General features: G+C 37.4%; 8 protein-coding genes and 1 long non-coding RNA gene across 9 annotated transcripts; 6 read left to right on the top strand and 3 right to left on the bottom strand.

The window, feature by feature from the left end:
• The first annotated feature begins 39,032 nt into the window (after nucleotides 1-39,032).
• On the top strand, nucleotides 39,033-43,475 carry LOC142625933 (putative disease resistance protein At5g66900). The gene is made up of 6 exons (XM_075799690.1): nucleotides 39,033-39,844; nucleotides 40,265-40,671; nucleotides 40,843-41,204; nucleotides 41,716-41,927; nucleotides 42,028-43,311; nucleotides 43,399-43,475. The coding sequence occupies exons 1-5, from the start codon at nucleotides 39,217-39,219 to the stop codon at nucleotides 42,861-42,863; spliced, it is 2,445 nt and encodes an 814-aa protein (XP_075655805.1). The 5' UTR covers nucleotides 39,033-39,216; the 3' UTR covers nucleotides 42,864-43,311; nucleotides 43,399-43,475.
• A 25,537-nt stretch (nucleotides 43,476-69,012) lies between these two features.
• Nucleotides 69,013-73,891, top strand: LOC142623866 (putative disease resistance protein At5g66900). The gene is made up of 6 exons (XM_075797342.1): nucleotides 69,013-69,495; nucleotides 69,536-70,418; nucleotides 70,840-71,246; nucleotides 71,423-71,784; nucleotides 72,296-72,507; nucleotides 72,610-73,891. Exons 2-6 carry the CDS (start codon nucleotides 69,791-69,793, stop codon nucleotides 73,446-73,448), a joined length of 2,448 nt encoding a protein of 815 aa, XP_075653457.1. The 5' UTR covers nucleotides 69,013-69,495; nucleotides 69,536-69,790; the 3' UTR covers nucleotides 73,449-73,891.
• Nucleotides 73,892-86,952: 13,061 nt separating this feature from the next.
• LOC142623544 (putative disease resistance protein At5g66900) lies at nucleotides 86,953-91,692 on the top strand. The gene is made up of 5 exons (XM_075796980.1): nucleotides 86,953-87,716; nucleotides 88,137-88,543; nucleotides 88,707-89,068; nucleotides 89,608-89,819; nucleotides 89,922-91,692. The coding sequence occupies exons 1-5, from the start codon at nucleotides 87,089-87,091 to the stop codon at nucleotides 90,755-90,757; spliced, it is 2,445 nt and encodes an 814-aa protein (XP_075653095.1). The 5' UTR covers nucleotides 86,953-87,088; the 3' UTR covers nucleotides 90,758-91,692.
• A 321-nt stretch (nucleotides 91,693-92,013) lies between these two features.
• Nucleotides 92,014-95,794, top strand: LOC142623546 (putative disease resistance protein At5g66890). The gene is given in 6 exon segments (XM_075796981.1): nucleotides 92,014-92,446; nucleotides 92,866-93,272; nucleotides 93,427-93,758; nucleotides 94,482-94,693; nucleotides 94,794-95,307; nucleotides 95,309-95,794. Coding segments are annotated over 6 exon segments (2,181 nt in total). The 5' UTR covers nucleotides 92,014-92,049; the 3' UTR covers nucleotides 95,628-95,794.
• An 8,634-nt stretch (nucleotides 95,795-104,428) lies between these two features.
• Nucleotides 104,429-105,316, top strand: LOC142625404 (protein FAR1-RELATED SEQUENCE 5-like). Its single transcript, XM_075799072.1, has one exon. It carries the CDS (start codon nucleotides 104,429-104,431, stop codon nucleotides 105,314-105,316), a length of 888 nt encoding a protein of 295 aa, XP_075655187.1.
• A 2,434-nt stretch (nucleotides 105,317-107,750) lies between these two features.
• On the bottom strand, nucleotides 107,751-109,500 carry LOC142626451 (uncharacterized). The gene is made up of 2 exons (XR_012842507.1): nucleotides 109,294-109,500; nucleotides 107,751-108,236 (listed from the first exon to the last, which is right to left on the bottom strand). It is a non-coding gene; the product is annotated as an uncharacterized LOC142626451 (long non-coding RNA).
• Nucleotides 109,501-109,853: 353 nt separating this feature from the next.
• Nucleotides 109,854-115,134, top strand: LOC142626177 (putative disease resistance protein At5g66900). The gene is made up of 5 exons (XM_075799972.1): nucleotides 109,854-111,109; nucleotides 111,525-111,934; nucleotides 112,097-112,458; nucleotides 113,000-113,211; nucleotides 113,314-115,134. Exons 1-5 carry the CDS (start codon nucleotides 110,482-110,484, stop codon nucleotides 114,147-114,149), a joined length of 2,448 nt encoding a protein of 815 aa, XP_075656087.1. The 5' UTR covers nucleotides 109,854-110,481; the 3' UTR covers nucleotides 114,150-115,134.
• Nucleotides 115,135-117,010: 1,876 nt separating this feature from the next.
• Nucleotides 117,011-121,812, bottom strand: LOC142624358 (serine/threonine-protein kinase SRK2I). Its single transcript, XM_075797908.1, has 9 exons — nucleotides 121,210-121,812; nucleotides 120,501-120,575; nucleotides 120,297-120,398; nucleotides 120,137-120,190; nucleotides 119,907-119,999; nucleotides 119,362-119,454; nucleotides 118,995-119,099; nucleotides 118,806-118,904; nucleotides 117,011-117,660 (listed from the first exon to the last, which is right to left on the bottom strand). The coding sequence occupies exons 1-9, from the start codon at nucleotides 121,384-121,386 to the stop codon at nucleotides 117,370-117,372; spliced, it is 1,089 nt and encodes a 362-aa protein (XP_075654023.1). The 5' UTR covers nucleotides 121,387-121,812; the 3' UTR covers nucleotides 117,011-117,369.
• Nucleotides 121,813-131,909: 10,097 nt separating this feature from the next.
• LOC142625402 (uncharacterized) lies at nucleotides 131,910-132,827 on the bottom strand. Its single transcript, XM_075799069.1, has 2 exons — nucleotides 132,546-132,827; nucleotides 131,910-132,449 (listed from the first exon to the last, which is right to left on the bottom strand). Exons 1-2 carry the CDS (start codon nucleotides 132,825-132,827, stop codon nucleotides 131,910-131,912), a joined length of 822 nt encoding a protein of 273 aa, XP_075655184.1.
• Nucleotides 132,828-144,179: the final 11,352 nt, after the last annotated feature.

Genomic DNA, 144,179 nt, shown 5'->3' with positions numbered 1-144,179 from the left:
ACAAATTTTTTTTTTTGAAACTCCAAGTAAGCATTCATTTAGAAGAGAAATGCTATGTCCACAATATTTTTACTACATTTTCACAACAAATCATAAGTGGTAAGTTATTCTTAGTTGTTATGAGTGAGAAAAAAAGTAATTTAAGTTGCGGATTCAAATTAGAACCAATAACAACTTACCGCATGTGATTTGTTGTAAAAATGTTGTGGACGTCACACTTCTCAATTTAGAAAGTTAAGCTTCTTTTTTTTTAACTTTTTTTTGGGCATCTTGTGTGTTGTCAAATGTGTGTGGGTGTTCACTTAGACTAGTTAGAATTGGCTTAGGATTTTTTTTTTTTTTTTTGTGACTTGCGTGGGTTTGTTTTGGGGTGTTTTTTGGGCTTAAGTTTGTTATTGGTAAATTTTGTTGTTAAGCTTGTTAAATTTATTTCAAATTTAAGATCAATAAAAAAAATTTATAGCCTTTAAAAAGATCAATAATAGTTTTGAGAGGGTAAAGTGAAAATTTATTGAAACAAATTGCTAAAATTAATACACACACATATATATACACACTAAAAAAAATTTTAAAAAATATTTAGGGGGGGCTAGTCCAACTATAGTTCCGTCACTGGTTTGATGAAGACTTGTGAAGAAAGTGAAGTTCGCAACTGGCTCGCAATTGGCTTGTGAGTGGACAACCCGCGAAAGGCCATGTGAGAAGCAAGTGCTGGAATCTAAACAGTCTCATGCCAGGTTGGATTTCGTGAGTCACTTCGCGACTCATGCCAAGTCACGAGTGACCCGCGAAACTCACTACCTGAACCTTTTTGAAATGTGTTTTTCTCATTTATTTACCAACACTATATAAGCCCATATTACCCACGAAATTGTAAGGAGCTTTTGAGAGAGAAAACCTTAGCAATACACTTGAAAGTTAGAGATTGTAAACCCACAATCATCTACACAATTTCTCTTAGTTTTCCTCTACTCCTACCTTCTCAATTACAAATCCTTGAGAAGTTCTTAGCCCAAACACTTACCTCACCCAATTTGAGTGCTGAGTGAAATTTTGGTGCATGTGGGAAGCATTGGAAGAGGCCATCGATTGGTGAATGCAATTTGGAGCTAATTGCCGGATCTGGATAACTAGTGAAAACATGGCTCTGTGAACCTGTTAGTAGCTGGAACTTGGAGGGTACAAGTACATTAGGTAGATTAGGCTTGGAAGGTCCTTTTGATATTTGTGTACTCTAAATTTATTCACTAGTGGATCGAGTTCGGCTTGGAAGATCGTGGAGAGGTTTTTTGCCGAATACTTCAGTTTCCTCTTCAATAACACGTCTCAGTGTTATCTTGTGTTTGCATCTCTCTTCCCTTACTCTTTAAGCTTTATATTTATTTTTGCTTGCTTGTGTTTGTGGCTTAGAGAGTTGTTCCAGTTATTGCATATCATTTACTCTTGTTCCATACTTAGATAAGTTAGAGTAAAAGCAATTAAGCCGTATTTTTTAAAATTGGGGTTCTAAACAAGCTATAGTGCTTTACACTATTTGAGCTTTCATACTTAATGACGGTTATTACTCAAAGGTCTTAAACTCCCATCCAGATAATAACCGTTACATTCAGGGTAATAATCACCTACAATTATGTCCAACAACTACCTAAGTCACCTATAAAAGAGACAATCTGCCCCACTTGCTAAGGTACGTCAAAAAAGACTACAAAACACCATCTATATACAAAATATTTAGGCTGATACTGACTTAAGCATTGAAGGCTCCCCCACCAGGCACAACCCGGTAGTCTCTTCGTTAAACTTTGTTACTTCTTGTAGATCTTAAAAGCTCGTCAAAAGCTATGGATTGGACGAGTGACTCAATTGACAATTTTTGGTTTCATTAGTTTAGCACTGTTTGTGGAGAGCGACAAGGTATTGTTCTCTACTTCTCTTCCCATGACATAATATTACTAGTGGTCTTTCTATAAATAAGAGGTATGTGTTTAATGAAACACTTTGCAAGTACATGTATAATATGCTCCTCTAGATAAATTGCAGAATGACAGAATTTTAGACACTTAATTATAAAAGTCAAGTAAAGGGCCCGAGAAGAATACAAAACAAAATTAGCCAACTAGGCCACTATCTCAAAGAGGCAAAAAGCGAAGGGCCATTTCATTGGTCATCGCCAAACAATAAGGGTAGCAACAACAAAAGCACCCAGGATGACCTCGTCCCTATAGGGAAGAAATACAACCTCGAAGGGACTTGAATGGATCACAACAAAGTGGCCTAGTTTTTGTACCCTCAAAAGAATGAAGTAAAATAGATCTAGCTCATAGACATGAAATATCATGTTAAGCTTCACCAAAGAAATCCTAAAAGAGAAGAGCTTGTCAAGAAAACTTCAGCAATGAAAAGACTAAGGTATATGGCAAAATTAAAATAATATCATGATCCAAGGTATCAAGGTAACTTTTTTTTTTTTTCTTTTGAGAGAGTTTCAACCTATAGCATCCGTTCCTGATGATGCTCTTTATCATCAGACCAAGACACCAATCGGTTTTGGGTGTAAGCGGAGATTGAACTCCAGATCTCTTATTCAACTATCAGAGACTTTACCAGTTAAATTAACTGTAACCCACTCGAGGTAACTTATTTACTTTTTTCTTTTAAATATTCATCTACATCTAATTAGCCACGAGAAATATTATTTTATTTGAACTAAAGGCATATTGAGCTTGCGAAATTATTTACAAATTTGTATACATATAAAATAAAAGAGAAATAAAACACAAGCAAGTTCTAGGACCACGTACATGCACCCACTTCCATTATTATGCCTTGTATATTGAAAATGTTGCTATGAAAATTTTCAAAAAACCCCCCCATCAAATGCATAAAGCACAACAATTGTGATGAATGTTAGGTCTCAATATATAAGATTATCAATATTCTTGGAACAATAGCGAGCTTAGCAAGAGCTCAAAAAAATTAACTGACAAAATGCTCAGCTTTGAATGAATTATAAGGGAAAGAATAAGAGAAAACATATTCCATTACGCTAAATATTCTCTTGATAATGTTTATATATAATGATCAGCAAATGTGTAACTCCTACCTCTTAGCAAATTACAACTATTCACATGAAATATCATCGTCACATATGACATAACTAATTTTTGTAGATGCTATAAAACTTACACCTAGTGATATTTCATACAAAAATATATGTACTACTAGATGAATTACAAAAGAGGTAAAGCTTTAGGATTACAAGAAAATAATTGGTCCAATCAGAATATTAGTCCAATAAGAAAAAGGCCCAACTAGACCATTGATAGTTTATTATTCATTCATAAACTGTTCTTAAATTCTTGTTTAACCAAATTTTGGCAAGCACATGTGCTACTTAATGTAGATAACAACACGATCTCAATAAGGTTCAAAATGACATAGCGTCAAGGAATCTTTCCAGCAACAAATGATACAAATTTATAAGTCATACGAGAAGCAAAATAATACAAATTCCCCAAGTTGGAGTATAAATCATACAATGAGTAAACTGATTCAAATTCCCCAAACGGGAGTATAAATCATACAAGAAAAATGATACAAAATCCCCAAGTGAGATTATAAATCATACGAAGAACAAAATGATACAAATTCCCCAAGTGGGAGTATAAATCATACAATGTGCAAAATGATACAAATTCCCCAAGTGGGAGTATAAATCATACGATGTGCAAAATGATACAAATTCTCCCAACAAGAATATAAATAATATGATGAGTGAAAGTCCTTCCAAAAAATGCAAAAACTCAAAGAACAACAATGGAAAAACATCAAGTCTTCCCCAAAGCCTCATCATCAAAACAACAAATGGCACGGCCAAGGTAAAATAAAAACTTTAGAATTAAAATTTAATTTTTGCAAAAAAGTGAAATTAATATTCTACGATACATTCTTCTTGAAAGAATAAAATCGACCAATCAACGGATGATAAAAATTCTTCACACAAGAATATAAATCATGGAAGAATAAGATCATCCAAATATCAAAATTCTTCAAGCAACAAAAGAATGATGAAAGCATCCAAAGAGGCCACTAAACCTCACCTAGGTTGTCCAAAGAAATTAGCTTACTCATAAAATCAAGCTATGATCCCTCAAACATCCAAAATAACCTTTAAAAAGCAGACACTGAAGTTGTCACAGATAAACCACCAATCTTGAAGAAGAAAGCAGTTGAAGACAAAGAAGTTTGAATCTAAACAAGTCAAGAACATTCCTTAAGCCTGACTAGTACAAAGCAAAATCAAACTCAAGAATGGGGGGCAACTGATGAGTCTAGAAAAATCAATTGGCCATCCACCATAATGGACAACATTAAGTCACCAGTAAGCCATCAAAGAAAGATAAGTAACCGCTTAAGCACATTCAAAATATTCAATGATAGTCACTACTCAATGGTCTTAAACTTCCATCAACATAATGATCATTACACTCAAGGTAATAATCACCTACAATTATGTCCAACGGTTACTTAAGTCACCTATAAAGGGGATAATCTGCCTCACTTGCAAAGTTATTCCAAAAATACTACAAAACATCATCTATATACAAAATATTTATATTGATACTAACTTAAGTATCAAAGGCTCCCCCACCGGGCACAATCTGGTGGTCTCTTCGCTACAAAAAAAGCTATCTACAGTTGCGTTTATTTTAGTAAAACGCCACTATAGTACCCTATAGTGGTGTTTTCTAAAAATGCTACTATAGGCATATCTATAGCCGCATTCAGGGGTCTCTATAGTGGCATTTTAAAACACTGGGCCTATAGTAGTGTTTTAATAACGCCACTATAGGTCCTAGTCTTACAATGGTCTATAGTGGCGCTTGTAAAATGCTGCTACAAGTCCTTTACAAAAAAAATTAAAAATTAAAAAAGGACTTATAGCAGCATTTCATAAATGCCACTATAGGTTCTGGTCTTACAAGGAACTACAGTGGCGTTTGTAAAAGCTGCTATAGCCCAACCCCAAAAAAAAAATGAGGGACCTATAGCAGTGTTTTACAAATGCCACTATAGGCCCTTTGTCTTACAAGCGTCTATAGTGGCTTTTGTTGATTAGCAACCAAGACGACACTGTTCAGAGATCTTCTCCATATAAATGCGGCTAGGGTGTTTGATGAGACATATTAAATGTGGTGGCAACTACCATCCCTCCAATCACATCAGGGCTAACCCCCTCTCTGAAACTCTTTCCTCTACAGTGTGGCCCCCTCTGAAAACTTGTCATTGATGTGGCCATAGCTCGCCTCTCCGGCCTTACCATCCGAGTGCATGGACTCCTTGGAACTATATTGGCCTCATCGGCCTTGGGTATGACACGTGGCATGATTTCCTTATTAAATTTCTGTACCCCACAATAATAAATTAAACTATGAAATTATAATTAAAAAAATCAAATTAAAGTTACAATAAGAGAAGAAAATTCTTTCTCAAAAAAAAAAAAAAAAACAAGAAGAGAAGAAAATTTGAACCATGAATGTCATGTCATACACACACTAAGAAGTGCCAACTGCTTGAGGCAGCATACTTCTAATCTATAGCTATATGATTTAATTTATTAAATTTTAGATAGGAATCCGCTAGAATGACATGGTCCAAGGATTCAATAGTTAGGATCGAAACCTTATAAAACATCATGGCCTCGACCTTCAACAGTCAATGACATTAGTCAAAATTGTAATATATATAACGGAGATAAAATCCAATTAAATCTTAAATTAGAGTATAATTCTATGTCATGTATCTCATCCAATTTTCTTAATTTTGGTACAGCTATTTATTACATTGCAGAGTCCAATTTAATTTTCTTTTCTTTTTTTCTAAAGGAGTTATTAAGTGAGAAAATCATAGAATCAAAATTAATAAACAGAAAAAAAAAAAAAATTACTATCATAGATTTGTTGTCCTCTATGTCCATACCCAGAACTTTACCCTCATCCTATAATCTCTAGAAAATCTAACAACTGAGCTAGGTCCTCTCCCTCTCAGCAACTTTTGCACCTCCAAGACCCAGAGATTCTATCCTAAACAAACTCAATCACTAGGGAAAGTGAAGATGAAGGAGCAAACTGAGATGGAGTAAAGCAAACAGAGAGAAAATGACTTTTTAAAGTGAATTTATTTGGCAATGGCTTTTACCAATCTCTCATAGAGGTCTGAAGAGGGAAGCATCAAGAGTCAAGAATCTTCAATGGTTAAAGGTATTTCGTGCACCTTCGTCCTATAGAAGGCCAGGTCCAACATGTGTATTTTTTAATAGAAAATCTATTTATTTATTTATGGTTTTAGCAATTGGGGTTCATTCTTTGTAGTTGTGACAACACTGCGTGACGCTCTTCGGAAGGTTTTTTTAATAAAATAGGTTGGTTTTGAAAGTTTTTATTTGAAAATCATGAGTTTTAAAAGATGTCAGCTGACACCACTTATTTTATATTTTTTTAAAAGGAAAGTAAAACAAGAAATAAAAGTTCTTTTTATTTGATTGCCTAGGTGGATAATAAAGATGGTCTTCGTACTACGAAGGATGAGCATGGAGACCAGGTCTAATTACGTCGTGAGAATATGTGAGCACTTACGCACGTCTAATAGTTCTTTCTTTCTCTCCATTTCGTGCTTATTTCCTTCTCTTCTCTCTCCTCTCTCACTTCTCCCCTGTCAAACCATCTCACCCCAGCTTCTTCTAGGGGTGTCAATTCAGGTTAGCATGTCTAATTCATGTCATGTCTAGATAAGGGTATTCGTGTCATGATCTCTTAAACCTAACCCGACCTGTTAATAAGGTAGATTGGCCTGACCCAACCCACTTGACATGCTTAATAAACGGGTCGTATATGGTTGACACGAATGTGACACAGTCCATTTCAACTTGCTCAATGTTAAATATAACATCTATCTAGAAATAATTTTTTTTTAACATCCCAAAAGTAATGAACTCACTTCAAGTCTTCAACCCACATTTAAAAAAATATAGTTTAACGAAAATTTAACATCCATCTAGAAATAAGTTTTTTACAAAAATATAAGAAGGTTTAGAGATTTAGGGTTTAGAGATCTAGGGTTTGTAAAGTTTCAATTTCCAATTATATCATTTGTAAGTTTTTGTAATTATTTACTTTTCTTTTTAAGCTTAAAATATAGGTTGGATATAAAAGGTATTTGATAAATCTAAAATAAAATGAATATTTATTTTTTATACGAGTTAAACAGGTTGTGTTAAATAGGTCATTTCGGGTTAACACAAAACCTCACAGAGACCCTCAAATTAAACTCTATAAATCATACTGAAAACCCAGAAAGTAGGGATGTAATCAGTTCGGTTCGGTCTTCTTTTTGTTTTTTTATAGTTTTGGCCAACCAAAACCGAAATTTTTGGTTTTTGAAATTCTCAACCGAAACCGACCGAAATAATTGGAAATTAATCGGTTTCGGTTGTATTTCGATTTCGGTCGGTTTTCAGTTAAGCACATGGGGTTATCTATTTTTTCAAACTCTAAGTCAACATCACAGTCACAAAAAGAAAATAATAACTCAACATCACATGGGGTTATCGATTTTTCAGTAAGAAAATAACAACTCAACATCATAGTCACAGATTCACAGAAAATAGCATTGATTCAGTATTAAACAAAACCCAAAATACAAAAAAGAGAGATGGTTATCGAGAAATGTCACCGTGAGAAATTGAGAATGAAAAGATCAAGCCGACGTGGGGAGGCCAGCATGTGGAGGTGGATGTAGAGGCCAATTCGTGTGGAGGTGGCGACAGAGGCAGATCGAGGTGGCGGTAGAGGTAGATTTGTGTGGAGGCCGGCATGTGGAGGCAGCGCAGAGGCAGATTTGCATGGAGGCCAACATGGAGTGGATACTGTGAGAGTCAGAGTGAAAACGTGTGGGCTAGGGTTTTTAACTTTTGCCTTTATAGTTTAATTAGATTAAGTTTAATTAGTTTAATTAGATATCTAATTAGTAATTAGTTCAATTATAGTTAATCTAATGAGAAAATGAAAATTGAAAACATTGAAAAGTTAAGGTCGGATCATTTTTAAAAAAGAAAGGCCCAAATGTTTTTTTTTAAAAAATGAAGAGGCCAAATATGTATAGAAAGCCCAAATATGTATAGGAGGCCGAAATATTTATAAAATTTATATTATATATAATATAAAATATATTATAATATGATTCAGTTTGGTTTCGGCCGATTCGGTGCATTTACACTTGCCATCGAAACCGAACTGAATATTTTCGGTTTTTAAAAATTAAAAACCAAAACCGAACCGAAATTTTGGCATCAATTTGGTTGGTTTCGGCCGGTTTTTTCGATTCGTCGGTTTTTTGTACACCCTTACCAAAAAGAATCTCACTACAATCACACAGAAACCCAACCAAAAAACTAGAAAATCAACATAGAAAAATACCCAAAACCTTACTGAAAGTAACTAGAAAATACAAAAGAAAAAAAACAAAAACAAAAACAAACAAACAAACACAAAAATATAGCTTCCAAAACCCAAAAAATCAATCCCAAACTCACTCTATACACACCACCAAAAATAGCCCTAAAATCCACCAACAAACCACTAAAAAACCCTCAGAATCTCATTGCAATTCTACTGCTGAGATCATGTGTGGTGGTTGGCATTGGCATTGGCTGGGTTCCGTGGTGGAACGGGGAGGCTTTGCATCATTTGGATAGAAGGGATCGAAGTCTAGGGAGAGATAGGCTCAATTGGGTTTGAATACAGAGATAGAGCAAAGAATGAGGTTGTTAAGTGTCGTGGTTGGAGGTGATGCGCTTGAAAAGCTCCAACCATGGAGGTTTAGAAGGAGAGCTTGGTTTTAGAGAGAGAGCTTAAAGGGATGAAAAGGGTTTTAGGTCAATAATATGGAGAGGGTGAGACTTTAATTTGAACCACCGTGGAGTGGTGGCATTGATGTTTAGAGACAGCGCTTGGTGGTTAGCCATGGAGCACGGGTTTGAGAGCAGAAGATTAGAGAGAAGGAGAAGGTTCTAGTTTTGTTGGGTTGAGACTGAGGGAGACTAAGACAGAATAAAAAATAATAAAGCAAAAATATTTAAATAAAGTGGTAAAAAAAATAGAAGTTTTGATGTTAGGTGTATTGTAAAGTGATGTGTTAAATGCTATAAAGTTGGTTTTTTAGATAGTAAATGCTAAAATTTTTAAAACCCTTGATGTGAATGCTCTAAGTTGATTTAGCTTTGCCAGTTTTAGGTTTCACTGCTTGTTTAGTTTACCACTGTATTGCTTTGCCAGTTTGCATTTTGCATATAGTTGGGTAGATTGAAATCTTTGTTTCTCAGTTGGGTTTCGAAATACTATATTGGATATGTATAGAGTCTTGGAAGCAAAGTTATGGCAGAAACACTTGTTGGAGGGGCGGCTCTTGGGGCAGCATTTGGAGAGGTCTTTGTGGTGTTACGTGACATAGTTAAGGATGTGGTACACAAAGTCCGTATGTTCAAACCCATTCTTAAACGCCTTGAATCCACGTTGAATCGTTTGACGCCAATGGTCAACCAAATAAGAGAATTAGGCGAACAACTTGATCTCCCAGGAGAGGAAACAAAGAGATTGATGGAACAGATGGAAGAGGGAGAGAAGATGGTTCGCAAATGCTTGAAAATCCGATGGTGGAACAGCTGATTCAAAGCATCTTACTCCACCAAACTTAAAGAGTGACGAAATCATCAGGTTCTATCAGGTTGATTTGCAAGTATTTGCCATAAGGAATGGGTTGATCACTTTGGAAAAGGTAAATCATACTGCGGACGGTGTTGATTGATTCATTAATAGGGACAAAGACCAAAGCTCCGGTGAACGGTGACCTTAACTATAATGGTCCCGAGCCCCTTTCCCTACACAAAACTCCCCCTGTTTCTTCTAGTAGGTCAATATTTGCTTCACTATTCTCCTGTTTCAATTACACACGTAAGGATAGAAGCTAACCAAGCAGCCCATAATCTTGTTCATCACGCTGGGATGGTTGATGACGAGGTGGTATGAATGGAGGAGGCTCCTCCGTGTATTGCTGCCATCATGCTATGTGAATTTGAAATTTCAGGTAAAGCCCAGACTTTCCCAACTAGGGCTTTAGTTCAAATAATCCTTCATAGTTAGAAGGTTGTCTTATTGTTTTTTCATTTAGGTAAGAGCTAGGGCATACTCTCTATTGCACAAAAAGTACAAATGTTCACTTTGTAAGCACATAAAAATGAGTGTGTGTATACTTTATCGCGTGCATCATTAATGTGTGAAATAAACACCACTATTTACTTTTTACTCTTTGATGATGCGTATTGCTTCTAGTTGTAAGACTTTTGTTTTAAATGAATAATTGATGATATTTCCATTAAAAGAAAAGGTTTCATTAGTAGTTAGCAAAATGTTAAATATCTTTAATTTGTTAAATACTACAATTAGTAATATATATATATATATATATATATATATATATATATATATATATATATGTATATGTATGTATGTATGTATGTATGTAAAAAAAAAAATAGCTAAACTAAAAATAGTTGAGCCTTTTTTGGTTTAATTTAGTTAACAATACGTATAACTTAGATGTGAATGCTATCCCTTTTTTGTGGTATAATATTATAGTTCTTGGTTACTCGGCAAAAATAATTGACCAATATGACTGTTAGGGACATATTTTTATGTAATTGACATATCCTTTGATAAAACGCACTTTACTTATATTTGGGTAAATCTAAGTAGGTTCAAGATGATCATTACAAGTGGTTAAATTGAAAACATGAAAATTACTCAAGAACTACTCAAGAAAAGTGCAATCTGCAGGTCTCGATGTCTCTACAACAGAAGCTCGATCTGTCGAGATTCATTAAAACTCGACACATGTCTCGATCTATCGAACTTACGGGATTCAGACTATAGCCAACAACATTTTTATTCTAAAAGACTATTTGTTTATGGGTTTGTATAATCCTTATAAGACTAAGAAAACCCAAAGTTTGTGGGTTTGTATAATCCTTATTGGACTAGGAAAGCCCAAGGTTTGTGTAAACCTATTTGGAATAGGAGAGCCCATTAAGCTCCTATTTAAAGGAGGTGGAAAAATAAAAACCTAATCTTAGAGAGCTTTATAAGGTTTTTTTTTATTTTTTTGAAACCCTAGCCTCTCTCTACAGAAGAAAGAGTTCTTATTACGTTTATTGTACGCCTTTGGGTTCTATAATCAAGCAAAGTCTCTTGCACCAACATTGAAGATCTTGTTGGTGTTTCTATGTGAAGCTGCTGCAAATCAACTACAACAATCAAAGGGTTCCCATAGAGTTAGTCACATACCGAGATCTGCGCATCAATTGGTTAGTCATATACTGGAACTCATGCATTGAAAAAGAGATATTGTCACTACAGAACAAGTCCAATTGGGTATTGGGGTAAGTGTTCAACTGTAAGTTGGTATAAAGTACTGGGATTCCTTTACTTGTAACCGCTTGTTCTGATTATAATGAATTCTCGGGAGTGATGACCTTAAAATCACCCAGTGGAGTTTTTGCCTCGGAAGTTTTTCCCATTCGAAAACAAATCACCTTGTCAACTATATTTTCCGCTGCATTTAACTTAGTTGGTGATTTGTTTGTATTGCCACGCATATTGCATGTTAATTTGATTAATTAATAAACTTGGCTAATTAATCAATTAATTCATTACAAGGGGTCAATACTTTCTTAGTCTATCAATGACTAACGATACAAATGAATCAATATACCTACTCATGCAAAGTGCATAATTCTTTAGAATTAGATTTCTTGTGCATAAATTAAGTAGACCTAAAACCCTATACAACTAATATCATTTACAAAGAAAAAAAAAGTCAATAGTCAACACAATTCATAACTTGCATGCTAAGCATATTATTGAAATAAAAGATTTATTTCAATTTCAAGAACACAGTGGGTAAATCGAATTGAAGGAAGAGAGAGAGAGTATGACCTATTTTATATTTTAAAGATTATGTAGAAGATCTCTTAAAGCTCCCACCTACAGGACCCATAAATTTTTTTAGTATCTTATAAATCTTTTGATGACTATCTGAAACTCTGAATCATTATCATTTCATAAAAAAGTAAAGTACAATATATTAGTTATGTCATAACAAATTTACTCTAAAAAAATTACAATAGGTGCAACTTTGATGGTAACATTATTATATGCGTACAATATATATATATAAAGGTCAATCATATTGTGAAGAGAGTGATTCCTTAAGGGAAAGAGTGGAGCCACGAGGGGCAACCAAAGCCTCAATGAATAGTGGCTAACTATAACATGAAAAGTGTAACACGGATTATAATTTAGGATGATAACCGTGCATTCTAAAAATTTATGGTGGAAAATATAATTTGGGATTATAGTTTAAGATGAAAAAGTGTAATTATCTCTTAAAAAAATTCTTTGGATGAAAACTAGATAGTACACAACTAGCTTTTGAAAGACATGGCACAAAATGCAATGTGTGCCAATGACAAAACTAAACAAATCCCTCAATATTAAATCAAGCAACAGAATAGAAATTTGTATGTAATCTAATAATCACCGTCTTAAGTGTTGCGTGGGAGCTCTTTGAACACTACATGAGCTAGGATTTTGAGCCTCAAACGAGTCAAACCATTCAGTCCATTCTTTGCTCTCTCTCTCTCTCTCTCAGACTGAAGATTTTGATTCATTCTGAGATGCAGTATCTTTGCTCATGCACTCTCCAAGAAAGCTCTGTAGGTATGGACTATAAATTATGGGAGTAACCAACATTAAATATATTTTTAGCAATATATTAACTACACTAATTTCTTGATACTTATAATTTAGACCTCAAGTTTTATTTTGAAAGGTTCAATAAGCATATAAAACACCTATGAACGTTCAGACCCTCAATTTAAACTTAACCGATACAAGCTTATACTCAAACAATAAATGTATGGAATGATAAGTACAAGCAATGCCCAAAACAACAAACAACTCTAAGCCATAATTATTCACACCACAGCCGCAATTAATATGTAAGAGTAAGGGAAGAGAGATGCAAACACAAAGATAACATGACAATGTGTTATCGAAGAGAAAACCGAAGTACTTGGCGAAAAACCTCTCCATCGCCCTCCAAGCGGTCAAATAATTCACTAGAGAATAAAATTAGAATACATGAATAGTGTAGAGTTATTTAGACCCCTTAACACACAATTGGATTAACCTAGTTAACAAGCCAAGTTATTACTTAGTCCAAATTCCAAATCTAGGTTAACACAATCATATAATCATATCAATGTAAAGTACGGAATATATAAACACAAAGATATGATGACCCAGGAAAATCAAACCAATAAAAAACCTACGGAGGATTTAACCTAGCTATCTTCAAGGTAAACCTGAATCCACTATGAAAGAATCGAAGTTTGTACAATAGCGACTTAGACCACTAACATCCTATTGATACCCACCAGTGGAAAACTTACTGACACGACCACGTGCAAACTCCAAGACCACGGACTCCTTCTTTCTTGGATTCTCCAGCAAGTACAAGCACTCTCGCTTGTGTATCTTTAAGCTCTTATGGCAGCAACTGAATGATCATCAAGTTCTTGAAGAAATCTCTTTCTTGATAATCCTAAACTTGTGTAAAGGCAAGCACCTCTCAGATCTACAAGAAATTCACACAAACAACAATATGAGCAACCTAAAAAATGTGGCTAAGGTTTGCCTTTTATACCTAGGGCAAAACATAAAACCCTGCACGTCATATGGGCTTAGAGCTGAGTTGGAAAATCTGCAGAAAAAAATAATCTGCAAGACTTTCGATCGGTCGAGTCTAATTCTCCATCAATCTAGTCAGGCAGAATTACACAGTAATTTTTGCAGTTAACTCAATTCTAACTTTACATGAATGTAATACTTTGAGCAAGTCTAAAATAAGACTAAACACTTGTTTTGATCATGGTTTGCCAACAATACACATTAGAGTTCTAATACATTAGTTCCCAAGTACTTAAAACCTAACAAACTCCCCCTTTAGCAATCCGTGACAAAACACAACTAAACGCTCAAAGTTTACAAAGAAAAACCTTTTACAAAAAAATGCCCATTATAACATATCCAATCCTAACTACTATCCATCAGTTACAAGTGTAGACAGCAACTCAATTGAATCAACCTATATATTTCCTAAAACACTAAACAAATCGCATAAACGTATGTGTGGAAAATACAAGTAAATAAAATAAAATCTTGAATTCACAAAATAGAAAATAAAGACATATATCAATGAAAAACTCATAGACATAAGTCAATAAGCAGTGAAACAAGAAACATATATAAAAAAATGAATGTATCTCCCCCTAACAAGAATACAACAAGAGCCAAAAAACGTAAATACAAAGTGGAGCACCTAGATACAATCTAATCTCCACAGGCTCACAAAAAAAACTCTCAAACTCTCCAAAGCTTCCCCTGACTAGATACAATCTAATCTACTCCCCCTTTTTGTGACGGAATGCCAAATGGCAAATCAGAAACCATCATCAAAAGGAGGTGGCGAAGACGAACGTCTAAGAAGCGCCAAATCTGTTCACAAAGCACGAATCTCATCAAGGATGTCCACCAAAATCTGACCATGAGCCGCCTGAATGGTCACGACAGACTCCAAAGTACGACGAATGTCAAAGTCATCCGAAGTCAATGGTAGAGGGACAACAGTAGCAACATCACCTACAGGATCAACAAACTCCTCACCAGAAGGAACACTTGTAGAAGAAGAAGGGGGTGCGGTACCAGAAGGGTCAACTCTAGGACGTTTAGAGCGCTCTCTCATCTGAGCAGCTCTCTGCCTAAGAAAGGTGGCACCTATAGGAGCAATAATGTATACGGGCTCGGAAGCGGGGAAGCCAAACAAACCTAAAAACAACAAAATCCTATGAATAAAAACAAGATGAAAGAGAGCATGAGCCGTAGAGGAACTCCTATAAACTTCGTTCAAAGAACGAAGAAACAGATGAGGAAAACTAATAGGAGCATTCGTAATGAGAGCATACAAAAATGCACATCACTCTAAAGGAATGGTGTGCAAATGTGAAATAGGCCACAAAGAATGACACGCTATCCTAAAGATAAGATAGGTAGACTTAGTGAGCTCAGCAGAAGTGATCCGAGGATCAGAACCCCCCCAGATAGAAGTATCAGTGATGTATGACATGATGTCATCTAGGGGAGGAGACACATCATAGGGGTAAACAGGATGCTGAATAAGAGGCACCCCAAGAGCATCAACCATTACAGAAGGGGTAATGGTGTACTCATCACCATGAATCCAACTCCTCACAAGAGTGCTGGAATCATAGGGGTGAATAGAGAGGTTCGAATAGAACTCTCTAATCAAGATGGCTGGAGGCGGGGAATCAAAATCCAGAAGAGGCAACTAGCCTCGACGCTCAAAGTTAGCCCTAATGGCAAGATCAAGCTCATCTAACAGAACCCTACGCTCAGCCCAAATCTTTCTCTTAAGGTTAAGGGTCTCAAAGGTCTCTTGGTGCTTCGCACTCAAGAATCTTTCACTCTCAAAGGAAGGGTCAGAAGTAGAGGTGGATGACCTATTGACTCTAGTCTTCCTAGGCATGGTGCTAGAGAAGGGACAGAGACACAAGAGAAAGAACAACACAAAACACAAGGGCAGACTGCAAGTTAGCACAAGAAAAAATATAATAAAAAAAACTCGATATGATGTATGAATAGATAAATGCCATGATGCATGCTCTAATGCAGTGACAACAAGTTCAATTTTTTAAATTTAGAATCACAAAATTGGCTTGAGCATAGAGTCAAAAACATAAACTCCAAAATTTTGAAAAACCACTTGTAGAAATTTTACTTAATTGACGAATTGATCATCACACAAGTTAGATAACAATTTATAATGATCAAATTCATCAAACCAACAAGCCAATTCATCAATCAAACTCAATTTGAACAAAATCCCCAATTCGGATAAAATACAAGCCCTAGAATTTTCAATTCTTCACAAAACACCAATTTGATCAAATTAAACACCATAGATCATGATGATAACATTGTAACATAAAAACCCATTGATCAATTTTAGAAAATATGGCTTGAATCATCAAAAATCCCAAACTATGCTTAGGTCCGAAAATCTCCCTTAAATGCATGAATATATGCATGAAACATGAAATAAAATGCAAAAGAAAGGGTATAAAGGTCGTACCGGCCTTGGGAGAGAAAAACCTTGCAAAAAGAACAGAGGAAAACGACAAAAATTTGGATTGGAGCCTTGACCGGATCATATAGAAAGAGAAAAAGTTGAAAATCTTTTGAAAAGTTAAAAGAACACGTGAAAAAGAATCTTTTTAAAAAATCTCTACACAATTTTCGATCGATCGAAAAACAGATTCAATCGATCGAAAATGCTACGATTGATCGAAAACCAATTGAGCACCGATCGAAACAGACAGAGGCTGACCAAAAATTTAATTGCAATTTCGATCGATCGAAAAATAGGTTCGACCAGTCGAAATTCTGGAAAACACAGTTTTTGAAAAAAAATAGAGCAATTTGATGCAGAAACACCTCAAAGCATTGAATTTTATGAATAAAATGCATGAGTATGAGATGAAATGCTTTTCAAAAACACATTTTTTGAACTCAGTTTTCCCAAAATTAAAATTTTCAAACATTTTCTTTGAATTCTCAAGCATCAAATCTATTTTGCATAAAACTCAAGGTATTTTCAAACTTGGTTGGTCAGACCAAAAACACACACAATAACATGTACAAAGTTTAGCAAAGAGTAACTTGTGTAGTGTGTGCAACTAGCAAAAACTTGAGATACATGTGAGGTGATATTTAAGTGAAAATCAACTACAAAGTCTACAAAATTCAACACAAAGAATTTGAAAGAGACTATCACCTAAAGAGTTACATCATATAACTCCCACATCTCCTAGATCATAAGCTTGCAATCATGTAAGTTTCTTGATTTTGCCTCATAATGTACACACAAATTTTAAGTTTTTCAGAAACTTATTAAAAAATAGCCAGGATAATGTACACACCAATTTTATTTATTTGAGTTAGCATTAAGTCCAATAATGTACACACCAATTTTAAGCATTTAACCAAGGCTACACCTTATGTTCTTTTTGTGCATGTGTTACACTTTCTCGAGCACAAAATCTTACGATATGCACTAAGGTGTTTATGATTGGCTAGTGAACAGTGGTGAGATGGTTATTTATGCCTTTCTCAAAAGGTTTAAGTCCGATAGTCAAAGACATGTAACTTCAAGATCACAACAAAGTAGTCAAAAACTACAAACATCTTCCCACACAACATGCACTACAAAGCTTTAACTAGAAAAGTGCAAGAAATAAGTTCATCCAAGCTAAACAAAGTACGTAGACATGTTATGTGAAAATAAATTGACCAACCTTGTTTTCAAAACCAAGAAAATAAATGCAAAACACATTTTGCTTCCCCCCCCCCCCCCTTTTTTTGATGAAAATAACAAACAAAAATCCTAGAATGAAATGCATGAATATTATGCAATGCAAATCTTAGAAGAAAAAAAAATGGTCACAAAAAGTAGAGCAATGAAGCACAAGGACCATGTCAAAAAGACTCACTTATATTGAGCCTTTTGCATCCAAAGTCTTTTAGATGCACCTTGAGCATTGGAGTTCTTATTCATATTAGAATGATTTCCAACTCCAGAATTAAAATAAAGGTTTAGAGCCTTTACCAACTCACCAATAAGTACCATAGGATCTTGTACTTGAGGCACAAGTACTTTTAGTTTGTTTGCTCTCTTAGCAGCTTGAAGCTTGTAACAGTTTAGATGAATGTGCCCAGACTTTCCACAAAAATGACAAACCTATGCAAACTTATCATGTGCTTGTTCTTAGAAAGGGTAGACTTCTTAGGCTTAGACTCTTTCAGATCAACCCTAATCTTCTTGAGAGGTGAAACTTCTATGGGTTTGACAACCTCACTCATAAGGGGTTTAGAAGAAGATGAAGGAACAAAGATTGTGGAATTAGGTGCAGACACATTGAAGCTTTCTATAAAACCTAAACCAGTTTTGTCGAAATGAGACTTTTGAACACTCAACATCTGATCAAGTTTGGTACTAGCAGACCTATTAGTTTGTTCTCTAGTAACATATAGTTCATGTTTCAAAGATTTAACTTTATCAAGTAAAAGCATATTCTCAGTCTTCACATTATTCAAAAGTTCAGTAGCATCAAACAAATTCACAAGCAAATTTTTCTTATCAAGCTCAAGAGATGTAATTTTCTTTAAGCCTAATTCGACACTCATGGCATCCTTTGCAGCAATTTTGCATAGTTTATTGTAGGCTTCTTGAAGATCTGCATCCTCAGAGAGTTCCCCATCAGAAGGGTTCTCTTTAACAGTCACGCTTTCATTGACTACAGCAGTAGCAGTGAAAGCAATGAAGTTTCCATCCTTGTCACAACTAGACTCATCATCAGAAACTTCATCATCGCTAAGGGTTATAGCCATGGCCTTACCCTTAGACCTCAAGAATATTGGACATTCAGATTTCATGTGACCATACCTTTGACATCCAAAACATTGAGGACCCATAGAAATATTAGAAGATTGACCTACTTTTTCTCTAGGTTTTTCAATTTTGTTAACCTTAGTGGGATCATTCTTCCTAAAATTTCTAGGTTCATCAGTGTTTTTACCTCTTGCCCTTCTGTTGCTATTTCTAAGGAAATTCCTAAAGTTCTTGGCATGGTAAGCAATCTCTGTAGCAGAGAGTTCATCATCAAATCTACCAACATCAACATCATCAATAGATTTAAGAGCCATTGATTTGGATTTGCTAGTTTTGGGTAGGTCCAACTCATAGGACTGAAGAGAGATCCTACAAGTTCATCAACAGGGAAAGAGTTCACATCCTTGCTATCAGTGATGGTACTCACTTTGGATCTAAAATTTTCAGTTAAAGATCTAAGAATCTTCCTAACAATTTTAGGTTGATCATAGATTTCAGCCAAGTTGTATGCAAAATTAACAATGTTTTTTAGTTTAGCATAGAATTCATCAAAAGATTCATCATCAGACATCCTAATGCTTTCAAATCTAGTTATTAATTGTTGCAATTTATTGATCTTAACTGCCTTTATGACTTCATGCACAGTCTGGAGGATATTCCAAGCAGTGTGAGCAACCTCAACATTAGAGATTCTCTTAAATTCCTCCATAGAAACAGTATTAAAGATAGCATTCATAGCTTTGCTATTGAAGGCTGTTGCTTCTTTTTGAAAAGTTTGCCACTCACTCACAGGAGTAGCGGGCTTCTCCCATCCATATTCAACGGAGTTCCAAACTCTCTCATCAATGTATTTTAGGAAAGCTTTCATCCTAACTTTCTAGTAAGCATAATTATTCCCATCAAAGTGAAGAGGAATAACAAGAGAGTGTCCGTGTTCCATGACAACAGGGGTCAAGGATCAGCTCAGAGATCAAAAGATCTACACACAAGAGCTACCCGCTCTGATACCACTTGTAGAGTTATTTAGACCCCTTAACACACAATTGGATTAACTTGCTTGCTCACTCCCAAGTGCAGGAGATCGTAGCAATATAATTCTCGGAGTACCGAGGTCGAACCACAAGGAGTAGGATAAATTCAAAGACAATATAATTAAACAACAATTTAGGTGAAGAAGAAAAATACTTTTGCTAGGTGATTGTTAACAAGAATAATAATAAAAACTGATTTAATTCGATAATGTAAATACTAGGGCATCGGGTGTTTCCCTATATCGATATGAGATTCTTTGTGATCTAAGAAAATATCTATTTCATAATTGATTATTTTTATACAATTAAAAACTTATGATTCGGTTGAACTGAGACAATTCAAGAACGCATGATAATCTCAATTAATAATGCGGTTAGAAAAGTTTTTCAGAAAAACCTATTCACTTTAAAATCTGATTTCTATTTGAAACTATTAGAAATTTATCTAAACAATAAGAAAAACATGATTGAACTTATTGAAAGCATGGAAGAACTAATACATTAAAAGAAATCTAATTGAACAATCAAATATGTTGTTGATAAAATTTTAGAAAGAATCACATTGAATATTCAAGAGTTTAGGCTACCATTAGAGAAAGGAAAATACAAGGTTTTCTCTGCCCAAAATTCATTCTACCGCCTCCCTTCAAAACCCTAACAAAAAAAGTGTCCAAAAAAATAAAACTTTTCCTATTTTAATTTTCGTCTAGGTTTACAGCAGTAACTTGTGAGTTAATTTCAGCCTTCAAAACTTGTGAATTTAGAATAACTCAAAACTATAAAGTTGTAGATAATTAAATCACGGTTCCAACCCATCCAACCTTGTTTCAATTGGATTTTTGATGAGTGAGATACATCCAAAATACTGATCAGTACTCAAATCAGATTTTTCCTTTTCAGATTCTGCCTTTTTGGTTTCTTTCCTTATTTGAAGCTTCCAATCAGAGTAGACAATCTAAGCACTCCAACTGCACCTCCTTAGACATTTAATCATGGTCCTTTAGCTCCACTTAATTCTAGTTTGGCCTCCATCCTCTCACAAATTCCTGTAAACTCATCTTACTCACATGATTTTTTGAAAGTAGAAAATTACACGCAATGAATGGCATTTTATTCAAAAAATTATGTAAAGATAAATAATAGGGACTAATACAAATCATGGCTTAATTATACAAATTAAGCATATTAATAGGGAGATAACGCCCACATAAATATATAACAAATATACATTTTAAGGCATTATCATAACATAGTTAACAAGCCAAGTTATTACTTAGTCCAAATTCCAAATCTAGGTTAAAACAATCATATAATCATATCAATGTAAAATGCGGAATATAAAAACACAAAGATATGATGACTCAAGAAAACCAAACCAGTAACAAACCTTAGGAGGATTTAACCTAGCTATCCTCAAGGTAAACCTGAATCCACTATGAAAGAATCAAAGTTTGTACAATAGCGACTTAGACCACTAACATCCTATTGCTACCCACCAGTAGAAAACTTACTGACACGACCACGTGCAAGCTCCAAGATCACGGAATCCTTCTTTCTTGGATTCTCCAGCAAGTACAAGCACTCCCACTTGTATATCTTTAAGCTCCTATGGCAGCAACTGAATGATCATCAAGTTCTTGAAGAAATCTCCTTCTTCCTAATCCTAAGCTTGTGTGAAGGCAAGCACCTCTCAGATCTCACAAGAGATTCACACAAACAGCAATATGAGCAACTTTAAAAATGTGGCTAAGGTTTGCCTTTTATACCTAGGGCAAAACATAAAACCCTGCACGTCATATAGGCTTAGGGCTGAGTTGGAAACTCTGCAGAAAAAACAATCTGCACGACTTTCGATCAGTCGAGTCTAATTCTCGATCAATCAAGTCAGGCAGAATTGCACAGTAACTTCTACAGTTAACTCAATTCCAACTTTACATGAATGACATACTTTGAGCAAGTCTAAAACAAGACTAAACACCTATTTTGATCATGGTTTGGCAACAATACATATTAGAGTTCTAATACATTAGTTCCTAAGTACTTAGAACCTAAGAAATAGCAATAGACCCTCGAAGTCTAATCTACCCAGTGCACCTAAGCCCTCTAAGCTTCTTGCTCTAATAGGGTTACACCAAACTTTGTCTTCTCTAGCTTACCAAATCCCGCAATAAACCCATTACATCAACCAAATGAAATTGGTCCTCTCTGAACTGCTTTCCAAACACCAAAAAGCCTCCTCATTGATATGGGTATGGTGAGATAAGGATTTGGCAAATGGACCTCTCGAGGGTATGTCAATGGAGAGGATAAGAGTAGAGGAATTTGGAGAATCGAAGGATTAAAATTGTGGATTAGTCAATCTTATTTTTCTCTAGGATTTCTCTCTCAAAATTCTCTCTGAAAGCTCTCTACATTTCGTGGGTATAAGGGTATTTATAGTAAGGAACGTGAGGAATGTGAAAAGGAATTTTTCATCCAAACAAGGCATTCTGGCGACTCAGCCTCGCGACTGGAACTAGTCGCAAGTCTGAGTCACGAGATAATTGCCAAGTCGGACTGTACTTTTTGTCCTGTAGTGCTCCAACTATCGTGACCCTTCAGCTTCTTGCATGCTTCACACGTGTGGCACTTTGGCGACTTGCCAATCGTGAGCCAATCGCAAGACTCCTTTGAGTGCACACATCTTGAGTTTTATTCACACTCTCTCACACACTACCCTTACATAATTCCTACCTAAATACAAGGTATCTAATTGCTAAAATACAAGCAAATTTGGCACGGAATAAAGCCAATACATGATTGAATAAATTCAACCTTACACATTTTCCCCCATTGCGTGAAAGAGTCATTGCAAGCCTCATGACCGGTGAGCCTTCTTTCATTCACAAAAAAATTATACAAGAAATATAAAAACTGCGCTGCCAAATTTGAGTGGAAATTGTAAGGCAAGTATTATACAGGGTATACTTCCTTGTATTTTAAAAGACTATAACCACTTCTATAATGCATGAAAGATCGAATTCCTCCACACAGAAATATGAAAAGCTGCATCTATGAATACAAATCCAAGGAGCACAACTAAGTCTAACATGATGCACGTACCTAAGGTGTCATCTATTCTAAATTTCTAATCTACTTGACACACTACCACACTCTCTTAGTTAGATCTTGACCAGCCATGTCCCCAAAGAACTAAAGTATCTTGCAGAAGCAGTCTGTTTCGAATTCCAGATAAATTGAGATCACAATGCAGAGTCACAATGCATAAGACTACTCTTTGTCGTCTCTGTTTTTTCTTAAGAAATCCAAAATAGGGAATGAAAGTGTGTTGCATGATGATTGTACCAAAGCTTATTTGTGGAAAACGCATAGATCATAGGAACATTATTCCGCCATTTTTCAAACATTATGTAGAAATGAGCCATGGATCTTAATTCTTAAGGTGACTTGAAGTGCTAATAGTCTCCACATGAACAACTTCCATCCCCAAAAGAATGGAACTGATTTAAACCCCTTTTTAGTACTTTTTTTTTTAACAGTCCTTGAAATAAATTTAATGGCAATGTGGCAATCTATACAAGTTCTTAAATTGTTAAAAAACTTGTTGTCATTCTTGGTGGAGTTAAAATGAATCCAAATGCAACTGCAAGATTCTCATTGTGGTAGCAAAGATTTTGCTGTTTATGCTTCTTCTTAAATCATGTAGCACAAGTATAAAGGGTGAATTCTATTGGCTACAGCCACCAAGTATGGAAGCCCAGATTACTTTATAAAGCTTCATATATCAGAGTCAAGATGAAGCTAGCAAGATCAGAAGCAAGAGCAGGGATAGCAGGGCAGATCAACCAATATCAGAGCATAGTAAAACGACAGTGTAATATACTTTCTATACGGCATGTAGCTTAGTGATTAACTAAATGTATACTTAAGTGACAACACGTGAGAGAGCTTGTTAGTACTGTAGCTAGCACGTGTGAATGGTTGTTAGTTCTGTTAGGTAGTTGCTTGGTTTCACACTTGTATATATACAGTTTTGTAGTCATTCTTGCTAATTAATGAGAATTCATAGGCATTTTGTTAATCCCCATATGATACAAACATAATGACTTGTTATATGCGTTAAGCCATCTTTTCCTTTCTCAAGTAGAAGTATTATTTTCATTTATCAAGAAGAAATATTCAATTCCTTTATCAACTAATCCAGCATGAATACAAGCAGAAAGAGCCCCAACAAACGTAACGTGGTCAGGCTGCATACTTGGTTTGAGAAGCAACTCAAATAACTTAAGAGCCTCATTCGATTTACCATTCTAAGCATTTCTAACAATTAGGGAAGTCCATGAAACTAAATCTGATCGAGGCATCCCTTTAAATACCTATTTTGCATTCTCAATACTACCACACTTTGAATGCATATGAACAAGTACACTTGCTGTAAATGAAAAGGCATTAAACCTTATCTGTGTCATGTAGCCATGAACTTGCAGCCCATGTCCTCTACAACATGATCAGCACAAGCAGTTGCCAAGATCATTAAGTCTCATCCCTGATCTCATCAATGCCAAGAACATAGAGAATCAGTCTTCCCATCTTCGCTATACATACTAATCTATCAATCATTGTTGTCTAAGAAACAACATCCCTGTCCACCATCTTGTCAAAAATGCGCCTTGCCTCCTTTATACTTCTGCATTTCCCAAACATATTTGGTAAACACTCCAAACCAGCTCATCAGAATCCAATCCAATCCGCATTATATATCCATGATTCTCCCTGCCTGCATGTAAATTTGGAATTGTAGTTGAGGAGACAGCAAGAACACTAGATAATGTGACCTTATTCAATTTTGAATTTGAATAAATATATTATACCTAAGGTATTTTACCAATACTTTTCCTTTCCACCGGAACCCACAAAGGCACTAGTACTACACTGCTACTCCAGTGATGAAAAATACAATACCTACCTTTTTTTTTTTTTTGTACGATATTTATTTAATTTTAACCATTGATATAAAACATTCTCTTATTTAAATTATTTTATGTCGTAAGCTTAAGATTTGGTGACCCCAACCATTTTTTTTTTTTTAAGTAGACACAATTCAAATCTCATATTTTTTATTCGATCACAAAAAATATCATTTTTTTAAACAAAATTTTATCCGTTAAACTAATTAAAACTCACTATCCCCACCACAAGAAATGACACCAAGTACATATTTAACATAGGTCATATCTATTACTTAATTGGAATTTCTTGTATGTATAAGTAAATTGCAAACAACAAAACTAGGTAATAATAATAACAAATAATTAATTAAATTCTGAAATTATAAAATAAAATAAAAATTATATTAAAGTTACAATGAGAGAAGATAATTTGAACCATAAATGTCAAGTCATATACACACCAAGAGGTGTCAACCACTCTTTTTTTTCTTTTTTTTTTTAGGAACAAACTGATCATGCTTTTTATTGAAGGTGCTGGTAAATCAACTTGAAGGACAAAAGCAATATCTGGCAGAACAAATTCCATCCAAACAAAAAAGGAAAAAACAAATGTGCTCTCTTGGCTAAGATATATGCAACTATATTACCTTGCCTGTAAGTGTGAGAGAAAGAAAAACTCTAAAAAGAGTTAACTAGAGATAATGTATCTCGTGCAAGGTGACCAAACACTAAACAAAGCATATCACCCTTACTAAGAGAATTAATAACAACTGCAGAATCATCCTAAAAAATAGAATCATTAATCCCAATTTCCTTTGCAAACAAAACAACTCTTCTAGCTACTAGTATCGCTGGGACAATATTTTAATTTACTAAATTTTAGATAGGATTACGTTTAAATGACATGGTACAACAATTTAGCAGTTAGGATCAAAACTTTATAAAACATCTTGGCCTCAACCTTCCGCGGTCAATGACATTAGTCAAATTGTAATTTATATTTATATAATATCTAAAAGTTGAAGCATAACATTTATTATTGATACGCTCCTGTTGAGCCACATCGAGGTAGCATTTTGATCCACTTTGGTCCATTGCGATTCATTTTTCTACTTCGGTCCATTTGGTCCACTTCAGTCCAATTTGGCCACTTCAGTCTACTTTGGTCTATTCCGGTCTAATTCGACCACTTCAGTCTAGTTCAGTCTACTTCAACCACTTTGGTCTAGCTTGATTCATTCAATCCACATTAGTGATGCTGTGGAATGAGAGGTTTTTTTTGTTATTAAAGTCTTGTATTTTTCTTTTCCTCCATTTGTAAGTAGTACTTGTGGGGAGTAAAAGAACCCAAGTGAGCATATGGGCCATTGGGCTGCAACATAGAGGGCCGACCTGCTCCAGGATTAAGCTCTATGATTTGGCCCATACACCGAGGGTCCGGGGATACAGCCGAGGACGAGTTTTCTCCTCGAAAAAGCCCTAGAGAATTCAAAGTTTCATTATGAAGGTCAAAGCACAACTCTGGAAAGACCAGTGGTTAAAAGGGGACATCCTGAATCTTCTAGATGCACCAGTATTAAAGAAAATATCAAGGGTAAAGGCTGTCACCTCCACATTAAAGGCTCTGCACCTACCTCCCTGGCCGCATTAATGGGGAGGTGACCCCTGAACAGTGAGGTGGAAACTTCTAGTCACTGTTCGAAATGTATCAGGGAAGGAAGTATAAAAGGGGGGTAAAGGCCAAAGAAAAGGGGGCGGTAGCTAAGAAAGAAATTGAGAAAGTGTAATCTTTAAGGAAGAAGTAGAAATAATAAAGAAGTAGTCCTCGGCTCGAGTCCGAGGAGATCCATTGCAATTATTGTTCGTTGTTTACTTGTGTTTATTTATAAAAGTTTGTTATCAAGCTCCCAATACTTCTAACCTAGGTTTCAAGCCCACACTCTACAAATTTTTATTGTTTAAGGTTCATTGGGCCTGAGCCCGTGATAGTCTTTGGGTCCAGGTGCAATTGTGCACTTACAATTGGCGCCGTCTGTGGGAAATCTAATCTAGAAGAGGTAGGGATACTATGGCAGGCTTAGATGCTCACCATGCAGAGTCACAGGGATCACAACCGGAGGATCATTTCGAGCGCCTTGAGCGTCGAAGGGATCGTGAAGGAAGCGTCCACACAGAATATCCAAGGGCTAGCCATACTCATGGTGGGGGTAGCATTACCCACGAGGGGGGTTCTAAGTCCATGCAGAGGGAAATCAATCATTTGAAGAGGAAGTTACGTCGTGCTAAACGTAGGTTTTCACCGTCCTCATCTAATCCTTCCTCAGAGAAGGATAGGGGAGGTGGCTACAGCTCGAGGTCGCGCTCCCCCACCAGTGCAACGTCCTCCGGTGAGGAGGACGACCAGCCAACTTGCAGACGTAAGAAGCTTCACTCTAGGGGCTTAGGCAACGATGCCATGAGTAGGGCGTTGCACCAACTCTCTAAGTCTCCGTTTACACGGAGGATTGAGAAGGGGAGGCTTCCCAGGAGGTTTACTCAACCCACTTTTACCATATAAAATGGCCAGACTGATCCGGTGGAGCATGTGAGTCACTTTAACCAGAGGATGGCGGTGCACTCTCACAACGAGACCCTGATGTGTAAAGTTTTCCCCTCTAGCCTGGGACCCGTTGCTATGAGATGGTTCAACGGCCTTAAAGCGGGGTCTATAGGTTCGTTTGGGGAGCTTACTCGAGCATTTGCTTCGCGGTTCATTACGTGTAGCAGAGTACCTCGGCCATTGGACTCGCTGTTATCCATGACCATGAGGGAAGGGGAGACGCTGAAAGCATACTCCGACCATTACTGGGAGATGTTTAATGAAATAGATGGTGACTTTGATAAGGTGGAGCTTAATACCTTTAAGGTAGGCCTTCCTACTGATCACGACCTGAGAAAGTCTCTGACTAAAAAGCCCGTCCGCAGTGTACATCGCCTCATAGACCGTATTGACGAGTATAAGAGAGTGGAGGAAGACCAACAGTAAGGAAAGGGTAAGGAAAAGGTTATCCCGCAGGAGAGAAGGGATTTCAGGTCGGACAGATACCACAATAACAGGCCGAGGAGAGATTACGTTGGACAGTCCGCCTCAGCAGCACCTCAGGCCGTGAACACTGTATTCCGAGAACCGGTACATCAGCTGCTGGAGAAAGTTCGTAAAGAACCCTTCATTAAATGGCCTGATAAGATGGCAGGAGACCCTGCGAAGAGGAATCAGAACCTCTTTTGCCAGTACCACCAGGATGTGGGCCATACTACTGAGAATTGTCGGACCCTTTGGAACCACTTGGAGCAGCTTATCAGTGAAGGAAAACTGAAGCAGCACCTGTGCCAACCTAGCGGGCAGGGCAGTCAATCTGGTTCAAACAATCAGAGGAATAATTCATCTCGGCCGTTTTTAGTAACAATTAATGTTATTTTTGCTGCACCTAGCAGGACCGGTTCGGCTCCCACCAGGGTGATGGAAGTTCCTCATTCTCAGGCCGAGGAGACAGGCTACAGGCCGAAGAGGTTGAAGCTCAATTTGCCCGTCTTGGGATTTTCTGAGGAGGATAAGGTAGGGACTATCCAACCCCATGAAGATGCTCTTGTAGTTACGCTCAGGATAGGAAACTATGATGTGAGGAGGGTGATGATAGACCAGGGCAGCGGTGCAGATATCATGTACCCTGATCTATTTAAGGGATTGAGATTGAAGCTGGAAGATCTTACCCCTTATGACTCGCCGCTTATAAGCTTTGAAGGGAGAGCCGTTGTGCCGAAGGGACAGATTCGTTTGCCCATTCAATCCGGCTCAAAAACGGTTGAGGTGGACTTTATTGTGGTTGACGCGTACTATCCATATACAGCCATCCTTACCAGGCCATGGCTGCACGCTCTTGGAGCTGTCTCCTCTACCTTGTATGTTAAGGTTAAATTTCCCTCGGGGGAATGTGTTGAAGAGGTCTTCGGCAGCCAATCGGTGGCCAGGCAATGCATATCGGCTGCTGTGCTGCACCAGACGGAAGCCAAATCTTCGGCTCTGGTCACCAAAGACTTATAGCAGTTAACAGCTCCTGGTTCATCTGGGATGGTGGCAGGAGAGGAGACGTATTGTGAGGAGTTAGAGAAGTTTCCAGTAGCCGATAACCCAGAGAGGTTCTTCCAAGTTAGCACACTTTTGCCACACCAAGAGAAGATCGAATTGTTAGAATTTCTGAAGGAATATATTGATGTTTTTGCGTGGGATCCTTACGAAGCTCCAGGAGTCGATCCGAGCTTCATTTGTCATCATTTAAATGTCAACCCAGCTATTGTTCCGAGAAGGCAACCACCTCGGCGCTCTTCCAAAGAACATTCCGAGGCTGTGAAGGAAGAGGTGCTTAAACTCAAGAGGGCTAGGGCTATCAAAGAAGTTTTCTACCCCGAGTGGTTGGCCCATACAGTTGTTGTTAAAAAGAAGAATGGAACGTGGAGGGTTTGTGTGGACTTTACTGATCTGAACAAGGCATGTCCCAAAGATTCGTTCCCCATGCCGCGTATTGATCAACTGGTGGATGCCACTGTCGGACATCCTCGGATGAGTTTTTTGGACGCTTTCCAAGGTTACCACCAGATTCCCTTGGCATTGGAGGACCAAGAGAAGACTGCCTTCATTACCCCAACGGGGAATTATCATTATAAGGTCATGCCATTTGGTTTGAAAAATGCTGGGGCTACTTACCAAAGAATGATGACCAAGATGTTCGAACAGCAGTTGGGGAAGAATATTGAGGTGTATGTAGACGATATGGTGGTAAAGAGCAAAATGATACCTTCACACGTGAGAGACCTGGCTGACACCTTTCAGGTGTTAAGAAAGTACAAGCTGCGCCTTAATGCCTCAAAATGCTCTTTCGGCGTTGGGTCTGGAAAGTTTTTGGGGTACATGATCACTCATAGAGGCATAGAGGTAAACCCAGTACAAGTGAAGGCTATTCAGGACTTGCAGCCTCCTCGCAACCCAAAAGAAATCCAGAAATTAACCGGGATGATTGCCGCATTGAATAGGTTTATCTCTCGGTCAGCTGACCGGTGCCGTCCTTTCTTCTAATTGTTGAATAAGTGGAAAGGGTTTCAATGGACCGAGGACTGCGTGTTAGCTTTCCAGCAGCTTAAACAATATATTTCTCGGCCACCCATTCTGTCTCGCCCCGAGACGGACGAGGTCTTGTTTGCTTATCTGTCAGTGGCCGTACACGCGGTCAGTCTGGTCCTTATCAGGAATGAAGGTGGGATTCAAAAACCGGTCTACTATGTTAGTAAGTCTTTGAATGAGGCTGAGGTGCGCTACTTGCTTTTGGAGAAGGCGCTTCTGGCCATAGTTCATGCCACGCGGAAGCTCCCTCATTATTTTCAGTCCCATACTGTGGTGGTTCTGACCCAATTGCCTCTCAAGGCAGTGTTACGCAGCGCCGACTACACTGGTAGGGTGGCAAAGTGGGGAACCATATTAGGAGCTTTTGACGTTAAATACAAGCCTCGCACCTCGGTGAAGGGCCAGGTCCTCGCTGACTTGGTGGCAGAGTTTACTGAAACATTGCCAGAAGAAACTCTAAAAGAAGCACGCAGGGATGGAAAATCAGTTGGTGTGATCACGGCCGCAGGGCCTTCGGCTTGGAAAATGTATGTGGATGGGGCAGCTAATCAGAGAGGGTCAGGTGTTGGGCTTGTCCTGATTGCCCCCGAGGGAATTGTTTTCGAAAAATCTCTGAGATTGGCATTTTCGGCCACTAATAATGAGGCCGAATACGAAGCAGTCTTGGTAGGCATGAAGATGGTGGGTAGAATGGGAGGGAAGGAAGTCCATGCATTCTCGGACTCTCAGTTGGTGGTCGGCCAGGTCATGGGGACCATAGAGGCGAGGGACCCAAGAATGCAGGAATATTTGGCCCAAGTTAAGCGTCAACAAGCAGAATTTGACTCCTTTATCTTAGCTCACATCTCTAGAAGTGGGAACACCCATGCCGATTCTTTGGCTACGTTAGCAACATCCTCGGCTCAGGGTTTGCCCAGGATTATCCTTGTGGAGGATTTGCTAAAGCCAACTCTTATCCCCGCCAAGGCGGCTCGCATACATCTAATAAGGCCTGGACCTAGTTGGATTGACCCGGTCATATCTTTTCTTAAGAACGACATCCTTCCTGAGGACAAATCTGAAGCAGATAAGATACGTTGAAAAGCGCCACGTTTCTGGTTGTCCGAGGACCAGAAGTTGTACAAACGATCCTTCTCAGGACCGTACTTGCTGTGTGTGCACCTTGACTCAACAGAAGCACTTTTGGAGGAATTGCACGAAGGGATTTGTGGAAGCCACACTGGGGGAAGGTCCTTAGCCCATAGGGCCCTGACCCAGGGGTATTGGTGGCCCAATATGCAGAGGGAGGCTCAAGACTACGCCAGGAAATGTGATCAATGCCAGAGGTTCGCCCCTAACATCCATCAACCTTGAGGAGTTCTTAACCCCCTTTCCAGTCCTTGGCCCTTCGCACAGTGGGGATTGAACATAGTGGGGCCATTTTCGAGGGCAGCAGGTAACAAAAGATGACTGCTTGTAGGAACGGATTACTTTACTAAGTGGGTCGAGGCGGAGCCCTTGGCAAACATTAGAGATGTTGATTCCAAGAAGTTTGTGTGGAAGAGCATCGTCACTAGATTTGGAATACCACATACACTTATATAAGATAATGGTGTCCAATTTGACAGCAAAGCTTTCAGGAAGTATTGCGGTGATATGGGTATCATAAATAGGTACTCCACCCCATCTTATCCTCAGGGAAATGGACAAGTCGAGGCCGTTAACAAGGTCATAGTCAACGGGCTCAAGAAGAGGTTGGACGATGCGAAAGGCAGATGGGTAGAAGAGCTCCCTCATGTTCTGTGGACGTATCGGACCACACCGCGCAGGTCCACTGGAGAAACGCCATTCTCTATGACTTATGGTGCCGAGGCGGTGATACCTCTGGAATCTGGTTTCCCCACCCTAAAGACAAGTTCTTTTAGCCCGGAGAATAACAATGGACTCCTGGAGAAAGGTCTTGATTTACTTGAGGAACGGCGCAAGGCAGCTATGGTCCAAATGGCTTATTATCAACAGAAGCTAAAACGGGGATATGATGCCCATGTGAAGCTAAGGCCACTTGCACCTAGTGATCTTGTACTCAGAAAAGTTGTAGGGACTTCTAAGAACCCAGCTTGGGGTAAGCTAGGACCCAACTGGGAAGGCCCCTATCGTATTGTTTCAGTAGCAGGCATAGGATCATATCGGCTAGCTGATTTAAATGAAAGAATTGTACTACGTCCGTGGAATGTAAATAATCTTATAAGGTATTATTATTAATAAAATGGGTTTTTGTCAGTTAATGTTTCAAAGTTATGAGTACCTCTGACACCTGCAGCTACTGTTCTTAAGAATCAAACAGAAACTTGGTTAAGTGCAGTCCTCGGACCACAAACCTTGTGAAAATTGATGTCTTGTCATTTGTTAAACAGAACCTTAGTTATGCCGGGTCCTCGGACCTCCTACTTTGGGGAAATTAACATTTGAAGCTACTGTTCTTAAGAATCAAACAGAAACTTGGTTAAGTGCAGTCCTCGGACCACAAACCTTGTGGAAATTGATGTCTTGTCATTTTTTAAACAGAACCTTAGTTCTGCCGGGTCCTCGGACCTCCTACTTTGGGGAAATTAATATTTTAAGCTACTGTTCTTAAGAATCAATCAGAAACTTGGTTAAGTGCAGTCCTCGGACCACAAAGCTTGTGGAAATTGATGTCTTGTCATTTGTTAAACAGAACCCTAGTTATGCCGGGTCCTCGGACCTCCTACTTTGGGAAAATTAACATTTGAAGCTACTGTTCTTAAGAATCAAACAGAAACTTGGTTAAGTGCAGTCCTCGGACCAAAAACCTTGTGAAAATTGATGTCTTGTCATTTGTTAAACAGAACCTTAGTTATTCCGGGTCCTCGGACCTCCTACTCTGGGGATATTAACATTTGAAGCTACGGTTCTTAAGAATCAAACAGAAACTTGGTTAAGTGCAGTCCTCGGACCACAAACCTTGTGGAAATTGATGTCTTGTCATTTGTTAAACAGAACCTTAGTTATGTCGGGTCCTCGGACCTCCTACTTTGGGGAAATTAACATTTGAAGCTACTGTTCTTAAGAATCAAACACAAACTTGGTTAAGTGCGGTCCTCGGACCACAAACCTTGTGGAAATTGATGTCTTGTCATTTGTTAAACAGAACCTTAGTTATGCCGGGTCCTCGGACCTCCTACTTTGGGGAAATTAACATTTGAAGCTACTGTTCTTAAGAATCAAACAGAAACTTGGTTAAGTGCAGTCCTCGGACCACAAACCTTGTGGAAATTGATGTCTTGTCATTTGTTAAACAAAACCTTAGTTATGCCGGGTCCTCGGACCTCCTACTTTGGGGAAATTAACATTTGAAGTTACTGATCTAAATAATCAAACAGCAACTTGGTTAAGTCTTGTTCTCGGACCGCAAACTTGATTAAAGTTAATTTCTTATTGCATCTGGAAATTAGTGTCTTACTGTTTGTTAGATCGGATCTTAAAGTTCCATATCTTTAAGTGTTAAGCGAATTTATGTAAGGAATGGTCCTTGGATCTTACATCCTACTAAAAACAAAACCACACATTATAAGGGTTTAACCGTTATATGAGGTCTTTTTTTTTTACCAAGGCATTGTTTAAAATATCTCAACCATGTCATCTGCTGTTAAGTTTTTAATACTAAAACATGCGAATGACTGCGTGGAGGTTATGATTGTGTAATACTTGGAGTTAGATTTGTTTGTTCTGTCCCTTTTTGACTACGTACTAATGGCAATCTTTATGACAAATACAAAAAGAATAAAGTAAAATGGATGCAACATAGGTGAGAATCAAATGAAATTGTTCTTCATTAATCATTCAAATATACATTACATATTTAATTCAAATATGGAAAAAGAGAAGTCCTAAGCTAGGTCCTAAGCTTTTGGAGGAGGGTCTTGCTGAGAAGTGCTGGTGGCCTCGGTCTTTCTCAACTCCAACTCAAAGGGAGACAGCACTTGCTTTCCTTTGTCTGCTGCCTTTGTTCGAGGGACGTTGGACTCCACATTCTGGCTCAGGTCCTTCTCTGCATCCCCGTCTCCTTCCTTTTCTTTATTGGAACCCGAAGGTTCTGTAGGATCTGGAATTAGCTTTGGGACCATGGGAGGAAGAGCAGGAAGAGTTGTTTCAGGGGTAGGAGTAGCAGCAGGAGCCTCTTCAATCTCCTGTATCTCCAGGGGAAGCCGAACATTCTCGGACTTCCTCAGATCCGAGGATAGAGGAACTCCTGCTACATTCAGAGCTTCCCCCCAGACCTTTTGACAGTACTCCCGGCACAAGGCCGCAAAGGCTTCTGTCAGTTGCTCCTCGGTGACCGCTACCCCTTCCTCATAACTTGCCTGCTTGGCGGCTTCAGAGAACGATGGAATGCGCCGGCTTCCTCCTTCATTCGCGCAAGTTCCTTCTCCAAATCCGAGCGCTCCTTTTGGGCTTGGGAGAGCTCGTCATCTTTTTCACGAAGAAGCTTGCGCTGCCCTTCTATCTGGGTCTTCATGGTCTTCAGGTTCGCCTCGGCCCCATTTTTCTCTCTCTTTAGCTCAACCACCTCCGAGGTAAGCTTCTCATTTTCAGTAAGGGCTGTGCCCAAGGACTTCTCAGTCTCCAGCCTGACTTCAAGCTCAGTTCTGGCCTTCTTCTGAGTGTCTTCTATAAATTTCTCGGCTACAAAGACTTCTTGAATGGCCTGCAGTAAAGTGCGAGGAAGTCAGATATAGCAAGGCACTTATGAATAATCTGATATTGTTAAAAGTGGAATCTTCCTAAAAGGGTTAAACTTACCAGCGCTAAATCCCTTTTTAAAGAGAGGAATAGTTATGGCTGTCTCATTTTTTCCAAGGTTTCCATATCCTTGGGTAGCAGAAGAGGGCGCTCCAACACTTCGGCCAAGTGGTGGGCATGGCCTTGTTGAACCGCCCTTATACTGGATTGGCAGGAGATGGGTGCACCGTCCAGCCTTAAGTCAGGGGACCAGGTGGCCGGTGCTCGGCGCACTTCGACCTCGTCCCTGATCTCCCCGCTTTCAACTGAACGGGCCCTGCCTTTGCCTTTATCCAGCTTCTGCTGCTGAACGGCTGGCGGTTGTTGTCGCGGTTTCTTTGGTTCCTTGCCGCCTGTCCCCTCGGCCTCCCCTTTTCTTTTCTTTTTGGGATCCTCGGCTGGAAGTTTTGGCTCAGCTGGAGGAGGGGGAGGTGGCAAGGATGAAAGAGCTTGGGACCCCCCCCGTCTTTCTCTCAACAACCTTCGCAGCTCTGTTGGTTAGGAGACCCTTCATCCTATCCATATCCTCCTCGGATTCGTCCTCTGGTTGGGCAACGACTAACCCTGCAATTCCAGAAGCCTCAGTGGCTTCTTCTTCCTCGTCAGAGAGTACGACGAACTGGTTCCCTCGAGATCTTTCGGTGTCTTCAAGTTGGAACTGTTCTATCTCCTCGTCTAGCGTGTGTGAAGAAGACACCTGCTCTTCTGGAACAACGGTTGCCTGAGAGTGCACGGCGAGGGGAATTGCTGCTATGGGCTATGTGTACAAAATGGTGTGAGGGGCGTCAGGGAGATCGTGGTCGTCCAAAAAGTGGGGCCGGGCTACGTTTATCTTCCTTCGCCTTCGGTCACCCGCGACTATGGCGTTTTCTATCTCCTGGAAGTCTGAAGAAATGGGAGTGTACCCCAGAATCAGATGAGCAGCCCTGAGTTGTAGGTCCTCGCTGACAAACACCTCGGAGCGCAGTACTCAGTTGAGATCTGCAACGTTGCAGTGGCTTAAGCGTGGGCGCACGTGTTGCTTATCTGTAAAAGAAGACACCAAATCAAATGAACATGGTCAGATTCACACAACATATAATAAATCTAAATAAGCGTGAATACATGTGAGTACGCATTTTCATGAATGTTAGAGGAGTTTGTGCGGGGGGGAGGTTAATTCTAAGGTGTCGCACCTGGATCTCCTCACTCAACTGGGCAGTGGAGGCCGTCGTGCCAGTTCCCAAAGACGATCAGGTAGTCATCCTTCATGCCTTTGTTGGATTTAGGCAGACAGGAGATTAGCCTAAAGACGTTGGAGCAGGATTTAATGTAGTAACCTACTTTGGAGAGTTTATGGGACTCGTACAGAAAGACGACGTCGTGCCAGGTGAGGTTTAGACCCATTTGCTTGTTTAGAGCATCGACGTTACCCAAAACTCTAAAAACGTTTGGGAGGCACTGATCGGGACACAACCGATGGTTGCGAAGGTACTCCCTGGTTACAGGCTTCATTGGGAGGGTCATCCCACCCTCTACAAAGGCTATCATCGGGATGATAACCTTTCCCTCCTTTCTAGAGCCGGCCACAACTTCCGCCGGGCAATGTTTTAAACCTACATCGCTGGGAATGTGATACTTGGCTCTGAAGCCTTCCATTCCAGCGGCAGTATCAATTAGACACTTAAATTTTCCCATCAGAGAGGGACGAAAGACTAAACTCTAAAAGGGAAAAAGTCTACAAGTATAGCCGAGGACAATTTCCGAGGAGAAAAGGTTAAGAAAAGGAGAATAAAAAACTTACGAATCTCAAGTTGTGCAGAGTTCCACGGTTTTCTGCGAGTCAAGTATGTTTACTGATGTTTTGATGGGATTAGTCCCTGATGAATTAAATGAAGGCGCAGGTTCCCAAAGCGTCATGGTGTGCGAAAAGCGGCCTCGAAATTATATTTGTCCCGCCCAATTTTTCGTGAAATAATGAGAACCGTTGGATGCCCATCTCACCGTTGAACGTGGGGGACAAGGTGTAACTCATGATAATAAATGCGCGCGTTTCTGAAAATAAAACCGCCAAGTGGCGTCTTCTAGAATGCGAAACGGTTTCCACACGTGCAATCATTCACATAATTTGCAGAGTTAGTTCTCAGTGGATCAAAACCCTAATTTTCTCCTCGGATGTTGAAAATTAGAGTTTTTAGGGGCTATTGTGGGGAGTAAAAGAACCCAAGTGAGCATATAGGCCATTGGGCTACAATATAGAGGGCTGACCTGCTCCAGGATTAAGCTCTATGATTTGGCCCATATGCCGAGGGTCCGGGGATACAGCCAAGGACGAGTTTCCTCCTCGAAAAAGCCCTAGAGAATTCAAAGTTTCATTATGAAGGTCAAAGCACAACTCTGGAAAGACCAGTGGTTAAAAGGGGACATCCTGAATCTTCTAGATGCACCAGTATTAAAGAAAATATCAAGGGTAAAGGCTGCCACCTCCGCATTAAAGGCTCTGCACCTACCTCCCTGGCCGCATTAATGGGGAGGTGACCCCTGAACAGTGAGGTGGAAACTTCTAGTCACTGTTCGAAATGTATCAGGGAAGGAAGTATAAAAGGGGGGTAAAGGCCAAAGAAAAGGGGGCGGTAGCTAAGAAAGAAATTGAGAAAGTGTAATCTTTAAGGAAGAAGTAGAAATAATAAAGAAGTAGTCCTCGGCTCGAGTCCGAGGAGATCCATTGCAATTATTGTTCGTTGTTTACTTGTGTTTATTTATAAAAGTTTGTTATCAAGCTCCCAATACTTCTAACCTAGGTTTCAAGGCCACACTCTACAAATTTTTATTGTTTAAGGTTCATTGGGCCTGAGCCCGTGATCGTCTTTGAGTCCAGGTGCAATTGTGCACTTACAGTACTAGAGACAAATTTCAACTACACATAACATTATTTACAATATATTTTGTCTTATATAATAATTGAATGTAAAATGCATTATATTTCATTTGAAAAGGAAAACTTTTAAAATTTAAAATACTTTCAAATAACAAAATATAGCTTAATTTAGAAAATCTAATATATTGTATTAACTATACTTTATTAGAAAATAATCATATAATTTTGAGAAAAGTTCGGAACTAACACTTATAAGTCTCATTTTTTTTTTTTTCATGTATAGCACAAGTCTGCCACTAATAAGTACTAATAATTGGATGGATAGGTGAGCAAAACCAAACTATTAATATAAGGTTTATGTTAATGGGTGTCCTTAATTAGGGGAATTGTTAACATACTACTTTAGAAAAATTTGACACCACTTTTATGAAAAATATAAAAAATTATTAAAAATTTTTTTTTTTCTTTTTTCATAAAATTTTTTAAAATATTTCTTAAACCAATACTTTTAAGGTCTGTTTGGTTGTTGATGGAGAAAAAAAAAAGGGAGAAAAACAAATTTTGTGAATGTTTGATTGGAAGGAAGAGAGAAAAAAAAATAGTGAGGCCCAAATATTTTCTCGGTGAACCCACCAAAATGCTATCTCCCCAATTTAAAGAGAAAATATAAAGAAGAAAAGTAGTTACAATCAAATTACTAAACTACCCCTCTCTCATGTTTAGGTTGTTTCTTACTTTCTTTTTCTTTCTGCTTTTTGTTTCTTTTTTTATTTTTCCTTTCCAGCGTGTGATAGTGATACACACAACTTCCTTTTCTTGTTTTTAGCTTCTTTCGGTTTGGTTTTTTATTTTTTTTCTTTTTTGGGTTTTACTGGAACGTGTCTTTCTTTCTTCTTCTTCTTCTTCTTCTTTTTTTTTTTTTTTTTTGGGAACCGGGCATGTCTTTTATTTTATTTTTATTTTTATTTTTTAAAAATTATTAAATATTTTTAACAAAGACAGAGGAAAAATAAATCTTAAAAAAATTTACGGTGATATAAACACATCTTTTATTTTATAAAAAACTTAGGTGATTTCTTTTTGGTTTTTTTTTTTTTTTACTTGGCCATCAATATTTAATAATGTTACGTGAATAAATTAATACAAATTCTAATTTTTATCATTCCATTTTTTTTTCCACCCTCCCCCGCTTTCATCCTCTCACAGTCTTTATACCCGCAAGTGGCAACCAAACAAACCTTAGTACATAGTTAACTTTGGCCACAAAGTCAATATACCCCTTGCTTCGGACGAAACTTCATCAACTGAAGTCTACAACTCCGATTTTGGACATTTCTAGGCCTCTGAATACGCGCTAGCGCACTCCGATTTTGGACATTTCTAGGTCTCTGAATACGCGCTAGCTCGGAGATACTGAATGTTAAATATCTTTATTTATGTCTTTTCTTTTCCACGAAAGAAGCAGTGACACTCTTCTCTACTTCCGATCCGTTTCCTTGTGCTGAGATGAACTCGTTTGTAAATTTTCTACTATATAAGTGAATATTTAGCTTTGTAATTTTCAGGTTTCACTGATAGTTTATTTTACTTGTACTGTGTTGCAACTTTTCATTTATTAGAATAAAAATCTAATTCGTCCTAAAAAAAGTTTGTATTTTGCATAGTTGGGTATATCGAAGTCTTATTATAGTTTCTTGTTTCAAAAAAAAAAAAAAGTCTTACTGTTCAAAGAAAAAAAAAAGTCTTAGTTTCTCAATTGGTCTTCCAAATACTATATTGGATATAAAATCTTTGAAATAAAAAGTTATGGCAGCAGCATTTGTGGGTGGGGCTGCTCTTGGGGCAGCATTTGGAGAGGGCTTTACAGTGTTACATGTCACAGTTAAAGATGTGGTAAGCAAAGCCCGTATGTTCAAACCCATTCTTAAACACCTCGAATCCACGTTAGATCGTTTGGCGCCAACGGTCAACGAAATAACACAACCAAGCGAACAGCTTGATCTCCCAGAAGTGGAAACAAAGAGCTTGATTGAACATATGGAAGTGGGAGAGAAGCTGGTTCTCAAGTGCTTGAAAATCCGGTGGTGGAACTGCTGGTTCAAACTATATTACTCCCCTAAACTTAAAGAGTTGGTGGAAGAAATCGTCAGGTTCTGTCAGCTTCATATGCAAGTGCATAGCACAAGGAATGGGTTGAGGACCTTGGTAAATGTGAATGTTAATCTGCAAAAAGTGGATTCGGTTGTGGATAGACAAAGGGTGCTGTGCACGGTTCGAGATCCCCCGGATTTTATAGTCGGGTTGGATATGCCAATGAAGGAGTTGAAGACGCTGCTGTTGAAGGAGGAGGTGCAGCTGCTTCTACTGACTGCTCCTGGAGGATGTGGGAAGACCACATTGGTCCAAATGCTTTGTCAGGATGACCAAATTAGAGGTACTTCCATCTCTTTTGTGTGCCACTGTGTAATTTTTTACTTTCTAATTTGTTAGTGTTTTAGGAAATATAGTTTGCATATTCTTGAAGTTATTTATAATGCTAGTATGTGGATCCTTAATAGTAAAGTATACCGTTAGGTAGTAGCAAAAACAAAATACACTGAACTTCCTTGTTGAATCCTAAAATGAAATATTGCAGTAAAAGAAACAAGATGATTAAAAAAAAATTAAAAAGGCAATTCTTATATTTTCATAATTGGGGGTGTTTCTCATAATTTTTTATTTTTCTCACATCTCACCGTTTGCTGCGATTGGGATTGGGTTTTCTTTTCATATGACATGGCCATTATGTGTGTAATATCATGCGATATGAAATGTGCCTCTGTGGCAGTTTTCTAACTACATTGAGTTTGGACAGGTATGTTTGGGGACAATATTCTCTTTGTGAACGTTTCAAAAACTCCCAATGTGAAGGTCATTGTGCAGAACCTATTAAATTATAAGGATATGCAGCCTACTTTTCAAATTCAATGTGATGAAGATGCAATCGACCAGTTGTCCCAACTGCTGAATCATCTTAGCCCTAATCCTATATTGTTGATCCTAGATGATGTCTGGCCCGGATCAGAATCCCTTCCTGAAAAGTTTAAGTTTGATCTTCCCAATTACAAGATTTTGGTTACTTCAAGAACTGCATTTCCAAGATTGCAATTTACATATCACTTAAAACCACTAGATGATGTTGATGCAATGACTCTTTTTCATCACTCAGCATCCCTACATGATGAGAACTCTTACATTCCAGCAGAAGAAGATGCCAAAAAGGTACTTTGTCAATCTGTGAGATATATATACATATATACACACACACACACCTGCCAAAATTATGTTTTCATACATACACACACGTTTAAGCTTTGCTTGGGCGGTTGGGCCGAAAATTACCCCGGTAACCTCCAAAAAATAACCGAGTTCATTTGTTTCCTTGAATTGCAGATAGTAAGAGGCTGTGGGGGATTCCCACTAGTCATTAAAGTGATTGGTGGCTCACTGCGTAGGCAGCATGAAGTAGTATGGCACAGTAGACTAATGAAATGGTCTGATGGTCAATTTTATTTTAGTTCTGATACAGAGCTGCTTGCTCATCTTCAAAAAAGCCTAGAATTTTCCAATGACAAGGTCAATATCAAAGAGTGTTTCATGGACCTGGGTTCATTTCCCGAAGACCAAAGGATCCCAGCCGCTGCCCTCATAGATATGTGGGCAGAATTGTATAAACTATATGAAGATGGCATCCAAGCCATTGCCAATTTACAAGAACTCAACATTCGAAATCTGGCTAGTCTTGTGATGGCAAGGTATACTGGCTTTTTATCTCTATACTACAGTTTTCTTCTTGTGTGATTTCTTCACGTGATTACTGCTAGTTGTATTATGCCGTAACTCTATACCTGGCCTAAGGCCCAAAATAGTTTTTTTATGGCTTAATTAACTTCTGATGGCATTTGATAATATGTTATTATAGCTTATTTGACATGACAATGGCCAATTTAGGATTTTTCATACCATGATTTGAAAGGTGATTACTAACAAGAGCTAGAAAAAAGAAAACTTATGCCAATCTAGAAACAAGATATTCCAAGTTTCCAACTACCGTGCCCTGGCAAAGAGGGCTGTTTCAAATTTTAATAGTTAACACCTGTTTGCATCTTGTCTGGCATACACTTGAATATAATTATTGTAGATAAAAACTGATAGTAGTATCTAATTCCCTTTGTTGTGTCATTGTATTCTTAATATTATATATTTTTCATATGTGAAGCTGAAAATTTTGAATATGTTCTAAGCTTATATTTTTCCCATTCACAGGAAAGATGCAAGTGAGGTCAAAAGCTATTATAATGAAGACTTTGTCACACAACATGATATTCTTAGAGAGCTTGCTATACATCAGAGCAGCCAGGAGTCTATAGGACAAAGGTCAAGACTGATTATTAACATAAGTGGAAACAATCTACCGAAGTGGTGGACAGAACAAAAACAGCAACTCATTAATGCTCGCCTATTATCTATCTCAACAGGTTGGCACATTTTCTCTCTATCAAAGACACACAGACATACACAATATGTAATTTACATAAGATTGATGGCTTGTCACATTGTATAAAATTATTCTTGCAGATGAATTATTCTCGCCCAGGTGGTGCAACATTCAAGGATCCAAAGTTGAGGTTTTAGTTTTGAATTTTCATACAAAGAATTATACATTACCTGAGTTTGTGGAGAAAATGGATAAACTCAAGGTTTTGATAATCAACAATTATGGTTTCTTTCATTCCAAAATAAGCAATTTTCAAATGCTTGGGTATCTACCCAATTTAAAAAGAATCAGATTAGAGAAGGTTTCAATTTCTTCGCTTTGCGAGACCCTTGTACCATTGAAGAGTTTGAAGAAAATATCCTTGTTTATGTGTAATATTGGTAAGGCTTTTGAGAATTGTACAATTCAGGTTTCAGATGCATTTCCAAATTTGACGGAGATAAACTTTGACTATTGCAATGATCTGGAGGAATTGCCTGCTGGGCTGTGTGATATCATCCACCTCAAAAAAGTCAGCATCACCAACTGTCATAAGTTGTTTGCACTGCCAGAAGAAATTAGAAAGCTGGTGAATTTAGAAGTGCTAAGGCTTAGGTCATGTACTGATTTGTCAGAGCTACCAAATTCAATCAAAAGCCTCCATAAGTTAAGCATTCTAGACATATCTGACTGCCTAAGCATTATGAAGTTGCCAAAACACATTGGTGAGTTGTGTAATTTAAAAGAGCTCAATATGAAAGGGTGCTTAAGATTGCGTACTCAATTTCCAGAATCAATAATGGATCTTGAGCAGTTAAAGCTGGTGGTATGTGACGAAGAGAGGGCCAGGTTATGGGAGCCTATCAAGGAATTCCTCACCGACCTCAAGGTAGAGGTGGCTGGAAAAGATATTAACTTGAATTGGCTTCCCAAATGATTTTTGAGAACTGTTCTCCTTCAAAAATGTTGTGGGTTCAATATGTTATATCAAATGGAAATATGCTAAATCACAGTCAATGCCAACAGCAGCTACTAAGAAAATAATAGGGGGGAGCTCACAAAATAAAGGATTTTTCCAATAGTATGGGTGGTTAGGAATATAATCCAATGTTGTAATGATAAGCTACATATAAATTTAGAGAAAAAAAATCTTTTTAGATGCAAACCGAACAGCACACAACTTGGTTTTGGAAGATATGGCACTAAAAGCAGTGTGTACTAATCCATCTATATTTAACTTCTGCACCGTCTTAACCTTTGCCTCAGAGCTTTGGAGTCAGGGATGGAGCTATTGTTGGACCTGGGGGGCAGTGCACCATGCTTGACACCAATGGGCACCACTAGTCCACCGCAGCAATCAGCACACCCTAAAGGCCCCAAACCTGGTAACATTTTATCCCTCTCTCATATCTGAATCTCTAATCCTTGGTTAGTTGGTTGATTAACTTAGATTTAATCATATGTGTTGATAGTGCTGTGAAGAAAATTGAAAGAGAAGCAAAGCTGAGAGACTACACCACATCCGAAAATTGAAGAAGAGACTAGAAAAAAAGTGTCAAAGAGAGAGAGGTAGACTCTGACTTGACTCCATCTTTGATCTTTCTCTTTCAATCTTTAACAAGGCAAAATTTATATATATATTAATAAATGGTGGTCAGGTGGTGTCTTGTCTCTAGCCCAGTGATTAACAACTGTGAACTATGTAAAACAACACAATGTCCATGTGATGTTCGGACAGTTCTGTGCACTTTAGTGTAGATTTGTAGTTTTGTTTGGTAGTAGTGTTGTTGTCTATTAGTGTCTTCTAAAAAATTTGAAAGATTTTTTTTTTCAGGTAAATAATTAAAGAGATTATTTACTACTTTAAAATTTCCTCTATCATATTTGATTTTTTCAAAAAAAATCTTTTTAAATAATTTAGAAGCTAATAATAGTGGTGCAACATTACCAACTACTAATGTTGAGAAAAATTTAATGTCTTATTTTCATAAATAATTGCATTGTAATATCTTTAAAAACAATAATTTTGTGTATTTTTCTTTGTTGATGGTTTATAGAATGAATATTTATTTAGAGTTTCAAAATTTTTTGTTTATAATTTTGCCCCCCTAACTTTAAGTCCTATCTTCGTCCCTGATTGGAGTTTGGACACTACATGAGCAGGGTTTTTGAGCCACAAACCATTTAGTCTATTCTTTGCTCTTTACCGTCTAAAGATTCTGATTCATTATGAGATTCAGGTTCAATTTAGTCTATTCACTAAAAATTTTAAAAAATATATTTTGAGAAAAGATGGGCAGTTGCTGCAGTTCAATTTAAGCAAAAACGCATATTTGTTCTATATTTTGACCTCGTTTTCAATTTGGTTCTTAAATTTTTGCAACTTTCAATTTGGTTGTTATATTTTAAAATTTTTTGTCATTTTAGTCCTTGCCAACTCGCTTATGAAAAATGCACTACTAACAGCATGTTTAAAATCATCTAAATCTGCAATAATTGTTTTGTTATGAGATTTGGAACTCTCCCAATATAGCTAGTCAATAATTCACCTTAACTAAGTGATCCCCCAACCCCCCTTTCTGTCTCCCCTAAACTGACAGCAAAGAGAATAAGAAAGAGAAACACAACTAGTACCTTTGAATATCCAAAGACACATATCTTCAATTGAGGAGCTAGGCTTCCATCCAACAAAGTGTTTTTTCTAGCTTCTAGTCACAATGGCATATTTGCTTCACCAAGAAACAAAATAACAAGGAACCGAATATATAAAGTTTCCATAGCAGGGGTAGGTAAGAACAAATTTTCAGTATTATAAAATAATAAAAGAGGAAAATTGCTTCGATACCATAGCATGGCAGTAGCTGACTCCAGACATAAGTTGTTGAAAAGCTTCTTGTCATTCCTGGTGGAGTTTAAATGATTCCAAATGCAACTGCAAGCTTCTCATTTTGGTAGGAAAGATTTTGCTGTTTATGCTCCTAAAATCATGTAGCACAAGTATAAAGGGTGAATTCTATTGGGTACAGCCACCAAGTATAGAAGCCCAGACTACTTTATCAAGCTTCTTAAGTGTAAGGACTGCAAGTTGATCCACAGCCCAAGATGTTAAGACTATGGCCCAATAAGCCCCAAACAATAAATTTGATAGAGAGTAGGTTGAAACTGAACGTTAAATGGGTTAGGTGTTAGTCACAGTGAATTAGCTTATTATAGGAATGATTAAGTAAAGCAGATTAAAAAGAAAACACTCCTCGGTCAAGTCCGAGGATGGTATATTCTTGGATAAATATCTCTCAAACTTAAACAAATATTCAGGTTCTTGACTACAAAGTTTTCTCCCTCTTTTTCTAATTCCCCTCCTCCTATAATGGAGGTCTCCCCTTTTATATCTCTTTCCCTTCTTTCATCTCAGCCTTCCTTGATACTTATCCCATCAATACCTTCCTGAAGTCTTTGTGGGTAACTGTAAGGCTAAAAGTTACTGTTCAGGTATCACTTCCACATTAATGCGGCCAAAGGGTTAGATGCAGAGCATTCAATGCAGCGGTAGCAGCTTTCTTCCCAAATATTTTTCAATTCTCTGTTGACTCATCTCTTTCTAATGCTTATCCTTCCAAGCATGGTTGCCTGCTGCCCAGTGCTTAATGGGTGGTTGGACTTTAGGCCTCCACTCTATTGGCTGAGGAGGTATCGCTCCTTGGACAATGTCATTTATTCATTGTGACCTAACCTCTTCCTTGGCCCAATAATCTATCTATCTTCGCTAGTACTCATCTGTCCTCAGGCAATTTAACGTCCTCGGGCGCAGTCCACGGCCCAATATCCTTCTCTGGGCCCTTCATCCCTACATTAGGCATTTTGTTAATCCCCATATGATACTAACATAATGATTTGTTATACATGTTAAGCTATCTTTTCCTTTATCAAATAGCAATATTCAAGTCCTTTATCAACTAATCCAGTATGAATACAAGTGGAAAGAACCCCCAACAAATGTAACATGGTTAGGCTACATACTTGGTTTCAGAAGAAACTCAAAGAACTTGGTTTCAGAAGAAACTTAAAGAACTTTAGATAGCCTCATTCGGTTGACCATTTTGAGCATTTCGAACAATTAGTCCATGAAACTAAATTTGATAGAGGCATCCCTTTCAATACCTTTGTTGCATTCTGTTAGGTTCTAAAAGTTTAGAATAATTGGCAAACTATGAGCACAAACTTATCTAGATATAGATTCCTAGATCTATAGGTTTTATTAGACAATGCTCAAGGTACTACATGTCAAAGTACAAGAACATTCAAGCTGCATAAAGGAGAATTCAAATTCAATGAAATCCGATCTATCGAAAATTAGATCCAACCAATCGAAAATCACAGACATGAAATTTCTACAGAATTCTATCTTAGCCCAAACTCTGCTTAAACGTTTTGGGTTTCAAGTGAAACACTTCTAATATATAAAGGAAAACTTTAACTACGTTTTCAAAACTTTTGAGAGACTTTGGAAGTGTTCTTGTAAGATCTAAAAGGCATTGTGCCTTCCTCTATCAAAGTCACTACCGAAAATCATTCTCATATCATTAGATCCGGTAGATTTGAAGTTGCTGCAACAAGATCAACAACTGCTGATGATCTAAACCTTCAAGGGTAGTCTTGGAGTCACAAACTAGAGAGTTTGTGTTGCTAAATCTTTGAGTGGGATCTCAAAGTCACAAGCAAGGGTGTTTATGTTGGTGTAAATCTAAGAAGAGAAGGAGTCTGTGGATTCAAAGCTTATACGTGGTCATGTCAGTAAGTTAATACATGAGGTAGTAATAGATTTAGAGTTAAATTTGATTGTAAAAACTTTAATTCTCTTATAGTGGATTTAGTTTACCTTGAGGATAGCTAGGTTAAATCCTCCCCAGGTTTTTACCTTGAAATAGGTTAGTTTCATTGGTTTTCCTGGGTAATAATATCGTGGTGTTATTTACTTTTCCACAACTTTGCATGATATTATTTATTTGTTTTAACCTAGATCTGAAAATTAATCTAAGTAATCACTTGGTTAATAAAATAGGTTAAACAATCTGCTTAAGGGGTCTAAACGTACTCTCACATTCTTAATAGTCCCATACTTTGAATCCATATGAACAATAGTACCTGCTGTAAATGAAAAGGGATGAAACCTTTATCTGTGTTATATAGCCATGAACTTGCTTGCCTAGGTCCTTTACAACATGATCAGCACAAGCATTTAAAATCCCCGCAAATGTTGATTAATGTCTAATTAATCCCTGATGTCTTCAATGCCAAGAACAAAAAAGATCAGTCTTCCCATCTTTCATATCCATAGGAAGAGCTTGTGTCTAGTGCATTAGTTGCATTGGACACATTAAGATGCAAACACGTGTGACATTTGTCCGTATCCTAACGTGTCTAGTGCACTAATGCATAGGACACAAGCCGTGTTGCATTACTAATCCATCAATCAATGTTGTCCAAGAAACAACATCCCTATCCACCATCCTGTCAAAAATGTGCCTAGATTGTATATCCCTGCCCGTATGTAAGCTTGGACTTGTAGACAGCAAGAGCACTAGATTTGGTGACCTTATTCGATATTGAATTTTCATGTCTTTAGGCCAGTCATGATTTAGGCACCACAATATTTTTGCCATCCACGAAAAATTATTCTTTTGGGTATTTCATCGAACAAATTTGTAGTCTCTTTAAGCTTCCCTGCCGGCATAGCCAAATATCATTGTGTTCCAAGACCAACAATTCCTTTCACCCCTTTCATCAACATTTTCTAGAAATCGAGTACATCCTTATTTCACATACATATCAAGGAAATTGATGATGCAAGGAAAATCAGTAGGCTGGATGATCCAGATTTGAAAGGACAACTCGCTCTCTAATGGCCTGAAAAACAGAGAAAAACGATCAAAGGTGACCGGGATCGCCGGCCAAGAACCCTCCGATGGTAAAGTCAGTTTTCTCTATATTCTTGGAGTTCCAATCTTTTGGGAAAAAATGTTCAATGTACCTTTCATTGGTCCGAACCAGTGCTTATATAGTGCCTTAGGAGCAGTTATTTGGGATTATAACTTCTCCTGAATTTGAGGAAGCCGGGGGTTCGTGGATAACTCCTACAACCGTTTAAGAGTTATATTCTCTCATATAACGGTCGCCTAAGGTTAGGCGTGAACTATGGGTGGTAAAATGTGCTTGATAATTCCAAGTGTAAAATCCTCATCCATGAGTCTTTATGTGGACGAGTCCCCTCAGGACAGGCTGCGCGCATCCTTGGACGAGGAATGTAGCTACGCTATCACCCTAGGATGGCCTTGTCTGTTATCCTCGTCCTAACGATAACTCCTGGACGGCTACCGAGGCGATGACTGTCCAAGGACGGTCTGAGCGTCTTCATCCCACATCAGTTGCCCCTCGTCCAAGGGTTACGTAGCGTATTGACAGATTTTAGGACGAGTATCTCTTTTTTTTTCTTTTTTTTTTTAACGTACTACATGTCACACATCCATAGGGGGTTGGCCGCGTCAATTCATTCCTTCGAGGCAGGTGCCACGTGTCGTTTTTTCATTGGTCTAGTCGTTGTTGATATCGAGACTTTTCTACCTATAAATAATGGTTTCCCTCTCGTGCCCCTTTCACTTTTTCAGATTTTCTGTTTTGACATCCTCGTCCATCGCTTCATCTAGGAGTGTTCTCAGCGTCCGTAGTGTCTTCCATCTAGAGCCAGGTATTCCCTTTACTTCAACTTTCAAACTTCCCTTTTTAAGTACTAGGACGTCCTAAATGGCTTCCTGTTCGTCTAGCGACAGTGTAGTCAAAGTCATAGACGAGTATCACGACTGTTCTAGTTATGATACTTCTAGCAACAATAGCAGCAGTAGTGGTCACACAACAGAGGAATATACCTCTGGTGTCCCGGGAATTCCCCTCGAGAGCTTACAAGAAAATGTTAGGACGAGGGCAGCTTCTGGGGCTGACACCTCGACGAGCTCCCCGCCGTCCTCCCTTTTGGACGAAGGGGAAATCGTATATAGTTGTGCTATAGAGGTTCCTTCTAGGACAGACGAGAGAAGGTTAGATGCCCTAAGGAGTTGGTTTCAAATTCCTGACGATCTAAACCCTAGGTTAGTTGTCCGAGGTGAATGGTGTTGCCAGCCTCTTTTTGGAATAGACGTTTATGAAGCTTATCTGTTAGGGGGGCTTAGACTTCCTTTGAATGCCTTTGCTAGGCAATTACTCACTAGGCTGGGCTTGGGAGTGTGTCAGCTTAACCCCAACGCATGGAGACTAATTGTCTCTATGCAAGTCTTATGGAGGGAGGTGTTTGATGGGGACCGTCCTATCACCGCGGACAAGTTCTTGTACTGCTATAAACCCTCCGAGATAAATCAATCTTGAGGCTTCCATCAGTTTACAGCCAGGGGCAATGACTGTAGACTGATTAAGTCTTTGCCCTCGTCTGACAGAAACTGGAAGATGAAATTTTTCTTCGTCTCTGGTTTTTGGGCGGGGCATCCTGTTGAGATTGGTAAAGACTCGTTTGCTCCTTATACTGGAGACTTAGGGAACCTTCGTCCAGAAGGTATGTTATGCTCTTCTTCTTTTTTGTTTCTTTTTTGTTATACTTTATCTTTGGACGATGGTCTAACCTTAACTTCCTTCTTCCCTTTCCGGCCGTTGGACGCCCTTCTTTGAGCAAGTTCCACCGTGATCGCGTCCACAGGGCCCGTCTACATTCTGAATGAGACTTTCATTCGTTGGTGACCCTTTAGCGTCTACACAGGTGGGGACTTGGCCCCAAACCGTCCATCAAAGCTTTAGCACACGAACAAACCACCCGTAGACGTGAGTGCTCCTCTTAAGATATGCGTTTTTCATTTTTATTTTATTATTATTATTTATTTGTATGTATGTGTGTTCACATTTTTTTTTTATTTTTTTTTTTAGGAATGTTAACCATGAAGGGAAATAAAAGGAAAGAAGTGATCGACAAGGCAGCTAGACCTGAGTCTCAACCCCAGCCTCGTCCTGCGGCTGGAGAAAAGAGGAAAAGTTTGTCCAAGCATGTAGACTTGGCTAGCTTGCCCAGTCGTCGGGGGAAGAAGGCCAAGCATGGGTCGTCCAGGCCCGAAACTGCTAGGCCTGATCATCCTTCCCAGCCGCCCGTCTTGGTCGTTGATGTAGACTCGTCCACGCCTGTCAGCGTCACTCCGTCCAAGTCCCCTGCTCCTGACTCGTCCCAGCCTCCTCAAAGGATTTCTACTAATTTATTGGAGAATGAAGATCTGGCTTGGGAACGATTCCAAGAGGCTGTGAAAGGTGAAGACGTGGCTGCGTGCTACGACTTGTCTTTGAAAGAGTTCGAGCACTCTGGCGTCCACGATCTCTTTAAGGTGACCATTTTTGCCTCGTCTTGGTTTAACCATGTTACCCAATGTTATTTCTATCTTCTGAACTTTCTATTCTTCCATGTAGGCAATGTCAAAGTTCATAGTTGCATCCAGGCAGGCCACAGAGATGGACAGGACGAGGATCCTTCTAGAGAAAAGAATAGAAGAGATCAAGAACGACTGTAGGACGTGGGCTGAGGTGGCGAACAAGGCCAAGGACGAGGCTGAGGAGTTGAAGGCATTGGTGGGGGAGCTGAAGTCCGACGCTGCCAAGAAGGACGACCGTCTTGAACTTCTTCAAAGAGAGAATGACGAGCTGAGTCTTCTTCTTAAGAAAGCTAAAGACGAGGCAATGGAGAAATTCAAAGCGTCCAAAGAGTTCACTGACCTGATGGATACGAACTACGCAGCAGGGTTTGAGGATTTTAGGATGGACGCTATGGACAGCTTTCCTGAAGTTGACTTTAGCACCATTAAACTCAACATTGGCGCTGCTACAAGTTCTCTCGTTCACACAGGCTCAAATGATGTCAACATCGAGGACGACGCTTCCACCAAACCAGCTCAGGACGACCCCAACATTGATGCCCCCCCCTCTTGAAGAAAAATTTGTTTTAACCAAGTGTTATTGTTGTTTGGCTTTCTTTTCTTTCTTTTTATTTAAAATGTATTCAAGTACAATCACCTCGTCTAGAGTGTTCTGGACGAGTTTATCAACAATTGCCTTTTAATGCATATTTTATAAGGGTTTTTGGACGATGGTCGTCTACCCTCTTTAGACTTAAAGAATATCTTTATCTGTTACCTATTGTATGGACGAGCTTATTCATTGTTATCGTTTATGCAAATGTGTTTTTTAAACAATGTTCTAAGCATTGAATGATCGTCTACACAATTTCTTTGTGGATGACCCGATTAGGACGATAATGATGACCGCATTACTTTGGCTTGTCCTTTAGGCCATTATTACTCGTCTGCTCACAAGGGGTTCGTAACGTTCATGTTTCACCCGTCTTGACTAGCTGCTCGTTTTTGGAAGGATACGCCTTAATGCCCACTTTCTTAGACGAGTGGGCCTTGGCCTCTTTTTGCTTTATACTCGTTTAAAGGAAGTCTTGGATGAGCATGCCTTAGTCTTTTTCTCTTCTTTTTTTTTTTTTTTATATATATATATCCTCATTTCAAGGAAATATTTGGACGAGTATGCCTTGGCTTCTTTTTCTTTACTTTATTTTTTTTTAAGGAAAGCCTTGGACGAGTATGCCTTGGCTTATTTCTCTTTGCTTTATCCTTTTTAAAGGAAAGCCTTGGACGAGTGTTTCTGCGTCCGAAGATTTCAATTCGTCTTAGGCTTTTGCCCCTTCTGTGGGTATTATTATGAAAACTAAATCTATGCATCAAATACATAAGAAATTCAAACCATATTATTACATGAACATTGTTCACAAACGTGGCACATGCTTACAAGCTAGTGCCTTATTAAGATACTTAAAAGTACATAGCCTCGTCTTTCATAAGCTGGTCTATAAGTAGTGCAAAAGTTTAAGAACTAGTGCACTTTTATTCATAACACACCATAATAGTAGTAAAAACACAACAATAAATATAAGCAAACACGCAAATCATAGCCGTAACTTTGCCACTGACTTCCCTCGTCCCTACTTATCACTGATAGTACCTCCTCAGATGTTCCACGTTCCAAGAATGCTCTAACTTCCGCCCGTCCAGGGCTTCAGGTAGTAGGACCCCTGCCTCTTGCAGTTGATTACCCTGTAGGGTCCTTCCCAATTGGGTCCCAGTTTTCCATGAGCTGGGTTCCAAGTCGCCAAGGAGACCCTTTTGAGGACAAGGTCCCCCACACCGAACCGTCTGGGTTTTACCATGGCATCATGCTGTCTGGCCATAAGATTTTTGTACCTTGCCGTCCTTTGCTCCGCATCCATTCTTACCTCGTCAATAAGATCGAGGTCAAGGCGAAGTTGTTCCCCATTTTCTTTCTCCTGGTACTCCATCACCCGGTGACTTGCCATATAAACCTCCGCTGGTATTATAGCTTCACTCTCATAGGCTAGTTTAAAAGGGGTCTCTCCTGTCGGAGTTCGTGCAGTCGTCCTATAGGCCCAAAGAACACCTGGTAGCTCGTCTGTGAACATAACGGCCTGCTGGTCTACTTCCCTCGTCCTAGTAGGTTGTCCGGACGGCTGGATGTTCTACACCACCTTCAGGTATGTCTTCCTTGACTTGGATGACTATGCCGTCGAGTTTCCTCCTATAATTACCCTTATTTCTCCTAGTGGAGGACGTGATGATTCTTCCACCTTGGCTTTCATTTTCTCATATCTTTGGTCTCGTCCAAGGAAGTTCCTTAGTTTTCCTTGTCTAATGAGATTTTCTATCTGCTACTTCAAGTCAAAGCACTCATCCGTGTCATGCCCGTGGTCTCTGTGAAAGCGGCAGTATTTGCTCATATTACGCTTGTTGGGGTCTCCCTTCATTTTATCCGGCCACTTCAAGGACGGATCGTCCTTGATCTGCATAAGAACCTGCTCCAGTGGCATAGTCAGGGGCGTATATTGCTGATTCCTCGCGGAGGAACTCACCTTCTTACCATCTTTATCTTTCCTCTCGTCTAACCGAGCTTTCTTTGGATGAGGTCCCTGATCCAAATAACGATGGTGACCCGCTTCCGAGCGTTCTGCCCTTTTTCTTTTCTTGGCTATAATAGCGTCCTCAGCGTTCATAAAATTCTGGGCTGAATGGACGAGCTCGGCCATAGTCTGTGGTTCCTGCTCGTAGAGCTTATGAATGAACAAGTCAGAATTGACCCCATTGTGGAAAGTGGCCAGCAATAACTTGTCATCCATCTCGTCCACCGTCAAGGCCTCCCTATTAAAGCGGGTGATAAAGGATCGCAAACTCTCATTTTTCTCTTGCTCTATAGTCAGTAGACTAAAGAGGAACGCTCGTGACGTTGTCCTCCGATGAAATTGTTGACAAACAACTTGCTCAACTCTTCAAATGATCCAACCGAGTTTGGGGGTATCTTGCTGAACCACACTCGCGCTGGTCCCTTAAGTGTGGTAGGAAAAACTCTGCACATGATCTCATTCGGGACCTCCTACAGGTGCATGGTCATCTTGAAAGTTGCAATGTGATCGCAAGGGTCGCGATTTCCATCGTACGAGTCTAAAGAAGGCATTTTGAACTTCGGGGGTAGAGGATGACTGTTGATGGAAGCTGGGAAAGGGAGTCCGTTCGGTGGACCATATCGTCTACTGGGTTTGCTCTCCTCATATTCTCCCTTATCTCATCCATGGCTTTCCTCATCTGGTCCATCTCTCTCTCCAAGTGCGGCATCCTTCTTGAAGTGGTACCCCTTGTCTGATTCTCGGACTCTACATTTTCCCCTCCTCCTTCCTGACTCGGGGCCCCCTGCATGTGCCTATCTTGGCGCTGCCTCCTGAGGTTGATCTCCCTATTCAACTCCTGGTTCTGACGTGTCAGTTCTGCCATAGCGGTAGCCATGGATTGTATGTGTTGAATGGAAGGCGGTTGCATTACAGGTGCTAATCTGCGATCGCGAAGGGGATTACTAGATGCATCCCTACTCTCCTGGTGGCCTGGGCTGGTAGCCCTTGATCTTGTTCGAACCATTCAGCCTTTTGTCTGGGACAAAGTAACCTTTGACAACAAAAACACGAACGAATAAAAAGGACAGTGGATAGTGTTTATTTGCTCTACTCTCGTTAGTCTTCCCCACAGACGGCGCCAACTGATGATGCAAGGAAAATCAGTAAACTGGATGATCCGGATTTGAAAGGACAACTCACTCTCCAATGGCCTAAAAAACAGAGAAAAACGATCAAAGGTGACCGGGATCGCCGGCCAAGAACCCTCCGATGGTAAAGTCAGTTTTCTCTATATTCTTAGAGTTCCAATCTTTTGGGAAAAAATGTTCAACGTACCTTTCATTGGTCCGAACCAGTGCTTATATAGTGCCTTAGGAGCAGTTATTTGGGATTATAACTTCTCCTAAATTTGAGGAAGCCAGGGGTTCGTGGATAACTCCTACAACCATTTAGGATTTATATTCTCTCATATAACGATCGCCTGAGGTTAGGCGTGCATTACGGGAGGTAAAATGTGCTTGATAATTCCAAGTGTAAAATCCTCGTCCATGAGTCTATATGTGGACGAGTCCTCTCGGGACAGGCTGCGCGCATCCTTGGACGAGGGATGTAGCTACGCTATCACCCCAGGACATCCTTGTCTGTTATCCTCGTCCTGACGATAACTCCTGGATGGCTGCCGAGGCGATAACCGTCCAAGGACGGTCTGAGCGTCTTCATCCCACATTAGAAACGATTACAAATGAAAACCCTAGGTACAAGTGTGTTTTCACCTGAGCCTACAAAATTTTCTCTTCCAAGATTGGCATCAAACAAAAATGACATTTTATCTCATTATATAATGTTGCACAAGTGGCCACCTTTCTTTCTAAAATAGCAATTCTAGTTTTTAGCAATTTAAAAAATCATTTTATTTATTTTAACACCACACTTTTTAATACACCTAACATCAAATATTCTACTCTTTTACGCGTTCATTTAAATATTTTTTTTCTTTATTCTTATTTTATTCTTTCTTTTACTCCTCAAGTCTCTCTCAATTTCATAAAAAAAAAGTATCTCTCTAATTTTCATTTAAATAACGTTTTTTTTTGTTTGATTTTACAATAATTTATTGTAGCTAGGTGTTAAAAAATTATAGGTTTAGCATCTTTGATGTAGTGTGTTTTTTTAGTGTTTTGAGCTCTAAAATATTTTAGCACATTTTAATGTGAATGCTCTTTCAATTTTATCCTAAACTTTTTTTTTTTCATCCTATCTAAAGCTGCCAGGTAACCACCCATCAACAAGTCTTTTTTTTTTTTCCTTCTTTTTTTAATATTTCATTTTAACTAATTTAGTTAATGGCATTATTTTTTTTATGTACAAAGGATTTTTTAATATTTCATTATAAATAATTTAGTTAATGGGATTATTTTTTAATGTATGAAGGAATTGATAGATTAAAAAATAGACATATTAACATAATAAGTTATGTATCAAATTATTTATTATATACTATGTATTACTGGTAGGGGTATATGTATATGAGTAAATTTATATGAATTACATATTTTATTCTCTGGCTTTTTTTTCTCAATCAAATAAATGAAATTTATATTATTTTTCCATCATTCCAAACAAACAAACATGATGGAAAACTAAACTATTTTCTTTATTCCAACCATTTTCTATCATTCTAACCAAACAAAGCCAAAGTGATATGTGGGGACTCGAGAACTGAAGATTAGAAGCACCACTGTAGCCTTCAGTTGTTACTCACAAAGAAGCATTCATAGCCCGAGGAGTGAGGTTGCCCGAAGAGGGAATGGGTAGTGACAGGGTGTCCTTGGGGAGTATAAGAGATGAAGGTGGGTGCCTCAGGGGATAGGCAAGATATTTATGGGAGGTTTCTTGTAAAGTCTCACCTATTCCTCAGCATTAAATGACAGGCAACAGCTTTATCAACTGCATTAATGAGGAAGTGACTTGAACAATGGATCCACAGCTCAGCAGCTCCTTCCACCACCTTCGCCAAAAGTCTAATGGGACAACTGTCCTAAAGAGGTTGAGGGGGATTGAAGATGGAGGACTAGGATACAAATGACCATGGAGTATATAAAGGAAAGAGACTCTCAGATAAAGGGGATCCAGAGAGAGAGAATAAAAAGAAAAAAAAGAGAGATCATAGCTAGAACTGTAGCTGAGAGAAAGAGAATGAGCAATATTTGTAACTGATAAGGGTATTTTTAGACCTACAAAGCTGACGACATAACAAGATTGATGAACACATTTCCGTGGGCAGACGGATCCAGAGGAAGCAAAACCTCAGTTAGACGCACCTCAATATGGATGCACCTCAGGCAGACAGACCCAACAAAGAGGATGGACCCCACGCGGATGGACCTAATAAAGGGGGATGCACGATACTCGCGTGGCTCCCACGTGGCTGGAAGTGCTCATCAAGAATCCAGATATGGAAAAGCTTTGCACCCTACGCCCAATCATAATTAAGGGTCATCTACAAGGAAAATCATCCCGAAAAATCTGGAAATTTGATGGAGAGTTCTCCCCATAAGGAAATGCCTTCCTCCTCACGAAATTAAGGTCAAATCTACACCACTATATAACCCCCAAAACCTTCTCTCACAAAGGTACGCACAATTTCTCTAAAGCTCATACTCTCTAGAAATGTTGGAGCTCTCTTTTGACTTAACCTTCGGAGGGTCTTTAGCCGGTACCCCACCGATGCCCTTTGATTGGTTCTTCTCTTTTGTTCTTCAGGTGCACCCATTGACACGTGTGTGGACGATCAACTCACTGGCGATTTTTTGTGCATCATCAGTTGGCACCGTCTATGGGGAAATGAGTGATTAGCCATATCACCGCTCCTAAGACAAATAATTGCATGGTCCAGACGATCAATGGCTACCATCAACCAAGAGATTGAAAACTTGCCCAATGCCTTGGAGAGTTGCTAGCGCAAAAGTTGGGCCAGTGGAACGAATAGTATTTGAACCATCAAAATGACGAATAGGGCAGCAACAAACGCAACAACGGTTGTCCCCTGATGGACGATCACCAAAAAAAGGACAACCAAGATGAAAGCATTTGAGTGGAACGACGAATGCCAAAGAGCATTTAAGGAATTGAAGGCATTCCTTTCATCTCCACCACTCCCCAATCCATCCAAACCCAATGAAGAGCTTTCCCTCTACTTAACCATATCCCTCACGGTTGTTAGTTCAACTCTCATCGAAAAGGAGGATCGTGTGCAATTACCCGTATGCTACACTAGTTGAGTGCTTAAGGGAGCAGAAGAAAGATATCCCCCTATGGAGAAGTTAGCCTCAGCCCAAGCATTAACTAACTTCATCACAAAATTTATGACGAACAAGGCGAAAGGCAAGGGGGCAACAGCCCCATGGAAGATTTGAATGGACGGATCATCCAACAAACATGCCGGAGGGATCAGGGTAGTCCTACAATCTTTTGAAGAGGACATCATAGAATGCACCATCCAACTCCAGTTCCCGGCGGCCAATAATGAAGCTAAGTACGAAGCTGTACTAACAAGACTATCAACGAAGTCTACGAAACCAAAGGAGAGCTAATGAAGTACCTTAGCCTTGTCAAGAGACAGACAAATCAAAATTTTGTAATAGAATTTGTACAAGTCCTAAGGGAAGAAAAGAACATGTTAATCGATTGGCCAAGGCTGCATCTACCGAACACATGACTATTGGTCGTCACTAAGGAGCTGCAATACAAGGGATACCAGCAAGTATTGGTTGGACGATTCCAATCACCTTCTACCTTAAGAATGGGACACTTCCAGAGGACTACAACGCTTCCCGAAGGTTGAAAGTTCAGGCATCACGCGTCCTGGGGGCAGTGTACCAGTGGCCTACCATGCAGAAGGATGCCGACAAGCAACTAATCCTTATCCCAATGGGATGGATCAACAACCAATGGTACCGATGATCAAGGATTCCAACGGAACCTAATTCTCATCCAAAACTAAGTCCTACCAATGGGATGGACTGACCATCAAGGATGCCTATTGGCACTTGATCCTCATCCAAAATTTAAGTCCTACCTACCGGTGGAAGGACGAACCAAGCCATTCACGAGTGCCTTAGACGAAATTCTAAGTCTTCCTGCCTACGGGTGGATGGACAAACCAAGTTACTCATGAGTGCTTTAGAAAAAAATTTAAGTCTTCCTACCTACAGGTGGACGGACAAACCAAGTCACCCAAAAGTGCCTTTGTTAAAGTTCTAAGTTTTACTACCTACTGGTGGAAGGACGAACCAAGTCACCCAAAAGTGCCTTAGTTAAAATTCTAAGTCTTCCTACCTACTGGTGGACGGACGAACCAAGCCACTCACGAGTGCCTTAGACAAAATTCCAAGTCTTCCTACCTATGGGTGGACAGACGAACCAAGTCACCCATAAGTGCCTTGGTCAAAATGCTAAGTCTTCCTACCTACTGGTGGAAGGACAAACCAAGCCACTCATTAGTGCCTTGGACAAAATTCCAAGTCTTCCTACCTACGAGTGGATGGACAAACAAAGTCACCCAATAGTGCCTTGGTTAAAATTCTAATTGTTCCTACCTACGGGTGGACGAACAAACCAAGTCACCCACAAGTGCCTTGGTACAAAATTTAAGTCCTACCTACAGGTGGAAGGACAAACCAAGCCACTCACAAGTGCCTTTGAAAAAACCCTAAGTCTTCCTACCTACAAGTGGACGGACGAACCAAGTCACTCACGAGTGCCTTAGACAAAATTTTAAGTCTTCCTACCTACGGGTGAACGGACGAACCAAGTCACCAACAAGTGCCTTGGTCAAGATTCTAAGTCTTCCTACCTACAGGAGGGCGAACGAACCAAGTCACCCACAAGTTCCTTGGTACAAATATTTAAGTCCTACCTACTAGTGGAAGGACGAACCAAGCAACTCATGAGTGCCTTGGACAAAATTCTAAGTCTTCTTGCTTACAGGTGGACGGACGAACCAAGTTACTCATGAGTGCCTTAGACAAAATTTTAAATCTTCCTACCTACAGATGGATGGACGAACCAAGTCACCAACAAGTGCCTTGGTCAAAATGCTAAGTCTTCCTACCTACTGCTGGAAGGATGAACCAAGCTGCTCACGAGTGCCTTGGAAAAAATTCTAAGTCTTCCTACCTACGGGTGGACAGACGAACAAAGTCACCCACAAGTGCCTTGGTACAAAATTTAAGTCCTACCAATGGGATGGACCGATGATCAAGGATGCCTATTGGCACTTGATCCTCATCCAAAATTTAAGTCCTACCTACCGGTGAAAGGACGAACCAAGCCCCTCATGAGTGCCTTAGACAAAATTCTAAGTCTTCCTGCCTACAGGTGGAAGGACAAACCAAGTTACTCACGAGTGCCTTAGACAAAATTTTAAGTCTTCCTACCTACGGGTGGACGGACGAACCAAGTCACCCAGAAGTGCCTTGGTTAAAATTCTAAGTCTTCCTACCTGCTGGTGGAAGGACGAACCAAGCTACTCACGAGTGCCTTGGACAAAATTTTAAGTCTTCCTACCTACGGGTGGACGGACGAACCAAGTCACCCACAAGTGCCTTGGTTAAAATTCTAAGTCCTCCTACCTACAGGTGGACCGACGAACCAAGTCACCCAGAAGTGCCTTGGTTAAAATTCTAAGTCTTCCTACCTAGTGGTGGAAGGACGAACTAAGCCACTCACGAGTGCCTTGGACAAAATTCCAAGTCTTCCTACCTACGGGTGGATGGACGAACCAAGTCACCCAAAAGTGCCTTGGTCAAAATTCTAATTGTTCCTACCTACAAGTGAACGGACAAACCAAGTCACCCATAAGTGCCTTGGTACAAAATTTAAGTCTCACCTACAGGTGGAAAGACGAACCAAGCCACTCATAAGTGCCTTGGACAAAACCCTAAGTCTTCCTACCTACGGGTCGACGGACGAACTAAGGCACTCACGAGTGCCTTAGACAAAATTTTAAGTCTTCCTACCTACGGGTGAATGGATGAACCAAGTCACCAACAAGTGCGTTGGTCAAGATTCTAAGTCTTCCTACCTAGGGGTGGGCGGACGAACCAAGTCACCCACAAGTTCCTTAGTACAAAAATTTAAGTCCTACCTACTGTTGGAAGGACGAACCAAGCAACTCATGAGTGCCTTGGACAAAATTTTAGGTCTTCCTGCCTACGGGTGGACGGACGAACCAAGTCACTCATGAGTGCCTTAGACAAAATTTTAAGTCTTCCTACCTACGGGTGGATAGACGAACCAAGTCACTAACAAGTGCCTTTTTCAAAATGCTAAGTCTTCCTACCTACTACAGGAAGGACGAACCAAGCCGCTCACGAGTGCCTTGGACAAAATTCTAAGTCTTCCTTCCTACGAGTGGACAGACGAACCAAGTCACCCACAAGTGCCTTGGTACAAAATTTAAGTCCTACCTGCAGGTGGAAGGACGAACCAAGTCACTCTTAAGTGCCTTGGACAAAATCCTAAGTCTTCCTGCCTATGGGTGGACGGACGAACCAAGTCATTCACGAGTGCCTTAGACAAAATTTTAAGTCTTCCTACCTATGGGTGGACGGACGAACCAAGCACCAACAAGTGTGTTGGTCAAAATTCTAAGTCTTCCTACCTATGGGTAGGCGAACGAACCAAGTCACCCATAATTGCCTTGGTACAAAAATTTAAGTCCTACCTACTGGTGGAAGGACGAACCAAGCCACTCACAAGTGCCTTGGAAAAAATTCTAAGTCTTCCTGCCTACAGGTGGACGGACGAATGAAGTCACTCACGAGTGCCATAGATAAAATTTTAAGTCTTCCTACCTATGAGTGGACGGACAAACCAAGTCACCCATAAATGCCTTCGTTAAAATTCTAAGTCTTCCTACCTACTGGTGGAAGAACGAACTAAGCCACTCACGAGTGCCTTGGACAAAATTCTAAGTCTTCCTACCTACGAGTGGATGGACAAACCAAGTCACCCATAAGTGTCTTGGTACAAAATTTAAGTCCTACTTATAGGTGGAAGAACGAACGAAGCCACTGAACCATGCCACCCCCAAGTGCCTTGAATAGAATTCTAAGTCTTCCTACCGATGGGTGGATGGACGAACCAAGTCACCCATAAGTGCCTTGGTCAAAATTCTAAGTCTTCCTACCTATGGGTGGGCTGATGAACCAAGTCACCCACAAGTGCCTTGGTACAAAAATTTAAGTCCTACCTATTGGTGGAAGGACGAACCAAGCCACTTGCGAGTGCCTTGGACAAAATTCTAAGTTTTCCTGCCTACAAGTGGACGGACGAATGAAGCCACTCACAAGTGCCTTGGTAAAAGATCCAAGTCTTCCTCTTGCTGGAGTATGGACGAACCAAGCCCTTCACAAGTGTCTTGGCAAAAAATTTAAGTCCTCTTACCTATGGATGGACAGATGAACCAATCCACTAACGAGTACCTTGGTAAAAGATACAAATCTTCCTACAGGGCAATGAATGATCTAGGTGACGAACAATCCAAGTGACTTTCCAAAGATGATTGACTCAAATAGAAATCATCCAAGTCACCAAAGTGACAAACGACCCTCCAAAAATTTACTAAATCCATAGAATGGACAGATACAAACTAGTATCCAAAATTTACCAAGTCCATACTAGCATCCGAAATTTACTAAGTCCATAGACTAGATGGATACAAACTAGTGTCCAAAATTTACTACGCTCAAAGAACAGACGGATACAAACTAGCATAAAAAATTTATAAAATCCACAAAGTGAACGGATGCCACAAGATGGACGGATATATGAACTAAGTCCACAATGACTACAACCACATGGCCTTTCTATTTCAAGCATTGTACCCTTAGAAGCTTGTCAAATGGGGACAACCTTGCCATGACAAACCTTCTCAACTTTCTCCATTCTTTCTTCGTCCGTGTAGTTTTGAAACTCCACGCCTTCTACCACTTCACCATTTAATTGATGACTCTACTTTAGTATACCGCATTCTGTAGCTATGCCGTGGACAAATGAAGAAGCAATTCTATCTTGGGCTATTTTGGGATTGGGTATGGACGTGGAAAAGTTAAAGCAAGATTATATTGTTCTCCATGTTGAAACCTTCAACTCCACGAAGAAAATAAGTGGGGTTGCAATAAAGAATAAGGTTGATAACACCATCGATGTGCATTGGAAAGGTGCTGCAGAGTTAATCCTAGCAATGTGTTCAAGTTTCTATGAAAGTAGTGGGAATACAAAGTCCCTAGATGAAGTTAGAAATAAGTTTGAGAAAATAATCCAAGGTGATTGTGCTAAGTTCATGAGGTGGACGGATGAATGATAAAGAATGAGGTACATCTAATTATTAACAAGTCCATGTGGTGGACAGATGAAAGATTTATATTGAAGTACATCTAATTAGTAACAAATCCACTAGGTGGACGGATACACCTGAAAAAGGTGTGAGGCATACTTGAATGTATCCCTACTTGAATAAAGTACATATAATGAAAAATTGGTATACACGCTTTCCAACAATTTTACAAGCTTGTGAAAGCATTATCTAGATGCTTAATTAGGGTGCAATATGCCCATTACGTAGGCTGTTATAATGAATCGGCTTTTCATTATCTTGAAGGAGCGAAGGTAAACTCTCGAACGTGCAAGTTCGATGCCTTCAATAAAGCTTAAGGTGTGACTATATGTGTGGATGTTTTTCTTGTTCAGAATGAGTCCGCAAGAAGGACGGGTGAGGGATACTTGAATTGGACTGATAAATACTAGGTCCACAAGGTGGACGGATACACATGAAAAAGGTATCCCCATTAACTACGAGGTGGACAGATATGTGACAATTTATCTAAAAGTGATGGGTTAACGGTTCCCCAAAAAAAAAAAAACAAAAGAGGACGGATTAAAGCACTTATGAATTTTTCATGACACAAAAGAAAGAGGTTAAACACAAATATATAAGAGACAACGGCTGCAAAAATCTATCACCCATGAGTCCGTTCAAGGTGAAATCAACGGACCCACGTGCTGAGGGGGCAGTTAATAAGGGTATTTTTAGACCTACAAAGCTGACGACATAACAAGATTGACAAACACATTTCCGTGGGCAGACGGATCTAGAGGAAGCAAAACCTCAATTAGACGCACCTCAATATGGATGGACCTCAAGTAGACAGACCCAACAAAGAGGATGGACCAAGGGCAGATAGACCTAATAAAAGGGGACGCACGATACTAACGTGGCTCCCATGTGGCTGGAAGTGCTCATCAAGAATCCAGATATGGAAAAGCTTTGCACCTTACGCCCAATCATAATTAAGGGTCATCTACAAGGAAAATCATCCCGAAAAATCTGGAAATTTGATGGAGAGTTCTCCCCATAAGGAAATGCCTTCCTCCTCACGAAATTAAGGTCAAATCTACACCACTATATAACCCCCAAAACCTTCTCTCACAAAGGTACGCACAATTTCTCTAAAGCTTATACTCTCTAGCATTGTTGGAGCTCTCTTTTGACTTAACCTTCAAAGGGTCTTTGGCCGGTACCCCACTGGTGCCCTTTGATTGGTTCTTCTCTTTTGTTCTTCAGGTGCACCCATTGACACGTGTGTGAACGATCAACTCACTGACGATTTTTTGTGCATCATCAGTAACAATCAAGAACATTGTCCTCGGGCAATCTTGTAAGGACCATTTATACATTTAAATCTTAGACCTCTGATTCCTCCTACTTTATTTGCATCCTCGGACGAAACTCAAACTTGTTCATCCCACTCTCTTTACAACTATCTATTGATTTGGGCCGAGTTTGGGAACTTTAATCCCGCTATTCTAAGTGGGCTTGGGCCACTAGATTTCGTGCTCTTACATGATCTATTAATTTTGGTATATCAAAAGCTTAGAATTAAGTTGGAAGAATAAGTGTAGCTTGGTAAGGTAGGTAAAAATGTGTTATAAATGCATGAATTGGTGACTAGGTTTTATTACAAGTTAGAGGCATGCCTAATTTCCTAAGGATTGGAGCTTTTGGTTGCTAGATTTGTAGATGAATGACAACATTGAGTTTTTCTATTGCTTGGACATTAGGACAATTTGGTTTTGTAACAACTTTGGGGATGTTTTTACTAAAACATCATTGCTGTGTCCTCTTGGTGGAAAATAGCCCTAAAGAATTTGTGGGAATTTGTTAATGGGTATTTAATGAAGCCCACATATTTCTTATGGCTTAAAGCAATTATGTGATTTTGGGTAAATACAACATATCAATCAGGTGCACATAGGCCCATAGACTTTGCAAGTATTCCCATCTCATTTGGTAAAATCCATCTCTTGGGTCCATGGCATGCTTAAAATAGGCCCATTCTTTTACCCTACATACCATATTCCTTCAATTTCTCTATTAAATTTTTTGGGCTTGGGCCACTTCCAAAACTAAAAAGAATAAAAATAACATAATGGGCCTAAACTGATTGTGCCTTACATTATGGGTTTTTAACTTCTTTTGGCCCTCAGATAAAATGGGCATAATAGTGGCTTTGTAGAATCATATGTTATACACTACAAAAAGGTGAAAAGAGTGAACCAAAGTATTTTATTATTCTTCTTATTATAATTAATGATGCCGAAGAAATCACTAGTAAGTTGCGAGCACTCTCCAGATCGAAGCAACACCTGTGAAGAAAAAATAGAAGATCGAACAGAGAGCACCGGTGTGGTGCCGGCCAAAAACCCTCCGAAGATCAAGTTAGAGTTTTTTTAAACAACCCTAGAGTACCAGAGCTGAGATAACTGTGCGTACCTTTTTGTCATGAGGGTTTCTGGGGTTTATATAGTGGTATGAAGCTGAAATAAATGCCTTGGTGAGGAAGTACTTTCCTTTAAGAAGAGTAATTTGTGGATCTTTGCATATCGTATAGAGCCATTTTCCTTATAGGGATCTTCTTGACTAAGGTCAAACGTGTAGCGAAAGAACTTTTCTTATATTCACGTATGTAGAAGTCAAGATAGACTAAGAATAAAGGTTGGATTACTCCTTCAGCTTTTACCTGCCAAGGTCGTTAGCCAACGTGCGCCTCCTACACTGTCGTCAGCCTATGTACGTCTCCAAAAAGAACGTCAGCTAAGGACCTTCACAATCAAGGTCGTCAGCCTTGACTTCGTCAACTTGATCCTTTAGCCTAACGTCGCCACGTAAGGGGTGTGGCCTCAAACGACAAAAGAAGGTGTCAATGATAATGGCTGACGGATTGCATATTCCCATCAGCCTTCTTAATATACTGACAGCTTGTAAAAAACGTCACTATCAATAATTATGCCTAAGAGTGTTGGTACTTTTTTATGTTTTCAACGTAAACATTCAAAGTTCAAATTCTTTATTTCTCAATTATTGATTTGATACTTTTTGAATTCTTGAAATATGATTATAAAAAAAAAAATTCTTAAAATTCAATTTGTTACATTTAAAAAGCAATGCATTTTTTGAATGATAAGAAGCAATACAATTTAATTTTTTAAAAATTAGGTCAAAATTTGTGCAGGGACAACAAACTACATATTAAACACGCCCATGGATCATGGGCCAAGGGAAGTTACTCCACTAGGCCTAATTGAGGAAGTCAACCATGTAGTTATCCTAGCAGGCCAATGAACACTATGCCTTGTCCAATCTTAAGTCCCCTCAGTTAGAATATAAAGAGGATCTCGTAGCTCTAGCGAAGCGATGACCAAACCAAGTGAGATGAGGATGGGGAAAGATGTCCATAATTAAAAAATAAAAATAAAAAGCATATGTCACCTCCACACTAAATGATCCTACCCATCCGACATAAACCATATTAAATGCTAAATGACATATCTAGGGGAAGGGAAGTAGTGCCAGACCTACCCTCCACCCCTAAAACTAACGATGATTGTGAATGATTTGACAAGGACCCATTACCACATTTGTTTGTACCTAGAAATTCGACCCTCACCCCCCTTGTAAATATCAAGGTTAGGAAGGAAAGGGGTGGGTATATTATAGGAGCGAAGAAAAAGATAGAAGAGAAGAAATTGAGGATGGGAAGAGATATACTTGAGTGTGGGAGAAGAGAGCTCTTCTGAAGGTTGTAAATTGCAAGTACTTATGTAATTGTGACCTCTACATTAATAATACTAAAAATATCTTTGTGTTGAGTCGAATGACAATTCATCCCAAACTTGGAGGAAAAAAAATACTCCTCTCCCTTGACAATTAAAGAAAATAACACGTCCCTCTATAACATTAATATCAATGATGGAATATTCTAAACTTTAAAAAAATTCTTTATATCAAACTTTGACTATAGTTAGTGAAAATATAACTTATGGGGGGTTTGGGCCCAAAAAATTAGTACCGGCCCATTTTACTAAGGCCCAAGATCGACCTAAATAGCCAAAACCAGTCCATAAGAGGGAAGTAGACCTCAAACTCGGTTGGAGTGAGCTCAACCCAATAACATGTGTATTGGGACAAAGAAAAATATTATTCAGGGGAATCATTTAGTGCTCAGCCTAACACTAATTGATGATATGGGGGGAAACCGATTAAGAATTGACTAAGCTGAAGTCGATAGCCGAGAGTTGTTAGTGCCTTGGGGGACTCGCATCCGAACGCTATTTGGATTCTGGAACAAGTTTCAAGAGAATCTTTGGAAGAAATGATGATTCCTTGGGATTCTAACGAAAGTGGAAATGCATGTGAATTGGTGAAGTGATAATGATTGGTACCCAACTAAAGAGAGACTATATAAGGAGTGGGAAGGCAGACAAGATGGCTGGGTTGAAAAACACTAGGGAAACACTGAGAGAAGAGGGAAAACATAGAGGGAAGGGAGTGTGAGCAAGGAGGGAGGAAGAAAAACTGCCAAAGGGTGAGGCTTGTAGATCTAAAGGTTTACAAAAAAGATACAACTTGGACAATCTAGCTGTAGCTTGAGGCCCTACCCATAGGATTGTTAGAAAGCCCACAAATAAAGCCCAAATCCTTTGCTCAGTACCGCAATCCTTGTAGGTTTGGGACCACATAACTAATACAATTTAGTATTAAAAGAAAAGTTTTTCCAGCGTCAAAAAACTTGCAATGGTTCTTGTATAAGTAGAGATGGAGGTACACATCTTTCATATTTTGCTTTTTTTTTTCTTCACGGAATATTTTCAAGATTCTTCTTCATTTTTTAATAATTGTGAATTTTAACTTTTTAAGTGTTGAGGGAATAGACAGTTATCGCTTCTCCAAATTTCAGTTTTTACTTTTTAGTATTTAGTTTACAATTTCAAAACATTAATTGGAAAGTTAGTTAAGTTGCTAGAAAAAAAAAATTAAAAAAAAAAAAAAAAATTCTTGCAAGATGTAGGAAACATTTAAAAAAGAAAAAAGATATAAGCATTGCTTAGAAACTGTGATTTTTTATGGTTAAGTTAACTGTATTTACACTATGTTTGGTTGTAGCTATGGAAAGGGAAAAGAAAGGAAAGGAGGAAGGAAAGGGAAAGAGAAAAGAAAGAGAAGAGAAAAGATTTCTCTTTGATGTGTTTGAATGAAGGAAAGAAAGGAAAGAAGAAAGTGTGAGAGTTTTATCTTTTCTTTGTTTGGTTAGCAAAGGGGAAAATGTGTGTTTTTACCTTTGTACCGTTATTAAGAATGAGAAAATTCATATATTAGAACACTTGTGATTTCTAAAAAATGTTAAGGACATATTTGTCATTTTACAATATAAAGTTGTGGATCTCCGGTGATTAATGCTCTCCCTTACACTGTGTTTGGAAATGGGGGAAGGAAAAAGAAAAGAAGAAAAAAGTAAGGAAGGGATATCATTTCCTCCGTTTAGTTGTGCAAGAGAAAAGAAAAGAGAATAAGTTGAAATGATAATATTTCTGTGGACTCGACTATTTTAGCATCAACCCAATTTGGGCGGAAATGGAAGTAGCATTATGTTTGGTTGTAGCTATGAAAAGGGAAAAGAAAGGAAAGGAAAGGAAAAGAGTTGGTTGTACAAGAGTAAATAAAAGAGAATAAATTGGAATGATAATATTTCTGTGAGCCTAACTGTTTTAGCATCAGCCCAATTCCAGCGGAAATGGAAGTAACACTATGTTTAGTTGTAGCTATGAAAAGGAAAAGGAAAGGAAAGGAGGAAGCTAAGGGAAAGAGAAAGAGAAAGGAAGGTAAGGCTTCCCTAAGCTTCAAAGAATAATAGTACAATTATTATTATTTTTTCCTTTCTAAATCAATTATTATTGAAAATTTGAAACCCATAAATAATTCATCAAAAGATCGACCTTTATAAAAATATCATCGTGGCCTAAACCTTCACGTCAAAGACATTATAATAAGCACTAACGCTTCGTTTGGGAGTTCATAAGGGAATGGAATGGAATAGAATGAAATGGAATGATCATAAGGGAATTGAAAGGAATGGAATGAAATGGATTGGATTTAAGGGAAATGAATTAAAAAGAATGGAATGGAATAGAATTAAGTAACCTTGATTGGATATTTTAAAATAAAGGAATGAAAATGAATGGAATGTAAGTAATCTTGTTTAGAAGTAACATGGAGGGGTATTTTGGGAGTTTTAGTAAAAAATTCATTAAATCTAATTTCATTCCCTCTCATTCCTCCCAATTTCGAGGGAATGAAAATTGAGGTTGTAAGGGATAAAAAGGAATGAGTGTTCCTTCCTATCTATTCCGTTCCCTCTTATTTTAACTCCCAAACAAGGGAATGAATTTTTCATCCCCTCCATTAAAAGTCTCAAACAAATGAAGGAAAAAATATTCTAAAACGAGACCAAAAGGAAGAGTGGGGTAGGTGGACAAAGGACTGAGATCAGGGCAATATTACCCTTTTCTCTCACACTCACACACAAATTTGTAACTTCTATATTTATTAATTTTTACTTTAAAAAAAAAAAGTTTATTACCAAACCAATAATAGTAATTTAGTAAAAATATCACCTATTTTGTTGCTTCGCTTCTAGTTCCGAACGGACGCTTCCAGGTTGAAGGTAAAAGAGGCACTAGCGGGGAAACAGAAAACCGTATGTGAAGATTATTTGTCTTCTACAGTTTTATTTCCCTTTCATTTGTTTCTCTACGCGGCACATCTCTATTTTCATATTTATGTATTTACAATGAATTGGTACTCGGCCGGTACTGATCGATCAGTTGATATACCTTCCGCTCCGTTTCCTGATCACCAAAAAGAAATTGAACCAGAGATGTTTATAATTTTTGTAGTATATAAGTGTTGATTTAGCTTTGCAAATTTCAGGTCTCACTGCTAGTTTACCACTGTATTGTATTGCCATTTTCAGGTCTCACTGCTAGTTTACTTAGGTCTCACTGTTAGTTTTACACCGTATTGCAATTTCAGGTCTCACTGCTAGTTTACAACCGTATTGTATTGCCATTTTCAGGTCTCACTGCTAGTTTACTCAGGTCTCACTGCTAGTTTACCACTGTATTGCAATTTCAGGTCTCACTGCCTAGTTTACCACTGTATTGCAAATTTTCAGGTCTCACTGCCTAGTTTACCACTGTATTTCAATTTTCATTTATTTAAATAAAAATCTAAGTCATCCCAAAAAATAAAAAATAAAAAAGTTCGCATTTTGCATAGTTGGGTAGAGCGAGTGAAGTCTTAGTTACTCAATTAGGTTTCCAAATACTATATTGGGCTTATTGCATAGGTGAGTAGAGCGAGAGAAGTCTTAGTTACTCAATTAGGTTTCCAAATACTATATTGGGCTTAGAATCTTTGAAGCAAAGCTATGGCAGTAGCATTTGTTGGAGGGGCTGCTCTTGGGGCAGCATTTGGTGAGGGCTTTGCAGTGTTACATGACACGGTTAAGGATGTGGTAAGCAAAGCCCGTATGTTCAAACCCATTCTTAAACGCCTAGAATCCACGTTAGATCGTTTGGCACCAACAGTCAACGAAATAACACAATTAAGCGAACAACTTGATCTCCCAAAAGTGGAAACAGAGAACTTGATCAAAAATATGGAAAAGGGAGAGAAGCTGGTTCGCAAGTGCTTGAAAATCCGGTGGTGGAACTATTGTTTCAAAATCTATTACTCTTACAAACTTGAAGAGTTGGACAAAGAAATCGTCAGGTTCTGTCAGGTTGATTTGCAAGTACATAACACAGGGAATGAGTTGAGGACTTTGGTAAATGTGAATATTAATCTGCAACAAGTGGATTCGGTTGTGGATAGACAAAGGGTGCTGTGCACGGTTCGTGATCCCCCGGATTTTACAGTCGGGTTGGATATGCCAATGAAGGAGTTGAAGACGCTGCTGTTGAAGGAGGAGGTGCAGCTGCTTCTACTGACTGCTCCTGGAGGATGTGGGAAGACCACATTGGTGCAAATGCTTTGTCAGGATGACCAAATTAGAGGTAATTCCATCTCTTTTGTGTGTCAGTGTGTAATTTTTTACTTTCAAATTGGTTAGTGTTTTCGGAAATATAGATTGCATACTCTTGAAGTTATTTATAGTGCTAGTATGTGGATCCTTCATAGTAACTTAAACTGTTAGGTAGTAGCAAAAACAAAATACATTGTGAACTTCTTTGTTGAATCCTAAAATGAATTAATTTAGTAAAAGAAATGAGACGGTTAATTTTTTTTTTTTAAAGGAAATTCTTACATCTTCATAATTGGTGGTGTTTCTCATAATTTTTTTTTTCTCACATCTCACTGTTTGCTGCGATTGGGATTGGGTATTCTGCTCATATGACTTGGCCATTATTTGTGTAATATTATGCGATATGAAATGTGCCTCTGTGGCAGTTTTCTAACTACATTGTGTTTCGACAGGAATGTTTGGGGACAATATTCTCTTTGTGAACGTTTCAAAAACTCCCAATGTGAAGGTCATTGTGCAGAACCTATTAAATTATAAGGATATGCAGCCTACTTCTCAAATTCAATGTGATGAAGATGCAATAAACCAGCTGTCCCAACTGCTGAATCATCTTAGCCCTAATCCTATATTGTTGATCCTAGATGATGTCTGGCTCGGATCAGAATCCCTTCCTGAAAAGTTTAAGTTTGATCTTCCCAATTACAAGATTTTGATTACTTCAAGAACTGCATTTCCAAGATTGGAATTTACATATCACTTAAAACCACTAGATGATGTTGATGCAATGACTCTTTTTCATCGCTCAGCATCCCTACATGATGAGAACTCTTACATTCCAGCAGAAGAAGATGCCAAAAAGGTACTTTGTCAATCTGTGAGATATATATATAGCTTATCAATATATATATATATACACACACACCTGCCAAAATTATGTTTTCATACATACACATACATTTAAGCTTTGCTTGGTCCAAAAATTACCCCTGTAACCTCCAAACAATAACTGAGTTCATTTGTTTCCTTGAATTGCAGATAGTAAGAGGCTGTGGCGGATTCCCACTAGTCATTAAGGTGATTGGTGGCTCACTGCGTAGGCAGCATGAAGTAGTTTGGCACAGTAGACTAATGAAATGGTCTGATGGTCAATTTTATTTTAGTTCTGATACAGAGCTGCTTGCTCATCTTCAAAAAAGCCTAGAATTTTCCGATGACAAGGTCATCATCAAAGAGTGTTTCATGGACCTGGGTTCATTTCCCGAAGACCAAAGGATCCCTGCCGCTGCCCTCATTGATATGTGGGCAGAATTGTATAAACTGGATGAAGATGGCATCCAAGCCATTGCCAATTTACAGGAACTCAACATTCGAAATCTGGCTAGTCTTGTGATGGCAAGGTATGCTGGCTTTTTATCTCTATACTACAGTTTTCTTCTTGTGTGATTTCTTCACGTGATTACTGCTAGTTGTATTATGCCGTAACTCTATACCTGGCCTAAGTCCCAAAATAGTTTTTTTATGGCTTAATTAACTTCTGATGGCATTTGATAATATGTTATTATAGCTTATTTGACATGTCAATGGCCAATTGAGGATTTTCCATGCCATGATTTGAAAGGTGATTACTAAGCTGAGCTAGAAAAAAGGAAACTTATGCCAATCTAGAAACAAGATATTCCAAGTTTCCAACTACCGTGCCCTGGCAAAGAGGGCTGTTTCAAATTTTAATAGTTAACACCTGTTTGCTTCTTGTCTGGCATACACTTGAATATAATTATTGTAGATAAAAACTGATAGTAGTATCTATTTCCCTTTGTTCTGTCATTATATTCTTAATTTTATATATTTTTCATATGTGAAGTTGAAAATTTTGAATATGTTCTAAGCTTAAATTTTTCCCATTCACAGGAAAGATGCAGGTGAGGTCAAAAGCTATTATAATGAAGATTTTGTCACACAACATGATATTCTTAGAGAGCTTGCTATGCATCAGAGCAGCCAGGAGTCTATAGGACAAAGGTCAAGACTGATTATTAACATAAGTGGAAACAATCTACCAAAGTGGTGGACAGAACAAAAACAGCAACTCATTAATGCTCGCCTATTATCTATCTCAACAGGTTGGCACATTTTCTCTCTATCAGAGACACACATAGACATGCACAATATGTAATTTACATAATATTGATGGCTTGTCACATTGTATAAAATTATTTTTGCAGATGAATTATTCTCGTCCAGTTGGTGCAACATTCAAGGATCCAAAGTTGAGGTTTTAGTTTTGAATTTTCATACAAAGAATTATACATTACCTGAGTTTGTGGAGAAAATGGATAAACTCAAGGTTTTGATAATCAATAATTATGGTTTCTTTCATTCCAAAATAAGCAATTTTCAATTGCTTGGGTCTCTACCCAATAATTTAAAAAGAATTAGATTAGAGAAGGTTTCAATTTCTTCGCTTTGTGAGACCCTTGTACCATTGAACAGTTTGAAGAAAATATCCTTGTTTATGTGTAATATTGGTAAGGCTTTTGAAAATTGTACAATTCAGGTTTCAGATGCATTTCCAAATTTGACGGAGATAAACATTGACTATTGCAATGATCTGGAGGAATTGCCTATTGGGCTCTGTGATATTGTCCACCTCAAAAAAATCAGCATCACCAACTGTCATAAGTTGTTTGCACTGCCAGAAGAAATTGGAAAGCTGGTGAATTTAGAAGTGCTAAGGCTTAGGTCATGTATTGATTTGTCAGAGCTACCTAATTCAATCAGAAGCCTCCATAAGTTAAGCATTCTAGACATATCTGACTGCCTAAGCATTATGAAGTTGCCAAAACACATTGGTGAGTTGTGTAATTTAAAAGAGCTCAACATGAAAGGGTGCATGAGATTGCGTACTCAGTTTCCAGAATCAATAATGGATCTTAAGCAGTTAAAGCTTGTGGTATGCGACGAAGAGAGGGCCAGGTTGTGGGAGCCCATCAAGGAATTCCTCACCGAGCTCAAGGTAGAGGTGGCTGAAAAAGATATCAACTTGAATTGGCTTCCCAAATGATTTCTGAGAACTGTCCTTAAAAAATGTTGTGGGTTCAATATGTTATTTCAAATGGAAATATGCTAAATCACAGTCAATGTCAACAGTAGCTACGAAGAAAATAATAGGGGGGAGCTTACAAAATAAAGGATTCTTCCAATGGTCATTCATTTAATTGGTGGATAGGAATATAATCTAATGCTGTATTGATGAGCTACATATGAAGTTAGAAAAAATCTTGTTAGATGCAAACCGGACAGTACACAACTTGGTTTTGGAAGATATGGCACTAAAAGCAGTGTACTAATCCATCTATATTTAACTTCTGCATCGTCTTAACCTCTGCCTCGGAGCTTTGGAGTTTGGACACTACATGAGCGAGGTTTTTGAGCCTCAAACCATTTAGTCTTTTTTTTGCTCTTTGCCATCTAAAGATTTTGATTCATTCTGAGATTCTAGTTCAATTTAGTCCATTCACTGAAAATTTTAAAATATATTCTAAGAAAAGATGTGCAGTTGCTGTAGTTCAATTTAGGCAAAAACACATATTTGGTCAATATTTTGACCTCGTTTTCAATTTGGTTCTTAAGTTTTTACAACTTTCAATTTGGTCGTTATATTTTTAAATTTGTTGTCATTTTATTCCTTGCCAACTTGCTTATGAAAAAAGCACTATTAACAGCAAGTATAAAATCATCTGAATTTGCAATAATTGTTTTGTCATGAGATTTGGAACTCTCCCAAGATAGCTAGTCAATAATTCACCTTAACTAAGTGATATCCCGCCACCCCCTTTCTCTCTCCTAAACTGACAGCAGAGAGAATAAGAAAGAGAAACACAACTAGTACATTTGAACATCCAAAGACAACAAATCTTCAACTGAGGAGCCGGGCTTCCATTGAACAAAGTGTTTTCTAGCTTCTAGTCACGATGGCATATTTGCTTCACCAAAAGAAACAAAATAACAAGGAACTGAATATAAAAAGTTTCCATTACATGAGTAGGAAAGAACAAATTTTCATTATTATAAAATAATAAAAAAGGAAAAAATGCTTCAATACCATAGCATGGCAGTAGCTGACTCCAGATATAAGCTGTTGAAAAGCTTGTTGTCATTCCTGGTGGAATTTAAATGATTATTGGGTCGGAGATCGTCGAGTCGGTCGGATTCTTCGGGCTGGGCGGGGCTAGACAGCCCTAAACATAAGCTCGCTTTTAACTAATTATTATCATAAAATTTTGGGCCTTTTTATGAAGAGGCGGGCCCTTTTTTGTAATGGGGTCTTAGAACAAGGTTGAAGTGGCCTAAGCCTAGATTCACTCTTCTTCTATTTTGATATCCGTCTCTGCTCTAATGCTTCTTCAATTCATATTCTAATAGTACCTAACCTTTTTTCCTCTTTTTATATACTTGGAGTATATTAGTACTATGAGATGGTAAATGATGAAGCCGAAAAAATCACCAATAAATTACAAGCACTCCTCTCACCAAAGCAACACCTGCAAAAGATGAAAAAAGAGGACTTAAAAGAGAGCACCGGTGTGGTGCCGGCCAAAAACCCTCCGAAGGTCAAGTTAGAGCTTTTATTCTTCAACCCTAGAATGCCAGAGTTGAGATAATCGTGCGTACCTTGATATCTAGGGTTTCTGGGGTATTTATATTGGGTCGAATTGCCTTTCCTTTTAGGATACAACTTCCTTCTTGAGTTCTTTTCCATATAGGAGTCTTCTCAAATGTGTGATGCAAGAAGTTCAAGTGTGCACGCTGGCATGGAGATAAAGCAAAAGTCGACTTAAACATATCAAGTGACATACAACCTAGAATCTACAATTAATTCATATATGACAGATAATCAGTAAATTCAACCGTCCTATTCGCATCACCTATGGTGTCGATCCGTCTTCATACTCTCCGTCCCTTCAAGTTCAATGGAAATATCCGTCTCCTATTTTTACCCCCTTCAGTTCCCCCCTTCAGTCCTTGGATCCGTCTTTGAAACCTGACGGATTCATGGAATGATTCATAAAGCTATGTATTGAGATAGGACGGTCTTAGTGTACCATGACGGAGGACACGTGGCCTGCATTTCTGGCGAAGGACACGTGGTCCTTATAGATTGGATGTTTCCCCAAAACAAGGCATCGCTTCGTATTCCGTGCCCCTCATTCTATAAAAGCCAGCCATTTCTCCCTTCATTTTCTCTTCATTTTCTCTTCCCATATCGGCAAATAATACTTCTCCATACAAAGCTGCGAATGTTTTTCTCCGTGATAGTAGCAAGAGCTTCTGCTTCCACCCACTTGGTGAAGTAGTCAATACCAACCACCAAGAACTTCAGTTGTCTTACCGCTATTGGAAATGGACCCATGATGTCCAATCCCCATTGCGCGAACGGCCATAGAGCCGTCATAGGTGTGAGTTCCTCCGTTGGCCATCTAATGAGATTGCCAAATCGTTGACACTTATCGCAGGCTCTAACGTACATATGGGCATCCTTTTGCATTGTCGGCTAGTAATATCCTGTTCGGAGTAACTTGTCCACCAGAGACCTTGATCCAGAATGGTTTCCACAAATTCCTTCATGAACTTCCCTCATCACGTAGTCTGCTTCCTTCCAGCCAAGGAATCTTAGATATGGTCGGGAGAATCCTCTTTTGTAAAGGACGTCTTTAATCAGGATGAATCGGGCAGCCTTAACCTTCAATTTCCTTGCATCTTCTTTGCTATCTGGCAACTTGCCGTCCTTGAGGTACATCACAATTGGAACCATCCAATCGTCTTTAGTGCTTACTTCCTGCATTCGAACGTTATCTAATAGCGATGAATGTTGGACGAAGGACAATACCTGTTTTGGGGCGATCATAGGTTCGGCCGAAGCAGCCTTTGCGAGTCGATCCGCCTCTTGGTTTTCTTCTATTGGGATCTGAACTATCGTGAATTGGAGGTCACTCGTTCGACCCTTCACTTCCTCGAGGTACCTTCTCATTCGTTCATTCCTACAATCATAGCTCCCATGAATTTGATTGGCTACGATTTGAGAATCGGAGTAGACTACCGCCTTCCTAGCCCCAGCCACTATTGCAAGCTCCAGTCCTGCCACCAGGGCCTCATACTCTGCTTCGTTATTTGTAGTGGGGAACTCCAAACGGATCATGCATTCAATCTTATCTCTTTTCGGGGTGTGGAATACGACTCCGATTCCTCCCGTATACTTGTTGGATGACCCGTCCGTGTGAATTCTCCATGCGGGCGTCTCTTCTGCCCCCTGCTCCTCAACTGCAGTGAATTTCGCAATGAAGTCTGCCAGTATCTGTTCTTTTACAGCCGTTCGTGGCTGGTATTGGATATCGTATTCACTCAGCTCGATAGCCCACAAAGCCATCCGTCCTGCAGTTTCAGGATTGCTCATCGCTCTCTGCAAGGGTTGATCCGTCAGGACTTTTATGGTATGTGCTTGAAAATAGGGTTTGAGTTTTTGAGCTGCAGTCACAAGAGTGAAAGCTAGTTTCTCCATCCGTGGGTATCTTTCTTCTGCTCCTCTCAGCGCCTGGCTGATAAAGTACACGGGCTTTTGTATCTTCCTTTCCTCTCTGATCAGAGCTGCACTTACCGCTGCTGATGAGACGACAAGGTACAGGAACAATTCCTCCCCTGGCGTGGACGGACTAAGCAATGGCGGGGCAGAAAGATATGCCTTCAACTCTTCAAATGCCCTTTGGCATTCGTCTGTCCATTCGAAAGATCTCCTTAGTGTTCTGAAGAAAGGGAGACACTTGTTCGTCGCTCTTGATACGAACCTGTTTAAGGCTGCTATGTTCCCTGTCAAGCTTTGCACTTCCTTCACCGTCCTCGTAGGAGACAGTTCCATAATCGCTTTGACTTTCTCTGGGTTGACTTCAATGCCCTACTGGGACACCATGAATCCTAAGAATTTTCCAGCAGTTACTCCGAATGCGCATTTGCTTGGATTCAACTTCATTTTATACATCCGAAGAGTGTTGAAAGTCTCCTGGAGGTCCCTCAGATGATCAGACACCTTTGCGCTTTTCACCAACATATCATCTACGTAAACCTGGACGTTCCTACCAATTTGGTGAGCGAACATTTTGTTCATTTGTCGTTGATACGTGGCTCCTGCGTTCTTGAGCCCGAACGGCATCACCTTGTAGCAAAAAAGCCCCTAGCTCGTCACAAATGATGTTTTCTCTTGATCTGTCTTATCCAATTTAATTTGATTATACCCTGAGAAGGCGTCCATGAAGCTCAACAATTCATGTCTTGCAGTGGAGTCTACTAAGGTGTCAATGCGTGGGAATGGGTAACTGTCTTTAAGGCATGCTTTATTCAGATCCGTGAAGTCAACACACATTCTCCACTTCCCGTTTGATTTCTTGACCATTACCACATTGGCTAGCCAATCAGGGTAGTACACCTCCCTTATGAAGTTTTCTTCTCGCAGCTTCTACACTTCTTCTGCCACGGCTCGATCCCGTTCAGGGGCGAACACACGCTTCTTTTGTCGAACTGTAGAGAAAGAAGGTGATACGTTCAATTTGTGAACTATGATTGTTGGATCTATTCCCGGCATGTCGTCATGGCTCCATGCAAACACGTCTTGGTTTTCTTTAAGGAATAACAAGAGCGCATGTCGAACCGTTTGGTCGACTGAGGTTCCGATCTTGGTGGTTCGGTCGGGTCTTGAATCATCCAATCATACCTTCTCCAATTCCTCCATGGGTTCTGCGACTGTCCTTGGTTCCTCAATGCTCATTTCTTGTATATGGTCATCCATCTCCATCATGGCAACGTAACATTCCCGCGCAGCCACCTGATTTTTGCGCAGTTCCCCAACCTTATATTCGGTAGGAAACTTGATCATCAAATAGTAGGTAGAGGTGACGGCCTTCCAAGCATTGAGAGTGGGTCGCCCGAGTATGGTATTATATGCTAAGGAGCAATCAACCACGAGAAAGGAAACATCCTTGATTATTTGTTGCGGGTAGTCTCCTACCGTCACCACCAACGTGACGGATCTTAAAGGATAGACCCGGGTTCCTCCAAAGCCAACGAGGGGCGAGCATGCCGGGATCAAGCGCTCTTTAGCAACCCCCATCTGCTGGAATGCGGGGTAGTAAAGGATATCTGCTGAGCTCCCATTGTCCACCAAAACTTGGTGGATGTTGAAGTCCCCTGCCTGTATGCTAACCACGAGCGCGTCGTCATGGGGGTGGTGAAGGCGCCGGGCCTCCTCTTCCGAAAACTCGATGCGGGAGCTGTTCCGTCGTGTTCCTTCTGGTGAGGAGCCCGTCGACTGGACATTTTGAACCGTCCGTAAGTAAGTTTTTCGGGCCTTTTTGGATGACCCTGCAGAAATATTGCCCCTACAATCATCCGTATATCTCCTACGGGTGGCCTGGGACGCTCATTTTTCCATCTAGGATTCTGCTCCTAGGGTTGATCCGTTCTCTCCTTCCTTACGAACCTCTGCAACCTTCCTTGCCTGATAAGGGCCTCGATCTGTTGATTCAAGTCATAACAGTCCGTCGTATCGTGGCCATGATCGCGATGAAAATGGCAGTATCTATCTCTTGGCCTCTTGTTCGGATCTCCTTTCAACTTGCCCAGGAACGTCAAGGTTCCTTTATCTTTGATTTGCATTAACACTTGGTCAATTGGAGCTGTGAGGGGGGTGAAGCTTGTAAATCTTCCCGAAGGTGGTTTGGATCTCCGGTCTTCTCGTCGGTCTCTAGTTCTTGCCATCTTTCGTCTGTTGTTCGGTTTCGTATCTTCCTGTCTTTCCCCTTTCCTTGGCTTATAGTCCTCTCGGGCCAGCAAGGCATCCTCGGCGTTCATGTACTTCGTCGCCCTGTAAAACACGTCGGACATAGTTTTCGGGTCATTTTTGCATAGAGAGAACAAGAACTTACCCTTTCGCAGCCCGTTCGTGAATGCTGCCACAAGTATCTTGTCATTCGCCTCGTCTATCAAGAGGGCTTCCTTGTTAAAGCGGGCTATGTATGATCTTAAAGTCTCGTCTTCTCGTTGCTTAATACTCAATATACACGCAGTAGACCTCTTATGCCGATGACTTCCGATGAAGTGTGATACGAACTGTGCGCCCAATTCCTTAAAAGTGCCAATGGAATTGGTGTGTCGGTCCTCGTACCAATCTCTCACAGGCCCTTTCAAAGTGGTGAGGAAAGCCCTGCACATGATTTCATCCGGCACACCCTGAAGATGCATTAATGTTCTGAAAGATTCCAAATGATCCAATGGGTCTTTAGATCCGTCGTAGTTCTCCACATGAGGCATGCAAAACTTTGGAGGAAAGGGGCATGAATTCACTAGCGCTGTGAAAGGCGAATCTGTTCTGTGGACTAGGTCGTCCAAGTCACTGGATTCCCGTCCTCTAAGGGCGTTCATCATCACATCCATACGTTCCCTCATCTCCTGCATTTCGGCAGCTATGTGAGTCGGCAAAGTGTCTGAGATGGATGGTCGATTGGTTTCTTGCCGCTCGGGTCTAGTTGGAGCGTTGCTGCCCTCAGGTCCTTCTGCGTTTCCTCCTTCCAGACTAGCACCCTCCTGGTCTTCCTCTGGTGCACTTGGGTGTGCGGTCTTTTGTCGCAACTGTTCTTCCAAATCATGATTCTGCTTGGTGAGGCGCTCAACCGCCGCCGTAAGCGTTTGGACCTGCCTCTCTAGAGCTGTGGCGTGCGGTTCATCGCCTTGATTGTTGTTTGTTGTCATCGATCGAGTGAGTACCATACAACTTTTCGTCTCAGGAATAGAGCAAAGTTGAAATAATCAAAAGATGTTCCCACAGATAGCGCCAACTGATGAAGCCGAAAAAATCACTAGTAAGTTGCAAGTACTCCTCTCACCAAAGCAACACCTGCAAAAGATGAAAAAAGAGGATCTAAAAGAGAGCACCAGTGTGGTGCTGGCCAAAAACCCTCCGAAGGTCAAGTTAAAGCTTTTATTCTTCAACCCTAGAATGCCAGAGTTGAGATAATCATGCGTACCTTGATACCTAGGGTTTCTAGGGTATTTATATTGGGTCGAATTACCTTTCCTTTTAGGATACAACTTCCTTCTTGAGTTATTTTCCATATAGGAGTCTTCTCAAACGTGTGATGCAAGAAGTTCAAGTGTGCACGCTAGCGTGGAGATAAAGCAAAAGTCAACTTAAACATATCAAGTGACATACAACCTAGAATCTACAATTAATTCATATATGACAGATACTCAGTAAATTCAACCGTCCTATTCGCGTTACCTACGGTGTCGATCCGTCTTCATACTCTCCATCCCTTCAAGTTCAATGGAAATATCCGTCTCCTATTTTTATCCCCTTCAGTAAATGTGGGTGTACGTTAATCCCACTTAGATTCACTCTTCTTCTATTTTGATATCTGCGGTGACTTCTCTGCTCTAATGCTTCTTCAATTCATAGTCTAATAGTGCCTAATTTTATTTTCCACTTTCTATATACTTAGAAACTGCAACTGCAAGCTTCTCATTTTGGTAGGAAAGATTTTGCTGTTTATGCTCCTTAAATCATGTAGCACAAGTATAAATTCTGTTGGCTACAGCCACCAGGTATAGAAGCCCAGATTACTTTATCAAGCTTCTTAGGCATTTTGTTAATCCCCATATGATACTAACATAATGATTTGTTATACGTGTTAAGCTATCTTTTCCTTTATCAAATAGAAATATTCAAGTCCTTTATCAACTAATCCGGCATGAATACAAGCGGAAAGAGCCCCAACAGAAGTAACTTGGTCAGACTGCGTACTTGGTTTCAGAAGAAACTCAAAAGAACTTTAGATAGCCTCATTCGGTTGACCATTTTGGGCATTTCTAACAATTAGGAAAGTCCATGAAACTATATCTGATAGAGGCATCCCTTTAAATACCTTTGTTGCATTCTTAATAGTCCCATACTTTGAATCCATATGAACAATAGTACTTGCTGTAAATGAAAAGGGATGAAACCTTTATCCGTGTTATGTAGCCATGAACTTGCTTGCCCAGGTCCTTTACAACATGATCAGCACAAGCATTTGAAATCCCCGCAAACGTTGATTAATGTCTAATTAATCCCTGATGTCTTCAATGCCCAGAACGAAGAATATCAGTGTTCCTATCTTCCTTATCCCTTACTAAGAGAAGAGGCTTCAATTGCACTGAACACGTTAGGATGCAGACACATGTCCAATTTTGGACAAGTGTACATCTCCCAACGTGTTTAGTGCACTAATGCATAGAACACAAGCCATGTCCTATTACTAATTCATCAATCAATATTGTCCAAGAAACAACATCCCTATCCACCATCTTTTCAAAAATGTGCCTAGATTGTATATCCTAAATTGGATAAACACTCGAAACCAACTCATCAAAACAAAATCCAATCCACATTGTATATCCATGAATCTCCCTGCCCATATGTAAGTTTGGAGTTGTAGACTGCAAGAGCACTAGATTTGGTGACCTTATTCGATTTTGAATTTTCACGCCTTTAGGCCAGTCATGATGAAGGCACCACAATATCGTTGCCATTCAAGAAAAATTATTCTTTCGAGTCTTTCATCGAACAAATTTCTAGTCTCTTTAAGCTTCCCTGCCGACATAGCCAAATATCATCGTGTTCCAAGACCAACAATTCCTTTCACCCATTTCATCGAACACTTTCCAAGAATCCGGTGAGGAGATGATTACAAATGAAACCCAGGGCAAAATAGCAATTTAGCTATTAGGATTCAAAAAGTTATTTTATTTATTTTAACTCCTTACTTTATAATATACTTAACATCAAATACTCTTTTTTTTTTTTACCATTTTACCCGTTTATTTAAATAATATTTCTTTATTCTTTCTTTTACCACTCAAACCACTCAGATCTCTCTCTATTTCTCAAAAAAGAAAAAAGGTGTCTCTAACTTTTTATTTAAATAATTTTTTTGTGTTTACTATATTTTACTTTAACTAGATGTTAAATTTTATAAATAAATAAAACCTAGATGTTAAAAAATTATAAGTTTAGCACCTTTGATACTATGGGTTGTTTAGCATTTTGGGTGCTAAAATATTTTAGCACATTTAGTGTATGTTTAGCATGGCTTAATTTCGCTAGCTTATTTTACTATTCAGTTTATTTTTGTTACTATTCATGGGTCTCATTACACTTTTTGATACTATTTATGGGTCTACTATACTATTTCAACTAACTTTTACCTTTATCAACATTTCTTTCAGCAAAAAGTTTTCAATTTCAGTAAAATAAGCAGATCCCAAACAGATCTTTAATACGAAGCTCTTTCAATTTTATCCTATTCAAACTTTGTTTTTGTTTTTGTTTTTTTTTTGTTTTTCTTCCTATCTAAAGCTTGCCAGGTAACCACCTATCAACACGTTTTTTTTTTTCCTTCTTTTTTCTAATATTTCATTTTAACTAATTTAGTTAATCACATTATTTTTTATAAATAAAGGAATTGATAGATTAAAAAAAAAAGTCACATTAACATAATAATTGTGATGTGTCACTTTTATAATTTGTCAAATTATTTCTTACATACTATATAATAGGGATATAAGAGTAAATTTATATAAATTACATTTTTCTTCCTCTCACTTTTTTTCTCAATCAAACAAATGAAATTTATATTATTTTTCTATTATTCCAACCAAACAAACATGATGAAAAACTAAAATATTTTCTATCTTTCCACGATTTTTCAACATTCCAACCAAATAAAGCCAAAGTGGTCTATTAATTTTTATATCAAAGAATTAAGTTGGAAGAATAAGTGTAGATTGGTAAGGTAGGTAAAAATGTGTTATTAATGCATAAATTGGTGACAAGGTTTTATTACAAGTTAGGGGCATGCCTAATTTCCTAAGGATCAAAGCTTATGGTTGCTAGATTTTTAGATGAATGGCAACATTGAGTTTTGTTATTGTTTGGATATTAGGACTATTTGGTTTTGTGATGGGGATGTTTTTTGCTAAAACATCTTTGGTGTGTCCTCGATTTTGGTGGAAAATGGCACTAGAACTTGCTTTTTTTTTTTTTTTTTTTTGAGAAAGTAATGAAGCCAACGTGGTTCTTACAGCTTAAAGCAATTATGCCTAGATTTTGGTTAAATACAGCAAATCAATCAAGTGCACATGGGCTCATAAACTTTGCAAGCATTCACATCTCATTTGGTAAAATGATAAAATCAATCTCTTAGGTCAATGGGTATGCTTAAAATAGGCCCATCCTTTCACCCTGTATATCATATTCCTTCAATTTCTCTATTGAAATCTCTGGGGCTGGACCAATTCCAAAAAAAAAAAAAAAAGTCAAAATGCAAAAGTCACTTCCTAAGTCTCACTACTTTTTATTTCAGTCTTCTAAATTTGTATTTTGTCATTTCAGTCATCTAAGTTTCAAACATTTTCAATTCAGTCATCCGTTAACTCACCATCCATATTTGCCGTTACCTGCTCAAAATGATGCCGTTTTGACCATAATTTAATATTTAATTTTTATTTTCTTGTTTATTTCTTAATTTTTTCTTTAAAGAAAAAGTTAATTTTAAAAAATAAAATAAAAAGCCTTGGCCTATGTTTCTCAGGGAAGACAATAGGGGACTAGTGCTGGCCTCCTGTGGCGATTTGTGAACACAAACCCCAGCATAGGGGTGGCAATTCGTGTTCGCGTGTCGGGTTCGTGTCGTATCAAGTCATGAGTATTCGACTACATAGGTCAACACTAACCCGACATGTTTATTAAACGGGTCAAGATTCCTCAACCCTAACACGATCCATTTATTAAACGGGTCAGTCGTGTCGACCTGTTTATCAGATTTTATCAAAATAAAAAATAAAAATTAATGAAAAAACAAACAAATAAATATTTTTAATATAAAATTCAGAATTAACAAGTAACTGCATCACAAATAATCATTCAAAATTAAAGCATATCCCAATATCACAAATAATCAATCACAATATGTCAAAGAAAATAAATCATAACAACAAATAAGTTTATATACCTAGAGTTTGAAGGGTATATTGGTAAAATATCATCTAATTAAACGGGTCAGACGGGTCAAACGGGTTTTATGTGTTCAACACTAACCCAACCCATTTATTAAACGGGTTAGTCGTCTCAACCTGAATATGACACGAACCTGTTAAGCCTCAACCTATAACCTGCTAATTTCGTGTCGTGTCGTGTCGTGTCGGGTTCGCGGGTCGTGTCAAATTTTGCCACCCCTACCCAGCGATGTTGTGGTGTGCTCACTGTTCAGTGGTCGCTCACAAAGTTGAAGTCGTATTAATAGTTTAATACTATTAATTACTAGTATTAGTATTTCTGGGAAGGCTCCCACTCTTCTGCATATCCATCTCTATATCTACCTAATTCTCTCTTTTGCTTGTAGCTTTTTATTTTTATTTTTTAATTTGTATTTGTTACAAACAAACAGAGAACAGATAAAATAGTAGATAGACATGGAAGGAAAATGATATCTTTCTTACATGAGCTGGATTTAAGAAACAAATATACAATCTCGTAAACGAAACCTAGCAATGGCGTGAAAAGAGAAAAAGAAAAATATCAAATCAGCCTGCAAATATTTGCATACGTTTTCTTTAAAATATTTACAATTCCTATATTTTAAATCAACATCGTTATCCATTAGGTAAGTAATGAATTTAATAAAAAAATTGAAAGGAAGATACAATTGAGAAATGTAAATGGGGTAGGTCAGATCAAGAACCAGTCCATATGAGAAATAAAGAAAAGCACAAAGATGAGGATGGAGAAAAGCATATGTCACCTCCACATTAAATGATGTTATCCACTTCAAGTACTTATGTAATTGCATGTGACCTCTACATTAATAATTCTAAATCAATAAATTTCATTGTATTGAGACAAATTTTAAATCCTTATTCCAACCTATCATATTTTTTTTCTTTTTCTTTTATTTTTAGGGTAATTACACTTTCCTTCTTTGAAGTTTAAGGAAATAACACTTCACTACAAGATTAGAGGGAAAAAAAATACTCATCTCCCTTGATAATTATAGAAAATAACACTTCTCTTTATAATGTTAATATCAATGATGGAATATTCTAAACTTTAAAAAGATTCTTTATATCAAACTTTGAATATAGTTAGTGAAAATATAACTTATATAATTTAGTGTGTGTTTGGCTCCAGTTTAAAAAATTAGCTTATTTTATTATTCAGTTTATTTTTACTACTATTCATAGGTCCTCTGCACTTTTTGATACTATTCATATTCATAGGTCTCACTGTACTATTTCAGCTAAATTTTACATTTATTTAAGTATTTTTCGCAAAAAATTTCAATTTCAACAAAATAAAGCAATCCAAAACAAACCCTTAATATAAAATGTAAAGTTTTTCCAACACCTCTAATATTTAATATTTTAAACTTTAAAAAGATGGAGGTGCACTTCTTCCATATTTTGCTTCTTCTTCTTTTTCTTCACGAAATACTTTCATGATCCTTCTTCATTTTTTTTGATAATTGTGAATTTTATCTTTTTTAAGTGTTGAGGGAATTTCATCCAAAAAAAAAAAAGTGGTGAGGGAATAGACATTCATTGCTTCTCCGAATTTCAGTTTTTACGGTGTAGTATTTAGTTTACAATTTCAAAGCATTATTTGGAAAGTTTATTTACGTTGCTGGCAAAAAATTAAAAACAAAAACATGTATAGTTCTTGAAAGACGTAGGAAACATTTAAAAAAAATGTAGACATTTCTTTAAAACTGTGATTTTTTTTTTTTTTTTAAGAAGCTAAGTTAATTGTATTTAGTCCATTTGAAAATAACTTATTTAGTTGAAATTAAAAATTTTTTATTAAAAAAAAAAGTATAAATAAAACTAAAATGTAGCTGAAGTAGTATAATGGGACCAAAAATAAAAAGTGTAATAATACCCATTAAACAATAGTAAAAATAAACTAAATACGAACAAAATTTAGTTTTTTAAGCAATCTCAAACGAACATTAAAAAAAAAAAATTTGTTAGTAAACCAATAATGGTAATTTAGTAAAAATATCACTTGTTATGTTGCTTCGCTTCTAGTTCCGACTTCCGAACTGACGCTTCCAGGTTGAAGGTAAAAGAGGCACTAGCGGAGAAACAGAAAAGCGTATGTGATGATTTATTTTAAAGTTTTATTTCCCTTTCAATCTTTCTTTCCTAAGGAAGAAGAAGCAGTTGAGATGAGATCTCTTCTGCTACTCGGCACATCTGTCTTTTCATATTTAAAAATATATTTATAATGAATTGGTACTCGCCCGGTACTGACTACTGAGCGATCAATTGCTATACTTTCCGCTCCGTTTCCTGATCACCACTAAGAAATTGAACCAGAGATATTTTTTATAATTTTTTTTGTAGTATATAAAGTGTTGATTTAGCTTTTGCTAATTTCAGGTCTCAATGCTAGTTTACCCCATTGCATTGCAATTTTCAGGTCTCACTGTATTGCAATAAGTCATCCCAAAAAAAAAGTAAAAAAAGTTTGCATTTTGCATAGCTGGGTAGAGTGAGTGAAGTCTTAAAGTTTCTCAATTAGGTTTCCAAATACTATATTAGATATAGAACCTTTAAAGCAAAGCTATGGCGGCAGCATTTGTTGGAGGGGCTGCTCTTGGGGCAGCATTTGGTGAGGGCTTTGCAGTGTTACATGACACGGTTAAGGATGTGGTAAGCAAAGCCCGTATGTTCAAACCCATTCTTAAACGCCTAGGATCCACGTTAAATCATTTGGCACCAATGGTCGGCGAAATAACACAATTAGGCGAACAACTTGATCTCCGAAAAGTGGAAACAGAGAACTTGATCAAAAATATGAAAAAGGGAGAGAAGCTGGTTCGCAAGTGCTTGAAAATGCGGTGGTGGAACTACTGTTTCAAAGTCTATTACTCTTCCAAACTTGAAGAGTTGGACAAAGAAATTGTCAGGTTCTGTCAGGTTGATTTGCAAGTGCATAGCACAAGGAATGGGTTGAGGACTTTGGTAAATGTGAATCTTATTCTGAAGAAAGTGGATTCGGTTGTGGATAGAAAAGGAGTGCCGTGCACAGTTCGTGATCCCCCGGATTTTACAGTCGGGTTGGATATGCCAATGAAGGAGTTGAAGACACTGCTGTTGAAGGAGGAAGTGCAGCTGCTTCTACTGACTGCTCCTGGAGGATGTGGGAAGACCACATTGGTCCAAATGCTTTGCCAGGATGATCAAATTAGAGGTAATTCCATCTCTTTTGTGTGTCAGTGTGTAATTTTACTTTCTAATTGGTTAGCGTTTTGGGAAATGTAGTTTGCGTACTTTTGAAGTTATTTATAGTGCTAGTATGTGGATCCTTCATAGTATTGTAAACCGTTAGATAGTAGCAAAAACAAAATACATTGTGAACTTCTTTGTTGAATCCTAAAACGAATTAATGTAGTAAAAGAAACGAGATGGTTATTTTTTTTTTTTTTAAAGGAAATTCTCATATCTTCATAATTGGTGGTGTTTCTCATAATTTTTTTTTTCTCACATCTCAATGTTTGCTTCGATTGGGATCGGGTATTCTGTTCATATGACTTGGCCTTTATTTGAGTAATATTATGCGATATGAAATGTGCCTCTGTGGCAGTTTTCTAACTACATTGCGTTTGGACAGGAATGTTTGAGGACAATGTTCTCTTTGTGAACGTTTCAAAAACTCCCAATGTGAAGGTCATTGTGCAGAAACTATTAAATGATAACGATATGCAGCCTAATTTTCAAATTCAAAGTGATGAAGATGCAATCGACCAGCTGTCCCAACTGCTGAATCATCTTAGCCCTAATCCTATATTGTTGATCCTAGATGATGTCTGGCTTGGATCAGAATCCCTTCCTGAAATGTTTAAGTTTAATCTTCCCAATTACAAGATCTTGGTTACTTCAAGAACTGCATTTCCAAGATTTAAATTTACATATCACTTAAAACCACTAGATGATGTTGATGCAATGACTCTTTTTCGTCACTCAGCATCCCTACATGATGGGAGCTCTTATGTTCCAGCAGAAGAAGATGTCAAAAAGGTACTTTGTCAATCTTTGAGAGATATAAAAAGCTTATCAAAAAAAAAATTCTGTGAGATATATATATGTTTTCATACACATACATTTAAGCTTTGCTTGGGCCAAAAATTACCCCTTTAGCCTCCAAACAATAACTGAGTTTATCTGGTTCCTTGAATTGCAGATAGTAAGAGGCTGTGGGGGATTCCCACTAGTCATTAAAGTGATTGGTGGCTCACTGTGTGGGCAGCATGCAGTAGTATGGCACAGTAGACTAATGAAATGGTCTGATGGTCAATTTTATTTTAGTTCTGATACGGAGCTGCTTGCTCATCTTCAAAAAAGCCTAGAATTTTCAGATGACAAGGTCATCATTAAAGAGTGTTTCATGGACCTAGGTTCATTTCCCGAAGACCAAAGGATCTCTGCTGCTGCCCTCATTGATATGTGGGCAGAATTGTATGAACTGGATGAAGATGGCATCCAAGCCATTGCCAATTTGCAAGAACTCACCATTCGAAATCTGGCTAGTCTTGTGATGGCAAGGTATGCTGGCTTTTATCTCTGTACTACAGTTTTCTTGTTGTGTGATTTCTTCACGTGATTACTGCTAGTTTCTAGTTGTATTGTGCCATAACTCTATACCTGGCCTTAAGGCCCAAAATATTTTTCTTATGGCTTAATTAACTTCTGATGGCACTTGATAATATGTTATTATAGTTTATTTGGCATGTCAATGGCCGATTTAGGATTTTTCATACCATTGATTTGAAGGTGATTGATTACTAAAAAGAGCTAGAAAAAAGGAAACTTATGCCAATCTAGAAACAATAAGAGATTCCAAGTTTCCAACTACCGTGCCCTGGCAAAGATGGGTATTTCAAATTTTATAGTAAACACCTTTTGCATCTTGTCTGGCATACACTTGAATATAATTATTGTAGATGGAAACTGATAGTATCGATTTCCCTTTATTGTGTCATTATATTCTTAATTTTGTTGGACGATAATGGAACATATATTTTTCATATGTGAAGCTGAAATTTTTGAATATGTTCTAAGCTTTTAATTTTTCCCATTCACAGGAAAGATGCAAGTGAGGTCAAAAGCTATTACAATGAAGACTTTGTCACACAACATGATATTCTTAGAGAGCTTGCTATGCATCAGAGCAGCCAGGAGTCTGTAGGACAAAGGCCAAGACTGATTATTAACATTAGTGGAAACAATCTACCAAAGTGGTGGACGGAACAAAAACAGCAACTCATTAATGCTCGCCTACTATCTATCTCAACAGGTTGGCACATTTTCTCTCTATCAAAGACACACACAGACATACACAATATGTAATTTACATAATATTGATGGCTTGTCACATTGTATAACATTTTTTTTGCAGATGAATTATTCTCGTCCAGTTGGTGCAACATTCAAGGATCCAAAGTTGAGGTTCTAGTTTTGAATTTTCATTCAAAGACTTACAACTTACCTGAGTTTGTGGAGAAAATGGATAAACTCAAGGTTTTGATAATCAATAATTATGGTTTCTTTCTTTCCAAGATATGCAATTTTCAATTGCTCGGGTCTCTACCCAATTTAAAAAGAATCAGATTAGAGAAGGTTTCAATTTCTTCCCTTCGCAAGACCCTTGTACCATTGAAGAGTTTGAAGAAAATATCCTTGTTTATGTGTAATATTGGCAAGGCTTTTGAGAATTGTACAATTCAGGTTTCTGATGCATTTTCAAATTTGACGGAGATAAACATTGACTATTGCAATGATCTGGAGGAATTGCCTATTGGGCTATGTGATATCGTCCACCTCAAAAAAATTAGCATCACCAACTGTCATAAGTTGTATGCACTGCCAGAAGAAATTGGAAAGCTGGTGAATTTAGAAGTGCTAAGGCTTAGGTCATGTACTGATTTGTCAGAGCTACCTGATTCAATCAGAAGCCTCCATAAGTTAAGCATTCTAGACATATCTGACTGCCTAAGCATTATGAAGTTGCCAAAACACATTGGTGAGTTGTGTAATTTAAAAGAGCTTAACATGAAAGGGTGCTTGAGATTGCGTACTCAATTTCCAGAATCAATAATGGATCTTGAGCAGTTAAAGCTTGTGGTATGTGACGAAGAGAGGGCCAGGTTGTGGGAGCCTATCAAGGAATTCCTCACCGAGCTCAAGGTAGAGGTGGCTGAAAAAGATATCAACTTGAATTGGCTTCCCAAATGATTTCTGAGAACTGTTCTCCTTCAAAAATGTTGTTGGCTCTAATTCCTTACCAACAAAGGACAATCTGCTCAAAAAAATCAATATTAATGACCCCTCTTGTCTCCTTTGTGGTTTCGAAGTGGAGATTTGTTGCCATCTATTCTTTGGATGCCCAGTTGCCAAAGTAATCTGGGCACTCTAGCTGTTGGGATTTCAGGTCTGATGAGCACCATATTCTACCTGCACGGATATCATCAAGCTAATTTTGGACCCTCCTCAAGCTCTATGCCCTTCTGAAGACCAATGGCTTATTCCCCTTCACATGGCTCTCATTCTTGATGAAATCTTGCATCTTAGAAATCAAGTTTCTTTTCAGGAGGGACAGGTTGACATTCCAAACCCCATCAAGTAGATAAACTTCAAGTTCCTTGAATTTTCAACTTTGTTGGAATCAGAAAAGCCCTCTTTCGCTGCACCAGCTGTATTTAGATGGGAGCCCCCTCCCCCTGGATGGATAAAACTTAACGTTGATGCGGCTGTAGCCAAGTCTTCTTCTGCCCTCACAGTTGTTGCTAGAGATGACAAGGGCATAGTATCCAAAGCCTGGTCCAAGACCCACCATCCTTGTCCCCCTATTGCAGCTGAAGCCAATGCAATTTTGTGGGCTGCCCAGTTAGCAATCCAAGAAAGATGGCCACGTATCATTATTGAAGGAGATGCAAAGCGATGTTTTGACCCCCTGTCTGTTGAAGATGTAATTCCAGACTGGTCTATTACTAATTTAGTTTGTAGTATTTAAAATCTTAAAGTAGGTTTTGTTCAGTGTTGTTTTCGTTGGGTTAAAAGGGAGTGTAATTTTGCAGCTCATGTCACTTCAAAAGTATCTCTTGCTATTAGTGAGTCATTTTGTTTTAATAAGGATAATCTCCCTAGAGTTGTCCACTCTGCCTGTTTGGGAGATTGTCTCTCTGCACTTCCAGTTTGAATAAAAGTTGAAGTTTATCAAAAAAATAATAGCGGAAATATGCTAAATCAACAGCAGCAGCTAAGAAAATGAAAGAGGAGGGCTTACAAAATAAAGGATTATTTGTTTCCAATAGTCATTTATTTAGTTGGTGGATAGGAATATAATCTAATGATTTACTGATAACTACATACAAATTTAGAAAATAATAAAGTTTAGCTACAAAATTGGTTTTCTTAAACGCCTAGCATCCACGTTAAATCATTTGGCACCAATGGTCGACAAAATAACACAATTAGGCGAACAACTTGATCTCCGAAAAGTGGAAACAGAGAACTTGATCAAAAATATGAAAAAGGGAGAGAAGCTGGTTCGCAAGTGCTTGAAAATCCGGTGGTGGAACTACTGTTTCAAAGTCTATTACTCTTCCAAACTTGAAGAGTTGGACAAAGAAATTGTCAGGTTCTGTCAGGTTGATTTGCAAGTGCATAGCACAAGGAATGGGTTGAGGACTTTGGTAAATGTGAATCTTATTCTGAAGAAAGTGGATTCGGTTGTGGATAGAAAAGGAGTGCCGTGCACAGTTCGTGATCCCCCGGATTTTACAGTCGGGTTGGATATGCCAATAAAGGAGTTGAAGACACTGCTGTTGAAGGAGGAAGTGCAGCTGCTTCTACTGACTGCTCCTGGAGGATGTGGGAAGACCACATTGGTCCAAATGCTTTGCCAGGATGATCAAATTAGAGGTAATTCCATCTCTTTTGTGTGTCAGTGTGTAATTTTACTTTCTAATTGGTTAGTGTTTTGGGAAATATAGTTTGCAGACTATTGAAGTTACTTATAGTGCTAGTATGTGGATCCTTCATAGTAACGTAAACCGTTAGGTAGTAGCAAAAACAAAATACATTGTGAACTTCTTTGTTGAATCCTAAAACGAATTAATGTAGTAGAAGAAATGAGATGGTTATTTTTGTTTTTTTAAAAGGAAATTCTCATATCTTCATAATTGGTGGTGTTTCTCATAATTTTTTTTTCTCACATCTCAATGCTTGCTGCAATTGGGATTGGGTATTCTGTTCATATGACTTGGCCATTATTTGTGTAATATTATGCAATATGAAATGTGCCTCTGTGGCAGTTTTCTAACTACATTGTGTTTGGACAGGAATGTTTGGGGACAATATTCTCTTTGTGAACGTTTCAAAAACTCCCAATGTGAAGGTCATTGTGCAGAACCTATTAAATTATAAGGATATGCAGCCTACTTTTCAAATTCAATGTGATGAAGATGCAATCGACCAGCTGTCCCAACTGCTGAATCATCTTAGCCCTAATCCTATATTGTTGATCCTAGATGATGTCTGGCTCGGATCAGAATCCCTTCCTGAAAACTTTAAGCTTGATCTTCCCAATTACAAGATTTTGGTTACTTCAAGAACGGCATTTCCAAGATTGGAATTTTCGTATCACTTAAAACCACTAGATGATGTTGATGCAATGACTCTTTTTCATCGCTCAGCATCCCTACATGATGAGAACTCTTACATTCCAGCAGAAGAAGATGCCAAAAAGGTACTTTGTCAATCTGTGAGATATATATATATAGCTTATCAATATATATATACACACACACACACCTGCCAAAATTATGTTTTCATACATACACATACATTTAAGCTTTGCTTGGGCCAAAAATTACCCCTTTAGCCTCCAAACAATAACTGAGTTCATTAAAGTGATTGGTGGCTCACTGCGTAGGCAGCATGAAGTAGTATGGCACAGTAGACTAATGAAATGGTCTGATGGTCAATTTTATTTTAGTTCTGATACAGAGCTGCTTGCTCATCTTCAAAAAAGCCTAGAATTTTCTGACGACAAGGTCATCATCAAAGAGTGTTTCATGGACCTGGGTTCATTTCCCGAAGACCAAAGGATCCCTGCCGCTGCCCTCATTGATATGTGGGCAGAATTGTATAGACTGGATGAAGATGGCATCCATGCCATTGCCAATTTACAAGAACTCAACATTCGAAATCTGGCAAGTCTTGTGATGGCAAGGTATGCTGGCTTTTTATCTCTATACTACAGTTTTCTTGTTGTGTGATTTCTTCACGTGATTACTGCTAGTTGTATTATGCCGTTACTCTATACCTGGCCTAAGGCCCAAAATATTTTTCTTATGGCTTAATTAATTTCTGATGGCATTTGATAATATGTTACTGGAGTGGAGAGAATCAGAGAATGAGAGACAGAGAGAGGCGGAGAGCAGAGAGAAAGGTAAAATTTTTAGGGTTTGAGTTGTTTTATTTTTTTTGATTTGTGATTGTTTTGTGGTTAATCTGTTAGACCGGATTTGTAGTTTATCCGGGTTGATTTTTGGTTTGTCTAGAGGATAATAATGTTTAACCGGATTTACTAAAATTTTTGTTTTTTGGTTAAAAAGATGTGCCAGATTTTTGTAATTCATGATAATCATCTAAAACTAAATTTTCTTTTTTTTTTTTGCCCCTAGTACCCCTTATTTTTTAAAATTTTGGGGTTTCCCTTCCACTTGGGGGCCTTATGCAATTGCCTGGCAAAGAGGGCTGTTTCAAATTATGATATTTAACACCTGTTTGCTTCTTGTCTGACATACACTTGAATATAATTATTGTGGATAAAAACTGATAGTAGTATCTATTTCCCTTTGTTGTGTCATTATATTCTTAATTTTATATATTTTGCATATGTGAAGCTGAAAATTTTGAATATGTTCTAAGCTTAAATTTTTCCCATTCACAGGAAAGATGCAAGTGAGGTCAAAAGCTATTGTAATGAAGACTTTGTCACACAACATGATATTCTTAGAGAGCTTGCTATGCATCAGAGCAGCCAGGAGTCTATAGGACAAAGGTCAAGACTGATTATTAACATAAGTGGAAACAATCTACCGAAGTGGTGGACAGAACAAAAACAGCAACTCATTAATGCTCGCCTATTATCTATCTCAACAGGTTGGCATATTTTCTCTATCAAAGACACACATAGACATACACAATATGTAATTTACATAATATTGATGGCTTGTCACATTGTATAAAATTATTTTTACAGATGAATTATTCTCGTCCAGTTGGTGCAACATTCAAGGATCCAAAGTTGAGGTTTTAGTTTTGAATTTTCATACAAAGAATTATACATTACCTGAGTTTGTGGAGAAAATGGATAAACTCAAGGTTTTGATAATCAATAATTATGGTTTCTTTCATTCCAAAATAAGCAATTTTCAATTGCTTGGGTCTCTACCAAATTTAAAAAGAATTAGATTAGAGAAGGTTTCAATTTCTTCGCTTTGCAAGACCCTTGTACCCTTGAAGAGTTTGAAGAAAATATCCTTGTTTATGAGTAATATTGGTAAGGCTTTTGAGAATTGTACAATTCAGGTTTCTGATGCATTTCCAAATTTGACGGAGATAAACATTGACTATTGCAATGATCTGGAGGAATTGCCCGTTGGGCTCTATGATATCGTCCACCTCAAAAAAATCAGCATCACCAACTGTCATAAGTTGTTTGCACTACCAGAAGAAATTGGAAAGCTGGTGAATTTAGAAGTTCTAAGGCTTAGGTTATACTAATTTGTCAAAGCTACTAGATTCAATCAGAAGCCTCCATAAGTTAAGCACTCTAGACATATCTAACTGCCTAAGCATTATGAAGTTGCCAAAACACATTGGTGAGTTGTGTAATTTAAAAGAGCTTAACATGAAAGGGTGCTTGAGATTGCGTACTCAATTTCCAGAATCAATAATGGATCTTGAGCAGTTAAAGCTTGTGGTATGTGACGAAGAGAGGGCCAAGTTGTGGGAGCCTATCAAGGAATTCCTCACCGAGCTCAAGGTAGAGGTGGCTGAAAAAGATATCAACTTGAATTGGCTTCCCAAATGATTTTTGAGAACTGTCCTCCTTAAAAAATGTTGTGGGTTCAATATGTTATATCAAATTGAAATATGCTAAATCACAGTCAATGCCAACATTAGCTGCTAAGAAAATAATAGGGGGGAGCTTACAAAATAAAGGATTTTTCCAATAGTCATTCATTTAATTGGTGGATAGGAATATAATCTAATGCTATATTGATGAGCTACATATAAATTTAGAAAAAAATCTTTTTAGATGGAAACCGGATAGTATACAACTTGGTTTTGGAAGATATGGCACTAAAAGCAGTGTACTAATCCATCTATATTTAACTTCTGCATCGTCTTAACCTCTGCCTCGAAGCTTTGGAGTTTGGACACTACATGAGCAGGGTTTTTGAGCCTCAAACCATTTAGTCTTTTCTTTGCTCTTTGCCATCTAAAGATTTTGATTCATTCTGAGATTCTGGTTCAATTTAGTCCATTCACTGAAAATTTTAAAAATATATTCTATGAAAAGATGTGCAGTTGCTGTAGTTCAATTTAGGCAAAAACACATATTTGGTCGATATTTTGACCTCGTTTTCAATTTGGTTCTTAAGTTTTTACAACTTTCAATTTGGTCGTTATATTTTTAAATTTGTTGTCATTTTATTCCTTGCCAACTTGCTTATGAAAAAAGCACTATTAACAGCAAGTATAAAATCATCTGAATTTGCAATAATTGTTTTGTCATGAGATTTGGAACTCTCCCAAGATAGCTAGTCAATAATTCACCTTAACTAAGTGATATCCCGCCACCCCCTTTCTCTCCCCTAAACTGACAGCAGAGAGAATAAGAAACAGAAACACAACTAGTACATTTGAAAATCCAAAGACACAGCATATCTTCAACTGAGGAGCCGGGCTTCCATTGAACAAAGTGTTTTCTAGCTTCTAGTCACGATGGCATATTTGCTTCACCAAGAAACAAAATAACAAGGAACTGAATATATAAAGTTTCCATTGCAGGGGTAGGAAAGAACAAATTTTCATTATTATAAAATAATAAAAAAGGAAAAAATGCTTCGATACCATAGCATGGCAGTAGCTGACTCCAGATATAAGTTGTTGAAAAGCCTGTTGTCATTCCTGGTGGAGTTTAAATGATTCCAAATGCAACTGCAAGCTTCTCATTTTGGTAGGAAAGATTTTGCTGTTTATGCTCCTTAAATCATGTAGCACAAGTATAAAGGGTGAATTCTATTGGCTACAGCCTCCAGGTATAGAAGCCCATATTACTTTATCAAGCTTCTTAGGCATTTTGTTAATCCCCATATGATACTAACACAATGATTTGTTACACGTGTTAAGCTGTCTTTTCCTTTATCAAACAGAAATATTCAAGTCCTTTATCAACTAATCCAGCATGAATACAAGCGGAAAGAACCCCAACAGAAGTAACATGGTCAGGCTGCGTACTTGGTTTCAGAAGAAACTCAAAGAACTTTAGATTCATTCGGTTGACCATTTTGAGCATTTCTAACAATTAGGAAAGTCCATGAAACTATATCTGATAGAGGCATCCCTTTAAATACCTTTGTTGCATTCTTAATAGTCCCATACATAGAATCCATATGAACAATAGTACTTGCTGTAAATGAAAAGGGATGAAACCTTTATCCGTGTTATGTAGCCATGAACTTGCTTGCCCAGGTCCTTTACAACATGATCAGCACAAGCATTCGAAATCCCCACAAACGTTGATTAATGTCTAATTAACCCCTGATGTCTTCAATGCCCTAAACAAAGAAGATCAGTGTTCCCATCTTCCCTATCCATTACTAAGAGAAGAGGCATCAGTTGCACTGAACACGTTAGAATGCAGACACATGTCCAATTTTGGACATGTGTCCATCTCCCAATGTGTTTAGTGCACTAATGCATAGAACACAAGTCATGTCCTATTACTAATTCATCAATCAATATTGTCCAAGAAACAACATCCCTATCCACCACCTTGTCAAAAATGTGCCTAGATTGTATATCCTAAATTGGATAAACACTCGAAACCAGCTCATCAGAACAAAATCCAATCCACATTGTATATCCATGAATCTCTCTGCCCATATGTAAGTTTGGAGTTGTAGACAGCAGGAGCACTAGATTTGGTGACCTTATTCGATTTTGAATTTTCATGTCTTTAGGCCAGTCATGATGAAGGCACCACAATATTGTTGCCATCAAAGAAAAATTATTCTTCCGAGTATTCATCGAACAAATTTCTAGTCTCTTTAAGCTTCCCTGCAGGCATAGCCAAATATCACCGTGTTCCAAGACCAACAATTCCTTTCACCCATTTCATCGAACACTTTCCAGGAATCCGGTGAGGAGATGATTACAAATGAAACCCAGGGCAAAATAGAAATTTAGCTATTAGGATTCAAAAAGTTATTTTATTTATTTTAACTCCTCATTTTATAACATACTTAACATCAAATACTTTATTTTTTTGTTTTTCAAAAAAAAAATATTCTTTTTTTTTTGCCATTTTACCCATTTATTTAAATATTATTTCTTTATTCTTATTTTATTCTTTCTTTTACCACTCAAACCACTCAGGTCTCTCTAACTTTTTATTTAAATAATTTTTTTTTGTGTTTATTATATTTTACTTTAACTAGATGTTAAATTTTATAAATAAAACCTAGATGTTAAAAAATTTTAAGTTTGGCACCTTTGATACTGTGGGTTTTTTAGTATTTTGGGTACTAAAATATTTTAGCACATTTAGTGTGTGTTTAGCATGACTTAATTTTGCTAGCTTATTTTACTATTCAGTTTATTTTTGCTACTATTCATGGGTCTCATTACACTTTTTTGTACTATTTATGGGTTCTACTATACTATTTCAACTAACTTTTACTTTTATCAACATTTCATTCAGCAAAAAGTTTTCAATTTCAGCAAAAAATTTTCAGTTTCAGCAAAATAAGCGGATCCCAATTAGATCTTTAATATGAATGCTCTTTCAATTTTATCCTATTCAAACTTTTTTTTTTTCTTCCTATCTATAGCTTTCCAGGAACCACCTATCAACACGTTTTTTTTTTTTTCCTTCTTTTTTCTAATATTTCATTTTAACTAATTTAGTTAATCACATTATTTTTTATGTATAAAGGAATTGATAGATTAAAAAAAAGTCATATTAACATAATAATTATGATGTGTCACTTTTATAATGTGTCAAATTATTTCTTACATACTATATAATAGGGATATACGAGTAAATTTATATAAATTACATTTTTCTTCCTCTCACTTTTTTTCTCAATCAAACAAATGACATTTATATTAGTTTTCCATTATTCCAACCAAACAAACATGATGGAAAACTAAAATATTTTCTATTTTTCCACGATTTTTCAACATTCCAACCAAATAAAGCCAAAGTTGTCTATTAATTTTTATATCAAAGAATTAAGTTGGAAGACTAAGTGTAGATTGGTAAGGTAAAAATGTGTTATTAATGCATGAATTGGTGACTAGGTTTCATTACAAGTTAGGGGCATGCCTAATTTCCTAAGGATCAAAGCCTATGGTTGCTAGATTTTTAGATGAGTGGCAACATTGAGTTTTGTTATGGTTTGGATATTAGGACTATTTGGTTTTGTGACAATTTGGGGGATGTTTTTTTACTAAAACATCTTTGATGTGTCCTCGATCTTGGTGGAAAATGGCACCAAAGAACTTGCTAGATTTTTTTTTTTTTTGAGAAAGTAATGAAGCCAACGGGGTTCTTACGGCTTAAAGCAATTATGCCTAGATTTTGGTTAAATACAGCAAATCAATCAAGTGCACATGGACTCATAAACTTTGCAAGCATTCATATCTCATTTGGTAAAATGATAAAATCAATCTCTTAGGTCAATGGGTACACTTAAAATAGGCCCATCCTTTTACCCTATATATCATATTCCTTCAATTTCCCTATTAAAATCTCTGGGCTGGACCAATTCCAAAAATAAAAAATAAGGTCAAAATGCAAAAGACACTCCCTAAGTTTCACTACTTTTCATTTCAGTCCTTTAAATTTGTATTTTTTCATTTCAGTCTTCTAAATTCCAAACATTTTTAATTCAGTCATCCGTTAAGTCACCATCCATATTTGCCGTTAACCTGCTCAAAATGATGCCATTTTGACCATAATTTAATATTTAATTTTTATTTTCTTGTTTATTTATTTTTTTTTTTAAAAAACGTTAATTTCAAAAAATAAAATAAAAAGCCTTGGCCTATGTTTCTCAGGGAAGACAATAGGGGACGAGTGCTGGCCTCCTGTGGCTATTTGTGAACACAAACCCCAGCGATGTTGTGGTGTGCTCAATGCTCGCTCACAAAGTTGAAGTCGTATTAATAGTTTAATACTATTAATTACTAGTATTAGTATTTCTGGGAAGGCTCCCACTCTTCTGCATATCCATCTCTATATCTACCTAATTCTCTCCTTTGCTTGTAGCTTTGTATTTTTATTTTTTAATTTGTATTTGTTACAAACAAACAGAGAACAGATAAAATAGTAGATAGACATGGAAGGGAAATGATATCTTTCTTACATTAGCTGGATTTAAGTAAACAATTATCCAATCTCGTAAACGAGACCTAGCAATGGCGTGAAAAGAGAAAAAGAAAAAGATCAAATCAGCCTGCAAATATTTGCATTCGCTTTCTTTAAAATATTTACAATTGAGAAATGTCAATGGGGTAGGTCAGATCAAGAACCAGTCCATAGAGAATTAAAGAAAAGCACAAAGATGAGGAAGACTAAAAAGGAAAGTAATACTTAATTACAGAGAGAGAGAGAGCTGAATTGAGGAAGGATTCAGCAGATCCTAGTAACCGGAAGCTTCTGAAAAAATGGTGTAGCATTGTATTCCTACTTTCTTTGGCTGTAATATTTTAATTAACGTTTTTTTTAATTAAGAAATAAATTTTAAAAAATTAAATTATTAAATTATGGCCAAAACAACGTAATTTTGGGCAAGTTAACAGCAAATATGAATGGTGAGTTAATAAAAGACTGAATTGAAATAGTTTGAAACGAAGAGGACTAAAATGACAGAATGCAAACTTAAAAGACTGAAATAAAAAGTGATGACACTTAAAGGGTGAGTTTTGCATTTTGGCTAAAGAATAAAAATAACATAATGGGTCTACAAGGATTTTGTCTTGCATTATGGGTTTTTAACTTTTTGTGGCCCTCAGATAAAATGGGCAATAACAGTGGCTAAGTGGAATCATATGTTATACACAACAAAAAGGTGAAAAGAGTGGACCAAGTATTTTATTATTTTTATTATTATTATACATCGGAGAGTTGGTACTTTTTTATGTTTTTAACATAGACATTTAGGATTCAAATTTTTTCTTCCTCAATTATTAATTTGATACTGATTGAATTCTTGAAATTTTTTTTTTTTTTTTTGAGAAACTGAATTCTTGAAATTTGATTATAAAAAAAGTTTAAAACTTAGGTACAGTATCTTAGGTACTATTCCTTACGTTCTCCTCTTAAAATTTAGTTATGCGGCTATTTAACTAAAAAATACACTTCTTTCCCATGAGAAAAAATCCACATGACAAAATCTTAAAAAAGAAACCTAAAGAACATCACCTAAGTACTGTAACTAAGTCTTGCCCAGAAATTCTTAAAATTCAATTTTGTTACATTTGAAAAGCAATGCATTTTTTTAAAATGATGAAATGCAATACGATTTAATTTGTTAAATTTTAGCCCAAAATTTGTGTAGGGAAAACAAACTACTTATCAAACACGCCAGTGGATCATGGGCCAAGGGAAGTTAGTCCACTAGGTCTAATTGGGGAAGCAACCATGCAGTTATCCCATCAAGCCGATGAACACTATGCAATGTCCAATCTTAAGTCCCCTTAGTTAGGGTATAAAGAGGAGCTCGTAACTCCGGTGAAGCGATGACCAAACCAAGCAAGATGACAATGGAGAAAAGCATGTCACCTCCACATTAAATGATTCTATCCACTGCAAGTACTTATGCAATTGCATGTGACCTCTACATTAATATTCTAAAAATCAATAAATCTCATTGTATTAAGTCATATTTAATCCTCATTCGAACCTCCCATATTTTCTTTTCTTTTTTTTAGGGTAATTACACTTCCTTTCCTTAAAGTTTGAAAAAATGACACTTCACTACAAGCTTAGGGGGAAAAAACTCATCTCCCTTGAGAATTGAAGAAAATAACACTTCTCTTTATAATGTTAATATCAATGATGGAATATTCTAAACTTTAAAAAGATTCTTTATATCAAACTTTGAATATAGATAGTGAAAATATAACTTATACAATTTAATATAAAACGTAAAGTTTTTCCAGCACCTTTAATATTTAATATTTTAAACTTTGAAAAGATGGAGGTGCACTTCTTCCATATTTTGCTTCTTTTTTTTTTTTTTCTTCACGAAATATTTTCATGATCCTTCTTCATTTTTTAATAATTGTGAATTTTAACTTTTTTAAGTGTTGAGGGAATTTCATAAAAAGAAAAAAAACAAAACAAAACAAAACAAGAAAACAAAAGTGTTGAGGGAATAGACATTCATTGCTTCTCCGAATATCAGTTTTTACTTTTTAGTATTTAGTTTACAATTTCAAAGCATTAATTGGAAAGTTTATTTAAGTTGTTGGCAAAAAATTAAAAACAAAAACAGTTCTTGAAAGATGTAGGAAACATAAAAAATAAATAAAATAAAAATGTAGGCATTTCTTAAAAACTGTGACTTTTTTTTTAGAAGCTAAGTTAACTGTGTTTAGTATCTGTTTGGAAACAACTTAAGTAGCTGAAACTGAAAACTTTTTGTTGAAAGTACTGTAAATTAAGCTAAAAGGTAGCTGAAATAGTACAGTGTGGCCAAAAATAATATCAAAAAGTGCAATAGAACTCATGAATAGTAGCAAAAATAAGCTGAATATTAAAATAAAAAATAAAAAATAAATTAAAAAAACCTAGCTTTTTAAGCAATCTCAAACACACACTTAGTATTATACTTTTAGTATCCGTTTGACAAAAATTATTTTTGTCAACTTATTTTACTATTCAGCTTATTTTTGCTACTATTTATGGGTCTCACTGCACTTTTTGGTACTATTCATGGATCCTACTGTACTATTTCATCTAAATTTTACATTTATCTACAGTACTTTCAGTAAAAAGTTTTTAGATTCAGCAAAATAAGCTGATCTCAAACAGACCCTTAGTGTCCGTTTGGAAATAAGTTATTTAGTTGAAGTTGAAAACTTTTTCCTGAAAGTGTAAAAAAAAAAAAAAAAGTTAAAAAATAAGTTGAATAATACAGTGGGGTCCATAAATAATATTAAAAAGCACCGTGAAACCTACAAACAATAACAAAAAAAAGCTAAAATCAACCATAAGTTACAACTTTAAGCACTTTCCAAAGGCTCTCCTAAACTTCAAAGAATAAAAGTATAATTATTATTATTTTCCTTTCTGAATCAATTTTAGATAGGAATCCATTAAAATGACATGGACCGAAGATTCAGTTGTTCCTTGTTAGATAGGATTGAAATTTTGAAACTCATTTTTGCCCAACAACAACATTATCATTCAACTAGCAAATAAGAAAGGTCGATCCGTTTGATGAATTATGGGTTTCAAATTTTCAAAAAATGAAAATTTGAAACCCATAATTCATCAAAAGGATCGACCTTTAAAAAAAAAAAATCATCGTGGCCTCGACCTTCACGTCAAACTGTAATAAGCACTAAAGTAGGAGAAATTATTTGCTCCTCCCAGGTGGAGGAGTGACATGGTCCTCCTGGTAATATGTACCAATAAAAAGTAGCCACGTATTAAAAGAAAAGTCGAGTCAACAACTACACCTGCTGCAATACTACTTCAGCCTTTTAAAAACAAATATTGAAATACACTTTCACTTCTAATCCTACGTAGCCACTTCACCAAAAATTCTAAAACCCAAGAATTTCCAAACCGCCCAGCTCTCTTCTCTCTCCCTCCCTGCATGATTGAAGAAATTTATCTTTGCATGAACAAGCTCTATGAGATTTTGAACTAACTTTGTTCTTGGGTCTAACTTTTCCTAGCTTGTTTCCCTCTTTTCCGCTATGACTGAAGTGGTTGCTAGAATCCAATGCTCACCTTCACAACTAACCATGGTTGATCAAGGTATGTTACAAAGTCTCATTTCACTCTTCAAAGTATTATTTTCTTGCTCTGTTCTGTCTCTATGTAGTTTATAACACAATACCTTCTACATGTTTGATAAAAAGCCCAAGATAAAAAAGTTTTAAAAGAATGAAATTTTTATTTTTATTTTCTTTATATTTAGTTTTCCTAACCATGTGCCCTTGTTTTTAACTCTAGATTGCAGGTATTTTATTTTAGAATGAGTCTTTAACTAAGACCTTAAGTTCAGTATTATAACGTTGTTGGGTTCCTCTTTTTTTTCTTTTCTTTTTTTCTTTTTTTTTTGCATTTGATTGTTGCTATTGCTGATACATTTGAATGTTGTGGTGTTTTTAATCATAGATATTAGAGTCAATGAGGAAGGTGTTGAAGATATTGAAACTTTGCTTGGAATGGTGGTGCATAGTGAGGATGAAGCATATAAATTGTAAAATGACTATGCCATTCGAATTGGGTTCAGTGTTCGGAAAGAAAAACTCAAATATGCAAAAAATGTTGTAAGACAACGAGATTATGTGTGTTCAAAATAAGGATTCCCACGAGATAGTGACAATTTGGATGATAAGAAGTTCAAAAAATTACAAACTATGACCGGTTGTAAAGCTAGTATCCGGTTTACAATGACAAATGGTGAGTGGAAGGTTATTCACTTCAATCCTACTCATAATCATGAGCTTGCAAAGCCAGAAGAAAGGTCATTTCTAAGGTCGAATCGAAAAATAATTGATGCTCAGTTAGATGTTATAAAAACTTTCAAGGAAGCGGGTGTAAGAACAATAAGCGCATATTCCTATTTAGTTGAGGAAGTTGGAGGGTTTGAAAATGTTGGGTTTATAAAACGAGATTGCTATAATGTGGTGAACAAGCAGAAGTTAATCAATGTTGAGGCTGGAGATGCTCAAAGTTTAGTAAACCACTTTAAACAAAATCAAGCAGAAGATCCTATGTTTTTTTATGCAATTCAAGTTGATCAAGAAAATCGAATGACAAATTTTTTTTGGAGATATGGCAGATCAAGGATTGATTACAACTGTTTTGGGGATGTTATATGTTTTGACACTACATATCGAACTAACAAGTATAATATGATATGTGCCCCATTTGTAGGTCTCAACCATCATTGGAAGAATGTACTTTTTGGCTGTGCATTTTTATTGGATGAAACAACTTTTTCTTTTACTTGGTTGTTTGAAACATTCTTAGAATCAATGGGAAATCAAAAACCAAAGACAATTTTTACTGACCAATGTCAAGCAATGAAGAATGCTATAAGAGTTGTGTTTCCTGATACATGTCATCGCTTGTGCTTATGGCATATCTCAAAAAATGCTGCAGAAAATTTACCAAGGCATTATGAGATTCCTAAATTCAAGAGTAGATTCAATAAAATTCTTTATAATTGTGAGATTGAATCAGAGTTTGAGTCTTCTTGGGATGCCTTACTTAGAGATTACAATTTGGTGGGCAATAAGTGACTTAACACTTCATATGAAAATCGGGAAAGGTGGTGTTCAGTTTTTAGTCATAACATTTTCTCTACAAGAATAAAAGCTTCATCAAGGAGTGAGAGTGTAAATAATGATTTTCAACATATGGTGTGCAAAACAATGAGGCTAACAAAATTTGTACGCGAGTATGAGAAAGCTTCAAAAAAATTATGCAGGTGGAAGAGTTAGAAGAAGATTTTCATTGCAAACAAGGTACATCTTCTCAAATAGTCAAGAATTGTGGACTTTTGGAACATGCATTATTTGTTTATACTTGTACATTTTTCAAAAGATTTGAGTTAGAAATTGCTTCTACCTTGGGGGTCACACACCAAGATGTGTATTCTGATGGAGTGTCTTTTATCTATGAAGTTATCGAAGGAGGTGGTCGGAGGGCTCATGTTGTCCAATTTAACTCCTCGAATAATGTTGTGACATGTAGTTGTAAAATGTTGGAAACATTGGAGTTACTATGTCGACATGCTTTGCGAATACTTATTGTGAAAAATGTCACAGAACTACTTGTTCAGTATATTTTGAAAAGATGGACAAAAGATGCAAAGAAAGATAGTGTTTTATGTGATCATTTAAAACCAGCAAGTGCAAATGATGAGTTGTCGATGACTTCACGCTGTAACAAATTAATGCGCTCAGTTTATGAAATTTTCACAAAAAGTGCAGCAATAACTCGACATACTGAAATGTGCAAAAGAAAAGTAAGAGAGATGATAGAATTAGTTGAAAACGATATAGAGCAGTTAAATGTGGCTAGAGATGGTGATGAAAAAGAAAACAGGATTGTTGCTAATAATGTCTTTGATGATGTTGAAAAAACAGATTGCTCTCTCAATAGGTTTCCAATATTAGATCCCCCCTGTGTGCGACCAAAAGGAGTCACAAATGCAAGACTCAAAAGCAACTTGGAAAAGCGTAAAAGGAAGCCATTAAAAGATGTTACAAGATCAAGTAAATCTTTGTTCTTTTATTTAAATTTTATATTGAAAAAAATATATATTCTAGTAGTGTGGTTCAAATATTGGTTTGTTGTGAATAATGTCCATGATTTCCTCTCCTTTTTTTAGAACAATTGTCAACAAGAGGACTTCCAACAAGCTCTAGCCATGCCCCTAAAGGTATTGATTCTTTTCTAAACAATTTTCTAGTATATTATTGATTTCCTCTCCTTTTCCTCTCCTTTTCAAGTATTTTGATTTAAAAATGTGCTTACTCTTTATAAATGATGCACTATATTATACACATTATCATGTAAATCTTCACTATGCAAAGCTACAGGAATATAAAAAAAAAATTTATTGCCTTTTATTGTATGCATTTATCAAGTTTTCTTATATATGTTACCCTATCTATATTGCCTTTGGAATATTTGTCATTCATGTACCATATGCAGCACACAAGTCCTATGAAAAAAACAATATTACTAGCTTTATCAATAATAATTGTCTTATGAAACTATATGCCTTTAGAACAGTTGTCATTAATTCAAAAAACTCAACCTATGCTCCACAATGTATAGGTCTTTGCCAGCCAAAGCACCCATCTAGTGTAGCCATGGATGAGAGTTATAATAATCAAGTATGATTTAAGCCCCTTGCATCCTCTTCTTTATTTTTTATTTTTTTTAATGATGCCATATTAATCTCTTATAATATTTGATAGGTATTCGTTCCTCCAACCATTAGTCCAAGATCATTTTCAACATCCGAATCAGGTAAAAGTAAATAAAAATAAATAAATAATTGATTTGTGTAATTGAATGTTCATTTAAAAAAATATCTAACATTTAAGCTTGAGTTAATTGAATGCAGAACCCCTTTTCCTATTGGAGCGGTGCTTCTCCAAATTTCAGCTTCACGAATATGCTTCAAAGTAATGATTTCTTGAATCATTTAAGTCACATTAAATACTTGTTTCTATTTTTTATTCTTCATTAGTTATGTTTATTTATTTGTATCAATAGTTATCACCTTGTTACTAATAACTGAAAAATGCCCATCTCTATTTGTGCAGAATTCTTTCTCAAATGGTTTTACACAACTAAATCCTAGACAAAAATGATTTGACTCAGAAGTTATCATATGAGTATTCAACTTGGAAGATTTTTGACAAGTTCTCAAGTTGGAAGATTAATCAAGTAACTAATGATTAGAGAAGTGAAAGCCGCAGTAGTTATTTTTGTATTTCGAAGGCAATGAAAATAGGCCTATTTATAGGAAATGTTAGATTACATTCCTTTTTGTATATTTTCTTTTGTTATGCATTCTCATCCTCTAGTAAAAAATTGTATAGTTCAACTTGCTATTTATCCAATTGAATATAACCAATATGAAAAGTAATTTCAATTCAAATGCTGATTATAAGCAATTTTTGTGAACTTGTAGTGTGGACAATTAGAATATAACCATTGTAAAACAAAAGACTTGATTTATTGAGAAATATCTTTCAGTACAATGGCTAACAAAAACAAAGAACATTCCTTTAATTCCCACCAAAGGCTCTTCCTTTTCCTAAGAAAATTTTACAACTCACTAGCTGCATAGCTACAAGTTTTTTTACACTACATGAAAGGAAATTGATTCAAAGTTTAACATGAGTCACCTAATATCAACCAAAATTAATCCTGCCTCAGCAAAGTAGCTTTTTTCATTTGGCAATGCATTCACTAATCCAACATCTTGTCAATTCACACATCTGATACAAGCATCTCTACTTCATCACATAGTAAACAGTAGCCCAAAAACGTGCAAGCTTGAACCCGAATAACATACTCTCTCAAACAAAGCAGCAAACCAAGACACTCTACATCTCTACCAACGATAACACCAACAACAAATGTCCCATCTCCAAGATTGTCATTTAGTGTATCCTCATTGGTCCAATTTGTATGCTCCTAAATACAATTTCAAATGTTAGTAATCCAATACAATAAAGCCTCTTTTAGAAACACATTAAAGTTCCAAGAAGAAAACAAAAATGAAACACTAAAGAACAAAATGTAGAAGCACAATAATACTCCAACACATTCTTCCAATTAGTAATACCTTGATATTACAATAACAAAACTTTCTAACATATTAGAATTTAGCATTGTGCATATTTTTTTTAAGATGAAGGGGCACCTTATTTTTTTGAAGAGTCAATCCATCAAAACAAGACTTAAACTTCAATAAGAAATTGCCCTCTAATAACATTACCAACAAACTGCCCAGCTATTCAACAAGCGTCACTTCTCAAAAACAGTTCATGTACTTAGGAACAACAAGCTGCCCAACATTACTAAACTGTCTACCAAATGAAATTTTATTATCAAAATGATTAAAATTTAACAATGAGATCTAAACACCAACACAACTATCATTCACAAATACAATAACTAACAGCTAACACACTCTCTCAGACAAACAAACTAATGCAAGTACCACAGAGCTTCTAAAGCATTTATAACTCCAAATCATAACAACTATTCCAAAAAACCACACAAGCAAAGTCTCATTTCAAGCAAAGTTTCAATTTATATGTTTCATCCTCACTATGCGCCACTATTCCAAGCAAAGTTTCAATATCTTCAACACCTTCCTCATTGACTCTAATATCTATGATTAAAAACACCACAGCATTCAAATGCATCAGCAACAGCAACAATCAAATGCAAAACAAAACAAAAAAAAAAAAAGAGGAACCCAACAATGTTATTATCCTGAACTTAAGGTCTCAATTAAAGACTCATTCTAAAATAAAAGACCTACAATCTAGAGTTAAAAACAAGGGCTCATAGTGGGGAAAACTAAATAGAAAGAAAATAAAAATAAAAATTTCATTCTTTTAAGACTTTTTTATCTTAGGCTTTTTATCAAACATGTAGAATGCACTGTATTATAAACTACATAGAGACAAAATAGAGCAAAAAAATAATACTTTGAAGAGTTAAATGAGACTTTGTAATATACCTTGATCAACCATGGTTAGTTGCGATGGTGAGCATTGGATTCCAGCAACCACTTCAGTCATAGGAGAAAAGAGGAAAACAAGCTATAAAAAGTTAGACCCAAGAACAAAGTTAGTTCAAAATCTCATAGAGCTTGTTCATGCAAAGAAAATTTTCTTCAATATTTCTCATAGAGCTTTTGGGTTTTAGAATTTTTGGTGAAGCGGCTAAGTAGGATTAGAAGTGAAAGTGTATTTCAATATTTCAATATTCACGTGGTTGCTGACTGAGCTTTTCTTTTAATACGTGGCTGCTTTTTATTGGTACATATCACCAAGAAGGCCACATCACGCCTCCACTGGAGGAGCAAATAATTTCTCCTAAAGTAGAGTGGGGTAGGTGAGCAATATTATCCCTCTCTCACAAATTTTTAACTTCTATAGCTGCTCAAAAAAAAAAAAAAATTTAACTTCTTTATTTATTAATTTTTTATTACCAAACCAATAAGGCAATAATAGTAATTTAGTACGAAGTCAAAAAAATAATATATATAGTAATTTAGTAAAAATGTCTCTTGTTTGTTGCTTCGCTTCTAGTTCCGAGTTCTGAAAGGACGCTTCCAGGTTGAAGGTAAAGATGCGCAATTGCGGAGAAACAGAAAACCGTATGTAATCATTTGTTTCTTTCCTACGAAAGAAGCCGTTGAGATGAGGTCTCTTCTGCTACTCGGCACATCTCTTTTTTTATATTTATAAATATATTTATAATGAATTGGTACTCGGCCTGTACCGAGCGATCAATTGATATGCCTTCCGCTCCGTTTCCTGAGCACCACTAAGAAATTGAACGAGAGATGTTAATAATTTTTGTGTAGTATATAAAGTGTTGATTTAGCTTTGCAAATTTCAGGTCTCACTGCTAGTTTAAACCGTTGTATTGCAATTTTCAGGTCTCACTGCTAGTTTAACACTTTATTGCATATTTTCAGGGTCTCACTGCTAGTTTACCACTGTATTGCATATTTTCAGGTCTCACTGCTAGTTCACCACTGTATTGCAATTTTTATTTATTTAAATAAAAATCACAGTCATCCCCAAAAAAAAAAAAAAATTGCATTTTGCACAGTTGGGTAGAGTGAGTGAGTGAAGCCTTAGTTTCTCAATTAGGTTTCCAAATACTATATTGGATATAGAATCTTTGAAGCAAAGCTATGGCAGCAGCATTTGTTGGAGGGGCTGCTCTTGGGGCAGCATTTGGTGAGGGCTTTGCAGTGTTACATGACACGGTTAAGGATGTGGTAAGCAAAGCCCGTTTGTTCAAACCCATTCTTAAACGCCTCGAATCCACGTTAAATAATTTGGCACCAATGGTCAAAGAAATAACACAATTAAGCGAACAACTTGATCTCCGAAAAGTGGAAACAGAGAACTTGATCAAAAATATGAAAAAGGGAGAGAAGCTGGTTCGCAAGTGCTTGAAAATCCGGTGGTGGAACTACTGTTTCAAAGTCTATTACTCTTCCAAACTTGAAGAGTTGGACAAAGAAATTGTCAGGTTCTGTCAGGTTGATTTGCAAGTGCATAGCACAAGGAATGGGTTGAAGACTTTGGTAAATGTGAATCTTATTCTGGAGAAAGTGGATTCGATTGTGGATAGAAAAGGAGTGCCGTGCACAGTTCGTGACCCCCCGGATTTTACAGTCGGGTTGGATATGCCAACGAAGGAGTTGAAGACACTGCTGTTGAAGGAGGAGGTGCAGCTGCTTCTACTGACTGCTCCTGGAGGATGCGGGAAGACCACATTGGTCCAAATGCTTTGTCAGGATGATCAAATTAAAGGTAATTCCATCTCTTTTGTATGTCAGTGTGTAATTTTACTTTCTAATTGGTTAGTGTTTTGGGAAATATAGTTTGCATACTTTTAAAGTGATTTATAGTCCTAGTATGTGGATCCTTCATAGTAACCTAAACCGTTAGGTAGTAGCAAAAACAAAATACATTGTGAACTTCTTTGTTGAATCCTAAAACGAATTAATGTAGTAAAAGAAACGAGATGGTTTTTTTTTTTTTTAAAGGAAATTCTCATATCTTCATAATTGGCGGTGTTTCTCATAAATTTTTTTTTTCTCACATGTCAATGTTTGCTGCGATTTGGATCGGGTATTCTGTTCATATGACTTGGCCATTATTTGTGTGTTATGCGATATGAAATGTGCCTCTGTGGCAGTTTTCTAACTACATTGTGTTTGGACAGGAATGTTTGGGGACAATATTCTCTTTGTGAACGTTTCAAAAACTCCCAATGTGAAGGTCATTGTGCAGAACCTATTAAATTATAAGGATATGCAGCCTACTTTTCAAATTCAATGTGATGAAGATGCAATCGACCAGCTGTCCCAACTGCTGAATCATCTCAGCCCTAGTCCTATATTGTTGATCCTAGATGATGTCTGGCTTGGATCAGAATCCCTTCCTGAAATGTTTAAGTTTGATCTTCCCAATTACAAGATCTTGGTTACTTCAAGAACTGCATTTCCAAGATTTAAAAAATTTACATATCACTTAAAACCACTAGATGATGTTGATGCAATGACTCTTTTCCATCGCTCAGCATCCCTACATGATGGGAGCTCTTATGTTCCAGCAGAAGAAGATGTCAAAAAGGTACTTTGTCAATCTTTGAGAGATATAAAAAGCTTATCAAAAAAAAATTGTGTGAGATATATATATGTTTTCATACACATACATTTAAGCTTTGCTTGGGCCAAAAATTAACCCTTTAACCTCCAAACAATAACTGAGTTTATCTGGTTCCTTGAATTGCAGATAGTAAGAGGCTGTGGGGGATTCCCATTAGTCATTAAAGTGATTGGTGGCTCACTGTGTGGGCAGCATGCAGTAGTATGGCACAGTAGACTAATGAAATGGTCTGATGGTCAATTTTATTTTAGTTCTGATACGGAGCTGCTTGCTCATCTTCAAAAAAGCCTAGAATTTTCAGATGACAAGGTCATCATTAAAGAGTGTTTCATGGACCTAGGTTCATTTCCCGAAGACCAAAGGATCTCTGCTGCTGCCCTCATTGATATGTGGGCAGAATTGTATGAACTGGATGAAGATGGCATCCAAGCCATTGCCAATTTGCAAGAACTCACCATTCGAAATCTGGCTAGTCTTGTGATGGCAAGGTACGCTGCCTTTTATCTCTGTACTACAGTTTTCTTCTTGTGTGATTTCTTCACGTGATTACTGCTAGTTTCTAGTTGTATTGTGCCGTAACTCTACACCTGGCCTTAAGGCCCAAAATATTTTTCTTATGGCTTAATTAACTTCTGATGGCATTTGATAATATGTTATTATATTTTATCTGGCATGTCAATGGCCGATTTAGGATTTTTCATACCATTGATTTGAAAGGTGATTGATTACTAAAAAGAGCTAGAAAAAAGGAAACTTATGCCAATCTAGAAACAATAAGAGATTCCAAGTTTCCAACTACCGTGCCCTGGCAAAGATGGGTATTTCAAATTTTATAGTAAACACCTTTTTGCATCTTGTCTGGCATACACTTGAATATAATTATTGTAGATGGAAACTGATAGTATCGATTTCCCTTTATTGTGTCATTATATTCTTAATTTTGTTGGACGATAATGGAACATATATTTTTCATTTGTGAAGCTGAAATTTTTGAATATGTTCTAAGCTTTTAATTTTTCCCATTCACAGGAAAGATGCAAGTGAGGTCAAAAGCTATTACAATGAAGACTTTGTCACACAACATGATATTCTTAGAGAGCTTGCTATGCATCAGAGCAGCCAGGAGTCTGTAGGACAAAGGCCAAGACTGATTATTAACATTAGTGGAAACAATCTACCAAAGTGGTGGACGGAACAAAAACAGCAACTCATTAATGCTCGCCTACTATCTATCTCAACAGGTTGGCACATTTTCTCTCTATCAAAGACACACACAGACATACACAATATGTAATTTACATAATATTGATGGCTTGTCACATTGTATAACATTCTTTTTGCAGATGAATTATTCTCGTCCAGTTGGTGCAACATTCAAGGATCCAAAGTTGAGGTTCTAGTTTTGAATTTTCATTCAAAGAATTACACCTTACCTGAGTTTGTGGAGAAAATGGATAAACTCAAGGTTTTGATACTCAATAATTATGGTTTCTTTCTTTCCAAGATAAGCAATTTTCAATTGCTCAGGTCTCTACCCAATTTAAAAAGAATCAGATTAGAGAAGGTTTCAATTTCTTCGCTTTGCGAGACCCTTGTACCATTGAAGAGTTTGAAGAAAATATCCTTGTTTATGTGTAATATTGGTAAGGCTTTTGAGAATTGTACAATTCAGGTTTCTGATGCATTTCCAAATTTGACGGAGATAAACATTGACTATTGCAATGATCTAGAGGAATTGCCTGTTGGGCTATGTGATATCGTCCACCTCAAAAAAATCAGCATCACCAACTGTCATAAGTTGTTTGCACTGCCAGAAGAAATTGGAAAGCTGGTGAATTTAGAAGTGCTAAGGCTTAGGTCATGTACTGATTTGTCAGAGCTACCAAATTCAATCAGAAGCCTCCATATGTTAAGCATTCTAGACATATCTGACTGCCTAAGCATTATGAAGTTGCCAAAACACATTGGTGAGTTGTGTAATCTAAAAGTGCTCAACATGAAAGGGTGCTTGAGATTGCGTACTCAGTTTCCAGAATCAATAATGGATCTTGAGCAGTTAAAGCTTGTGGTATGTGACGAAGAGAGGGCCAGGTTGTGGGAGCCTATCAAGGAATTCCTCACCGAGCTCAAGGTAGAGGTGGCTGAAAAAGATATCAACTTGAATTGGCTTCCCAAATGATTTCTGAGAACTATTCTCCTTCAAAAATGTTGTTGGCTCTAATTCCTTACCAACAAAGGACAATCTGCTCAAAAAATCAATATTAATGACCCCTCTTGTCTCCTTTATGGTTTCGAAGTGGAGATTTGTTGCCGTCTATTCTTTGGATGCCCAGTTGCCAAAGAAATCTGGGCACTTTAGCTGTCGGGGTTTCAGGTCTTATGAGCACCATATTTCTGCCTGCACGGACATCATCAAGCTAATTTTGGACCCTCCTCAAGCTCTATGCCCTTCTGAAGACCAATGGCTTATTCCCCTTCACATGGCTCTCATTCTTGATGAAATCTGGCATCTTTGAAATCAAGTTTCTTTTCAGGAGGGACAGGTTGACATTCCAAACTCCATCAAGCAGATAAACTTCAAGTTCCTTGAATTTTCAACTTTGTTGGAATTAGAAAAGCCCTCCTTCGCTGCACCGGCTGTATTTAGATGGAAGCCCCCTCCCCCAGGATGGATAAAACTTAACGTTGATGCAGCTGTAGCCGAGTCTTCTTCTGCCCTCACAGTTGTTGCTAGAGATGACAAGGGCATAGTATCCAAAGCCTGGTCCAAGACCCACCATCCTTGTCCCCCTATTGCAGCTGAAGCCAATGCAATTTTGTGGGCTGCCCAGTTAGCAATCCAAGAAAGATGGTCATGTATCATTATTGAAGGAGATGCAAAGCGATGTTTTGACCCCCTGTCCATTGAAGATGTTGTTACAGACTGGTCTATTACTAATTTAGTTTGTAGTATGTTAAATCTTAAATTAGGTTTTGTTCAGTGTTGTTTTCGTTGGGTTAAAAGGGAGAGTAATTTTGCAGCTCATGTCACTTCAAAATTATCTCTTGCTATTAGTGAGTCATTTTAATAAGGATAATCTCCCTAGAGTTGTCCACTCTGCCTGTTTGGGAGATTGTCTCTCTGCACTTTCCGTTTGAATAAAAGTTGAAGTTTATCAAAAAAATAATAGCAGAAATATGCTAAATCAACAGCAGCTGCTAAGAAAATAAAAGAGGGGAGCTTACAAAATAAAGGATTATTTGTTTCCAATAGTCATTTATTTAGTTAGTGGATAGGAATATAATCTAATGATGTATTGATAACTACATATAAATTTAGAAAATGATAAAGTTTAGCTATAAAATTGGTCGTATCCTTAAGCTATAAACTTACTTAATATCTTTATATAGAAGGTGAATTTGGACAAATCCATCATTGGATTACATCTTCTTCTTATATTATTCATACTTGCAAAATTTTTAGAAAATTAAAGGTTAATAGTTATGCCATCAATAAATTGTTTAAATTACAAGTTTTTGTAGTTTAAAATTATGCATAAAATATAAACTTATAGATCATATAGTAAATAATATCTGATTAACACAATTTTACGTGTGTACTAAGAGCGAAAATAACATGCAATTCAACGGTTAGATTTTCAAAATATGTAATAATATTTATTTTATTGAGTAAAAATATAGTCTTAAGCTACAACCAATTTTGTTGCTAAACTTTATCCTTTAAAAAAATTCTTTTTAGATACAAACCGGACAGAACACAACTTGGTTTTGGAAGATATGGTACTAAAAGCAATGTGTAATGTGTGTACTATAACTTGGTTTAAATTTTGCAACCTTTGCCTCGAAGCTTTGGACACTACATGAACGAGTAATTCTTAGGTACTCCCTCCTCTCACATTCATGGCGGAATTTGCTCATTAAATTCATGGTAGGCTCCATTATGAATGTGAGAGAAAGGAGTACTATTTCACTATATTTCGGAACTACCTAAGAATTTTCCTACATGAACCAAGGATTTTGAGCCTCAAACCATTTGGTCTATTCTTTGCTCTTTTCCATCTGAATATTCTGATTCATTATGAGATTCAGGTTCTTTGCTCATGCACTCTCGTAGAAAGTTCTGTAGTTACGGGCCATAAATTTATGGGAATACCATTATTAAAGAAAATGCTTTTATTAACCATTTCTTTAGTTATTTTAAATTCCATATAAGATTTTTAGGAAGCGAAGTGTTACGTCTACAATATTTTTATAATATTTTTATAATAAATCATACGTAGTAAATTATTATTTATTCTAATTTAAACTTACAATTGAAATTACTTTTTTTACCCATAGTAACAACTAATATTAACCTCCCAATTAAGATTTGTTGTGAAAATATTATTCAATTAACATTTCTTTTTTTTAGAAATGAACATTTTTACTTGTTAGATAATACAATGATACCTTGGTTCATCAACTGGTTAAAAAAAGTGTCAAACCTTACAATTCCAAATTCCACGATTCACTGAAAATTTTTAATACGGAGTTTATGAAAAGATAGGCAAAAATATATTTTAAGAAAAGATAGGCTTGGTCTATATTATGACTTCATTTATAATTTGGTCCTTGAGTTTTTACAATTTTCATTTTGATGTTATATTTTTAAATTTGTAAATTTGTTGCCGTCTTTGCTGTCATTTCACTTACAAAAATCACACTACCGAGTACTGACAGAAAGTTTAAAAATATACTGTATTAACCAAAATGAAGTTATGAAAAGTTGAAAGGACCAAATTGAAAACAAGTCCAAATTATAGAGACAAAGAATTTATTTTTAACTTCAATTTATTAACTAACAATATAGAGACAAAAAATGTTAAAAACTTCAATCTATTAACTAACTTCTAGATACGGATAATTTTGTCCTCGAGTTTCATCTTTCTACATAGCGGGGGAGAGCCAAAGCCTCACGGTGAACCTTCTTCATTCACAAAAATTATACAAGAATTGAAATAACTGCACTGCCAAATATGGATGGAAATCGTAAGACAAGTGTTGTAGAGAGTTTTTCGGTGTATTTAAGCCAAAAACACAACGAATAACAAAGGCAAATAAAGAAGAGTTGAACAGGGACATGTGGTTTACAACTTCTCCTGTAGAATTTTAATCCAATACCACCACCCCCTTATAAAGCTTGAAAGATTGAATTCCCCCACACAGAAATGTGAAAAACTGCATCTATGAACATGACTCGAAGGAGCACAACTAAGACTAACATGATGCACTTACCTAAGGTCTGATCTATTCTAATCTACCCAACACCACACTCTCTTAGTCAGATCTTCCCCAGCCATGGCCCAAAAGAACGACGCTATATTGCAGAAGCAGTCTTTCAAATTCCAGATAAATTGATATCACAGTGCATAGACTATCTCCCCACTGCTATCGATGTCAAGCTCAGAGTCAGAATCCAAGTCATCCATATCATCATCCATATCCAGGTTGTCTATTGAGAACTGGTGAAGGCTATGAGCCCCAACTGCAGGTATGGTGGCCTCAGCAATTATCTGCATGATCACATCAACACTCTGCATTGGTTGGTCTGGCTCTTCAAACTGATTGCCTATCGTTCTTTCATCCATTAGGTCTGCTGGGAGATTCTTTAAAAACCACTCATGGTTCTTGATGTCAGGAATGGTGATCCTCTGTTACATGAAAGTTTCCATAAGCATCAGCCTTGAAGAACAATCAATCCAGCAAAAGTGCAAGTTAAATCCTTTATTTGTACTGAAAATATCACTCAAACCAGCAAAATAAATTTACAAAGTAACCAAATTCAGAATATCTAAACTCCATTAGCATTCAACTTTATATCTATGGTCCATAAGTGGTGATATTTTTCAATATCATCAAGTAGAATTTTTTTTTTTTTTTTTCCTGGCGATACTAATAATGTACCACTCCCAAAACTTAAGCCGATGGGATAGGAAGTAGGAAATTTAACCATTAAATCATTACTCAACAATTACCCTCAGATGCAGACCCAAACTCTCCTCAACCAGTGAGGTTCAACATGAGGAATTTAACATAAATGGGAGCAATAGAATTGAGACAAGATTCAAATACCAGACCACTGCTTTCATTTTATCGTAAATCACTTGAGATAAAAGTTAAATGTAATAACAAGTAATAAACTTAACCAGTTAATCATTATCCTAATAAAACCCAACCTGTCCCAAAAGCCTAAACAGATGCATAGTGGAAAATTAACTCATTTATATTTATGTTCTAAGAGGTACCATCTGCTTAACAAACATAGACAAGTGATTAGTAAACCTAAAAGATGACTGGACTGGGTTTCTGACTTTATAAAGTTCAAGTTTCAGTAGAATGGGTTCTAATTGCTGCCTCTTTTGAAACACCAAAAGTTCAATCGCATGAAAGAAAATAAACATTGAAATGTCAAGCAAGATTTGGGGTAAAAAAAAAGAAAGAAAATCCCTCATTTCAAAAAGTGAATCATCCATAGATGTCATCAAGTCAAACTGACAGATAACAGTTATCTCAGCACAATTTGAGGAATGCATACAATCAAAGAATGGTGTGGCGAAAGAAAGGTTGCCAAATGAAAAGATCAACAAAGTGATCATAACCCCAGCTTATAAATAAACAAGCTTCCAGATCAAACAAGGCACATCAATTGTGAAAATTCTGCAAGTTAAAGGCACCCAAGTCACAGTGTATGGAAAACTGTATAACCATATTTCTCAAGTTATTGGATAGAACAAGAATGATCTATATATTTTGCAGAAAAAGAAAATTCAATTTTGATAAACAAGAAACCACTAACCGCTGCAGGATCAGCAACAAAAATTCTTGAGATCAGGTGGCGACACTCGGGAGATATTTGAACACAGTCTGGAATGGAGTACTGGACGCTGAGGATTCTCTGTGTGGAACCAATAAAAATATGTTATGCATAACGAAATTTACATCAATTCATATGCACATGAAGTGATTAAAAGGCCTAGCAATATACTTGTATAGTCTTCCGAAAATCCTTAGGCTCATCAGGATCCTCAAAAGGATATGCTCCCACCAGCATCACGTATAAGGTCACACCACATGACCACACATCTGCAATCTGATATTTTATGCAACACAGTATCAAAACAGCAACTAATTAATTTAAATGTCTGATTGTAATGTCATTATAGATGAGATGAAAGTGACTATATGATTTGCAATTTAAGTAGAATCCAAAGAATATACACTCAAAGAAGGACCACAACCAAAACGGTTATTGAAGGAGGGTTAAATACACTATAGCCCCAATCCAGACTTTGTATAAGATTGGCTTTGCATTCAAGGAAGACAACTATTAATCGAAGTAGAAATGGTTTTACCTTGCCATCATACTCTTGCCTAAGCAGTACTTCTGGAGCAATGTAAGCAGGAGTTCCCACAGTTGACTTTGGTTGGGAATGAAGCACTGAAGACTGTTAATAGCATCCATAGTCAGACTTATCAAAAAAGAAAAAGCATCCATAATCAGATAAACAGAGCACATGATTAGAGCATAAAGGCACACGTCCTTAACAGGTTCAAAGGTCTCAAAATTATAGAGAAGCATCTACATATTTTACATTAGAATCCATATTTGTATGCTTTAGAAGCAAGTGGATTCAGAATCAGAATTAAGCGTGTCTCTGTGTGTGCACACTAATTCATGTCTCAGTTTTGCTGTTTAAGTGTAATGAAAGTCTTGACTCTTGAGAAACATTTTGAAGTCAGAATCATCTGAAACTGCAAAAATTGTTTTGTCATGAGAATTGCGACTCTCCCAAGATAGCTAGTCAATAATTCACCTTAACTAAGTAATCCCCCACCCCCTTTCTCCCTCCCCAAAACTGACAGCAGAGAGAATAAGAAAGAGAAACACAACTAGTACCTTTGAATATCCAAAGTCACATATCTTCAATCGAGGAGCCGGGCTTCCATCCAACAAAGTGTTTTCTAGCTTCAAGTCACGATGGCATATTTGCTTCACCAAGAAACAAAATAACAAAGAACTGAATATATGAAGTTTCCATAGCAGGGGTAGGAAATAACAAATTTTCATTATTATAAAATAATAATAAAATATATAATATAAAAAAAAAAGGAAAAACGCTTCAATACCATAGCATGGCAGTAGCTGACTCCAGATATAAGTTGTTGAAAGAAGAAGCGAGCCTACAACAACAACAGAGTAAAATGATAAAAATAGTGCATCCCCACCCTCCTTTCAAAAAAGAGTACAAGAAATCGATGCAGAACACAATAATCTTGCATTAAGCACCTCATCTTCACTAAAGCGCCCGGCATTGCATATTCGCTCAAAAAGCTCTCCTCCAGATGCATATTCCATCACAATCGCCAAATGGGTAGGTGTTAAAATTACCTATATATTTGGATGCACAGAACCAATTAATCCATCTTACTTTGGGATAACAATCAAGCTCAAAATTTTTCTTTTTTGCCAAAATAAAATAAAATAACTAACCTCTTTAAATCTAACGATGTTGGGGTGTCTCAGAGACCTATGATTTATGATTTCTCTTTGAACATTCTCATCTATCTGCAACAAAAAATACCACAATAAGAAGAAAAAAAAAAAAGCAGCAATCCATAAAATCTTATCACCTCTCTGTAAAACTCTAATCTCATAAATATTGTGCTGAACATTTTTTTTTAAAAAAAACAGTCAAACCTTTCCTCTCTCTCTAAATTTGATCGGATTTTTTCGAATAAAATTAAAGCAAGCAGAGCTAGATCCTTCTCAACAAAACAAATTTCAATTCAGCTGAAATCTATATTTGGAACCCGGGAAATTAAAGAATCAAAAAAAAAAATTTTAAATTAACTTGAAGAATTCTACTTAAGTATACTGATAATCAATCTTTGAACGAAATATAAATATATCACTTTCCAAAAGTAACACACTAATTAAAAACGATTATAAGAAAAAACAGGAAATCCAGAACAACCATTAATTTAATACGAAGATATAAAATTAAATCCACCATTAAATACGCGAAATAAATTCCTAAAAAAAAACTGAGACAATAATTGAAGAAAAAAAAATAGTACCAATTATGTCAATCATAGAACGGCCTGAACCTGATTTCCATAAATAGAATTTAGAAGAAAAAAAAACCTGCAATAAAAGCAAACACAAATTTTTTTTGTACTATTAAATTCCCGAAACTAACCTTATCGCCCCGCTCTATGTATTTGACGGCTACGAGCTCCTTCGTGTGCTTGTCTCTCATCAACCGGGCCACACCGAAATTACCCGACCCGATATCCCTGACGAAATCGTACCGATCGCTATCGTGCATGATCGGCATGTCCACGCCCGGCCCGACTGTTATCGGGGTCCGATCCATTTTCACTCACCCACTTTGACCTAACCCCAAAAAAAAAAAAAAAAAAAAAAAAAAAACGACGACGCTTTGGTAGTAATCGTTAATCGGTGAAGTGAAGTCCAAGTAGTAACTACCACTTTTAAGGAAACTCGGGTGAGTCGGTGGGTTGTTAGAAAAAAAAAGGCTCGTCAAGTTCGGTTCGGTACGGTTCAGAAAAAGAGAGAAGAAAAAGGTGGATAGAGAAAATTTGTGATCGGCGAACGAAAAGAGAGAGTTGTGGGAGACTTTTTTTTTTTTTTTTTTTGGTTTTTTTTAATTGAGGATTGGAGAAAATAGAAATGACGTTGATAAACTGGGGTCTGAAAATATTACTAGTACGAAGATAATATACAAGTGGGTCAATAAAGACAAGAAAGCGGCGTCGTTTTATGTCGGGGGAGGTTGGGCTTTCGCGACGGCGCCGTTTGAGGTGTTTGTATTGTCTTGTAAGCAGTGCTGTTCCCTGACTTCATTACTTGTCTGATTGTTTGTGTGTAGACTCTCTCTCTCTCTCTCCGCTTTAGTAATTGGTCCTGCACATTTCATGAATGACTATGCTATCCTCAGTTTTGGATAAATTATGTTTGTGGTCACGTGGGTTGGGGAGGGTCCAGCTGCTTCTGCTTGCTCCACCGAGTTCACTGTAATAAACTAAGGTACCTAATGTTATTAAATTATTCTGAGAAAGTTTTGATAATATTTATGTGAAAAATATAAAAAGTTGTAAAAGAATTATTTATTTTTTATTTACTTTTTACATAAACTAATAATTGAGAATCGAACTCTATTGTTGAATTTTTTTTATTGTAATGATTAGTTTTATTTTTATTAAAAGAAATCTCATAATATTCTGTCAAATGAATTTTTTTAATATTTTAATAATTATAAAGAAGATGAAAATTTTAAACATTGAACATCTGTCAAGAACAATTTGAAGTGTTAAATGTCAATCGAGCTATAAAATTTTTGACCAATTAAAAATGCATTCTTTAGAAAAAAAATTATGAAAAAGAAAAAAATATGTAACTTTTTTTTTACAGTTTTATATTTTTCATAAAAACTATATTAAAAATTTCTTAGAATTATCTTTTAACAAATTTTTCAAAAGTACCTGTTGATATAATCCTTTTAACACACACACATATATATATATATATATATATACATAATTCTATTAAAAACAAGATGAAGTGACCCATTAAAAAGATATTTGTTTGCCATTTTTGTTACACACAATATATGGAATCCATTAACAAATGCTATCGAGCAGCTTTAACATATTTCATGAGTTATGATTGCGTACGAGTAAGTTGAACTGATCGATATGAGCTGTTGTTTAATCATCAGATTTTGTCAAGACAGTGACTTCCTATGGGCGGTCCATCAAACAATGGGAGGTATAGGGAAAGACAAAAAAAAAATGTATGAATGGGATAAGAATGTTTCTCGGGGACGTTTTAGTCAATTCAGATAAGTAGATTGTCCATTCATTACAAAGCCTTGGGAATAAAGGAAAGTTTCTGACTTTCAAGCAGTATTTACCCAAAAAAGAAATAAGCACATGGTGGAAGTTTTGATTAGTTTAATCTCACGAGTACGTACTCCAAGAAATTTCAGCCGTTCAAATATTCTACCTTGAACAAAGTCTTTCATCTTGTCGATTAGACTTTAAGATTTGCTATCAAACAAAGACTAGCGCGTATCTCTATTGAGTATCGTGTGCAACATGATAACATTCCTAGAAGGTTAAGAGAACTTTAAAATGGAATATTCTGAATTGGACCAGCCTAGCAATGCCATTCTTTTTCTTCTTTTTTTTTTTTTTTTTGTTTTTTATTTGCGGATAAAAGCAAGGCCGCTTGTTGATACGACATCCTTGTACTTAAGTGAGTTAATGGATCGTGTTGATTGTATTTGCACTATACTTGCTATTGCTAATCCATGTAAGTGCAAGCATGTTTTGGTGAGACATTGATGTTGCTATGTGTAAAATTTTCAAAGCGATATATCCTCTATCTACAGTAATTAGCTGCGAAGTAACTTTCTTTCTGCAGATTTTATAAGTTCAGGTGCCTTAGTGCCTATCTTTCCATTTCAAAAGCCTTTTGCTTTACTGGGACCTTTTTTTTCTTTAATCTTTTTATAGACCAAACGTGCAGCATAAAGTTAAGGTTGAATCAGTGCATAATTGATAGGACATTGGATGTATGTCTTTTCCTAGACTCCTAGGGTATATAATATCACATGTAAATGAAATTTGCACTTGAGAAATTGCACATCAGTTGGTTAAACTCAAGTTAAGGTTCAAGTTCAACCCATCATTCAATTCTACCAACTCATGTGGGGGAAGCATAAACCTGTCGCCAAATGACACAAAAATGGCCATTCAATTGTTCGAAACTCCACATCTCATTCAATCAAAGTCAACTAATTAAAGCAAATCTTGTCAGAACAAGCGACAAGGCTAATGCAAGCGATGAAGGTAGCAACATCTGCAGATTTGACAAGCAACAAAAGTTGAAAGACAATTACATATTGTTGAGGACTTTTATTTCATGTCCGTACAGGCAAGAAAAAAATGGGTTTAGGGTTAAATCTCTTCAAAGCCCAAAAATGCCCAAATTCTATACACCTACATGGATTGGACTTTTTTCCTATGAATCCATATATTTTCAGATTGGATTCATGGCCCATAACCTCTCCACTTCACATGATGGGCTCATAACCCACATCTTCTACGCATCATGAAATGGGCTCACAGCCCATGCTTCTCTTATGTTATAGTGGCTCAAGCCCATGAAAATAATTATTTTATGATAGATAAAAATCTTATTCCAATTTTTTGATATATTAGTAATTAAGAGTAAGATATTTGAACATTCGATTTATCAGTTAGAAATATCAGGAGTAGCCAATAGAGTTACAAGACTCTTTCAAAGAAATAACATACCTTTCCTATAAAAATAAATAAATAAAAACCTTACCTTTGAATTATTTTATACGAACACAAACACAACCTAAGGATAAGTATAATCTTTATTGAAACAAATTACATTATGCTTGATTGGGCCCTAACATACCCATGTAAGAAAAAGGGTATGTTAGGGACTAAGTTTAGTTTTTAGTTTTTATTTTTATTTTTATTTTTTTTAAGAAAGATAAGTTAGGACAATTCAAAAACCTACAAAAACCAATCAACATGACAGTTCCAAGTTTTGAAGCATTTAACTTGCTATTGACTGTCATAGCCAAAGGGAGTAAAGATCTAGAGATCTCCTCCATGTCACTAAAAATGTGGCATCATTGCCTATCATTGGGTTCAACTGCATCTGACAACCATATGGACATTTAAATGATCAAGTGACCATTTCTCATTGATCAACGATGGGTTATGTGCGCTCCCAATTCCTGACTAATGGGCCAACTATGCTATTGGGCTCACAATTTATTTATTATTGTGGGTTTACGGGTTTCCTACAATGGGCAATCCCTCCGAACAAATCAAAGCCCACCAAGGTAGGTTACTTCCCTTGCCGAGCACACTTACTGCTTGGTTTCCTCACACGATTTCTCTCTTTTCAAATCTTTACCATCTATTGTCCAACCCCATTTTTTCCTCCTTTCTTCTTATTTATAGCCTTTCCATAATGGGTTAATGATGATTACTTTCTAGCTCCACTTGTGTGGGTGGGGTCTATTTTGATTATTCTTGACAAGAATTGATTTTGCTTTGGGAATAGGAGCTTGGATGTTGGAATTGGTGCTAAATGCCAAATGGTGCTCAGCAGCGGTATTTTCCAAGGCACTACCGGCCTTCCGAGATACAACCAAGCAGTGGCTGCACCAAGACCTTGACATGCTCAAGTCATCATGCCGTGCATTGGATTCTCAAACAATAGGCTAGCGCTTCTGGGCTGTTCAAATCTTTACCATCTATTGTCCAACCCCATTTTTTCCTCCTTTCTTCTTATTTATAGCATTTCCATAATGGGTTAATGATGATTACTTTCTAGCTCCACTCATGTGGGTGGGGTCTATTTTGATTATTCCTAACAAGAATTGATCCTGCTTTGGGAATAGGAGCTTGGATCCTGGAACTGGTGCTAAATGTCGAATGGTGCTCAGCAGCGGTATTTCTTAAGGCACTACCGGCCTTTCGAGATACAACCGAGCAGTGGCTGCACGAAGACCATGATATGCTTGAGTCGTCATGTCGTGCATCGGATTCTCAAACAATGGGCTAGTGCTCATAAGCCGTTTAAACTTGGTCGTAAGGGGTAATGGGCCTAAAGCTTGATATTGTTCATGGGCCGCTTGGACTGGGGCCCAAGGGAAAAAGGGCTTATAACCAGATACCGTACAATAGCCCCCCTTGATTCATTCCCTATGCTTGGGGAAGGGATCAAAGACCTGCGTCATACTGTTGTCTGTTCCTCGAGGATGCGAACTGTTAGTCATTAATTAGGGACAAGACAGCAACCATTTTTATGAAAAAAAATGGGGTGATAACCTGTCCCATCGGACAGTAATATGATCTGACAGTTCATGTACCGAGGTCATGCATGCGGTGGTTACAAAAAAATCACTAAAAAGTTTTCCCGCCTAAATACTCATTTATTGCCTCTTTAATTCCTCTTCCCTATAAATTGTGACATTCTCCTTCTCAAACTACTTTTTACTTCCTCTCTTTCTCTGTGTTCATCATCACCAAGCATAAATCTTCCCACCAAGGGCACACTTCTTATAACCTACTGTAAGTCCCTTCACTCATTCCCTTACCTTTTACTAGTTACTTTCTTCTCTTCTAGTATTAGAAATGGGTTTTTTCTCACCTTCTTAGAACTAAGGCTGCCCTAGCCAATTTTAGGGCTAGGTTTGCCATTCCTCCAGATGTAGATGTAGCATATTGCCATGAGGACAGTATCACACTTGAACGGTGTCCTCATGTAGTTTTCTTTTCTTTAATGTCTATTCTAGAAGGTGGGATAAGGTTCCCCGTAGATCTTTTGATACTTAGGACACTTAGATTTTACTGATTGTGCCCCGACCAACTCCCACCAAACTTCTACCGAGTAGTAAGCAGCATTAGTCGGCTGAATGATTTATATGGGTTATATATAGACCAATATGATATAAATTTCATGTATAGCTTATGCAATAAAGAAGGGTCGGGGTATTACCTTAAGGTTAGGAATACCCAGGTATGGCTAATATCGTGCCTTCTCGACTCTAACAGAAATTCGGTTGGAGAATTCATTCGGGTGAGCGGCAATTGGCATGCCAATGAGCTCACTTGCTCGACCTTGCCCCGAGATATTGGTTGGTACCGTTCATGTTGAATTTTTTTATTATGTAGTGCTTTGCTGTTCATTCATAATTACCTTTATGTTTACCTAAATGCTTATAATTTTTATTTATGGTGATGCAGACACTAAAATTTTTAAACCGGACATCAACATAGTGCATGTGAGGGATTTGAATTTCGTGCTTTGATTAGAAATCTTCATACACTACGACGGTCAGTTACGGGCTTCCCGTCTCATACTCAGTTTTACTCCTGTTTACACGAGCTTCCAGGATCCTAGACAAGCATTGTCTATGGGTAGCCCTCTATTATCATATCTAGAAGTTCAGCACCTAGGATTTTTGCCACCAGGATTAACACTTGATGAGGCACGAAGCCTCGATCCTTGGCAAATCAAGGCAGGTTCACTATTACCTATAAGGGACAGATCAGCGGATACCGTTTTTCACAGCTGTGCTGAGCACATCCCAATGGAGGAACCCCACGAAGAAGCTCAAGTTGTAGGGCAAGTAGTGGTTAAGTTAGATGATTCTTCAAAGGCTGATACCAAGGATCCAAATGATGAGATGGTGGTGCGCCAGAATATGACAGCTGATCGATTCTTGCCTGATGGACAGCCCACTACGCAGCAACAAGCTCCTCCTCCTCCTGCTCTCCATGGTAAAAAAAGACCCTAGAATGCCAGCCAACCCTCTGATAGGCCAGAAGATGTGCCACCGAGGACCCTCTCGCTCCAACCATAGCTTTTGTGTCCATCCGAGAACCTGTTACAGGCACCTACCCACTCGTGCAGATGGGGTCTAATGTAGCCTCTTCCTCAGCGCACCTTACAATCAGATGGCAAAGCACCTTCATGCTCGGGGATGGACCTCTTCCTGTTACATCCAATATAAGGAACTGGTCTGCCGGGGAGGGTGGGTGGATTGCTCGGAGTGTAGGGGAAGCCCTACAACTGCCAAACGACATGCACTACTTTGTGGATGGCAGTGACGAGGCTGTGACTGTCAAACTTTAGTGGCATACTATTACGGTAATGCTTAACCTTCGATTGTTTAATTATTGCCATGGTATTTCTTTGCTTCTTACACAACTGGCTTATATGATGGAAGATCAACTAAAGAGTGTGGCAGAAGAGGTTGACATAGAAAATGTCTTAAAAGAAGTTGTTGAGGCCATTACTAGGGAGAAGAGCACGACCATTGAGACTGCTGAGGAGAGAGCCAGGGAAGCTGAGAGGGTCCGTATCCACGCCGAGCAAAAGGTGACCGGTCTAGAGAAAAAACTTGGGGAGATGGAGCTGAGGCTTGCCGAGGCTGAAAGCATAAACTTGGCTAGAGATAAAGAAGTAACTAATTTGAAGATGGCCCTAGAACAAAGTGAGGACAAGTTCTACGATACGGGCTTTACCGATGCCAAGAACTCTTGCGAGCCCGTCATGTTTCAGACACGAAGGTATGGATTCAAAGAAGGGTGGTTGGTAGCCATGGCCGCTTTAGGTGTTCCTGAAGAGTCACCATTCAAAAATCCCGACCAAATTCCTTACCCCAAGCCCCCTCGTCTAGTTCAAAACCTCACAGGTGCCAATGATGAAAATACTCATAGCATGAGGGAGTTGGTGCAGGAGATTGACTCTCATGCAGAGTAGATCGATCTCGAGATCACCAATGATCCGAATATTGTACAGGGATCAACCCAACCTTAGCTTCCAGACCCTAACCTCCAGCTCGCTGTGGATGCTACCCCAGTCCAACCCGAATAGCCGCATGATCCCACTATCTGAATCAAGAGAATGTTTTATTTACCTACATTACTATTTTCCTTTATTTTCGCTTTAGTTTGCCCATGGTCACCGAGATGTGGTGACAGGACATAGTCATCATGGTTTTGATGACAAATACTACTATTTTTTGACAGATACTTAATGTCACCATGATTTGGTAATGATTTTTTTTTTTTTTAAATTGAACTATTTCGATTTATTTCCTTTTCTCTATTCAATTTTCTTGGTTTATATTGTTTGGCACTTTACACTATGTTATTTTGCTATTTTTCGTCTTAGGAAATGGAATAAGGTTTTCATCTGGTCGATGACTGAGGTCGAACCAAACCGAGGTTTCTGTCCTTAGGAAATTTAGAGTAAGGTTTCCATCTGAACAGTGATCGAGTTCGAACCGAGCCAAGGTTTCTATCCTTAGAAAATTTAGTATAAGATTTCCACCTGATTGGTGACTGAGATCAAACTAAGCCGAGGTTTCTATCCTTAGGAAATTTAGAGTAAGGTTTCCACTTGATCGATGACCGAGATTGAACCAAGCTGAGGCTTCTGTCCTTAGAAAATTTTAGGATAAGGTTTTCAGCTGGTCGATGATCGGGTCAAGCCAAGCCAAGGCTTCTGTCCTTATAAAATTTTAGGGTAAGGAGTCCAAAGTGGTAAAATTCACATGCTGTTTATTTATTACAATCTACATGTTGAATACTGTACATACCGACCACTTAAGCTTTACATACTTAATGATAAAAAAATTTCAAGTTTTGAACATTCCATGGCCGGAGAACTGGCCTCTCCTCTATGTCCTCTAGGTAGTATGCTCTTGCTCCAGCTATATTAGTGACTTTGTATGGCCTTTCCCAATTCGAAGCCAACTTCTTGACATTGATGTCCTGTGCACTCCCCACTGCTCTCCGTAGCACAAAAGCACCACCACCAAACTCTCTCGTTTTCACATCCTTGTTATACCATTGAGCCAGCTTATGTTAGTAGTCCACCAAGTGAATCATCGCTGCTTCTCGGTGCTCCTCTAGAGAGTCTAATTTCCTTACCATCGATTCTTCATTTATGACCAGGGAGAAATCTGAAATCCTTGTGCTACACAAGCTTATTTCTACTAGTATAACCGCTTTTGCTCTGTCCACTAAGGAGTAAGAATTTTACCTATTGATCTCCGCAGTGTCATCATGTATGCTCACAACATGTTCGATAATTCCTCGTCCATCTTCCCTTTGTTCCCTCTAATCTCTTCTTCAACCCATTAACAATTACTTTGTTCGTAGCTTCGGCTTGGCCATTACTTTGGGGGTATGCCGGGGTTGAATAGCTGTTCTTTATGTCGTGGTCACTATAATACTTGCAGAAGGCTTTAATGTCAAATTGCAACCCATTATCTGACACTGGGGACTCTAGCACTCCAAATCTCGTCACTAAGTTCTTCCAAACAAATTTCTTGACATCCATATCCCTAATATTGGCTAGCGCTTCAGCTTCAACCCACTTAGTGAAATAATCGACAGCCACCAAGACAAATCTTCTATTTCATATAGCTCCAAGAAATTGGCCAATGATGTCTAGCCCCCATTGCACAAAAGGCCATGGATTCTTGATGGGATTAAGACTTCCTACAGGTTAGTGTATCAACGAGCCATGTTTTTGACATTGCTTGCACTTTTTGACATACTCAGTAGCATTTCTCTGCATCTTGGGCCACCAAAATCCTTGTGTCATTACTCAATGAGCCAATGGCCGACCTCCAACATGGTTACCGTAGATCCCTTCATAGAGCTCGATTAAGAGTTCATTAACTTTATTAGGATGGTGGCATAACAAGTAAGGCCCTCCGAAAGTTCTTTGGTGCAATCTGCGGTCTTCGGATAATCAGAACCGAGCAGCAATTCTTCGTACTTTGTCTTCTTCTTTACTTCTCTCGGCAAATGGCATACGGCGAGAAACTTAATGATCGGGTCCATCCAACTAGCCTCAGATAAGGCAATGGCCGAGACACTCACTTTCAAATCAATACTAGGTTCCTTTACCACCTTTCCTTTGATCAACCGAGGCACCTCGTCGGTCAGTGATGATGCAAGAGTTTTCAAAGAATTCGCATGCCTGTTTTGCCCTCGGGAAATTTGAACTAATCTCATCTTCTGAAACTTGCTCATCATCTTCTTTGCAAGCTTCAAGTAATTGACCATCTGTGAATCTTTGACCTCAAAACTACCCTCAACTTGACTAACCACCAGCCAAGAATCCGAATACACTTCTAGGTCGGCTGCCCCAAGGCTAAGCGCAGCCCTCAATCCTGCAAGTAGAGCCTCATACTCGGCCTCATTGTTTGATGCCCTAAATCCCAACCTAAATGAATGTTCCACTTTCACTCTTTCTGATGATATGATGACAATACTAGCCCTCACTCCCATTGCACTGGACACGCTGTCCACAAATACCCTCTAGGGCCGGGCTTTCACATTACACACAATTCCCCAATTACCCCGATGAGTAAACTCTGTGACAAAGTCGGCAAGTACTTGACCTTTGACTGAGCTTCTAGGCCTATACCAAATGTCAAATAAGCCATAATTGGTTCCCTACTTGGCTATCCAGCCTGTGAAGTCAAATCTCTTCAGCAAGGATTGTAGTGGGTATTCGGTCAACACATAAACAGTATGGGCTTTAAAATAGTGAGGTAACTTTCTAGTTGCGCCAAGGCTAACTTTTCCAAGGGCAAATACCTAGTTTCTGCATCAACCAAGGTTTTACTAATGTAATAGATTGGTTTCTGAACTCCTCCCTGATATTTCAATAATACCAAGCTTACTGCATGCTTAGATATTGCTAAATGCATATACAAGTCTTCACCAGCCTCCAGGGAAGACAGCACTAGTGCGCTTACTAAATATTTCTTTAGGTCCCGAAAGGCCTTCTCACACTCCTCGGTCCACTAAAAGCCTCTTCATTTTTTCAGCAACTGGTAGAAAGGACGGCATCGATCAACAAATTTTGAAATGAATTGGTTTAATGTAGTTAAACCTGTACCTCCTTTGGGTTGCTCGGCAGCCTAAGCCGCTCTATAGCACTTATCTGATTAAGGTTCACCTTTATTTCTCGATGGGTAATCATGTACCTGAGAAATACCAGCTCCCACACCAAAGACACACTTTTCAATGTTAAGGCACAGCTTGTGTCACTAGAGTACTTCAAATATCTCCTTTAGATCACCCACATGCTTCTAATCCTCCTTGCTTTTCACCACCATGTCATCAATATAAACTTCCATTGTGCTTCCGATGTTCTCTCTGAACATCCTAGTCATCATCCTTTGATAAGTAGGCCCCGCATTCTTTAGACCAAAGGCATTACCGTGTAATGGTAATTTGCTTCTGGAGATATAAACGACGTTTTCTCCTAATCCTCAGCGGCCAAGACAATCTAATGGTAGCCCTGAAAGGCATCCAAAAAACTCATATTGGGATGTCCACAGGTGGCATCCACCAACTGATCAATCTTTGGCATAGGGAATGGATCCTTGGGACAAGCTAGGTTGAGGTCAGTAAAGTCTACATAGACCCTCCATTTATTGTTCTTCTTCTTCACCACTACAGTATTGAACAACCACACTGGGAAGTAGACTTCTTTAATTGTCGCGGCTAGTTTCAGCTTCTTAACCTCTTGCTTCACAGCCTCTACATGTTGCTTGGCCGATCTCCTCGACTTTTGCTTCTTTGGGGGTAACGTTGGATCTACATTAAGTTTGTGGGTAATGAACTTGGGGTCCACACTGGGCACATCATAGGGGCTCCATGCAAAGATGTCGAGATTTTGAACCAACAATAACAATACACTCGTCCTATCCTCCTGCTTCATACTATTCCCTATATAAAAATTCTTATTCTCATAAGGAAGTATGCTTACTTTAATCAGATCATCGACACTGTCAGTTCCTTTACCCTCTAAGGGCTCTTGTAATTCCTACAAATGGTCCTACTTGATAGACTCTTTCTGCTTGATCTCTCAATTCATAGCTGCCACTAAACATTGCCTTGCTACTTGTTGATCTCCCTTTACCACGGTGACACCGTGGTCAATATGAAGCTTCACCTTAACATGCAAAGTGGACGGGATGGCTCCCATGGCGTGAATCCATGGCTTGCCAAGTATCGTCATGTACAAAGAAAATGAACTGACCACAATGAAATTCACCATCACCTCTTTCCCCTCCGTATTCACTGGAAGTGAACTCTGCCTATTTGGAATTACCATTCTGCCATCAAATCCCACTAGAGGGGTATCATACTTATAGAGATCCCCTGCCTTCAACCCTAATTGTTTGAAGAGATCAGGATACATTACCTCAACCCCACTTCCATGATCTATCAACTAGGAATGGTAACTAGTCGGGTTCGGGGCCGGGTTTCTTGATACCCGAATCCGACTAGCGGGCCTGTATCCATTACCTAGACTCGACCCGTTTGATAAACAGATTTTTTTTTTCATATCCAAACCCATCCTGTTAGGCCCCACCCACTTTAGGGCCCAATCCTAAGTCCTAAGGGCCTAAATCGTGGCTCAATTTTTTTAAAAAAAATTGTAATTAATTTAATAAATCTCATATTTCTACACTAATTTAATTTACAATAATTATTTTAGATTTCTACAATAATTTTAGATTTCAAATTTCACATAAATCTACAATTATTTACTTTTAGATTTCTCATTTTCCCTTTCAAAATCACAAACCCAAATACAGAAATCACAAACTCAAATACAGAAATCACAAGAAATAATACATAAAAATCACAAACCCATACATAAATCCTATATGCATAACCCAAATACATAAAATAAAATAAAATAAAAAATCCTTCCTTACATCAAGATTTGCCACAAATTCAAATATATACAAAATAAATCCCCCAAATCCAAATCCGGGACCATTACATCAAGTTCAAAAATCTACAGAGTAAATCCTACAAATGAATATACACAATAATACCCCTTTCAGGCACCAAGTAATGAACCTTAAAAAAAAAAGGAGAGATCTTGGTGGTGGCAAATCTTGGCTGAGCTACACTTGGAGAAGACAAATCGGAGCTCAAAGAAGACAAAGAAAGAGAAACAAACCTGTGATGATCTTGAGACCGACGGTGACAGAGCTTGAGACTAACGGTGACTAAGCTTGAGGCCGGCTGTGAGATTGTGTGATGGCAGCGGTGACAAAGGTTAGAGCTTGAGGTTGAGTTATGAGTGAGAGTGAGTGAGAGAGGGAGAAGAGGATGAGCTCGTGAGTGAGAAAGGGAGAGGAAAGTGAGGTTGTGAGGGAAATGGATAGGGAGTGGGAAGGCTGAGTGTGGAATATGAGAGGAAGTAGGGTTTTTTTAGTTTATATATATAAGGGGTTTTTTGGTAATTTTATACTTAATCGGGTCGGGTCCTAGCCAAGTATGGCAAAAACCCAGACCGAACCCAAACCTACTTCGGGTTTTTTTTAAAGATCCATACCTAACCCTAATATCGGGCAAGGTAAAATCCGACCCATTAGGGTCGGGCTGGACCGGGTACTCGCGAGTCGGGCTTTTATTGCCATCCTTACTATCAACACTCTTTTGATGATAAAACCATTTATTTGGGCAGTGACCACGAGCGCATCATCATACGGCTAGGTTGTTCCTTCTAGGTCATTATCGCCAAAAGCAATCGATTCTCAGGTAAGTTTCATCTTCTTTCCGGACAGAACATCTTCCCCATCATTTTTTACCGACACCACAGTTAACACTCTCTTTCGCTAACTCACGCTGGTACCTATTGATGTTACATGAATAACCTCGATCACACCTAGCAGGGGTGGAAGGGCATTCCCCTGTAATCTTGAGGCTTGTCCAGAAGCTCCATTCTCAGAGTCCACAACAAACTCTTTCAGATGTCCAGACTTCACAAGTTGCTCCAAATGATTCTTAAGCACCCTGCACTTTGGTAGTATGCCCCTTGTCCTGGTGGTAAATGCAGTATAGGCTTTGATTTCTTCTTGTCAGGTCTCCCCCCATTTTGCTTGGCCACCGAAAGTAAGGCTCATTTTTTATTCATTCCAGAATCTTATGCACGGGGCTCCTTGAATGCCACATTGATTTCCCCGGTATAAGCATTAGGCTCTTGAATTCTCAACTCCCTCTTGGGTCTTGGCTGGAGGCCCCTTAGCCGAGATTCCTTTGAGTATTGTGATGTGGTTGACGCTTTTCCTTTACTTTGCTGTCAATCATCTTCCAGCCTTTTATATTCCTCAATACGCCTCATAAGTTATCGCATATTCTTGGGAGGTCTCATAGTCAACGACTCCTGTAACTCCGAATCCTCCCACAGACCCAGCCTGAAAGTAGTATCAACCACTTTCTCATTACCCCCACCAATCTCATTATACAACTCCTAATACCTATTAGCAAAGAGTTTCACCTACTCCCATTTTTATAGAGAGCAAAGTATCCACAGGTTGCAGCACTTGGTTGCATGTCAGAAACCAAGCACCAAACTCTTGAATTAGTTCCCAAAAATTTTGAATTGACCCCTTCCTTAATCCGTTAAACCACCTTAAAGTAGTAGGCCCGAGACTGGAAAGAAATACTTTACACATGAGCTCGTCGTTTTGATTATAGGAAGACATAATCTGGATATAGTGACTGACGTGCTCGATGGGATCTGCCTTTCCATCATACGAAATGAACGGTGGTCTACTAAATCTCTTCGACATTTGCGCACGTTCAATCTCACCTGAAAATGGTGATCGAGCTGCCCTACGCGGCGCACAACTCATAACATCCATTGCTGCACTCCAATGCCTATGCCGTTTAGGGGAAATTGAACCCCTATCAACGAAATCCTGTGATCTCTCCCTTGATCGACGAGAACCAGATTGACGGGATGCCTCCCCGTGGCTATCACCAACACTCACTGACTCTTTAGGAGACTCATTGCGATTCCTTTTTCGGCGCCTACCCCACACCTCATATTCTAGATCCCTGACAAGTCTATGTAGGTGCTCTAACTCTTAATCTCGCTTGTCATGATGCTCTTGCTCGGGGACTTCAGAAGCGGACGATACATTTGCAACAATCCCTCTCTCGAGCCAAAGTGTTCTTCCCCCCGTTCATGCCTTCGCTCTTCATTTCTCTTATACCTCCTTTCTTGCCAGCTCGAACTCCGAGACGAGCCCTCAAACCCACTACTGACATAGCTTGCCGAACGCTAGTCGAACATGTTTTGTCAAGTAAATTCCATTGGAAATACAGCTCTGTAGGAGATTCCTATAGACGGCGCCAATTGTGCACTCCCAATTCTCAACTAATGGGCCAAATGTATTATTGGGCTCACAATTTATTTATTACTATGGGTTTACGAGTTTCCTACAATGGGTAATCCTTCCAGACAAATCAAAGTCCACCAAGGTAGGTTACTTCCCTTGCAAAGCACACTTACTGTTTGGTTTCCTCATTCGATTTCTCTCTTTTCAAATCTTTGCCATCTATTGTCCAACCCCATTTTTTTCCTCCTTTCTTCTTATTTATAGCCTTTCCATAGTGGATTAATGATGATTACTTTCTGGCGCCACTCATGTGGGTGGAGTCTGTTTTGATTATTCTTGACAAGAATTGATCCTACTTTGGCAACAGGAGCTTGGATGTTGGAACTGGTGCTAAATGCCGAATGGTGCTCAGCAATAGTATTTCCCAAGGCACTACCAACGTTCTGAGATACAACCGAGTAGTGGCGGCACCGAGACCATGATATGCTCAGGTCGTCATGTCGTGCATCGGATTCCTAAACAATGGGTTAGCGCTCATATGCCGTTCAAACCTGGCCGTAAGGGGTAATGGGCCTAAAGCCTGATATTGTTCATGGGCTGTTTGAATCGGGGTCCAAGGCAAAAAGGGCCCATAGTCGGATACCGTACAAGTTCCTTCCCCCCCCCCCTCGATGTGACCAGGTTGAGTGATGGCATAAGCCTCAATGCAACTTGACGTGACATATGGACACTTAATATGATTATATCTAGGTTTTAATATTTTTTGGTTGAGCTTCACCTTCCCAATTTTTTTTATGATTTTGGGGGGTGCTATTTCTAAATTATTATTATATACGTTTTTCTCCTCTAAAAATATCAGTAATTTTAAACACCTAAAGTATAACTAAGACAACCATAACCTGACATTGATGCATCTGCATTATTTCTATGGTAATGTTTTCTTGCCCATATATTTGGGTCACACCCTTGGCCATTGACTTGCTGCGATTCAACTATCAATCAACTTGACTGAAATGTTGGGAATAGCATAGTTTTGAAAATTGAACCGTACGATTTGACTGAAAAAACCGTGATCCTCTTAGTTTTACGATTCTTTTAACTTCGAGAACCGTTTAATGAGGAAAAGCCGGCACCCTTGCAAACCGTGATCAGACCGCACGGTTCTGAGGACAGTGAATGGTTCTAGCAGTTCTCACGGGCCCTTGTTTTTTTAAAGAAAAATAAAGCCTTAAACGGCATCACTGTGTCTGTGTTTTCCCTTACACAGCGTCGTTTAGGATGCTTAAAGAGTCAAAATTAGAAACCAAACCAGGTCTCCATCATTCGGTCCTCAAGCCCAAGAAAAATCGCCTCTCTTCGTACGCTCCCTCGCCTCAGATCGCCTCTCTCCCTCGCCGGCCACCATGCTCAATCAAATCTCTGATAACATCCTCCATAGCTCTCCAGATGCCAATCAAAGCTTCTGTCCTTGTTGGCGTTGTCGTCTGTTGTTGCCTCTAGTTGATGACCAGCGATCAGATCTCTCTAAACCAGCGAGAGACTTGCTTTCTCTCACTGTGTTGCTCTCTATTTTTGCTGAGATGATATGTCTGTTGTTTGAACTCTATTGATGTCTTTCTCCGTTGGGTAAAGGTGTAAAGTAGTACATGCTTAGAGCATCCACACCAACTCATGTAAAAACTTCTAAAACAAAAAAAACTATCAATTTTACACATTTTGAGCAAAAAAACACCCACATCAGTGGGTGTAAAAATGTTTAAAACTGTGAAAATCCATCCATGAGCTACAGTACCGTGTAGCTCATTTATCCAATTTTTTAATAATTTTCAGTTCGCTCGTTTTTTTCTCTCTCTTCTCCCAGTTAACTGCTCATCTTCTTCTTTTTCCTCATATGCACAAAAACACACCCACGCACAAACACATCCACATAGACACACTTGCTAAACAAAAAAAAAAGACAAAGATACACAAACACGGAGCTCATGGATCGTGGATGGTGGATCGGAGCTATGGATGGTGGATCAGAGCTCGGATCGGAGTGTGGATGGTGGATCGGAGTGTGGATCGGAGCTCGGATCGGAGCTGTGGATGGTAGATCGAAGCTCGGATCGGAGTGTGGATGGTGGATCGAAGCTCGGATCGGAGTGTGGATCGTGGGTCGGAGCTCGGACCGGAGCTGTGGATGGTGGATCGGAGCTGTGGATCGTGGATCGGAGCTCAAATCGGAGCTCGTGGCTCGGAGCTGTGGTGGATCATTGGTCGGAGCTCGGATCGGAGACTGGGTGATCTGGAAAATGGGTACACAGAGAGAGAGAGAGAGAGAGAGAGAGAGAGAGAGAGAGAGAGCAATTTTAGAATGGGTAGAGAGAGAATGAGGGCGCGCGGTATGTATAGTGGTCGTTAAAAGAGAAATAATAAAAAATTTGATAAAATTTATTATTTAATTAATAGATGTAGTAGAATAGATGAACTGATGTGGCTGATTTGTAAAAATGAATGTGTAAAATTTTAAAATGAGGTTTTTTGTGTGTAAAATAGACGGAATTTTTACACGAATTAATGTGGTTGCTCTGAGTAAAAAACGCCAGACTTTGTGTATCACCACCACAGACCACATAAATTTATATATTTATTAATTATTATATTTAGTTTTTATCTTTTATGATATTATATTAGTGTATTTTAGATTTTATAGTACCACTACTGCTACTACAGTACTATAGCTTTAAGCTTTTTAAGCTCTCCCGTTTTAATAATATTTTGATGTTAGATTTAGATTTGATAATGGTTTTTTTTTATACGAAAAAATTGATAGTGGTAGTTTACTAGTTGGTTACTGCAATAATGGTGTTATACTCATTATATCTACTATGATACTGTTATATATTTATTTGTTTGTTTATTTATTAGGTTTGGTTAAGATTTAATATTTTCTATTTGTCTTATGAAAATTATTATATGAAAAATATATTTGAAAGATAAGTCTCATATTTATTTGGCGACTATTATAGTTAATTTTTCTATTTTTACTAATTTAATGTATTTATTTATATTTAAAATAATTATTAAATTAATTATAACGTTATCACAGTTCAACTTCGGTTCGATCTCAAAAATCTTGAACTTTTTTTTTTTACGGTTAATGAACGGTCCGGGTCTGAATACCATGAGAATAGTATCATAGGAACTAATAAGGAAGACTTTGGTAAAGTATTTTTCCATAGAAAAGATAGATCTTTATTAATTGATATATCATTCTAGAACTATATGCATTGGGCATATACTCAACCACCAGGCCGAATATGTGAGATGGAATTTCTTCCATGCATACACATTCTGATTACAGGATTAACAAATTTTTTTTTTTTTTTTTTTTGAGGAAAACATGATTGACAAACCTTAGCTAAAGAAAGCGCTAATTAGTACTTTATTACAGCTGGTTGTTGACCAAAGGAAATAAAAAAAAAGGAGACAATAATTAGCCAAAACCTTGGATTCAACAGCAGTTGGCCACCCCCCTCCTGAAACACGTTGAAGAGGAGTTTAATGCTGAATTGTGACTTTGTGAGTACTATTCGATCCTTCAAGAGACTTCTTATGAACTCAATTTGTTTTGTTAGTTGCTTCGAAGGAACCAAGACCTCCTAGTTGATATATGGATTACTTCGAGGAAATCCAATCCTCCATATTGAATTCTCGATCAAGAATAATATTTTTCAGCTTTCTTTATTAACGCATATAAATAGATGGGCTTTACAATATAAAGGTAATATTTATATTCAAAAGAAACCTAATCTTTCTCTACTACAAGTAAATATGATTTATTCAAATACTAAGCTAACAATCTATCATATTATTATCTAATTACCAAACTCCTACTTGGAGAACCTGCTCAATTGAAAAATGTACAGCATGAAGAATGGCCAAAGCCAGAATTCACCGAGCTTTTAGAAGTTAGTGCTACTGTGACAGAAAAAGTGGGTGGTAATTCCTTTACCAAAAAAGCTCCAAACCAGTTTGGAACTATCTCTTCTAACTCATTACATGACAATTTGTAAAATTTTAACGTGTATTATTTCAACAAGTCACATAAATCATTAAAAAGTCATGTGACTCAAAGTACACAAAGATGGTTTCTTCAATCACCACATAATACATTGGAAGAAGATAGTTTCAAATTGGTTTGAAACTAGACTTTTTCCCTCCTTTAAATATTGCTCCTATGGAAGCACTAAATAAACCTTCAGAATTTATTTGTACTCTAGAGAGTGGACAAAATTTGGCTCTAAACATGTTTGGAACTATCTTTTTCAACATATTACGTAGCAATTTATTATACTATTCATGTGTATTATTTAAACAAATCATATCTCTCATTTAAAAAGTTTTGTGACTAATAATACACATAAGTGGTCTTTTTAGTTGTCACACAATAGGTTAGAGTAAGATATATAGCTCTAAACGTGTTTAGAGAAACTTTTCCCCTAAGAGTAAGGAGGTCTCCATCTTATTTGAGACACATACACTGCTTGTTGCTACGCCTTAAGTTGCACTTATTGTTTTGCTTCAATGTAATTCAGGGCATGGTTGCTTAACCACCAAGCCACATCCAATGCCAAATAGTTTCCCTGTTTCTAACGATTTTATTGTGGTGCCATCGTACTCTCCATACCTTTACACCAAAAGCTGTGAAGTGTTGGTGTGGATGTATACTAAACACTTTAAAGTTTTATTGTGAGCCACACATTAGTTTGAAGTGAGCTTTTTCTTGTATTTATAAGTACTAATGTGGGCAAGGTAAGTGTTGCTCATTTAGTGGGAAAATTAATATAGATGTTTTTTTTTGATTGAAATAGTACGAAATGAAGTACTTAAATTTAAAATAGTTATTTGAATATTTATTTAGTATTTACTATGATAATTTCTTAGAACCTATTTACTAAATGTAATATCTACTCACCAAAAAATGCTACAAGAAATGATAATGAATGTCATTATCTTTCAACAATATTTAAATTTTCGCAATGAATGATGATATATGCTACAATTGTTTTGAAGATTTTCATCAAATTAAATACTTGCAACCATCTACAATGAAGATTTTGTTATTCATACTTCATTCTTTATCATTTTATTTTATGAGTCTAACTATAATGTTTAGCTTACTAATTTTTAACGAACACCATTTAAAGTAGGAAAAGAAATTAAAAAAAGAACAAAATAACAAAAGACATCTGTCATCAAAGTTTCTATTAGATAATATTATAAGTCTAGAAGATTTAAACCAAATAAATTACTATTCTCTAGGTAACAAATAGAATGCCATATATCAACATTCTAACTTTCTAAGCATGACTACCAGTCTACCACATAATATTCAAAATACAAGAAGAAATTTTTTGGGACATTAAAATTTAGTAGGAGTATTTTAGACATTGCATAATGGAATATTTTAGGAATCATAAGATTTCGTTATGGTTTAACTAAGAGAGTAACAGTAGGAGTATATGCTCATTTACAAAATATAAAGGAGGATATTATTCAACTTTAATTTAGGGGAAAATGAAACTACCCTAAACATAAAGGAGAAAAATGTTATTTCATCAATTTGTGTGTGTGTGTGTGTGTGTAAAACAATGTGTTTTTTTTTTTTTTTAACTTGAAACAATTTGTTAAAAAAATCAACCTAAAAAAATTACGCATAAAACAATGAATTTTGGTTCAACAAATTGACTAAATCAAAAACGAAGTCTAGGAACACAACAAAATGTCATGATATTTTTATAATACCTTTATTTCTAGCTATGGTGGGTTTTGGTTTGATATTTTATTATTTTATTTTAGAGTAATGTTACATATACAACATTTTCATAATAAATCGTAGGTAGTGAATTGTTACCAATTTTAAATTGGGTTAATCACTTTTGACCGTGTATTAAAAAAAACAAAAAACAAATAAAAAGCCAATTGAAGAAAATTGTGCCTAAAACAATGTCACACAAAAAAGAATCATATGAATACAACAAAATGTCACAACATTTTCACAATTTTTTTTTTATTTTTATTTCCAGCTGTGGTAAGTCTTAGTTTGATACTATTATTTTATTTTTTATGTCCACAACATTTTCACAACAAATTTTAAGTGAAAAATTATTACTGGTTTTAAAATTATGCATAAAAAAAAAAACATAAAATGACAACACAAAAAAATTGTGTGTGAAACTGTGAATTTTGGCTCACCTAATTTGACTATATTAAAAAAGAAATCTAAGAATACAACAAAATATCACAATATTTTCACAATACTTTCATTTTTAGGATCCGAGTAGATATTTTTTTATTTTATTTGAGAGAAATGCTACATCCATAACATTTTTAGAACAAATTCTAAATGACAAGTTATTATTGGTTTAAACTGAGCTCACTACTAATATCACTTTTTTATCCATCAAAAATACATTGCCACATAATATTTGTTGTGAAATTATTGTGAAAATGTTGTGGACATAGCATTACTTCTTAAATTTTAAAATAATGCAATTTTTCCCTTAATATTTTAGAAAATATCAAATATCTCATATTGTTATTCTCTCAGTTAAACCTTAATAAAAGCTTATGATTCTTAAAATATTTATTGTGTAATGTTTAAAATATTCCCACTAAATTTTAACATCCCCAAAATTTTCTTCAAGTATTTTGAGTTTTAGATGGTAGTAATTCTCAGTCTCTTATTTTATTATTTTATTTCGACTTTTAAAAAATTGGCACATCAATAATTGTGAAAATATTATAAGAATGTGTTATGTCAGTGAAACTGTGTACGCACACATAAATATTTTAAAGAAAAGACAAAAAGAGCACATGCAAAACCGGCATATGGTGGAAAATAGGAAAAAAAAAAAAAAAAAGAAAAGAAAAAGAGGCCCATGAACGATGCAGGTTGTCAAATAATTGTGAAAATATTGTAAGAATTTGTTAAGTCGGTGTAATTGAATATGTACATATAAATAATAAATATTTAAAAGAAAATACAAAAAAAAGCACAAAAATAAAAACCGGTGAGAAAAAAAAAGGAAGGCCAATGCACAATGCGGGTTGAACAAATCAAATGCACGGTGCAAAAATATTGTTTGCGCATTAACACTTTTATTTAAGAGAAATGCTACATCCATAACATTTTTAGAACAAATTATAAATGACAAGTTGCAATTGGTTTTAAACTAAGCTCACTATTGATATCACTTTTATATCCATAAAAAATATCTTGCCACATAAATTTTGTAGTGAAATTATTGTGAAAATGTTATAGACATAAAATTACCTCTTAAATTTTAAAATCAAGCAATTTTTCCCTTAATATTTTAGAAAATAGCAAATATGTTATATTGTTATTCTCTCAGTTAAACCTTAATAAAACCTTATGATTCTTAAAATATTTATTGTGTAATGTCTAAAATATTCCCACTAAATTTTAACATCTCCACAATTTTCTTCACGTATTTTAAGTTTTAGATGGTAGTAATTCTCAGTCTCTTATTTTATTATTTTATTTTGACCTTTAAAAATTGAGACCTCAATAATTGTAAAAATATTATAAGAATGTATTATGTTAGTGTAACTATGTATGCACATATAAATATTTTAAAGAAAAGACAAAAAGAGCATAAGCAAAACCAGCATATGGTGGAAAAAAGAGGCCCATGAACAGTGCATATTGTCAAATAATTGTGAAATTATTGTAAGAATTTTTTAAGTCAATGTAATTGAATATGTACATATAAATAATAAATATTTAAAAGAAAATACAAAAAACAAAAAGCACAAAAAAAATCGGCAAGAAAAAAAAAAAGGAAGGCCAATGCACAGTGCAGGTTGAACAAACCAAATGCACTGTGCAAAAACACTGTTTGTGAATTGGCGCTTTTTATATATAATAGAAATTGTGAACTCTCATTAAAATCTTAAGATATGAAGCCTAGTATAGAATTGAGCCTTATCTATATCACATTAGCTTGTAACCCCATGCATATGCATGGATACACTTAATAATATACAATAAGATGCATAACATAATTTCTAAAATATATTTAAGTAAGATGCATAACATAATTCCTAAAATATATAACTTAAATACTATTGATAGTCATTTTAATATTTTATTAACTCTTAAAAAAATTTTGTAAAGATATTATTTGGTATAAAATGTAAATTGTCCATGTTTTTATTTTATTTTATTATTGTGAAGCACTTTTTTTATGATTCATTTATTCTAGACTTTTTGGTTTTTGTATTTCATAACTCATTTGGATTAATACTTATGACGTGGTCCCACATTTGGTTATAAAATTAAGAAATAAAACTATTTAAGAATAAATAATTTAAGATACATAGCGCAAAATTAGAACTCT

This window comes from Castanea sativa, chromosome 2 (genome assembly GCF_040712315.1).
Source record: "Castanea sativa cultivar Marrone di Chiusa Pesio chromosome 2, ASM4071231v1".
Lineage (NCBI taxonomy): Eukaryota > Viridiplantae > Streptophyta > Magnoliopsida > Fagales > Fagaceae > Castanea > Castanea sativa.
The sequence above is the reverse complement of the archived record's forward strand: the minus strand, read 5'-3'. Positions and strand labels throughout refer to the sequence as shown.

Excerpts from the sequence above, each read along its gene's own strand:
- LOC142625933 (XM_075799690.1), top strand. The coding sequence starts at position 39,217 with ATGGCAGCAGCATTTGTGGGTGGGGCTGCTCTTGGGGCAGCATTTGGA. Across the intron at positions 39,845-40,264 it reads TCAGGATGACCAAATTAGAG|GTATGTTTGGGGACAATATT; the intron begins GTACTTCCATCT and ends GAGTTTGGACAG. Across the intron at positions 40,672-40,842 it reads CAGAAGAAGATGCCAAAAAG|ATAGTAAGAGGCTGTGGGGG; the intron begins GTACTTTGTCAA and ends CTTGAATTGCAG.
- LOC142626177 (XM_075799972.1), top strand. The coding sequence starts at position 110,482 with ATGGCAGCAGCATTTGTTGGAGGGGCTGCTCTTGGGGCAGCATTTGGT. Across the intron at positions 111,935-112,096 it reads CAGAAGAAGATGTCAAAAAG|ATAGTAAGAGGCTGTGGGGG; the intron begins GTACTTTGTCAA and ends CTTGAATTGCAG. Across the intron at positions 112,459-112,999 it reads GCTAGTCTTGTGATGGCAAG|GAAAGATGCAAGTGAGGTCA; the intron begins GTACGCTGCCTT and ends TCCCATTCACAG.
- LOC142623866 (XM_075797342.1), top strand. The coding sequence starts at position 69,791 with ATGGCAGTAGCATTTGTTGGAGGGGCTGCTCTTGGGGCAGCATTTGGT. Across the intron at positions 70,419-70,839 it reads TCAGGATGACCAAATTAGAG|GAATGTTTGGGGACAATATT; the intron begins GTAATTCCATCT and ends GTGTTTCGACAG. Across the intron at positions 72,508-72,609 it reads CCTATTATCTATCTCAACAG|ATGAATTATTCTCGTCCAGT; the intron begins GTTGGCACATTT and ends TTATTTTTGCAG.
- LOC142623544 (XM_075796980.1), top strand. The coding sequence starts at position 87,089 with ATGGCGGCAGCATTTGTTGGAGGGGCTGCTCTTGGGGCAGCATTTGGT. Across the intron at positions 88,544-88,706 it reads CAGAAGAAGATGTCAAAAAG|ATAGTAAGAGGCTGTGGGGG; the intron begins GTACTTTGTCAA and ends CTTGAATTGCAG. Across the intron at positions 89,069-89,607 it reads GCTAGTCTTGTGATGGCAAG|GAAAGATGCAAGTGAGGTCA; the intron begins GTATGCTGGCTT and ends TCCCATTCACAG.
- LOC142625402 (XM_075799069.1), bottom strand. The coding sequence starts at position 132,827 with ATGTATCCTGATCTCTTCAAACAATTAGGGTTGAAGGCAGGGGATCTC. Across the intron at positions 132,450-132,545 it reads TTGACCACGGTGTCACCGTG|GAATTACAAGAGCCCTTAGA; the intron begins GTAAAGGGAGAT and ends GACCATTTGTAG.
- LOC142625404 (XM_075799072.1), top strand. The coding sequence starts at position 104,429 with ATGACCGGTTGTAAAGCTAGTATCCGGTTTACAATGACAAATGGTGAG.
- LOC142624358 (XM_075797908.1), bottom strand. The coding sequence starts at position 121,386 with ATGGATCGGACCCCGATAACAGTCGGGCCGGGCGTGGACATGCCGATC. Across the intron at positions 120,191-120,296 it reads GGCGCTTTAGTGAAGATGAG|GCTCGCTTCTTCTTTCAACA; the intron begins GTGCTTAATGCA and ends TTGTTGTTGTAG. Across the intron at positions 119,100-119,361 it reads GGCAAGAGTATGATGGCAAG|ATTGCAGATGTGTGGTCATG; the intron begins GTAAAACCATTT and ends ATAAAATATCAG.